A 144,179-nucleotide genomic window follows, 5' to 3' on the forward strand; every position below is an offset into this window, starting at 1 on the left:
TAAGAAACAACAACAACAAAAAAAAGAATGAATTCATGAATAAGAACATGAATTTGCAGATTATCACTTCACATTCATCCCGGCTGGTTTGTGTATGTGTGTTACGTCACAGTGGATTAGCCGCTCAGAGTGCTGGTGGGTGTTTTTCAGTAGGCGTGGTGTGAGTCCTGCTCTGGGATTGTGGACATTTGGTTTGGAGCAGATTATGGGTCTCTGCTTGTGCTGTTGGCCTTGTGAGGATAACCACACATCAGCACAGATCACCGCACAAACTGGCGTACAACTGGGTAATGTGAAGGGCCCCGGGTAATGCAGTGTGTGTGTGTGTTTGTGCATGTGTGTGTGATGGAAAAAGAGAGAGAGAGCATGTGTATATGGGGTAGCTTTATTCTTTTTAATCATATTAAGTTGGATCATTAGATGGACCCATTTACACAGTGCTTTCATGAGGCGTATGGGACCAAATCCTATTGGATATCAGCCTAATCTACTGCAAAAGCTCTGCAGCATCCAGTTGCAGCTTTGGTGGGGACTCTGTGTCCCTCGGAGCACGCCTGGGTATGAACATACGTGCGTCATTAATTTGGCCGAATTAGGATTGAGAACAAATTGCCACTCTACATTCCCAAATCCAGGCGTGATTGAGAAATAATGAGCAGCTCAGCCTACATAAATGGTTCACGAGATTATCCCCCTCTGAATTATACAGCTCACCCCTTTCCTGGCCAGGAAGTCAGATGATTTTAGAACGCACTGACTTATCATGGACATTAACAAGCCTAGATAAAGCCTCGTTTCTCATCTGATAGGAATGTCCTCATCAGTCGAAGGTCTTCAGAATTGATGTCAATCTAACTATAATTCTCCTGCTCTGTAATGAATCTTGTGATATTTGGGGAATGTTTTTGTGTCCGATGCATCAGATTCTGCTTCATTTCCAGTGTGATGCAAATATTGTGATCACCCCGACTTTGACCTTCCCTGGATGGTGAAAACGTCATTTGTAATACACTCCAATCTAAAACGGTCAAAGATTATCCCTCAGCAGCATTTCATGCTATGATAGCACTAATGGCAAAAATAGATTCATGATCCTCATCGTTTAAAAGAGGATCAGGATGAAGGTCCTGCTGATGCGACCTTTAGAGTGGGCTCCGGGGGATGAAGCCAATACAGTCGCCGTTCTGGAGTCTGCTCAAGAGACCACTGAAACTGGTCATAGTCTGTGGAATTAGAAGATTTTTGCCTCCTTTAGTCATAATGTGAGCGAACCACTCAGTTTGTGAAACGATGCATGAAATTCCTGGATCATGTGAACCACTTTTTCACTTTATTACACAAAGTTCCAGTTCTGTGGTTGTGATAGAGGTTGGTGTAAATCAGGTCATCTACAGACAGTAATATGGCAAAAGTATTAGTGTCACCCTTTTATAATGACATGTTTTGTTTGTTTTTGCAACAATTTTGCCAAACAGGCTGTAAAAACACCAATCGATATTAGTTCAGTGAGAAAAAAAAGAATATTAACACTTACACAGAAAATGCACCGATCATAACCCCTTCAGAACCTATTACAGAAAACCTCCAGAGATAAAATTTCTGAAATTTCTGTGAACAAAATCAATAAGATGCGTTCAAAGCTGATTGTATCATTAGAAAATCTAATCTGAACAGTATTCCCCCGTTTAAACAGTATTTCCCTTGTTCATTTGCTGATGAAATTCAGATCCATCCATTCCAATGGACAGGTATTTTTGAAGAAATTCCAAGTAAAATCTATAAATCTTTCATGAAGTTTTGGCTCCACTGCAGTCCACTTTAGATGATGTGGAACACTGTGATTGGCTTACAGACATCCACTTAAATAGGTTTGTCCGTTCATCTGCAACATTTGCTGTGTTGTGGTCTTAGAATGATGAAGACAGCTGGAGTTAGATATGTTGTTGCTCAGAGTTTTAGGCATTCAATAGTACATAAATTCCTGTAAATGGTGGAAAAAAATCTCTCTGGGGGAGCATGCCCCTGTTTGGTTTGTGCTCCAAGCGTCTGCAACATCTGGCTTTGCCCCTGTGCTTGACATCCTCCAGGATACGTTCTTCACATTTTTGCACAATTTATCTAATTTTGTGATCCTGATTGTCCTCATTGTAATTTTAATAAGTTGGTCTATTCTGTACACAGGGCATCTAATTCAGCTCTGTCTGCCATTGAGCAGGGATCCCCCCTCTCTTGCTTTTCCTTTGGTTTCTTCCATTTTTCCTCCCAATAAAGGTTTTTTTTTATATGTTTTGTCTTATCTACATTGAGGGTCTCAGGATAGAGAGTGTTGTACAGATTACAAAACCCATTGAGGTGTACCATTTCAATTAAAATTTCAAAGAAATTATAGAAGACACACTGTGTGCTTAATATCTTTTTGGGTGGGGTTATTTACTTGTATCACAGTTGGAATGGCTGACTCAGTCTGCCTAAAACACTTAACTTGTAGATGATAATTATACATTTTCAACTTTTCCGACCTCTTGGATAATTTTCATGCAGTGTTTACAAAAGCTCTAAATGTTCAACAGCCTCAAAACACATCAAACACTTGTTTGAGTGGCTGATCCTTATAGATACTACTCAAAGAGATTTTTGAAGCATGAATTATAGAATGCTGGTGGAGAAAGGTGGGTAAAAGGAGGAGAGTTTGAGAGTGACAGAAATAAATAGACAGAGATAGAGAGCGAATTGGAGTGAGATGTGATAGAAAGAGAGCGTGATAGCTTCGGAGCGTTTAGTATGCAGAACGGAAAGCAAACACTTTTAGCCCTTCTGTCGAAGTCTGGGACTCCTCTGCAGTGAGCGGTCTAAACTTTCTCATATAAGCCTTCGCCTCGAGCCATGAACTCAAATATTTCAGTCACATTCACTGAAGCTAAGGAAAAAAAAAATGCCTTATTACTTATGATCAAAGGTTGGTGTTTTCTGGAGGAGACATGGAGCGTCTGCTAGAATTTGCATTAGGAGTTGAAGGCGGGTCATTTTCAGTGAATAGAGAGACATCCAGAAACAGGCGGGGATTCGTTGTTTTTCCTGCTTTTAAGCTCACTTCCTTTGAAGGCTGTTTACATGGGTAAACAGAATTACATGAAATCTAAATATGAGTATTAGAAACGAACAGTTAGATCTCTTTCTCGCATGGAAGTCACATGATCCTGTAACCTGTAAAAGAAATCTAAAAAAATTTAAAAAGTCTGGCTGACCTTTTATTTCTTTTCTCTTTTCAGTAAATTACAGGAGACACAAGCTTCATTGTAACATCTTTGATTGCTGCACTCAGTGTTGCCTTTAGCAGGGCCTTGTGAGAATACATAACACGACATAAACTTGCTAAAAAAAATATAAAAATCATGAAATATTCATGTCCTTACCTGTTATATTATTAAATAAATGGTGGCCATATTTAGAAAATAATGAGATTTCATGACAAGTACAGAAGTCTGAAGAGGCCATTATTACACAAATAAATTAGGGTGTCATTAAGCAAAATGTGAATAAATACTGATAAATAATGAATTTAAAGAACAAATTAAGTGATTTCATAGACAACAGAAAAAATACAACTCAGATGCAGGACAATTGAGGGTTAAATACATTTGCATAACAAGGGTTATTGTTGCTGTTGTATGCGAATCAGGCTGGGGCGGTAATGAGGTATTCTGTTGATTTAGTGTTTATGTGTGTGTACGTGTTTGATTCAGTCTGCCAGTTAATGTGGATGTGCTGAGAGTGAAGAGAAGAGGGAAAGAAGAATGAATGTAAGTATGAGACAGAAAAAAAGACATCAAAATACAATCAAATATTGATAATAGTAGTAATGATGAAATAAGTGAGGCCAAGGAAGCAAGGAATTTGAGCATCACTGGAAGACACTCAGGCTGGACACTGTCCAAGACCAGGTTGGTCAATAATGTTGTTATTAATTTTTTTCTTAATCACCACTAAGCATGACCTCCTGTTCTACAATTATTTATAATCCTCCCGTAACAGTACTAAATTGTGCCTAAAATTGGTCCTGTTTTGGGACTCTCAAGACCCCAAGGAGCAGAGATTGTACTTCCCCAAAGCACACTTTTGAAGCTCATGTACTCCCCTGAAGTACACATATAAAGTATGTGTACTCCCCTGAAGTACATGTATTATTAATTTTAATATTGTTCTTGATAAGATTACTGTAAAAATGACAACAAAGGTGCAATAACCTTGACGAAGCAGTCCTTTTAATCCAGAGACTGTTGTCTGACAACTAAGGACTTATTTTGATCCAAACAAAGCCCTTTCCCTGATTCTAACGAAATCAAAATTTCACCAAATCATAACCATAGCAATGTTACATAATAAAAAAAAAAAATTTCAAGCATTGATTTGGTGAAGGTACTGACAAAAAATCCCAGTCACTAGTAGAAAATGTTGGCATTGTTGTGCAAACCACATATATATTACATTTATGCCTTTTTAAATATATATCATATCAACATTTCTGAAGCAAAGTAGTTCTGATTTCACATGTATAAGAGCTAAACATGTCTCAAGATCAACAAACAACAGAAGTGGTTGTTTTTGTGTGAGACATCAGCAATATATTCAGCTTTTCTCCTGCCTCCAAAACGAGGTATTTCAAACCAAAACATGATTGTTTCCAAACCATTACCACATAGATTTCAGGGGAGGGGATGTAGAGGACACGTCCCACTCAATATTTACAACATGTACATTTGTCTCTCAAAATAAAAATATTAAAGTAGCAGGGGACTTGTTATGGTTATGCAGTACTTTGTCTTTTCCCCTTGTTTCTCCAGTGCTCCCTTCTTGATAAATGTTTGTCCCCAGGTTGTTTCCCCTGCCTGTCTGTGTCTCAGGCTAGGCGTGGCTCAGCTGCATTCTGCTGTCCAGCTGAACTCCTTACACTCCTGCACATTATCTACTCTGATTGCAAGCCACCTGATTTAAGCCTGACTTTCCTTACCAGTCTTCGGCAGTTTGTTGTGAACCCTTCTGTGGTAACATCTCGGCCTTCATCTCAATCAGTTTTTTTTTTTTTTTTTTTGGTTTGTTTGTTTTGTTTTGTTTTGTGAAGATTCTAGGAGGCCTTGTTTTTGGAACCTGCCTGAAACTGTCTTCTTATCTGTGCTTCAAATATGCCAAACTCTGTCTGCATTGTAGATCCTAACAACAACTGCTAGATCATAACAGGACCTTTTTTGACAAAATTAAACACATTTCAACCATAAAAGTGATGCAGATTTTTGCATTAATGCATTGTTTTGTGCTCAATGTTTCTGTGCAGAAGGCCCCCAAATTATCTGTTCCATTTATCAACCCTAATGTTGAAATGAAACCTATGCCTTTAACCATAGTCGAGTGGTTTTTGTACCTAAATATAACCACAAGTTTACCACAGCGTTGTTGAAACAAAATTCAACATAATAACGTGCAACCGTGGTCTGCAGAAGATTACAATGTTAATATATGTTCTGCTGATTGGGTTTCACTAAAGATGTCATCCTCATGATACGGGTGTCAGAACGCTTATGTGACGTTCTGGAGGGGGTTACAAATGAAGTACTCTGGGTTTTAATGGTGAGCTGGCACATCAGGAGCATAGATCAGGACAAATTTAATTCCATGTCACTTATCATGAGTTTGTCATCACCAATCTCCATCTCCTCGTCCTTCAGCCAATACCTCCAGCCTTTCCACAACCATTGGCTCCCTTGTTTTAACTTGAGTTAACCAAAGAGAAACTCTTTCTTTATGCCCTTCTTGTTACACTGAAGATAATAAAGAAATAAAATCTGAGCTGAGTGTTAATAATTCACTGAATAATTTCACAAGGTATTGGTTAATTTTTAAAGATATTTCTGTATTAATATGATTATTTTATCATGTTTTATTTATGCATTTAATATTTGCTATTTTGGAGCTTCAGCGGCCAAGCTGTGCACTCTGGAAATATTACTACATGGTGTCTGAGCAAATTCCAATGAAAGGCTTACATTTGCTGCAGCTGGTTCACATCTCCTTGACTTTTCAGTTTAAAATCAGTCGGTGTTACTCAGTGTGCTTCACAAGTGGCAGTTAGTAACACCTGCCTCATTCCTGCTAAAAAGCTTAGGATTTTTAATAGTTTTTTAAAGCTTTTTTGAGTTTGATGGAGAGCTTTTGTGCGTCATGATGAGGTCCATCATTTCTAAAAACTATACTCTGCAGCAATTACAATAATGGGGAGAAAACTGGCAATTTTCTAGCAATAAAACAGTTTGTTGAAAAAGACTAAATGGTGAGTTATTCCATCCAAAAATATCCTCACCCAAACTCATGCCTGTTGAATTATAGATTTAACTATGATATTCAAAATACACCTGTCACTGATGTTGTTAAAATATGACAAGTGGCTTGTGGTGAATGTTAAAAGCATGATTCACATGGATGCCAGCTGCAGAGTGCAGAATAACAGCTTAATGCAACATTTTGCTATGCTGATTATTTTCCTTAACCAGAGTTTCTTCCATTGCCTGTAGTTATTTTGATTCCCTGCCAAGATGCTAATCCATGTTGCATCCGGACCCTCACTGCAGATGGAGTGCCCATAATTAGCTTCATTTCCCTTCATCAGTGCAAGAGGAGGGTAAAACTGTTACTGAGAGACCGAGAAATACACTCTGACTGAGGGGTGGGTTTCAGTTGTTCACCGTCTGATGAGAAAGTTCTTGACGTCCAGCAGGCGCCTGCAGGCTAAGGTCATAGTGTTTCCAGGCACTGTTAAATGGAGCTGTGGCCCCAGCGTGACACTGCTGTCAGACCTCACAGCCTCCGCACACAACTTTGGGGGCTTGTAAAGAGGCCAGGGCTGATGGGTTTTAAGTCTCCTTGGGCGGTCAGCTGGAAGAAAATTGGAATGATCCCGCAGTGTTGGTGTGTGTTAGTATGTGTGTGGCAGCAAGACAAACTTTGAAGGTCCAGAAATAAGTCTATAAGTGTTATATACCTACTTCTAGCTTGGTTGAGAATCCAACTGGTGGGAAGCAAGTGAGGAAGCGTGTCCATATCACTAAAAAAGTGACCCCAAAGGCTGGTCGGAGCACCTGAGGAGAGAGAGACATCTGGGGAAGAATTGTATTAACCTCCATGGGCATTACACTTTTTTTTGGACCGAAAACTGATACTTTAATTAAACAAAGTTGTGTAAGTGTGGGTGGAAAGTATAGTTTGAGTTCATAACCCTAACCTCCTCAACCCAAAAGTTTGCAGTTATTACAATGAGACAGTTGCAGAACTTTGGGAAAACCAACACAGTCATCTGCAAGATTTTGTGTTGTGGCAGACACTGTGCATGGTTCAACCTTTTACTGGATGACCCTGCATTATCTTGCCAGAGCTTTTGGCATTTCAGAGTTCTGCCATGGCAACACAGTGGTCTGTTTTTGGAAACTGCACACAGTCACACTCTCCCAAATATCAGGTGAAAAGAAATGGTTGCTGGCATGACTATCTATGTTAAAGAATAGGTTCCGTATTTTACTTTGGCCTTACTTTTCCATGTTTTTGTATCTAATTGACTATGGGACCACCAACATTTGAAACTGGTCCATTATTGAGCAAGACCACTGCAGCTGGCAATGGTAAACAGGGTGCAATGTAACTTCCTATGACATTTTTTCACTTTTTATTCGTGTCTATTAAACATGCTTTTTTGCAAGTGTCTGAAAACCTTATGATATATAAAAAAAACTAAACAAACCCAAAATGGCCATGGTCAGTTCCACCAAACTAAATTTAAATAAAAATGAACATGCAGACTGACCTGCATGCAGTTTCATAAGGGGACATGTTCACACATTTTTGCCCTACAGTGAGGTAAAAAAGTGGGATAAGAGTTCATTTATGACAGCACCTTGGAATAGTGACTAATAACCTTTCACAATCCCCTTATTCATAAAATGTAGCCCTCTGCCTGTTCGTGGCTAGTTCTGTACTGTTGGGACATCCTTTTATTTGTACCATCATTTGCTTGCTTGATTCAAATTCCCTACTAACAAAGTCACATTTCTGTTTTCAAAATATTGCCAAAATAGAAGACAATTTAAAGTCTCACTGGAAAATCAACAGAGAGCTGCATGAAAACCAGGAATCTGCAGAGAGAACGAAGAGATACAATTAGAGAGAAGTTCAGAGAGGCTGTGAAATCTAATTACAGTATGTATGTGTGAATGTAGAGGGGAAATATATCATCCATTGTGAATGAGATGTGATGTACTTGTGAGGGCGGATCCTTGTATCTTGCCAAATGTTCCAAATGTTAATGCCAGGAAGAACTCTAGCTTCCACTCAGCATGAGTCTCTTTTTCAAAGTCTCAGATCCACAGGCCTTGTGTTTGCCAGCATGGAAATGCTTCTGATGATCAAGCTAATTTAAAGGGTGCTCTTGAAGTCAAGACACTTCATAATATTTTCATCAGAGAAGTGCCTTTTAAGTAAAAAATCCAGGACAAGGACATCTATCACACAACCCAGTGGTGATTCCTTTCAGGGCACTCAATATGTTTTTTTTAAGATTGCAGCAGCATCAGCAGTGATTTCTAAACGGAAAAGCAGCAGCAGTTATTCAAAATAAACAGAGGGATATACAGAAGCATCAGCAGTGATAGCCACCAAAGCTGAATCACTGACAGCAGAAAAACATGGAAACAGCATCAGTGATTGTACTCTTTACTTTCCAGAGGGACATTTGCAGACCAGAATTAGGTTCAGCACTTGCTGTCTTCTTTTGGTGACAGAAAAACAAAATTTTGGGAAAAATGAATGCATTAGAAGTAGATAACAATTGTGATAAGTATACTGGTCAATCAACACACTGTTTCGTAACCCTTATTGGAATAACAGAAGGTGTAAAATAGGCAGTTCAAAAGTTATTATAATAGATGATGCTGAGTCACATGTGTAGACTTTTATCATTCAGGTGCAGAAATTCTTGACAAATTGGAAAAATATGGATCTGGGGCCCCACCAAAAAAATGCTTGTTGTTTCATGATGCCTCAACTTTCTACCAAATTTTAGTTATTTTATCCAAATCTGTTTTGCATACAATTGAGCAGCCCAGTCACCAGAAGAAAATGTTTGCATTTGACATTTCTGCAAACGGATGTTACATTTGTTTTCATATGTAGCTTATCAAAGGTTTTAAAGTAGCTGCTGCAGGCGAGATGGCTGCCAAGCTGCAGACCAATGCAGACTACCGTTGGAGACAAACAACAACACCAGTTGTTTTTTGACAAACCTTCACAATGTTTCCACCAGTGTTCGTGGCACTGAACCTTGGTGTTTTGTTGTTTTTCTGGAGTGTTTTTAGCAGCCCATCACACCGTTTTCTAGCAATGCTTGTGGCACCAAACCTGAATGGTTTTTTTTGGGTGAAACTGGGTGATTTTAGTGGCACATCGTGACAATTCCCAGTGATTGTTGTGGTGCTTTTCACCAACAACCCACTGCATTTTCTTGCAGTGTTTTAGCCACCCGGGTGTTTTTAACCATCAACTGATTTTCCAGCGGCTTTTGTACCACCAAACGTGGGTGTGTAAAGCCAAAACATGACCTTTTCAGACCATAACAATGTGTTTTTTGTTTTGTTTGTCTTAACCAAACCACAGCTTCACTACAGTGTTGCTGATTTGGTTCAGTGTATCTGCTCTAATATTCTGTACAAATAAACTATCTGTGTTTTGCAGAAATATGCAATGCAAACATTTTTTTATGGTGGTTAGGTTGCTATCAAGCTATCCTGCTAAATGACAAACTAAAAGGAAAACTTCATTAAAATGAAGAAGAAGTAATAACAGTCATGCATAAGCTATATGTATTTAAAATACATGTAAAATATGAAGGGATACCTAAAAAAAGAGGTAAAGACTTTTTCTGCAGCATACTGAAAATATTTTTTTGACTAGATATTGTGTAAATATGTACATGCATGGAAAATACAGTTAAAAATAAATAGATTAAAGGTTCAAATACTAGCCTTTTCTGAAACTTTTAACCACATCAGAAACATCTCTCATATTTGATGTGAGGGCAGGTTTTACATGAAAACATTATTTGTCCATTTATCATTTATCACAACACAAGACTCGTCAAACTCTTTTACACATCACCATAATGTATTTGTAGAATTGAGGAGCAACAGGCCCTGATACACAACAGTCATTTTAACAGTTTAACATATGAATGGGACTCAGATAGGGAGCGCTTTTTTTATGATTGCCTGAGCAGATATACAAGAGAGGTTTGACTGAGTCACACACAATTACTTGCATCCTCTCAGCCGGCAGCTGCTTGTGTATCAGCAGAGGGTAGTTGGAGGGGCCCTGTTGATTTTCCCTGATTCCCACTTGAGATCAATATCTTCTCAGGTCCCCTTCAGTCCTCTTACTTTCCAGGGTTAATCGACGACAATGGAAAGCTCCAGGGATTTGTGGAGACCCTGCCTTCTAATCTTTTCACTTTGTGTGAGATAAATTGAGGGCTGTTGACAAGATCTTGATATAATTTGGTATAGTTTATAAGTCTATATAATCCCTGCTTGTGGACATGACGGCATGGACCCACCACAGGCAACTCACATCTGAAGAACTGTAGGACAAGTGACATTTGAGATCCTCAATAATTCTGTATTCAAACGTTTCATACTGTTTTTTTCCATGTCAAAGAACACTACTTAATGTGATGCCTTGAGGGTCTCTTCTGCTCTCAACGTCAAGGTTTTGATGTGAGGAGTCACTTTTTGAATATTCCCACAGTATTTCCATACACTGTTTAATAACTCACTCCAAGTTGTATGAGATGTGGCAGTGTTTGTAATATACATAACTAGGTTTAATCATATGCTGAATTTTGTTAAGCTGCCTGAGGCATTTCATTCAACATCATCATACTGCATGTGCAGCAGTCACTTAAGACTTGTAAATATACTTCATGGTTGGATGTTGACCTTGTTTTAAATTGCATATCATGACATAATCATTGATTTTTTTGATCTTTCAGAGAGCCTTAGGAGATTGTACCATGAACAGAGGTTGCCACGAATAAAGATCAAACAGATGCCTGATCATTTCATTTCAATATGACTTATTCTTGGTTCCTTGACCGAATACCAAAGATAAAAAGGTGGTTATATCAGTTGAAAAGTACAGGTGAAAAGTTCAAAATGCATATCACTAAAAGTAATTTGTTTTCCCTCTATTTCCGCTCTTCATTACACCACAACTGCCCTCACACAGCTCTTATCTGGAGTGTCTTACGCACTGCAATGCCAATGTCCTGAAGAGGCTGTGGAGAAAACAAACAAAATCTGGACGCCTGAGGTTTGGGACAAGGCCAGATTCGACAAAGCAGTCGGCCATTGAGCTCCCAACAATCCTGAAAACAATGAACACGCCACAGTAGGCCCACCATCTGTTTGGGAGGAGGAATGCTGTTTGGCTCTCGATGTGGTTAGTGAGACATAATATGAGCTGCTGTTATTTGCTAAATTCAAAATGCATTTTGTAAATTCAAATGCATTTTGGTCCTCATTTAGAGCAGTTTTGCTGACACAATCTTAAAATACAGTCCCGTCTAAAGTAGCTTTTCTTCACCTCATTAAAACAGTACATCAGCAGTAGAGCACAAAAGATCTTCATGAGCTGCAAGTACAAGAGGTACAGTAATTAACCAATTTCTCTTGAGGTACTGGAGCGGTAACAAATGATTTTGTTTTTTTAGTTTGTTTTTTTATTATTGACTAATTTATTGATTCTTTTTGTGATTATTAAGTTAGTTAAATTGTGGGAAAATGCCCATTAAATATTGCAATATTCCAGTGTCTTGAATTACTTTTTTTTTTTTTAATCAACCCAACAGTTCAGAAACAATAATTTTGCACAACCTGATCTTATCGCTACTAGTCATATTTGCTGCTTGGGCAGAACCATGGCATTTGTAAAATGTTGCCAGGGGCAGCTTTTTGCTTTGTATTTTGACACAGAAGTAGTCTGCTGTAAGGGGTAGGGGGTTAGGTTTAGGTAACAAAACTACTTGGTGTGGTTAGGAAGGAAATACCCTGCTTTTAGTGGTTTAAACACCACTGGAAAGGCAGTGAATTATTGCTACAAAACAATTAGCTTTGAGTAACTCAAATGTGGCTGGAAAGGCAGTGATATATAGCTAAAAACAACCACAACCAACGTTTTTGTTTTTTTACTCTCGAACACCTGTCTACTTAGCCAAAGTCCTGTGTTCATTAGACTCAACTCCCCTCCTGGCCATCCTGAGTGGACTTTCACTCTGTACACCTATTGCTCTGAGTGTCTAATAATGATATAGATGGGTTTCCATTGGTGTTGGTGGAAAGTCTGATGTGTCTCACATAGATTTTAAACAGGGCATTGTCCAAGCAGCAAATTTTGAAGCTCTGACAGTGAGATCAGGCTGCTTTGCAATACTATAAAAGACTAATAATAATAATCAGCAAATCCTCACATGGGGAAGCATAAATCCACTTGCCCTGTTGTACTGAAAAGTATCACACAATATCAAAAGATCTACGAAATAAGAACTTTTATTCATAATATATTCATACTTGTACACAAGTAAAATAAAATGCATATCTATGGTTCCATTGCAATCTCCATAAACAAATCGACAGCATTCTTTCGATAAATGCTACCCTTAAACCCTTTCTTTCATGAAAATAGAACTAAAATCAGGGGAGGTAAAACATTTGTTTTTATAAACATAAAAAAACATAACATTACCCAACAAATGCATCACTTTGAATAAATAATGGTGGGGAGATCGTTTATCCTCATTAAATGGACCCAACATTCTTTGTGTGCGCTCTGTCTCTGATTTCCTGTTTGATTTTTTGTTTTGTTTTGTCTTCACTTTTCGTCTTCTGGTGGTCTGTCTAAGCAGTAAAAGCTTTTGAGAGGGAAAGAGGGAGGAAGTCTCCGAAGTGTAGCTTAGACACAGTACAGTTAAGTACATAGAGAACAAACAATTTTGGGCACCAATTCATTATATACATTAGATCTGTAGTGTTCTGTAAAGGCATCCATTTTGTTAAATGTACTCTAACGTCTTCATCATCATTGTGTCCTCGCCCGCATTGGATCAACGCGTCTCCTCACTTTTCAGTCACTGTCTGTTGTAGATGCCACTGCATCTTCTGTTATCATTGTCATGAGCATCAACAATCTTGAGTCCTGTTTTTTTCAGAATGAGATCATGAGTCCTAAGACATGGCTAGAGATATCCAGATCATGGGAATGAAGAGAAAGCGCAGCACTTGCAAATTTGAACCCCGGCCCTTGATGCAGTGGGCGTCTGATTTGGGCTTTTTGGAACACTTCTTTTTCTTTTTGTTTGACGCTGTAGATGATTCCAGATTGTCTATGAGGTCAGGGTTTAGATTTTCCAAAGACTTGTCCAGGTTGTTGGACAACGTTCCCAGTGGTCCATCATTCTGCTTGTTCTGGGTCTCATTTTTCGTTCGTTCCGGCTCCTTATATTTAGTCTTAGACATGTTCTCCTTTTCCTTGAGGGGGTTGTTAGTAATTTGGCGGCTCTTGCCTGACAGAATAGAGGACTTGTCATTATCTCCAAGACAACACCTGGGAATGGTGTCCCCGAGAGGATTTTCAGTGGAAGAGAATTTTCCAGACTGTCCCTTGGAGCTAAAAAGATTGGTCTGGATTTGAGGCGTTTCCACACACCCCTCCAAGTCTTCACTTTTCAGTCGTTTCAGGTCCTTCCCTGCCAGGAATTCAGGAACATTGCACTCCAACTCAGAGCTGGAACCTTTGAAACGTTTGAACCACTCCCACAAGGTCCTCGCCCGGCAGTCACAGATCCACTGGTTCCCGTTCAAACGCAAATACTGGAGAGACACCAGTGCGTCCATGGTCTCCCCTGTTAAGACGGTGAGATTGTTGAAGAACAAGAACAAGGATTTCAGCTTACCAAGATCACTAAAAGCCCTTGGCTGGACATAGATAACCCGGTTCTGGTGTAGCAGCAGCCGATCCAGATTGATTAAGCCTCGAAACATGTTGTCTGTCACTATCTTGATCTTGTTATTGTGCAGATACAGGTAAGTGAGGTTGGCAAGGTCCAGAAAGGTGTCATCATGCAGGGTTAGAATGTTATTGTCCTGCAGGTAAAGGTACTGTAGGGAGAACATTCCTCGGAAAACTCCAACGGGGAGCTCTGACAGGCCACACCTGTGCAGGTGGAGGGTGTGTAACTTAGTTAAGCCCCTGAAAGCTGTAGGGTTGATGGTACGGAGGTTGCTGTTATCTCCAATATCCAGTTCCTCCAGTCTTTCCAAGCCATAAAAGGCTCCAGCCTCAATGTAGCTGATGTTGTTGGAGTAGAGCCAGAGAACGGTGAGATTGTGGCAAGAGCTGAAGCTTGTGGATCTAACCACCGTTAGCTTGTTGCTCTGGAGAAATATCCGCTGGCTCCGCACGGGGATCTCAGTAGGGATGGAAAACAGTCCTTGTTGTTGGCAGGCCACGGTGGGCCTGGGCTCACTGTAGCACACACACTTGGCAGGGCAGCTGTCAGTTTGAGGCACAAGGTGCAGCCACATCACCAGAAACAGGAGTCGCCCCCCTACAGAGACAGAAAAAAAAGAGAGTGGGTTCGTAAATAATGTATGTAAACATTACAAGTCACAGTTCTAAAATAGTTGCAGAAATCTGTAGATGAATTCAGGTCAGGATGTAATATGCATAAACCCTTGAAAGAACACATTTTAATCAGACAACATAATTTGAGAATCAGCCGAAAATAAATGTGTAGTTCTTGACAGTTTTTAGGATGCGTGAGCAATATTCAATTTGCACAGTTAAGGCCAATGACTGCACTCTCCATAAAATCACACAAGTAACACAAGACAAAACATTTTATGTAACCTTCAGCACGTTACAGCAGAAAGGGGAATCCTCCACATAACGGTGATTCAGCACGTATTCTAACAGTGATGTTATTCGGATCTAGGGACACATCTCCCTGCTGCCTCTGCTGACGCAAGGACCTAAACAGCTGTAGAGAGCCCTGTGACGGCAAGCTCATTTAAAATTGGGTGGGTGGCTTTTATGTGGAATTAGCTTGCTCTATTAGGGCGGACATAACTAATGGTGTTTCAGCATTCCTGAGGTTGACATTTAGCCTGACGCTGGGAGATAAGCTTTCATGCCAGGCTAAGAGATTGATGCCTGGGGCCAAGGTGGAAAGAGCGCTACAGAGGCCCCGCTAGAGTTTCGACTGTGCAGCCATGACTGAAGCATTTTTTCTGAGTGCAGCATGAAGATGAGATATATGGGGGGTGTGGTACCACTCAGGGCGAAGCTTGTAAAGATCCTTGTATGTGTTTGCCCTGAAGGCATCCATGTTTAAAATGAGGCGTATTCCGCATTTGCTCGCATTAATTATTTCTGCATGTCCTCCACCGTGGATCATCTTGCTTCACAGTGCCCCGGTGAATGAAATAGACTGAATTACTACATATGAATGATCACTTCTGACATTGCACTGTTGTAGGTACAACTGTGGTTAAAAAATTTAAAAAAAAAATGAAGTGCATCCACAGGGGCTTGAACAATACTTCATGTAGAGATGATGGTGTCAAAGTGTCTCAGGCATGTCTAGCAGCAGCATATAATGGCAGGTATTCCTCCAAATCTCTGAATCCTCTTCAACTCCTGTCCTTACTGAGGGTTTCCAATCTCTGCTCCCATGCACATGTGAGGAATCCCAGGCTTGCGGGCATGACAGGTAGCTCTGGAAAATGCATGAGCCTTACTCAGCCCTCCCTCCGCCCGCCCCCCTCTCCCTCTTCTCATTCCCCTGCAATGTGTTGCGGTGCAGCTCATCTCTGGACCTTGTTAAACGGAGCTCTGGTGTGGCCTGACAGCAGCCCTCTGCTGCACTTTCCTTCCAATCTCCCTGCTCAGCCGTCAGACTGCCACCGGAAAGCTGTCAAGACTTTCCACTCTTTCTGCATCGCAGCACTTTTCCCTCAGCACCGCCTAACAATAGCCATATTTTATCGCACAGCACGCTTCATGTATCTCCTCTGCCATCTTCATTTTTTCCCCCCTCTGCTGTCTATTCATTAACAGGCTATTTCCACCCACGCGTTGCATGTCAAAGCCTGGTTTCCTCAGCTCTCGGCATAATATGTCTTGTCTTTGTTAGCATCTGTTGAATGACAGCGTAAGCCCCGCAATGTCATCAACTCCGTCCCAATTATTTTTTTGCTCACTATCTGCATCTTCTCATCTGCGCCGCACTGATTGCATTACCAGATGTTACAAACAAGTATCTGCTAGTCACGGCTTCCAGACATCTTTGTGCTATGTCTCTTACATTAGCACATTGCTGAATAACCTCTGCCTGACTTCACAGTTGTAGCTCCCACCTTAGACTCTAGAGATTTGTATCTATGTACAGCCGATGTTGTGTTCACACCATTGATTGGTCAACAATGTTGGTCTTTCCCCTTTCGTTTTCATCACTGCTGTGTTATCTTTGCTCCAAATCTAAATCGTAGAGGAAATTACACAAAAAGGAACTAGTGCTTAGCTGTTTGTCCTCACAGCTGTTGTTTACACAAACTTAAATATCTTAAAATACAGCAACAAGGTTGTGGGTGAAAAAAAAAATCCATTCCTTATCGTCTTCTGCCAGCTTTGGTTTCAACACTTAATCTTCCCCTATCTGCTGTGTCAAAACATGGCTCTGAGCACCGCCTTCCTGTTTCAGACCCTGCCAGTGGCCTCTCTTTTGAGAGCTATATTATTGTACAGTACCAATCATCACTCTGTTTAAGAGCAGACAAGCCTCTTTGTTTCCTCTCAACTGACACTGTAGCCACTTCAGCTTTGAGTAGAGTACATCACATTACCCCTTCCTCTCTTCTAGGACAACCACTTCTTTTTACAATAGGAGCCCGACATTATATGGCAGGTTAAAGAATTGTGGGCAACCAGTACTCTGTGGTGATACAGCTGCCACAGCTTCCCTGCTGGACTAATTGAATTGTCTGTCAAAACAAATTCCTCAAAATCATATGATGCCACTGAGGACAGTCTGGTTAGGACATCAAATTGGGCTGATTTCAGTCTTCTACCAAAAAAAAAGGATATTGGCCTCTCAGTGTCCCTTGCTTGGATTGTGAAGGTGAAGATTTTACTCTGCCAGCTTCAGGCAGGACAACCTAAAAGACCTGCAATAAAACCTGCCTTGTCCTTCTTTAACACCTCACCGTAAAGAAGTGTATTAGTATATATTTTTGTTGAGTTTTGTTCCATGGTCAGAAAGAGATTAAATACTAAGAGAAAAACATCAGGCTTAAAGTAAATAAATACAGATAGGTAACATCAGCTGACTGCAACTTAATCAAAAACTACTGGTATGAATTCTCTAGCAGCAGTGTAATGACCCTAAATCCAGTGTTGTAGTCAAGACCACCATAACCGAGGCTGAGTAATGATGGAGACCGGGAGGAGACCAAGACTTTTAGACCAAGTCAAGACCAGACCAGTGCAAATCCAACATTACATGCCGCACTTATGATAAAATGTGAGTCATGCAAACTAGGCATTCCTCAAACTGATCTGAAAGATCCATATTTCCTTAAAAACACCCATATAAATTAAAGATTCCTCCTCATTTACCTCTTATATTGCCATGTATGTATATGTGTGTATGTAAGTGTACCATGAGAAATGCCTAGATAAAATTATCAGAAGGCACTGCAGAGACGAACTTTATGGATTTTATATCCTTTGTTGTCTGTGAGCAAACAAATACAAACAAACAGTAAGGAGCTGAAATCAATTTAATCATCTTTCAGGGCACCACTGAGAGCAATTCTGGACATATATTCGGTGCCCTGGACAACCTCCCCCTGGCGCCCCCCTCCGACCAAATATTTTATTATTATCTTATATATTTATTACTAACAAGAACAGGAGGTAAACAGAAATGAACAGAAATAACTAAATTTATATAACATAGCTAACGATCAATAAAAATAAACATTGAACAATTAGAGTATATGGTATGTGCAAATTTGCAAATTTTTGTCTTTGATATGCATCCCAGCTGGCTTTTGCCCATTTCCTCTTATGTTAATGCTCTCTTGATGAGACATGAGCTCCCCTGAAAACATGATTTCTGAAATTTTGGGATGTCTCTGAAATATTGACAATGTGCTGCTTTTGCCATACATTTCTGTTTCTCCATATCTTCATTATAATTGAACGTGTAAAATCAGGCAAATATTGATGTATGACTCATGCATGCTAATTCATTTCAATGAAGATGTCATCATGCATGCTATTCCTACCATCACAACTGAAGTGTGGTGGCTCAGTAATATTAACTTCACTTGCTTTATCTCAAATATCACAAAAAAACCCTATTTTCTTCAAAACTTTTGTGCTGCAGTCTCTCCTGTTTAAAGGGCCATTACCATTCAAGAGTTTTATTTATTGGTGGCACTGTGATAGGTGTTGATGAAGATGGGATTCCTTGCCAGCCTGGCTTATCTTATTTTGTTCATGCATGCGTGTGTTGTTATAGGCTGGTTTGTTGATATGTGTCCCTTGCACCTGATGATGATTGTACAGAGAAATTGTTCTTTTTTAATTTGATGTTCATAGATTTGTGTGTTCATTGACTATTTTGCTATTTGATCTGTGTCTTATTTGTGCAGATAACTACAGAAATAGTGTACATGACTCTGCAAAATATACTGTGTCCTGCTTTAGTTGACTGCATTGCATCATGTTTGGTTTTCAAACCCATCTGGAGGTTTTATGTGGCCATTAGGGTTATTTATTGATTATTATATACCCAATTTACAGACACTAAGCAAGTAGGATTACTTGCTTACAGCTATGACTGTTTCCTTGCAGCAACAGTCAAAGTCAATACTATTTCAGGCACGCACAAGCACCCCATCCCCCTTTTAAAAAAAAAACAACAAAAAACGAGCTTTCCCGAAAGTCATGGTACAATTCACAAACTAAAACTCAGACTTTATTTAACATTTTTGTTTTTGTACAGGCACTGTAATGATATACCCGCTGGTGTGATCATGATGGGTCTCAAATTAAAATATAGAGTCCTCTTTGTCTGAGAATGAGATAAGACAAAGTAACAATACAGTCAAGACAGACACAAGACAGAGACATTTACAAAGTGGTCTAGAGACCAGAGCAATCTGGAGTACTACAGTACTGCCACATTCAGTAGCAAAAGCAAAAGATGCCCACAGGAGTCTTATGAGTGGGCACAGACAGCTTTGTTTACTTATTTTATGAGTGCATCACTTAGCCAGACTCCTCGCTCATTTGCATGTGTCCCTGGCATGTTTTGAAGCTCTAACGAAACTCTCAGCGCTCCTTTGTCTTTTTGTGAAACTACAACACAAATTTAAACCCTTCCTCATGCTCTAAAACCCTGCGACGAACACAGAGGGCATGTCGGGACAACACATTGAGAAGGCCTCCCGATTCATCACGGTGGCTTTATTTTGAAGGGCTGGGGATTGGGCAGGGACGGCAAACATGACAGTCTTATCCCCTCGGCCTGAAGTGGAAGTGATGTCTCTGTCAGAGATGAATCACAGTGGTTCTCCAGAGGGACCTCCTGGCCTCTTTCTGAAATCATACATTATTGTGTTGCTCAGAGGCGGGCCTGCATTTATTATAGTCATGATCCTCTCTCTGAGGTCATGTATCTTGTGTGAATTTATCCATGCATACATAAATTGTTTTTATATCCCGCTGAAAGGAATTACTTGGTGAGACTGTATATGATATGACAGTTGTATGAAGCCCAATTTTAGCACAGCCAATGCAGCTATAAATGACTTTGTGAACTGAGAGTAATAAAGGGCAATAACTCAGTGCCGACTCGCAGACTCACAAACACTAGCTTCTTATGAGCAGTGAACACACAAATGTGAAGATTGCACTCTTCTCAGAGAAAAAATATATATAATTTTTTTACGTATTTATTTCTTGTTTTAGAGAGACCACATCTTGACGCTATGCTTCATTATTTTCAGGGGTTAGAGTTTGAGTTTTCCAAATTTGACTTTTATACTTTAGGTAAACAGACAGGCAGACTGGGACTCTACCATTTCTTGTATCAATTATTATCACACTGTTTTTGTCTGCGTTGAATTTGTTGATTTCTGTTTTCTCTCTCGAGCCCGTCATCAATGGCTGACTGTTCTGCTTCCCTCTGCTCTCCCTTCTGGTACTCCAGAATGGCCAGTTTTTTCCTGAACAAACAAATATGACATGTGGTCAATCTGACTATCTCGCCATGATAAATCCTTTTTAAATTGTGCAAAAGCAGATAGTTATGTAAAAAAGGTTCCTTAATCACATTTACCCAGAATATCAGCAGTTTTATCAACCTTGATGATTATGGTTGGTTTTGACAAATAATCCTGAACATTTCTTGTGGGATTAGTCAGACACTTCTCCTGAGATTTAAAGGGACAGTTCACCCCCCAAATCAAAAACCCATTTTTTACCCTCAACTGTTGTGCTCTTTATAGTGTTGGAGATATCAACTGCAGAGATTTCTGCATTCTCTTGAATATATAAAACTAGATGGCACTCAGCTTTTGGAACTCGAATCTTCAAAAAGTACAATGCAAAAGGAAGTGTGAATCTACTGCTAGCTCACCTAGTACCACTGACTTCGCTAAAGTTTCAGCTCAGCCAAGCCGGACGCCATAAATATTTCAATCTTGCGCTATCATGACCATCTAATCCATGAGTGGATGCAGACTTCCCAGCAAGCACCTGAAGTCAATATGATGTCTGAGAGATGCTGGACGCTTAAGTCACACAGACATTAAATTTTGGTTTAAATAAAAATGGGGTTGCCAATATTTTTAAATCAATAACAACGAGACAACAATAATTCTGTGTGGAAATTAGCATTATGACGTTTTGCAGATGTTGGGTTTTGTTCTCTGTAACATACAACAAAATGTTTGTATTCTATGTCAAATTGATGTTGGCACGAGATGTTGAAGAGATGATGAGATGATGAAGATTTTGGTTTCTTAAGTGCACAACTTAAAACCAAAGAAATATCAATCTGTTTTCAGTGTTCTGCGTCAAATTAACTTTGGTATTAGATTCTAACATTCAATTCTGGTCATCTGACAGCACAACTTCAATCAAATATCACTGTCTAACAACACTGGTGGTCAGTTGGGTTCCTTCTGCACAGTAATACGGTTGGTTGGTGTACTTTGGTGGAAAGAAAATAGATCTGCAGATTATCTTGAGTAGCTGGGTTGTGATTTCTGGACAAAGACATTGCTGCTGAATTTTTCAACTGTATCTTTTTGGTGCTTTGAGCATCACAAGCCAAGTGCCATCTAATTCCATTATATTAAGGAGAAGGAATACATCTCTATGGCAATATCTCCAAATCTCACACAAAAACTATTGAGGTTTGTTAGCACTACAGGTAAGAGGGGAAAATATGCATTTTTGGTTTAGGGGTGAAATGTCCCTTTAATTAGTGGTAGTAATTGACACACTGAAAGTTCAGCACTCTTTTATGAGCCACAAAGTGGACCATTCACTTCAACAATATGAAACTATGAGGAAATTGGACAAAAATTAATATATTTAACTCCTGAGGGACTCACTTTTCGCCCTCATGGGCTTTAAGTGATGGCATCCTGGATGTAAAGCAACTATTATGCACTTTTATTGCCATAAATTAATCCTTTTTGGTCTACTTAAACTTTTTGGAGTACATACCAAAATCAGAGCTTCTACTTTCACTCAACTAGAGTACTACTTTTGAAGGGCGAGAATTACAGAGTCGCCTGAAGTTACACTGTCATGGCAGACCAGGAGAATATTCCATTTAAGTTTGCTTTGAACCTCTTTTCACCTCATAAGCCTGTGAAAAAAAGTTTTATTAAAGAGAAGAAATGGTCTTCACTTTCAAGAGCATCACTGAATTGCACTGGGATTGGTGGGTAGGGCATATTCATATGGAAAAGGTTGTGATCAGAAAGCAGCATTGGCCCTTTTATGGCCACCACATTCACCCTTTCACAGTGTTCAAAAGGGCTACTTTTCTTCTTTGACTCGATTTCCAACACAATTATTCTTACTTCAAGGTCAAAGATTTCTTCACTTGCACATTCCAGTAATTTTTCAACCTCTCTTTGTCCGATTTCACTTCCTTATGGTGTCTAAGCAACAACGATGTGATTCTGGTTATAATGAAAGTGCACAACCACAATGATTGCCATTGAAAAGTTTTCCTATATTTCTGCATCTCAATGGAAATTTGAGTCATCCGTAACTCGCTTTCTAATTAACGCACAAAACGAACATACAGACAAGCACACAATGACAGATTTGTGCTTGCCTTTACAACATTGATGAACCAGATGCTGTGATCTTAAATAAAGATGCACACATCAGATCAAACAGGTTATTTAGGACATGATGGACCAGAGAGTGGAGTCGGAGTCCCTCGACTAACCGTTGAGTGTTGCAGGGGCATCAGTGGCAGCTTCAGCATGCAGACGAGGACACAATTAGAAGACGAACAGGGGGGACAGATGAGGTCCTGTTTGACACACATCTGACACAGCACTTGCCCAAGCAGATGGCTCATGAATAACTGAGGAAACCGGAGGTCGGCAGGCAGGAGGAAAAACTAAGCCAGACAAGAGTGTTTGTTTGGAAAAAGAGCATCTATATGGATCCGCAAGCATGTATGTGCACATATATTCTTGTCAGATAAAGACAGGCAGGGGGCTGGTGATGTCACAGTGAGAAAATGAGCTTGCAATCAGACGGCTGTCGGATCGAATCCCTGCACAACTGGCAGACAATTGGAGTCGAAAGTGGAAGCGAAGAGTTCTCCCTTTCAACAACTGACATCAAATTACCATCGACCCTTGAGTGATGCACTGACCTCCCAGCTGCTCAAATCCTCACTCAGCGGGATATAAGTCAAGACTGTGTGGTCTCAACATTTACAAAGTGGTGGAAAAATACCTTACTACACCTAGATATGAATTTGTGTACTGTACATGTACTTCCATATACCATTCTATAGTTGTATTTCACAACATCTCATAGCCAAATATTGTTCTTTCATAGAATACCATAAATTGTTAAGGATGAAATTACCTAATGGTAAAGATTAAAGTTAAAAATTCAGACTTGCTCCCCATTAACTGGCTGCAACTTTAAAATTCTGCCTGCACTTAAACTCTCCAGTAATTATAATTTAACACTGACACTCTGTCTGAATGCAAAAACAGTACTTTCGACAAAAGTGCAGTTATAACCTTTGAAATAATATCTGGGTTGTTGATTCTCACTTGAATTGTAGTATTTTATTTTGGGTATTGCTTAAAGGTTCTGCATACCACATTTTGAGCATTAATATAGGAGCAAACCACTATTTGCTATTTTGGAGTAATGGCGTCCTAAAGAGAAAATGAAGTCACGTTTCCTCTCTGCTTGTTGTTCGTACTGCTGTGCTGTTTGTTGTGATGTGCATGCTAGCGCACGTGAGTTCCAATAAGTGTGACTATGCAAAAGCTCAAATATTAATTGATCCCACAACTGCATCTGTTAATAAATCACCAGGTGGAAAGGGTCTACTTAGGAAGAATAATGTCCATGACTTTCAAACCCTGTTATAGCTTCTATTGCAGGTTCTTCATTACAAATTTGTAGTCTACAAGCCACGGTTCAGCATCGTCACTTGAAAAAATTCTTAGACCCGACAAAGCTCCCCCAAAGCCACAGGAAACATTATTCAACTGTTTTCACAGGCTGTAGAACTCCCCATGACGATTACTACTCTATGACATGTACACTTGGTGTGAGTAAAGGATGGATACTTTTCACATGTCTGACTGTATATATGAGCAGCACTCCTACAACTATCAGTCCACTTAGGTGCTAAAATTACGATGCTTTATCTTCTTAGGTGCATTTAAAGATAGCTAAAATGGAGTTAGGTATGCTTAAATGCCACTACAGAGGATTAATTGCTGCGTGGTGGCAAAGTGCCACTGGATTAGGGGGCAAAAATGGCACATTCCTCACAACTCTATTGTATAGTTGGCTGCAAACCAAGTCGCCCTCAGTACTGCTACAGCTCACTATGAAATGTACCACAGAAAGCGTTGGGAGTCAAGTCTACCCGTGAGGTTTTGCAGAATGGCTCAAATCCAGCTTTGTGCCCGCCTCCACATGTCACAGACATGGGCAATTTCCACATATGAAACCATGTAAAATGCATAATTCAAGTATCGTAAGCTGAAAATAATGCAGGCATCCACCGAGCATGAGTGCATGGGGGTGTCCAGATGCACTTTTCAGGCCACAGAGGAGGGAAAATTCGGAATGGCCTACTTTGGGTTTTGTACCGTGCGGGCTGCCAGTAGTGCAGCCAAGCATTTTTGCTTAACAGAGTGTATAAGGCTTTATCTTATCTACACATGGCTGGAGAGAAAATAAATGAGGGTAGCTGCTACAGTACATGCCCCATGTGTCTTGGTGTTGCTTTGCTCTCAGGCAGACTTTAGCACAGGTGTTAACAACATTTAAGGAGGCATCCTTTTTTTGTTTAAAACAGAACGTGTCATCCTCCTCAAGTGCTTAAGAGGATTTGTGTGAGAATCTATCCAGCAAAGAAATACACACAAATGAGGAAACAGCAATATTTCAGTTGGGACTTAAACTCATACAGTATAATATTAAGCACTCCAACAGAGTACTTTAACTGAACTATGAGCTGTGTTTGCTTGGTCCTATATGTCATTCTATATGTTATGCAGTTCTGCCAGGGGGTATGTGATAGCTTATGCTTTGAAATGCCATTGTTTTGTATGTGAATGGTACTGTATGTGTTGTGCATGTTTACAGAAAGGTTTTTTTGCTTTCCCAACAGCACAGATAAAGGCAAATGTCAGTCCTCCCTTTATATGAGAATATAAGGACAGTTATTGCCTTAATTCTGTAAAAAAGATCACAAAAGCTAATAGTGTCAGAAGCTCTTTTTGTGGGATTTCTTTCTATTAATGTTCTTTTCTTTTGTTTCCATTTGAATGGGCTATGTTCTGAGTTTTATCATTACAGTTCCCAAAATGTGCAATTCAAAGAGGAAGTATGTTGCTCTGGAGTCAGTAAATGGCATAGGTCAGACAGACACCTCAGACTTTGAAATAGTTTAATTTTAAAATTAAACCCCCACTCTGAAAGGAGTACAGTAACAACATTCAGTATAAGAGGAGTATGGCAACTTTAAAACATTAAACTTTTTAATACATTTCAAGTTATAATAAGTTTGATTGTTTTTGGCCATGGACAACAGTGCTGGGCTATCCCACAGATGAATTATTCAATTAACATATCAGTCAGTCATTTTCTGTAACCGCCTGTCCTCGTAAGGGTCGCGGGGGGGCTGGAGCCAATCCCAGCTGTCATTGGGCGGAAGGGTTACACCCTGGACAGTTCGCCAGACCATATAGACAAACAACCATACACACTCACAGTCACACCTAAGGGCAATTTAGAGTCACCAATTAACCTGATTAACCCCATTAACCATGTCTTTGGACTGTGGGAGGAAGCCGGAGACCCCGGGGAGAACCCACGCAGACACGGGGAGAACATGCAAACTCTGCACAGAAGGGCCCCCGCCACCAGGGACCCTCTCGCTGTGAGGCAACAGTGCTAACCACAAAGCCACTGTGCCACCCCTCAATCAACATATCAAATTTTAATTTTGCTCATATTTGTGGATGTGGGGGGGTGGGAGGGGGGCAAACTGCTTTGAGGATGTAAGAATGACTGTGCTCTGATAATTTTAGCTGCAATCTTCCACAAATTTGAGATTCAGCATGATTAGGTGGGGTGGGATATGGGGATAATAATGTTGGTAAAATTTTATGAACTGATGCTTCATACGTTTTTTAATCAAATTCTGTCATTAATTTATTTGTTCAACCATGGTATCTTTTCTTAAACTTAGTACAATAAAAGTAGTCAGCTCAACTTATGCTAATGATGCATGAGCAAGCTTATGTGACTGACTTGTGGATATTTTTATGAGAATCATATAACATAACAGGATTAAATGTAACATGATTCAGTCTGAATTGCATCTAATAGACTTTCATGATTGATCAAATACTACTTCACAAAATCATTAAAGCCTGTCTTGTGTTATAGTTATTATTGTAACAGTCTGCCGTTTCCTAAATTTTTTTTAGATTTTTGAGAAGGCTGGTCTAAGTGTATAGAACTCATTTAAGTTGCCTTTATTTGTAAGTTTGTCTTTGTTGTCACTTGGTTGGTTTATTATTAAGAAGATTGCGTTTTCTTACTTTTGGGGATTCTGTTTACTGTGTTTTTCCTCTCCTGTGTTCCTAGGCTGCTTCTCCTATCATTCACTCACAGCCTTGTTAGCTCCCTGCCTGCTCATCTGCCTAATCACCTTATTCCCCTCACCTGAGCTTCTCCACCCTTTTTCTCCACCTGCATTCAATCCCCTCGTCAGACTAGTTTGTATTTAAGTCCTGGTTTTTAGTTCAGTCTCTGTTTGATCCTTGATGCGTTCGTGTGATGTTCAGTTACTGTGTCCTTGAAATAAAGAGTGATCCTTTTGAGTTGCTATAGCCTGCTGTTGCCTGCATTTTGGGTCAACCCGCTCTGCATTATGTAACATTTATTTAGAAAAAACAAAAATTACATAGGCCTACCATGCATTTAAAACATGATTCACCACTCATAAAAATGGTCTCTCATGCAATTCAGGGGCTCTTGTGTCAACAATTTTAAATTGCTGAGGATTGCGAGCCCTCACAGTTAATGCACTGCACTGGCATGAAAACAAATGAGCCCTAATGAATCACTGCTGTATTATCAAAAAAGGATAACAGCCCCAGTAAATATTGGATGATAGCTTCAGATAATGCTAGCACCTCCTCATGTGAAGTGTCAGCTGGATAGAGAGCGAGAGCAGTGACAGTGCCCACAGGCAGCCGTGTATATTTGGGCATGTGAAGATGAGAAAACACATTGAGGTGGTCTGAGCAGAGAACATGCTGTAATGAGTGGTTACGCAGTTTGATGTCATTGTAGCCTGTCTTTGCTGTAGGCATAGTTGAGCTCTCAAACAATGGTCTATTCTGTTTTTCCAGGCCTGGAAGTGAAGCGGGTGCGAACATTATCCACTCCACATCTTTCTGACAGCTTCATTACTACGAAATTCCTGTGTTTGGCAGCAGGCCCTCTTAGACTGGCACTTGTTGTGCTTGTCGAAGAGAAACTAGGTCCTGATGAAGTGTTGTGTTTGTGTGAGTTACAATTGGGGAAAAAATACATCAAACGAGCACTTAATCTTTGACCGGCCTAGACTAAACCAAAGTCATTCGGTGAATAATCCATTTAGTTGTTTGGAGAATCGCTGTGTAGCAAAGTGTAGCTCCAGGGGAAACCAAAAAGGATTTCTAAATTGCCAACACCTCTGCTGCTTTGTTCTTGACATAGACGCTCTACTTAACCTTGCAGAGCCCTTGCGCCCAGGATAGAAACATTTGCAAGCATGTACATTAGTCATTCCAAGGGTATATGTATAGGTGAATGTATTGTACAGCACAAAGAGGCATTCTGAGTGGGCTGATTTCTCATTAATGTGAAAAGGCAATGAATGATAAAAGTAGATCCACTGCCTGAGGCGAGAGGCAGCAAAAATGTGCCTGAGAATTCCTCACAAGACAAACCATTATTGACACCTCTTTTTGCTGCCATAATGTGTCATCTAACCTTCATCAGTCTTCTCCAGTTTCGCAATATTGCACTCTGCTGGGTTGACCAGCTGACTATGCAGACTGGCTGCGAATGTGTCATCTGCAATCACCTCAGACTGACTGAGACGGGGCAAGCCCAGAAAGACAAGCTTTTGCCGGCAAGTGCGGCTTCAAAGAACCGCAAACATCACTGAGCTCATCCTCACTGAGGGGGATACAATGCATTCTGTAACCATGTGTCATGGCAAGCACGAACACACATATACAGGTATACACGTGTACATGCATCCCCAATATCCACACATGCAATTCAACATGTGAGCTGTTTCTGAAAATTTGCAATTAATATGATTTAAAAAATAAATACAAATCAGAACTAATTGATAAAAGGACACCCATGTCAACACATGGGCCAAATCACTATGTAACTAACTGTAATGGGTTGTTTGTTGTGACAAACCCAAAGAGTGTATCACCTGATGCATCAGTTCTGAGCAGTTTTAAGAAAAAAAGCTCTAAAATCCACTGTGAGCTACTTGCACTGCACCAAACAGGAGATGGGCAAAGTTAGCATCTCACAGTTATAACCAAGAGTAAATACTGGACCTACATTAATAAGACACAAACAACAACATTCTTAAGAATGCGAATATGGAGATATCTGCTGGATTTAATAGCAAAAATGTGAAATAATTGCTTACAAGTTTGCCAAATCTACTCATAATTTATAAATATTCAAAAAATGAGTTTATAGCTTCAGTCATGGGCAGTATTGATAACAAAAAATCCAAATGTAATCTGTAATAAACCAAGGAAACCAAATGTAGTCTGCACTTTTTCCAGCTAATGTGTTTTGGCACATGATTTCAAACAACATGATCTTATCCCTTCTGTTCATATTTTGTTGCTTGGACAAAAGCCTCCAGCATCACTCTAACAACATCAGGGATAGCCTTTAACATTGACAGCTGACATAATAAACTCAACATTTTTTAATTTTACATGGGACACAAACACTGGTGTCCTGTATCAAAGTTCTGTGCTTATTGGGCCCATCCCCTCCCACTTGCCCAAAGTGGCCTTTTGTGCTCCATACATTATGTCCTCTAAATGTCTAATAATGATTCAGGTGTGAAAGTGTGCATTTTGCGCCCATATCTGATGCTGCGGGCCACTACCCAAAGTCACATTTTTGACGCCCTTGGAGTGAGATCAGTGCTACGTTCAGCCCCCCAAAAATACAGCATAATGTTCACTTAAACAGGAAAGGTGATGCATTTAATACCTTGTTACACAAGTGCACTGCCTTTTAATTAAGCAGGGTTGAATTCAATTTCAAGGTGGCTTTTTTTTGGCATGGGACACATACATCCACATTGCCAAAGCATGCTTGAAATAAAAATGAAAACTGCATGTACAATAAGTAAAGATCTACCAGAATTTGGTTTATATAGGCTACACATTGCAGCTCGAGGTGTAGGAAAACAGCACACACAGTTTTCAGATTGAATGCACCCTAGGCTGCATTAAGTCAATTGAAGGATTAATTATAAATTTCAAGAGCAGATAGTTTTTAAAAGTTATTTAATAAAGTTTTGTAGTCTACAAGAGTTTTGAAAAACATTTTAACATTTACATAATTCCTCCTCCCGCTCTGTCTATTACCACTCTGTGACTGTGTAGTAATTATATAACATTTTGTAATGGCCCTTTATTTGGGAATGTAAAATGTTAAAGGTGGAACATCCTTGAAGATGGCCATCTGTGTCTAGTTCTCACAGGAAAACTGATAAAAAGAAAAAGAAATAAGTATTCATTAGTTCACCCTGTATCAAAATGCGTGGGTTGAATGCAGTTTAGAAGTCAGATGTTGTTGCAGTTCTTTTTCACACTAAAAGTGCAGACACAATGAAATTAAAGATGAATAACAGAAAGCTTGGATGAGGTGGGCAGGTTTGTGGTGACTGACCGGCTTGTTGGTGTTGTGCGGGTGGTATTTACATGACCTATTTCATCACATCACAATGTCAGCATGTTTAATCTCTCAACTCATTTTTATAGCACATTCAATTTTTCAATCTCACACAACACATGCTCTCAAACACCATCTCATATGGTGGCCATTAGTTATCCATTATCTCGAACAATGACTGTTTAATTCCTTTCTGGTCCCTGTGCATGACTCATCAGACGTGCGGTGGAAGGAATACAGAGACACAATGTGCCCACAAGCATCTGTAAGAAATCGCCAGAGGAAGAAAGATGTCCTGAGACTAGCAGAAAATGAAAAGAATCAAATAAATAAATATATTAGGTAGATCATTGTGCAAGCATTAACTAATTCTGGCCAGCTTTCTTGTAGATCCATCTATTTTGGATGTGTAGGCAGCCCTGGAGGCATGTTGACCTGAAAAAGACTAACTTCTCCCTTCCTTTCATCTTTTGAGTCAGTTCCTGCAAGCAAATGTATTAGGGCCAATAACATGAGGCCTACTTCTGCTGTTCTGCCCTGTAACAAGAGCAGTGTTCTCAGCAGTATTTTGCTCCCGTCACATTGGATTTTTTTTTCACAGGTCTTGCTTTTTCAAAATAGTGTTGTCAAAGGGATGTGCTGGGATTTGTTGCGCAATGGAAACTCTTGAAAATCCGGTAAATATTTGTGGAGGCTACAATACTCTCTGTGAGTGTACGTGGGTGGATATTTTGACATTAGGGAGGTATAGGATCTCATGTCTTCCCCTGCCTCCGCATGCATCTGATTCATTCTCTATGCTAGACCTTCCACTTAAACCCAAAGCATGTGAAAACTGCAGCTTTGAAAGTGAATTCGGCCGGCTGCTGTTGGCTCATATATACAGTATTTACCATATATATCAAAGCACAGCGGAGAAAAGAGACCTTCAAGCACACTAGAAGGTCTCTATTCCCTGCTACGCTTTAAAGAGAAATGACAACCGTTGCGGCATCTTTACTGAAAATGAAACAGCACTGGAAAGGAGTTACAGAAATGGGTGAAAACAGGAGGTGAATAAAAAAACATTGTTATTTGTAGTGCAAATGGGAAAAAAATAGATCAAAAATGAAATAAGGTAAAAGAAAATCTATGATGATACTCACAGGAGGGAGGGAGGGCTAAAAAGGGACATGCCAGAGTAAGTCATCACTTTCAAGTCAAGGTTACAGCGCTGCTTGTCAAGAAAGGTGAGCACGCTTTGCAAACTTGAATTTTATCAGCCATTGCTTTGAATTCTGTCCAGAGGACGACAGCCATCTGCTCCTCTTTCTCACCACCAAAACTTACACCATCTGAGAATCCACCAGGACGTCGGCAATCTTATCTTCCGGCAAGGGATCAGGCACATACTGACTGCAGAATCTCTGCAGTGCACCACAGCAAAGGCACACTTGGTGATTTTGGGAGCTGCATTTCCCATTTGGATTCATTTTTTTTAGTTTCAATGGGGAAAAGTTGAGGGAATGGGATAATGGGCCCTTGCAGCAAAAATTTTCTTTAGGGAAATTCTCACTTCATCCTCACCTTGCCCCCCTCCAAAAAAGGAAAAGCAACGTCTGCGGCCTGGTTGGTTTAATAAGCCCACTTCAGAGAGGGTCTTAGTGAGTGCTCCCTCCTTTGGAAGAATGAAAGGAGAAAGACTTGTGCATTATTTACCACCCGCCTCAGTCCCACCGCACCCTGCACAGACAAAGCGGCCTACTGCAGGAAAATGGATTTTTCTGCAGAGGAGCTCAGATAAGGAGAATAGAGGGAGGAAAAGATAGAAAGTAGAAAAGAGAGGGATGAAGCTTGAAAGACATTAGGAATATTCCCACCTAGCCAAGCTATGAGCCGGTTAAATTTCTTCACACAAGCCTGTCTGCTATCTCCTCCTCTTCCTCCCTGTCGGCCTGATAAGGGCAGTTCTTTACATCAGAGGCCTCCACGGATCAGTCACCTTTTTCACTGGAAAGGTCGGACATTGGCCCAAAGCTCAGCTCAAGCTGGGAAGTCATCACTCCTGCCCTTTATCTCCCAGGTGAGGGATGATCCGGGGCTGAGTGCCATGCCACTCTGCCCCCAATATGCCCTCCAACCCCTTCAACATCTCCCCTCGCTACTCCTTGGGCTGCATCCAGGGAGATAGGAGGAGAGCTGGTGACGTGTGAGCACCGGTTTCACAACACCTCATGGCAGAGCGGCCATCAGATAAGAGCAGAGTAAAGATCCAATAGTGGCAAGTCGTCACACTGGCGCTGCAGTAAGTGAGCGATGGGTTGGTCAGGCTATCTCCCAACACCCCTCACATCTGAACAAGTGAGCCACGAGATGAGAAGAAGGGATAAACACGTCAGCATTTAGCAGCCGCCTGAGACTTTACCCTACCTCCCAGAAAATCTCCCCCAATCTGCACACATCACCTTCCTGGATTCCAACACAGGTGTTTGTGCATATATAAGAAGTTGAGTACAAGCGTATGTGTGTATTGTCACAGTCCCAAAACGACTGTAGCACTGTAAGTGATGCGCCGGCGCAATTTGCGCGTCACTGTACTGTGGGACGACCCAACTGACAAGACTCCCTGCTTTGCTGCCTGGGTAATGAGTCATTCCAGCCCTGGAGAAAAACAATCTGGTATTTTTAAACTGCATCCTTCAGCTGTTCCTTTCTCCCTGGAGCTCTGGCTTGTAAGCTCTTGGTGGCTTGTAAAATGAATACCATTTCTAGTGCTTGTGCTAATGGGCCTGATATGTCTAAATAATACAAATGCATTACAGTGTTTTAATGGTACTTTTGGTCCATCCAAGCCCTACTGATGCAACAAAACATCATATACATGAGTTCAAAGCCTAATTAGTAGACCGGTGCTATTAGTCTGTGTTCAGGTTAAAACACTTGATTGTTTCTGAATGCTGAAAAGAGGGGGGCGCTCTTTGTATAACTAAAGTGTGAGAGAGCATTTTCCCATCAATTCAAGTGTCTAAATCTCAGGAGAAAACAGTGAAGGACAAGCATGTGAATATTGATTCAAACAAATGTGGGCAGCAAGAGCAATAAAAAGCACATCATGACTACAACAAATCTTGGCCCTATTTAAAGATTCTGTATGCAGCATTCAGAGCATTAGCATAGCAGCAAACAATGATACAGTGCAGTAAAGGTGTCCTAAGCATAGAATGAAGTCATGCTTCTTCTATGTGTTCTGTAGTACGAGCTTCTCTGTGGTTTGTTGTAGTAAGCCACATGTGTGTATCCCAGCTCATTGCCACCACTGTGCTCCTACAGTGGTTACCGTGGATATCAGGATGGCGCCTCCACGCAAGTGTAGGGCCCATCTTCATGTTCTCTCCTGGTTAACACCGTTAGCTCCATCAGTTTACGGAGCTAGCACTGTTAGCTGCTAGTGTTCTGGTTTATGATATTTTCTTATTTATATAGAAAAATCATCCTCAAACCCTTGCCATACCTCACACCAGATGTCCTATGAGCCAATGCCACCATCTTCATTAAGTGCGATTACATGGACAGGAGTAACCTGATCATGAGCTTATCCTGGTTATGATCATGTTTGAGTTATAGTGTTACATAAGCACAGAGAAATTGGGTCATTCATATTCAGTATGTACATGCGGGTATCGTTCCGAGCACTCCTGCTAGCATGGTTTCTCATAAATGGAATTGGTGTTTACAAGGTGAAACATATAAACAGGCTTCTACAAAAACCTTATCATAAATGGGTTCTTCAAGTCCATGTAAACACACACTGTAGTTCTTTCACTAGTATTAGGATATCAGCCTAAGTTAAAGCAACCATTTATAATCAGCAAAATTACTGGATGTAAATGTGTAATATTTACTGGATTGTTATTACTGATTCCATCCAATGTAAACAGCATTTCGATGTTGTAGCTGGTTTAAGTGCAGCGATATTAACATATTGATTGAAATCCATTTATTTCCATGCGTCCATGATCAGCTTCCACCCTTTGAAAAGGTTTTATTTTGTTTACTCAGTAGTCCACATATGTTGTTCTATGCTAACACATCAAATATATTGCTCACTCTGCATGTACATATCCAAGGGTTGCATCAAGTCTTTCAAATTAGTCCACTTTTCTACTTAACATCCTTTGATTGATTGTTTGCGTTAACATATTTGTCAGAATGTGTACTCTCCTGTCCCTTGGATGCATTTGTATTACCTAGTGGTTTGTACATGTGCCTCTTCACATTATGCATATGTTTGCCAGCTGCATGTGACACGCTGCCCTGACAATAAACAAGAAAGAAACAGACAGCACAGGACCAAATCCCTCCTGATCCCCTCTCGAATGAAAAACCTCTAAAGTCTTCTCTCTGCGTCTGCATTCTGCTTAGAGAGGCGCCAGCGTTGTGCCGCATCACCTGAGCAGCCATCACCTGACAGCAGGGATTTCAATCATTCTGCTGAGCTCGTAACCCACGTCCTCACCACCGCCTCCCACTTACTCCCAATGCTGCCACCCGCCACTGTCATGCTAATTTACTAGTCCATACTGATGCGAGCACTCACGTTTTAGAGCTTTCTCATAGACCCCATCATGGGCTGGCAATTAAATTTATGCATGATTTCAAACAGGAGCACAAGAGACGATCATTTTTTTCTCTCTCTTGGGGAAAATCCGCTCAATCAAAGGTCATAAGACATGGTTATACACACACATATTCCAAAGAGGAAAAATAGCTCCTAGGCAGAACGCAGTGAGCGTTAGTTACAGTATATGTAGCTTCACAGGTACACCAGTGCATTTCTACAGGGCATCTAGAAATAGCTGTGCTGCAACTGAAGTGGTTAACAATAGATTATGTTTGCTCTTCCACTTTTGTTGGCTATATCTATGGTAAACCGCCTCCGGTAAAGAAGAGTAAACAAGAAAATAGAGGCTCTGTGTCTGCTCCCAGCAACAAATCATGCTCCCACAGATTATCATTAGTTTCACCAGCCAGGAGAAAGCAAGACAAGAGGTTTGTGCCGCAATGAATCGAGCACAAATGTGGTCATATAGAAGAGCAACAAATCACAGCATGTTTGTATTACCTTTCTGTATGAGTCCGAGTTAACCAACAGAACACCCTGAAAGGATAGTCTTCACACAATATCCACAAGGCTCTGCATGGGCTTTTGAAAACAAAGCACTCCGCACTTTCAGAGCTCATCAGCAGCTTATGGCGCTTCCGCACTTTTTCTCGAACATGACATGCCATTTATGATTAATGGCATTACCGGCTGGGCCAAGATAAGAGCTCAATTAGCTGTGTGGGCAAGGACCTTGACTCTATCTCCAATGACTAATCCCATGGCTTTTGTTATGATTAGCAAGAGCAGAGTTTTAATCTTGGCTTCTGAGTGCCTGGCATTGGCCCAAACCCAGCTGATTCATTAGCAGTTAAAAATGCACTTCTGCTGTGAGTGGCACAATTCAGCACGGCATGATGGTGGATGTTGAAATCACCCAAATCTACCAGTCGCTGCCATTTATGTGCTTTGGCAGTATCGGTGGCAACACTCATTGGCAGGAAATTAAATTCAGTCTTTTAAGCCAAATTAATTCATCCACCTTGTTAATATTTTAGCAAGAGGGGCCTCTTGAGGGTTCTCATCTGTATAAGCCCACTTGCTCTCCCAGGGAGATGGTCCTGCCTGCATGCTTGAACCGATTCTTACAAATGTATTTCTAGCAACAGCAGCATTGCCCAGGGAGTTCTGCACAAGCTGATAATCACTACAGAATTCGGGAACTGTCAAACAACTGTGGATCTCAGAGTACTGTAGCACAAAGAGGTCCCCTAACGAAGCTCTTAATAATTCACCAATTATCCATTGAAAACAGTCAAGGACAATACTTTCAATCTTGCCGCTTTAATTTGGTGAGAAACTTTTAGCGAGGCATTATGAGTATTAAATATTTAGCGAATAAAAAAGTAATATGAGGATAAACCTTTCAAGGAACAACAGGGAATGCTATTGCAAAGAGATGTTTTGCTCAGAGCATGATATAGTGGTATTTATCTGTGCTGTTAGGACGCACAAAGTATGAGAGATCTACTGTGGTACTCCTTTCTGCAGTAAAACCCATCTTGCATGATGCTGCACTTTGTAGCACTCACACTCTGCAGGGGGAAACGTAGCGCACCATCTGTTCGCCGATCCCCAGCAACAAACAACAGACAGACCGACGCAGCAGACAGACCAGCAGACACAGGCGGGCACCACTCCCCGCACCAGCAAAGAATTGTGGGAAACAGCGAGGGCAGATACACACGGATGCAAGGCAACTAAATGTGGGATGAAAGCAGTCATCAGCTGCAAGGATTTGATCAGGAGGCCCTGGCTGACACTGCACACCGAGGAATGATGCAAATTGAGGCAGACACCGCAAAGGAGCCGCCGTGCAATGAGAGAGACTCTCGAAAGCAAGGGAGCAGGGGAAAGGGAGACAATGGGCTGGGGTAAGAGAGGAAGGAGAAAGAGATAGAAAGCGAGTGTAGTAGAGCTTCAACACAGAGTATTAACAGCTTGAGAGCATAGAGAGAGAGAGAGGGAACAGCTAGTATATCTTATGAGACAGCTTGCAACATCAGACTTGACAGTGTGTGTAGGGGTTGCACAGAGAGAGAGAAAGACGGAGGGGAAGAAAGAGAGAATAAGATTTGGGGGATGCAATCCATTTTTAATCTGAGATGCCAGAAGTCCACACAATTTGACTCAATCGGAATAGCACACAGCTCAATGAATGTTATCTCTGGGTTAAGATTAATGTGGGTGGCTCACCACATGCAAGCCCACACCCAAACAAATATGAACAAACGTGCGACTTCACAGTCTGTCACATGCATATACCACGGTGAAACGACTGCACAATCTAAAGTGGAAAAGGATGGGAAAGGAAAGAGGAGATATAACTGCCTAAATATAATATGGATATGTGAGAAAGGCTTAAGCTTGCCCCCTAGTGTTCATTCCAGTCCCTTATGGCAGCAGAATAACACAGTGCAAAAGCAATCTCCATCTAAACAAGGCATTAGACCTGTTATTACATTCTGAAATCTCATTTTCTTGCAACATGTATCAGAGAACTATTTGGCATGTTTTCAGAACTTTTGTTTCAAGATTTTAAACTGTCCTTTTCTTGTTTTCAGGGCAGCTATTTCTGGCTTTTCCAGTCTGGAAAAGATGATGATTATTTTTAAGGCTAGGATTAGGGTTAGGGTTGTGATTCAAACAAGGAAAGCCACACTGGGAACAATGGGAGTTATCTTGGCCTCCCTAAGGTTTAAATATGTGCTTGCTTGCTGTTAATGGTTAACAATCATTTTGAGGTCATCAGTATTAGTATTAATGTTTGGTTTTGATAGGACAATTTGTACTTTTGGATCTGATCAAGCAGCGTTTGCCCTCTTGTAATAATTTGTGTAACTGGCAAAAAAAACCCACATTATGCCACATACAGGGCCTGATCTAGGAAAGTAGGTGCCCTTGTGAAGCCCCCACCACGCATTACCATACCCCACAAAAGTATTATTATCATCAAAATAGTATACAATAAAAGAATAAAGTATGTTAAAATTCTTGTTTTCTTTATTTTTTAAACTTCGTTTGCCTTTTCATTTTCTCTTACTCTGATGTTCTTCACATAGACTCAACTCCTTATATTTCATTTTTAAATGTTGAAAATATAAATAAATAAATAAAATTAATAATTGTGCCCTACATGGCTGCCTATAGGATGATCCCTGGCCATATATTTAAAAATAACAAAATAACACAGGATGCACTGCAGTTTGGCCAGTGTTTGACCACTTTCTCCACGTACGTACGTCGTAAATGGCCACTGTACATAGATGGACAGATGATAGAAAGAGAGAGGGATCGATGTGGAAATGCGATTCCAACATATGAATATTTTCTGTTTCTGGATTTACAAGTATGTAGATGAATAATAAAGTGGTCTGGCATCAAAGGCCATGAAAAAAGTATGTCCTACAGTGGGGGAGAAAAACAAAATACAGTGAGAAGTAGACAGCTTCATAACTAATGGTGTGTAAGCCTGTGAATCAACATCAAAGTCAGCAGTACATTAATAGAAAGATTCATTATTTGGAAGATAAAAAAGAACGCGATCCATTAACTAGACCTTCTTCCGCTCAGCTCTGGAAATTCTCCATTTTGTATTGCCAGCAGCAGATTTGATTTAATAATGTGCAATGATTCAACAGTGAAATGCCAGCACCAGGCTTTCCAAACGAGGAAAACACAAAAGACTGTTTACATTCAACATGCTTGCATAAAGAAAATGACATAAAGTTATTTAATGAAAATGAAATTGGATGGCGATACTGTAAGATTAATATGACCGCAATAATAATAAAGTTCAAGATGAACAGCGCAATACTAAATTCAGAGGTACAGAAGTTTAATTAAACCACAGTCATACTACATATAAGCATAAACTATGATCATTCCCGGTGCAGAGTTGCCCGAAGTCCTTTTTGTCTTGCTTACAGTTCATTTCCATATTTGTTAACCTTTTTCCAGCTGCCAAGCCAACATCCATCTGTGCATGCAAAAAGGCATATTCATGAGAGACGCTGTCCTCGTGTCCATGCTGTATACCAGAGGGAGTTTCTAAAATGTTTTTGTCTCTTACATCTCTTTGTTTAGAGCTAAGCTTTGCAGTTTGACAGCTCAAATCCCAGTAGCCAGTGTGGTATAAAAGGCAAATCACACCAAAGTGACTGTAGCAGCTTAGCTGTCATTGGCTTAACATGGTTATCAATGGCACTTTAAAAAAATATATCAACAAACTGTGTCAATAGCCCTAGTCAAGGTAAATGTCTATAATCAATGCATTGTCAAGAAAGGATTTATCCTCTGATTAGGTGATTAAATTAGCAGACAAGAGGACAAAAGACCAATCAATAATCAATTTGTAAACAAAACAGTTGTTAGAAACAGTAAGCAAAGCCTTGAATTGGCATGGATTTTATTCATTTTTTAAAGGTGATCCTCAAATGAAAGTACAGTTAAACCATTTTGGTTCAGTCCTTGAAACTAAAAGCATGGCAGAAAATGCATCAACAAAAAAACAAGAATTTGTTAGCTATGGACTGATGTAGGGTTGCAAGTATAACTTATCATTAATCAATCTGTCTATTAGCTGTGTTTTTCATTTGTTGATAAATAGCTTCACCTAAAATGCAAAAGAAATAGGAAACCATGCCCATTTCAAGCTCCCAGAGCTAACATCATTAGATTACTTGTTCAGCAGTCCTGAACCCAAGGATATCCCAGGCCCCCAGGAAGTGCACCAGGCTTTGAAGCCAATTTCCATGGTAGCCAAACAGTGGAATTACATCTGTTATGTGATGCCCTATGGCCCAAAAAATACTTTTTCTCATAGGCTTATGTAGCAAAAAAGACATCTGTGAATCAATTGAAATATTTTTTAAGCAAAGCACTAAAGCAGAAGTCTTGAGTGCTATGGTTCCCAACTGGTCCAGCCATGGGGTCCAGATTTCTCCATAGTCAGTAGTTCAAGGTCCAAACAGTTCGATATGTTCAGAGCAATACGTGAGTAGTTGAGCTAGTTTGCTGTCTCTGTAAAGTAGCCATCCATTAGGTATTGACTACACCCAGAATTGGGACTTCGAAATAAAAGCTCTGTGCTAGGAATTCACTGCTCTTCAAAATGCGGTGTTTTTTTTACAAACTTGACACGTTCGCAAGTCACTTTGGATGGCAACCCACCAGTTGGGAACCACTGCTTTAGTGTACCTACCATATGGGCCACACAATATGGAAACATTATCTAAGTAATTTTACACACAGCAGCTTTTTTTGCTTAATGCGCAGAACTTTTATAGGAATGAAAGTGGCCCCGCCACCAGGGTGTACCCAGTTCTTCTTTTATACATCCATCGAATATCTAATTATTAATGGTAAATAGTATGTAGTATGTAGCACTTTACAATTTAACCATTCACACGTACACATCAATGATTGTGGCCTAACTTGCAAGGCACTGGCTTAACAATCGGGAAATATTTGCAGAGCAGCATCTTGCCCGAGGACACACGTGTGTAAAGGAGGAACTAGGTATCGAACTGCTGAGATTAGTGGACTACTAATCCCAGGTCTTGAACCACACACGCGAAAACGGGTAAAAGAACCAATCCTCACATTTGAGATGGCGCAAGGTGGCATTTCTGCTTGATAAATGACCCGAGCAATTAGTTTTTGGCAATAAACTAATAAATTACTTGACTAATTGTTTGAGCACTAGAACAGTGCATACCACGAGTGTCAGCCGCTAATACAGAGCCTCATATTTTTATTATGTATGATTCTATATTAACACATAGTGCTGTAGTGTTATCAAAGTATTACTCTACTCTGTGGTGTTTTTAATCCCAGGCTCTGCAGTCTGGGAATCCTAACACTGGAAACCCTGACTGTCTACGATGCTGGCTCCCAGTCAAATTTCTCGCTTGTTGAGGGCCAATTCTTGGTTGGGGCAGGAAACGCCTACATGCAACAACAGTCTGTTTTGAAACAAGCTGCTTATTTTTGTTGTATGATTTCACAATTAAAATTCTACTATTCAGAGCTGTGTAAGACTATATATGGGAATGAAAGGCATTTTTTAAAAAAGTCTACTAAAGGTAGTGCCATAAAGACAGTAACAATGTGATAGACGGCAATAATAACAAAGCAACGGACAGCCTCGGTAGCATAATATGCTTGAAGGCCATGACTTAGTAAATCCTATTCAAAAGTTGCATTTCTACCTCACTCTTTTAACTTTTAGTCCCTTGCCTTGTCTCCTCATTATGATTTAACAGGGCATAGAAAAACAACGCTGACAACCCCCTGATACTTAGACCTATTATCTAAGCATTTCTGCTTCCCTTAGTGGAACAAATTGGTTGTCTTAACCAAGACTCCCTTACTGAGTGCAAGATACAAAGGGGTAAAGGGGCATGGGAAGAAAAGTACATGTTTCTTGCAAAAGAAAGCATCTCATTCAGTGGATTTTTCCACAGTATTTCCTCTGGTTTTTCACCTTAGAGCTTGTTCTTCCGCAAGAGATGTTCGCTCGACACAGAACTGGACGTGAAGGTTGTGATCTTATGTGTCCAAACAAGATCCGTCTGACCAAAGAATCCTATATGGACAAGATAAGCACCTGGCCTTTATAAGTGAAGCAGCTTATTACAAGGGGTCGTGCAATCTCCTCTGTGAAGGCTGCCCTCTGATACAGCCGGCGGAGCTTAGGAGGGAAAATGCAAAGCCATCACCTTATTGCAAGAGAGGGAAAAGAGACTTTATGAATTACGTTTTTTTAATATATTTTTTCCCTAAACTGAATATCACAGCACAAAGCAGAGATAAGCAACAACGGCAAGAAATCCGCTTGTACTTTTAAATGCACTATCAAGTCTGTTTGAAATACTTTCTTGTTTGGCATTTCCATATGTGTTCGCAAAGGGATTTGTTTCTCTAAGAAGCTTGCAGGATTGATGTTCACTGCAAGCTGACCAGCTAGACATTATTGGCAGCCGAATGGAGCCAATAGTTGGGCTGAAAAAAGACTCTGGATCAAAAGCCAACATCAATTGGTTGTTGTCACCTTAGCTAATGCCGTTATTCAAACTCCAGTATTTCCTGTTCTGTCAATAGGATCAGGCACCGAGCGCCAACAGTCTGCTGGATTCTGCCCTCTCCTCAAGACTAATATCCTACGAATAGAACTTATCTGATGGGACCTTACACTTAAATCGACATTTTGAAGATCAGGGCCTAGGTCACTATTTGGAGTCTGTTCCTTAAAAGAGCTTATAGCAGTGAGACTAGACACACTCCCCAAAACGGAGTCGATAAAGTATCTGTTCATCAGGAGAGCGTGACAGCCTGAGAGATGAGACGACATCAATCATGTGGACTCCAATAGTTGCTCTGTGGCTTAGATAAAATAGGGAGCGCAGACGGGCGGCTCCTTAAATAGGCACCAAAGGAGCCACGTGGAGACCTTCTTCATCTCTCTTATTTGAAGAGGGGTCAAGAGGTCATTATATCCTCAAGAACTTCTGGGTCTTTCACCGCTGTTGTGATTGAGAACCAAACACTTACTGAATACCAAAACCGAGCTCTCCTTCTTTTTGGCTTTATTGTTTCACTGGCACTAACGTCAGGTTGATTTTTCTGATGTTATTGCTTTATGCAAGATTCACCCATACCTTCAGGAAATATAAAGAAAGGTGTTAAAAGACCAGTTCACACCGCCCGCCCGTAACTTAACTTTTACTTCCCCTAAGCCTTTTCTCTGTCACGTCTCATTTCTGCCACAACAAACTTTGCAGAAATGCAAAACGGGATGCGTGATGAACCCAAACCAGCTCTGGCATCAGGCTCCCCAGGGCAACTTCAGAGCGGGCGAGTCACAGCAGCAGCAGCTGTTGTGCTCTGGCACCTGTTGACTACGGATGTCACCCGGAATCTGAACATGTGTCTGTGAGCTACTTAAAAGTGTGCTGCCTTTACACTGCAGGGGAATCCTGTAACTAGTTTCCAGGCATTCTGTTGGTGGTGTGAATGTATTTAGACAGAGGTTCCACGCCGACTTCTGACCTAGTTTTTCTTTCAGATCTGTATTTTGACATGGGCTGTCTTACATTGAACCCTGCAGTTAAACATTGCCATTTGGTATTTTACACAAGTCAAGTCAAATCTTTTCACTTTGCACATTTAGTTGCAAAATACCATCCAACTGTTGTGTGCCACATTCTTTGAGGCTTTAAAACACCCCCTAAATTATTTCAAGATGAACAAGAGTTACTAAATGTGGGGAATAATATCTAGTATTTATTTGGTCCCTTGCCATTGTTCCAACGAATGATTATTTTGAAACTCCAACATTCTGAAAAATGTCCCTGTGGACCAAAAGCCCATTTGTTTGAAAGCCCATTATCCCCAAAAACAAATGGCCATCACTCATAAAACACACACTTTTTCTGTAGTTGGAAATATGTATGGCCTGTATTCAGTTCTCCCTGCCATGAAATTGATTTTCCACCTTTAACTGTTTACCAAAAACCCCAACCCTAACCTTGACTCCTTAACCCTAACCCTTCTCATTCCTCATGCGTAAACATAACTAATACAACCAACCAATGCAACAATGAATAGCCAATCAGAGGCAGAATAAGGCAGGAAAGCCTTCGCCATAGTAGGACAAAAACTGGCACCCAGGTTCGATGATCTCTTTGGGAGAATGTGTTTCTTTCAGAGCACAGGGCTTTTTGAGCAATGGGCCTTTGTTGTTGGGATAACAGACTGTCAGACAAGTGGCCTTCGGTCCAATTTTTCTGAATGTTAGAGTTTTGAAATAATGGGCCATAACAACAATGGGCAGTCCCCATTTACACAAAGTGACCTCTTCTTCTTGTGAATCCAACAGCACTACAGAAAATGAATCGTAGAAAAGTAAGGCTTTGTAGACTCAAAGATGCACTAATGTTTTCTGTAGCTCTAAAGGAGTTTAGTTTCCTATGATTGTACATTTTTTAAAAAAAGTTATTATATTCAATTTCTGCCAATAGATCCCCCTAAATCCTGCACAATGAACCTTTAAACTGCAGAGCACTGGAAAATGGCAAAGCTTGAAAAAGGGACAGAAATGAATGGTCATCAGATCAGACAGGTTGTAAACAAGTCATCAGTTTATTTGAAAGTAAAAGTGGATGTGTTCACACCAGGAATGTTATTAATACATCATTGTTGCACAGGAAAATGTGTGCATGTAAAAGGTAACAGTTAGCATGGTGGGTGAAAACAGAACCAGGAAGCTGCAAACTGTGATGGATGCTTGCAAAACAATTTGGATAATAGTATTTATTGTGTTTCTTCCAAATAAATTCAGATAATCTGCAGGTTTGTTTCGTTCCCATGTAACTATCTCACCTTTTGAAGTATTTGACCCTTTGAAACCTGGTCAAATTGGTGAAATTATTTTTTTTAATAAAAAAAATGAAAGGGGAAATAAAAGGGTAAAATGTAGAGAGGAAAATGGGAAAAAAAGCTTGGGAAAATAAAAAGAACAAAATCGAGGAAAATGTCTAGGGAAAAACAGGATAAGGCTATTTTTCCTTGTTTCTTTTTTCTTTTTTTCTTGTTTGTTTGTTTGTTTTGTTGTTTTTTTTCTAAATGTCTTCATTTCTTCTTTCAAATCCATTCTTTAGATTTCAAAGGGTTAAATCTGCAGTGCAGATCCTTTGTCTCCCCACTCTGGTAGTGAGAATAATTACATAAACACTGTTTAGGTGTGCTTATGACATATGCCTGCAGGTGAGCTTGCTGCACCTCCTCCACCCCCAGGAGCTTTCTCTTCAAGTCTTCCCATGCAAACAAACTGGGACTTACTATATCATTCCAGTGAATGCAGAGTTTCTTTATTATCTGGAGTATTTTCCTCAGAAACATTTTGTGGACACTTTTTTAGATTTTCTGCCATAACTTTCACCATATGCTGCTCTATAGCTATTGTCTCTCCCCTCTTCCTGCCACCTTTAGCTCTTGCTGGTTGACACAGAACACATTACTTGATACAACTGCACAGGAAAGTCACCAGAGACACTACCTATTCCAGTGCACTAAAATACAGTAAAATATAGAGGGCGTTCAATGGTGGCAATAGGCTTAATCAGCATAATATAAACTCATATTGAGGGGCTGGAATATCATGGACGTTCATTATATGTCAAGTCCCACATGAGTGCAATGTTATGATTGATGACCAAAACTGCATGAAATCAAAACGTCCCCTTGCAGTGTATCCTAACATATGACCGGGGCTAAGTATGGCCATATGGCCCTTTGAAAATCACCTCTTATATCTCTGCTCTTGCTGAGAGGGCGCCGGCATCAGTCACTTTCATCTGTTTTCATCACCTCCTCTCAGACAGATAACCCACTTGAGCACCTCCTCGGGTATTCACGGTGGTACAGTATGCGGCTAATGACACAAATATACTACACACACCCCGTCATTTATCTTCTTACCACCATCATTTCTAAGTCAATTAGCCCAGTCAATATGCTGTGTCAGTTATTACCCGCAATATACCATAGGTAAATGACTTCTACGCAGTGCAGACACCTCTATCAGGTTGACACCAAGGTAAAGGCAGTTGGAGGGGAATCGGGATGACAGATTGACGGCACAGAATGAAAACAACCTCAGCTCGGTGATTCATGAACGCTTCAGTGGGGAAGTTATATGGAAACAGGAATATTTTGTAGGAGGCGTCATTACACAAAAATAGTGAATTTGAAAGTTGAAGCAAAGACCCCTATGCAAAATAGCATAAGAGAGACAAGAATCCAGAGGGCGGCATTAGTATGCATGCTTCCCCTCTCCTTCTCTGTCTTCCTCAGTTCCCAGAGTTCTCTACTGCAGTCTGATCTTCTGTGCCATCACCAGCCCTGCTACACCATCTTCCAAGATCCTTTACTCCCCGTTTTATCTTAAACATGCTATGTCGGTGACAGCGATGTCGCATGGGGAAAGAGCAGCTGAAATCTTCTTTTGAGAAGCTGGGGAAGCAGTTGTGACACTCGATCTCTAACATTGTGCTGCCGACTGACTCTGCAGAGAGGGAAGAGGGATGTATACTCCTGCCGAGGGGACACGGTAAAAATTTACTACAAGTTTAGAGATACAAACAAAAAACTTTCAAAGAAACTCAAGGCCAATGAAATATATACAGTATGCGTGTGGCTGTGGTGACAGAGAGAGGGAGGTTTTGTTTGCCTGTCACCACTAGATGTATTGCATGGTGGCAGTTGATCCGAAATTCACTCTCTCCATTTCCCTGCCGATTCCAGCAGCCTATAGGAAGCCTGTGCTGACTTATAAGGACTTTATTTAAACGCCCTATTTGTTATTCAGAACAAGTTGCACTTGGCTTAACTCTTTTTAATTTCCACACCACATTTGGGAGGCAGCATTGCCTCATCAGAAGCTCATTTTTTAACAAACTGAGAGGGGAACAGCTGCAAGTCTGGAGATTTTGTTGCCGACACGGAAAACAGTCATTAAAGCAGTTACTTGGAGTGTTTGTGGAGCCCGTTTTGCGTACCAATGAAATAGCACTGTCACCTGGGAATCGAAAGAATTCACAAACCCGCTTGCCCCGCTAAATATTGAAATTCAGTGTTATTGGTGTTATTAGGTTTGCTGCCTGATGCCATTGCCAAAAATTCAAGTAATTATTTCTTTAAACAAGTATAAAAATAACAATACGACTCTGTGTGTCCTGTTTAGCATTGCTCACATTCACTGCAGATCTAATCTGAATGTTAATGAAGCTGACAGTTCAGTGATTAAATTATTAAACCTGCAACTAACTTGTATGAATTCAAAATATCTTCTCCGTAATCAGAGTAATTTCAGGAGTCCATTTGCATTAACCCTTTGAAACCTGAGCAAATTCACAATGAGCAGTGAAAGAAGAAATGACCTAAAAATGAGCAAGTAAAAGTAAAAAAGAAAAATTTGTGAAGAAAAAAAAATACAATTTTTAGAAAAAATTAAATTGAATAAAAAACAAGCCAATCATATCTTATCTTGGAAAACTTGATTTAAACATCATAATAGCATAATTTTATGTAATTATTATAGTTAGAAATATATTTTTCCCTTATCTTTTCTTTATTTCCATAAAGATTTTTCCATAGCGTTTTAAATTTTAAAAAAAGTTGCAAGTTGTGAAAACTTTATTGCCAAGTTGCTCATTGCCTTTTCCCCCATGTTTTGAAAGGAACTCACACAAATCTGCTCAGGGTTCAAAGGATTAAATACTTGTGAGCGGCATACGAAAGCAGCATACGAAAGTAATGTCACTCCAGGTTTCAAAGGGTTAATATATAAAAAACTGGAGCATAAACCCACATAAATGTCAACAGTACCACAATGAATTAATGAGGAAATATGACCTGAGATGCTGCAGTTAATGAGTGAGATGTTTTCTGTCTTTCGGATCAATGTTTCCAACCTGTATATCTTCTTTTTTTTATTGTCCTTCCTCCTCTCCTTCCTTTGTGTGTCTGATATTTTAGGTTCATTTCAGTCGCACTGCATTTTAATTTGGGCTGGCATCCTTGAAATTAAAGGGAAGATAAAAGGGAAACTGGCGCTATGTTAATATCTCTTTGAAGATGGAGTCAATCTGGCAACAGAATGCCTAGCCCTTATTTTCCCTTCCCTTTCCCCTCTTCCTGTATTCAGCGCGGTGGATAAGAGATAACTGCAGACTCAGCTTAGCAACAGCTTACCTTAGGTGGAGGAACTCTTAAAGCCCTCTGCTTTCATCTTGCTCCTTGTGGCAGGAACCACGCTTTGTTTTGTCTTTTTAATCTACATCTGGACACTGAATATTTATCTATGTAATTTCTGCTTATTCCTACATCCTTCCCTGCAGAGAGACACAGACTGCGGCGGGCTGGCTGGTTTTCCGAGGGTACACACAGTGCTCAGAGAAGTGTTCAGATCTTTAGTAAAAGTATATAGTGATCACAGAAAAATATACTTTATGTATCAAAAGTAAAAGTGTAGATGCATTGCTGTTTATGCAGCAGTCTGTGCTGTTGCTGTTTAAAGATACCGTTTATCTAAAAAATAACTTTCTGTCATATTTGCTGAAACTGTCACTAGATCCTGACAGTACACGAGGCAGAAGATCATTTAAAAAATGTGTCTTTCTCTAGCTCCTGTTATTGCCCCAAGTGGCATTTGAAAGAATCGGCCGTACCTGGACAAAAACAACCAATCAGGGTTGGGGGGGTGGGGGTTCCCACCAAAACATCGGTCTGACCAATCACGAGCAGTCCCATTGTATGCGAGCGCGTGGATTAGCTGTCACAGCTGTCAATAATGGTGGAAAATCCCCTTTTTGTAGAATTGAATAACTCATTAAAACTGAACTTATCACAAAAGCGAACACTTCAACAAACATCAGGCAAAAATGTATTTAGTGTGTACTTTGAGTTTTTATTTTAGCCTATGTCCATTTACTAACATGGAGGGGAGGGCTTAATGACCTATACTGCAGTCATACACCAGGGGGCGATCAAGATTAAAAAGTTATACTGTGGGGAAACTGTCATGCTGTCCATCTTTATATACAGTCTATGATCTATACACATGTCAATCACTGCTAGTGCGTGCACTGCGCTGCCAATAACGATATTGTGACAGTTACAGAAAATGTGAGAAGCACAGAAATTATTTTTCATAACATTTACCTAAGCTCTTAAGTAATTTATGTATATAGGCCACTGCTAGCTAGTTAAATGTATAAGACATTTTATAAACCTGTCATATAGTTTGTATGTAAAACCTTCATCTTCAAAGTAAGTCGTAACTCTAGCTGTCATACAGAAGCTGAGAGAGAAGTATGATATCCTCTGGAGAGTTGTGGAGTGGACATATAAAGTAGCATTAAATAAAATACTTAAGTAAAGTGCAAGTACCTCAAAATTGGAAAATAGGACAGTGCATGAGTACTGTTACTTTCCACCACTGGGTATAGATTAACCTCCTTCATGGTTTGTATGATGGGAATGTGCATATATGAAGTGGCAAAAATGAAACACTTTTTGATCATACACTGCAGACTGTTGTCTGCTGCTGTTACTGCAATAACAGCCGCCTGCACAGTAACGACAATGTGTTGCACACTTGTGTAGCCATTATGCAAGTCCTTCATGCATTTAACCTGCATAATCCTCCATTAGAATTGCAGATAATGCAAGTGTCATAAAGTGGAAACAACTCGGTACATTGCGGTACAAAACTCAGTTAATCGGCAGACAATTTTATGTAAATTCTGATGATGTAACCTGTAATTTTTCTCAAGAGGTGCTCTTGAGAATTTCTCCAAAGTGAGGCAGAGTTTCAGAAAACACTGCAATAAAATCCAGTGTCTATAAATGCAGCATCTGTAGTTGGAAACTGCTTTTTCATCACATCCAAAACCACCTATTTTTTTTGTTTCTTTTCCCCTCTTTACCCACTTCGGGCTTTATATGTAGATCATACATCACTGTCCTGTTTTAAACAAAGTATGAATGCAGGTGTTTTGATGCTGATCCATGATTTAAATTAGAAAATCACAGCCCTACTCATCTAATGCTCATTAGCAAAACATTTGATGCACGTGATTTTATTTTTTTTTCCCAAGGATCCTCGAGGACAGCTTTTGAACTAAAAAAGTGTGAAGTGCAAGAAGCAATCTGCCAGAGTTTTGACAACCCGTATCAGGGCTCTGCACCCGAGCCTCCATCTTGTCTCATCTGAGAGCCGGCGTACGCGTCACGCTGCGACTTAAATACCCAGTTAATTACTCTCAACTTGACCTGCCGGTAAAATGAGCCCGGCTGCCACTGCCGCCCATGTTTCTGTTATCTGTGCAAAAATGCATTAGCGTGTGCCCCCTTTAATGGCTTTAATTAGTCGTAAACGGAGCTGATTCTTCAGTTAAGTGGACGAGGAGTCGATACTGTAATACAGTCCCAATATGCACAGCTCTGACTCTATCTCATTGAGAAGGTGGCGCACAGGAGGATAGTTTTCACGGCAATGGCAGAGGGCGGGCCGGATAAACCCATTCAGTAATAAAGAAGGTATCAAACACTCCAGAAGCATATCAGGCAGTGCTCACTCACTGCTCTGATATGAAAAGGACATAATTAGAGCGCTGCTGTATTGACAGAGGGATCCTTATAGAGGAGCAGTTTCAATGTCAGTTACATAATGTCGAATAAGTTTCCAGTAGAGGAGATGAAACATAAGCAGCGCCTATTGTCAGCACAGGGAAAGGGACTTTATTGTGACATCTTCCTGTCAAAATAAAGTAAACATATCCTTGGGATAAGTGAATATGGGTTCAGTAAAATTGTAAAAAATAACAAAAGCTGCAATAAGAGTTCTATTTTTTCCAGTCTATCAAGAGTGAAAGCTGTCTAAAAAAAATGCTGCCAACACAAACACATCATTATTTCAGCTTTAGTCAACATCGTTTGCCCAATAAATGCTTCCCCACATAAAAAACCCTGCAGATTCAGTAAATGAGGCTACTTTGAGGAAGAGAGACCCATAAAGTCCATGTCAGTAAACCATATCTCCTTTCATCCGCTCATCCGCAAGAAAGTTTCCAGTCTCCAGTCCCTCCATTTGCTGAGTAATGCCTTGCCCGGCCGGGGGTGAGGTGCACTGCTCTCACACTGGTGGAAGCTAATGGCTGGTTAGCTTTTGAAATAACAGGCCTCTATTACGACTTTGTGTGGAGATAGAGTCCATTGACGGGAAATACTGCGATACCGCAAGTGACCTCCTAGATTTTCTCAACGTACATATATGACTCTGCCTATATAGCTGAGCATTTTTAATGGACACAGTCCTCTTTATGGAGTTGGCAGATGGGAATACTCTGCTTAAAGCTGAAAGACATTCTCTTCTCCTTAGACCAGCTTCCTATGTAGCTGTCGACAACAAAGACAATCTTTAAAAAGCTGCAGATGTCAACTCTTATGTAAAGTAATATTCAGGCCAGGAGACTACTTAAATACACAGATTACCAGTGCTGTGGGGAAAAGCTAAAGTAGATCAAGATCTTGACATTTTCCATTACAAAGAAAAACACTGTAATATGCAAACCATCCTTTTGTGGACATTTTAACCATTTGAAACCTGAGCAGATTGCTGACCCCAAAATTAACAAGAAATTGGAAGAAACTTACCTGAAATTAGCACAAAAGAAAAGAAAAGTAAAATAACAAACAGTAACAATAGTAAATGATCCAAAAAAGTGATAAAATAGAAATGAATAATGATAATAATGATAATGTTTTTTTGTTTGTGTAGCATCATTTTAAATATATTATTATAATAATTATACTTTTGTTGATATTTCTCCTAGTTATTTGATCATTTTCTCTTTTTCTCTCTTTTAAAGCTAATTTTTGGGTCATTTTCTCGTCACTGTCACGATTTCTTTTAGCAATTTGAGGGACATTACATGCAAAGTTGATGATTACTTTTTTCCACTGTTTTTAAAAAAATAAAATCAAAGCACTGTCTTCACATTTCAAAGGTTTAAATGCTTGTGAGAGGCATCGAATGCAGCACATCTGTGCAGGTTTCAAGGGGTTAAGGCATTCAAACTGTGTTTTAGTTGTGAATAGTTTCTATCTTCAAACTCAATGAATAAAAATGTTCATAGCGAAGTCTTAGGATCATCCTGAACCTGAGTAACAAGGACCAGAATTCACATCAGCAAACGGACAGTTCACCCCAGAATCAAAACGACATTTTTCCTCTTACCTGCAGAACTATGTTTCAGTCTAGATTGTTGTGGTGTGAGTTGCAGAGTGTTGGAGATACCAGCTGTAAAATAGTTTGTCTTCTCTTGAATATAATAAAACTAGATGACACTTGGCTTGTGGTGCTCAAGGTGCCTAAAAAATACATGTGAAAATCTCAACAGCATTGTGTCTCTTTCCAGAGATCATGTTACATGAGATAATAAAGAAAGCGTGCTTCTACTCATATATGAGAGGCTCATGCCTGTGACTGTCCTTTTAAGACTTCTTCAAGTATGCAGTCCCAATGGAAATCAATTACTGCACTCAGATTTTCTATTCAATTAATTTGCACATTTACTTAAAGGACAACTAAAGCAAATGTTTTGTTTTTTTTTTGTTGTTTTTTCCTTTCTTCTGCTTTCTAGTCACTTAACTTTAAATACTGTACTTTGTGTCTTTGTGATCTTGATTGTGATGCATACTTGTATTCTCTTGTTACTTATTTAATCTATTTAAATGTATGCACCCATGTGTTTTTTTATACTATCCCATCTTTGTGTAAATCTTTTCATCTGCTGGCTCAGAGAATAATTAATGCCGATATATGGATGTTAGCTGCCTCTCTTCACCTCTACATTCGATTCACAAATGCTCATGTTGAATGCTCTGTGGCTCAAGTGATTCAAAAATCCCTTTTTAATTAAATAGCCCATAAACAGTACCCTATGTAAGTCTTGTGAAGTTTGGCTTTATGTTGAAAATGATGTTACTTTAATATTAATAATAATAAAAAAGTGATGGATCAAAAGGTTGCATTGAAGGAAAGAGGGATTTTGGGTCCTCTGTCAGAAATTTTGAGCATCAAACACTCAATTCCTGCATTCTGGTGAATATTTATACAATCATTTGTACCTTTTCTGCATCAATTTATTGTGTAAATGTCTTCAACATTTTGGTTGAGCACATATCGAGTCACTATATCTCTTGGTTTAGGAATGTTAAGCAAAAAAAAAGATGTCACTGGTATTTTATACATTAAAATAGAGTGCCTTTCCAGTTCACCTCCTATATGGGAAGTGAATTATTTTTAAAAAGTTACACCATGTGGACTCTGTGTAGTGGGACTTTTAAATGTAGGCATATTTTTTTTCCACGTTATAGTTTCAAAAAGCTTACTGAACTGATTTACTTTACGCACACAAAAAAAATAAATAAATAAATAAAACACTACCAAGGGTCAAATATTACGTTTTAAAAAAGCTCTAAAGCTAAAAGCTCAAATGGTTGATTTGGCCTTTTAAGAAGCTAAGCTAATGTAACTTTCTGATTATTCATTGTTGTTAAATAATACATTTAATGTTTTCCATTATATATACACTGATATTAGTTTGTACATATGTTTTTTTTTCTGTCTAAATCCATGAATAATTAAATTGTCAATTCAGTAATAATATTAAGACAATACATTTTGCATTTTTATGAAAAAAAATGTGGATGAATATTTACTGTTACTGTTAATACCATATATTTAGTGTTATCACATTACAGATGTGTCCTTTTTGTCCCTCCTAAAATCTGCACCTATGAATGGTACATTAGGTACTTGACAGTTAATTCAAACTCTAACTTCTGGAGTAAAAGTACTCTGCACTTTGATTTATGTTTTTACGGTTGTCGAGTAGATGATTTCCTAGGTGTGATTTTAAAGTGCTTGTGATTCTGTAGAGTTTCCAGCCCTAATTTCAGTGTCACGGTACAGTGGACAACAATAAACAAGGGGAAAACCATGGGGGGGCTCAGGTGTCTTAAACTTGGAAAGGAAGGTGTACCTATTTCATGGCTGTTTCTCCAGAGTTAACTGTGGGAGATGGGAATGTAACATGTACTCCTCACCCCACCTAAAATACAGTCCGCCTCCTAAACCTTATGTGAGTCAGCAAGCAGCAGGGGGTTCTCGCAGCAGGCATGTGTGTGGGTATGTGCACGAGCGCGTGCACGTCGTGCTCATCCCGCTGAAGTGTGTATGAGCTGAGAGGAAAAGTGGAGGAAGAGTGCGCTCTCTCTCCTGTCTCATATTTCTCTGCGGTGTAATGTGCCGCCTATTCATGCGATGCCTTTTAAAGGCATGGTGGGAATCGCTTCACAGTCGGGCACGAAACTCAATATGCTAATGCCTTCCAAGGGAGCGATGGAGGGGGAGAAAACATAACCTGTCAATTACCCACGGCAAAACCACTGAAAGATTTATTGAAAACCACCAGAAATTTCCACAAGACAAAAGAGCTCGAACATGCAATAGATCAAAACACAAGCCAACAGTCGTTTGACTAATTAGAAAATCATGTCAGTAAAATTAACCTCCTCTGACTTAATGGCATCTAGTTGAATTATATTACGTTTAAGGGTGCATATGGCAGTTGTATCTTCATCAATTACTTCTTGAAAGTGCCAGGTGGAGATTTCGGGCTTTGATTTATGCTAACAGAGAAAAAGCTGGATCTGTCAAAACTCATTATCCAAACAAGTGGAGCGGGGTCTGTGTTTTTGATGAGAGATGCAAAACAAGTAAATACAGCTTGGGAAGACAAAAAAAAATAACAAAGACTGCCTCATAGATACCGTACACATCTGGAACGCACTACTGTAACAGCCAGCTTCCTTCCAGTGGCGGCACAGCTTCACCCCCATGAGTGTCTGCTGGCTGAGGACCCAAGAAGGCACAGCGGGACCATCAGCGTCGGTTTCAGATTATTTCGTTCCTCACACAGACATCATCAAGACCCCTCAGCATAATTTGTTTACAGCTCAGAGATGGAGTGTTGGCAGTGCTCATCTCCCTCACTGGAATAATTGCTGTGATGATCGGCTTTGCTGGGAACACGGACAGGCATGTGAAAACAAGCACCATTTCTGATTAGAGGTTTTTGGAAACGGAACCATGCTGACACGCCCGCAACAGCGACATATCCCCAGAACAATCTTCTCGCTCATCAGATCAATCTTTCCTTTGTGCACCCCGATCCCAGATGTCAAAGGGATTTCACTGGAACGTTTTTTTTTTTTTTCCCATGCAGGTCTCCCGCCCGCTCTAATGCCTTGAGAGTCGTGTCAAAATGTTGCACTGCAGGATCTAAACGCTGACTGATAACATATGAAGAAAGAAAAAGCATCAATATTTGTTTTTCCTGACACCCACTGTAGACCTCTCTTGGGGAAAATCGATATGTTTTGCAATTTTACACACAAAAAACAGGTAGTTATCATAATCACTGATTGCTACCATATTGTGATCAGATGAAGATCATCATACCCCCCGAAACTAATACTTAACAAGGGAATTACAAGGATAATGAAAGCTTCAAGCAGCATTGTAGTAGCCCTCACACTTACCCACTCATCAGGGGTGCTGAAGGTACACCAGTTGACTGTTTTTGCAACTGTTAGATACTTGGTGCACAGCATGACTTAGATGTTGCATGGAATGCATGCTCCTGAAAATATTGGATTGCAAACGTGTACCACTCTCTGTGTGTCACTGTGAGGTATGAAAAAAACACAAACTAGTTATGCAATATGCTGCTGTATATCGCAGAGTAGATCACATTGTGTGAATTTCATGAATGACTTGATCTTTGTCATATAAGGCTGACTTCCTATTGTCAGTGGGTGGCCCTACAACAATTACTCAATTTGAATTTGTCAGTGTCTTCTGTCCTGGACTCCTATGTAGCATTTGAAATTTGGAGCAGACAGAGCTATGTAAAGTCAAGTTACAACAGTTGTAACACTGTTTGATGAAAATTAAATGCCTTCACAATAAATGTCATCAAGGTCTTAAAGCTTTTCAAAACCAATCTGAGATGAATCTGGTGAATGTGCTTTTATACTTTGTACACCAAAGTGTATAAGGGACCGTTTACAGTGAGGTTACAAACCCCTTCCTGTTTTGTGGATAAACATGGTAATATGACAGGTCGCTACAGCCACACAGTTCAACAAAAACTGAAGCATTTAGAAACTACAAAATCCTTAGATTACACAGACAAAATCTGTAGTCGATCGGGTGAAATCTGTAGGAGGAGTTGGTCTGCTGGAAGTAGATGTCCTCAAGGCAGGAAAATGTTAAGTTTGCAGCAGATTGGACCATGTACGGTCAAGATACAAATCACTTCACATTAAAATTGTTCACTCATAATGGCTGACTTCCTGTTGAGTTTAGGTTTTACCTACAAGTGCCTTTTTAAGTCTTGGAATGCTACATGTGGCTCACAATTTTCATACATCTAAGTGACACGTACCATGGGGACTACTTCTTTTAAGCTTTGTAGGAGGTGCTATAGAGCAATTTTGTCACAAAAACAAGTAAAATATAATTTTTTTTCAGTAGTACTGATGCATGTGCAAAGTATGAGTTTTCAAGCACCTTTTAGCCCCTCAAAATGGCATTTATTTCTCACAATAATGATTCCTTTGGTTTAAAAAGGTTCTTAGGTCTGCGCATTGGTCAGTGCTCAGGCTGTAAAGATGTCAAACCAACATTTCTGAAACTCAGCCAGCAAGCATTGCTTTGTATTTCAAGAGTTGTAATGGAAAAAGAAAAAAGGCTAGAACAAGAGAGAAAGAAAAAACAGCTTTCCACTAACACAACATACTGTATACAATGGTTCATGACCTCAGCTTTGGATGTCGCTTCAGCCTTTGATGGTGCTCTGGTTCATCGGACTTAAACCCATGGATGACATATGGTCCTGCAGTCCACACGAACCTCATCAGAGGAGGAAAATCCATGTCCACTATCCAATGCCAGCCACCAGATACATACTGAATCCCCCTCCATCATCATCCCTCTATCTTCCCACCCCTCCCCACTGCTTCCCCTGAGCCCAGCAGATTACAGATATCATTATAATGGACGTCCTGGCAGGCTAGCTGCGGTCACATTTAATTTGCTGTGGCCTGATATCTACACAAGATAATCAGCATTTACACCTGAGAGTGAAGACAGAAAGATGAGCGACAGTGTGTATGTGGGTGAGACAGTAATATAATTAAAGAGAGAAGAATGACCAACACAGTGTAGAGGGGGGTAGCAGAAAGTGAGAGTAAAGGAAGGATTGCAAAGAACTGGACGAAATATGTATTCGGCACAAAATCCACTGGGACAAAAGGAGAGTAACGATGAAGCGCACTTGTCAGATTTGCATTCTAATAAGAATGACCTACTTTGGGCCCCTGAGATGACTGAGAGCGAAACCTGATTCAAATGAACATCCCTGAACACAGACGTTACATCTTAGCTTGGAGGGAGTTACCGTCTTTTTACACTGTATTTTGCTTTGCGAGGGCTGCCCTGTCCAATTACATTCAGATAAACAATAGGGTTGTTCTTTCAAAGTTAAGGTTATAGGGCACTCATATCGTAGCAAATGAGTGGGATCTTCATTGATTCCACTTTTATGCTTGTGAGTATGTTTGGAAAGTCTTACTTTACTCCTGCAGCCATTGCAGGATTATGCATTTCCTGCTCAACAAATCCTTTTACTCCCACCTGCCATTGAGGGCATTGATTTGTGTATGAAAGAAAGTTACATCTGCCACCTATAATTTGTGGAATTCTTGTGTAAAGCCACCAGAACAGGTATATATTATATATGATTAGCACCTACGGAATGAGCTTTCACATCTATAACAGATCAATTTCCCCTGAGCAAGAGGAGTGACGACCTATTTCCTTTGAAGGGCTCCCCATACATATTTCAGCTGTGAACTACCTACCAGGCTCACAGGGAGACACATTGCTGTTGTGAATGTATTGCAGTGTGATTGTATGAAAGCACAATCTTACACTGAGTTTCTGAAAGGCTTTCTTCTATTTCAAATTTAAATAAAAGTATGGAACAATGCAAAGTTCAGTTCTCTATCTATCTATCTATCTATCTATCTATAAAACATCCATTGTAACAATTCATTTTGAATCAAATTATATCCGAAACAAGAAAAAAAAAATCAGACTTACTTCTAGGTCAGGCCTCTGCCCAAAGAACTTGTGTAACTCTACTTGCTCCAAAATACATTCAGTAATTATCTCTCTGCATAAAAGTTTATTAGTAGTGACAGGGCCCTCTATTACCATGCAAGGATGTGATTCCCTCATGCCTACCTGAGCATGACGAGGAAATCACCGAATTCCTTTGAAACGAGGCATGCATGTAATCCAGAGAAATTTTATCTTATTGGTGACAGCCTCGCAGTTTACTGTTCAATTTCTTTATAGCATGTTAGAGCTTTATTTATCTACAACTAATGCAAACAGAAAACCATTTACTGCAGCTTCACACTGAAGATGTTTATTGCGAAGCCACCATTCTTCGTTCTGTGACAAACAGAAAATCTGTTTGTTATAGAAGTTAGCACTGACTAACATTGTTTGCAAAAATGCATCTCAAAAACAAGCCAATGGCTATTTTTTGTGAATTTTGCTGCATGGGACTGGCTTTACATCTCCAAAGTCTCAGCAAGTTAATGAACTTTATTGTGCCTTACTTGCTGAAAAAGAGATCATGGTCGCAATTTAAACTTTCGGCTGCACTATAAACAAACCTTATAAACCTTCAAATCATGTTTGTATATTACTACACTGTTTTTAGAATTATGTTTTGGTAAGAGTGCAATGTTGCCGGGATTCAGAGATGTGTATTTGAGTTAATGAAACACTACATTTATGTACCACACTGGATTCGCAGGGATTCAGTGGACATACAAAGTGCAGTACTGTGAAACCAGCGTCCAGAGTTTGTGTCCAGACTCCTTTCTGTAGTTATGTTTAAGCAACAAAATCACTTTAGTTGAGGTTGGTAAAGGCTGTGATTTTGGTTGTGTTGGTTTGTTTGGTACATGCTACTGAAAAAGGTTATGAAAAAAAAATGCTGTAGTCATTACAGGTGGATACTGTATTGCAAAAGTCCCTATTTTAGCAGAACCACACTTTGCTGATACATTCATTATCAACAATTTTGCTACTTAATTAGGTACCTTAATTAACAACATTTTCTCATTATGTTAAAATAAATGCAATTTTCTGAACATTCCTTCAAAAATGTATTTGCAGTTTGAAATTAGTTGTGTACAAACATAATTTCTTAAAACATCTGTTGCTCTTCTATCATACTTATTGTTGTATTCTGTTCAATGTTTTCTGTAGTAGCCTGTTAGAACACATTTTCTGTTACCATCGGCTTAGGGAGTATTCATTTTATCATACTTTCCTACCTACCTGAAATTAAACACTGTCTGTATTTTGGAAAACCATAGTATAACATAATACCATTACACTGCCCAAGCCATGGTAACCATGAGTGTCACCTAACCAACCACGACTGAATGCCTTTTAAAACCTTTTAGATCACACCCCCAGACATATTGTGTACTTATTTAACAATATATGCCAAAAAATATATAAATTAGAAATTAATTTTTGGTATTCTGATATCAAAATCCAAAAATATTTTCTTCTGAAGAACAAAATATGATGTACACTTCCGAAAACTAATACCAACCGATTTAACCAAGATTACCATGTTGTCATGATCCTGGGTTTATGTTTATAGCGTTGTGTTTTTTCTTGTTTCATGTATTCATTTGTTTAGTTTATATCCTATTTTACTTTGAAAGTTAAGGTCTTCATGTATCATGTCTTGTGTTACTTCCTTCCTTTGTCTGTTTCCTGCCTTTTTTCTGTCACACCTGTCTTAAATTAGACTCGTTTGCCCCTCCCTGATCCCAGAGTCTTCCCTGCACACCTGTTCTTTTTTAGTCTTATTTGCTTCACCCTAGTGTTCCCTGCCACTCCCTTGTTGTTAGCGTTTGCCTCATTTTGCCGATCTCCACCTTCTTCAGCTGTGTCTTGTTCTTGTGATTAGTTTCCTGTCTATATATACCTGTGTCTTTGTGGTTTTGGCTTTTCTTTCCTTTTGTACATTTAGTTTTGCTCCTTACCTGTTTTTACGAGCCTTACAGCTCACTTTTTCTTCAAGCCTTTTGTCTGTCTATTGTTCTGCATTTGGGTTCTCATTCTCATCTGAAGCATAACACATGACATCCATTCATCAATCAATCTGTAACCTCTAGCCACATAGGGCTAAGACTAAGTTAGTCAGCTCACAACAGTAGGTTTTGTCAGTGAGTCTTTGTTACCCCAAATACTGTGGATATGGGCCCACTGTGTAGCATTTATTAACTATGAGAAAAGTGGTATCTGTGAAAGCTCAAGAGGATGCAAAAGGCATTTTAGACTGGACAGCTTGAGCAACTAACATTACATGTTGCATAACATGGACTTTGTCTTCTCTCTCCCTGGCTGATTCTAGTGTTATCCTATCTGTAACCTCACTGTTATGACAAGCACACCTTTCAACAATCAATTCAAATTTCTCCCAACATTATCTCCCACCTGCCTATCCTGTCTCACTTGAAAATAATACAGAAGCTAGATACTCTTGGAATAACATTTCAACTAGAATTCAAAGGAAATTAATAACAATGAGCATCACTTTCTTGAAACAAGGTTGGAAATCTCAAATGCTGCAAAACAATTAAAAAAAATACAGTTGCTTATAGAAAAAGCTTGACACAATATAATTTATGTTGGAAAAAAATGGGTCACATTGGAAGTCTTTAATGAACTTGTTTCATGAAAATTAGATTTTAGGATGTAAGAAGTTATGACTTTCTTTCAGTGTGTTGTTCTGATGCCACAGATAGATACACTATCTAATTTATGGTTTGTCTAGCCTGGCTGTCTGAATACGCCGCCCTCTCTGTCATTAAGTGTGCGCCGTGATCTCAAGGTGCTTTTTTCTTTCACCCCACGCTGTCTAACTACCCTTTGAAAGCTTGCTGAAATATGCAGTCTGTAAATTCAGCTTACAGTATTTGTCCTTCACATAAAAAAACAACCATATATGCAGCTATTTATGCAAGTCACAGTCTTTCTGAAGCAGTCTTTTAGAACTTTGCCTTGAATGAAGATAAATAATTAGAAGAATATGATCCAATAATGCATACAGTAGAAAAAAGGTGACCCCCCTTGGCTGAAGCGCCTCAACGATAGGATGCCAGGGATTGAGTAAGACGCAGCATCAAAACACCAACTCCCATCTGTCGAGTTTGCATGCTAATCACAACAACAGGCAGACTCACAAAGGATGATCACAAGCATTGGAAGGGAGTCCATTTCACGTCACGAACGCTAATGAGATCAATGCGGCTAAAAATACCAGAGAATATTTATATATCCATGGGGGTAAAAAAAAAAAAAAAGGTTCTTCTTTAGGATATTGTCCCTCTAAAATATTCAGCTGAACATTTGGCAGTCCGGCTGTTAAAAGCGCAGCAGCCGATACTGCATGAGTGCAGACTTCAGATCAGGTCATATGTCAGCAAAATGTGGGTAATTATATCAAAATGTCCTCCCTGTTTACTGCAGCCAAGTATTGATGGACCTGCCTCTTTGCTATCATCAGTTTTTGTAATACACACATTCTATCCATTGCCCAGACAATCTTGCTTTACGTTGTTAAAATATTTCGTTTTGTGCTTATCTGTCAGGGTTTGACAGATAAGGCAGGAGACACCATTTCTGATATTTCTGTATTCATTGTTGTTTGATTCTCTAGCTTTAAATATGACAACTTTTATGCCTTTTTTCTATAACAAGTTGTCACTTTTTTATATTCTGTGTCAGCAATGATACTCAACACTTCTATTCAAACCAAATGAAATCAGCAGTTTCAGGTGTGAATAAAAAAAGATATCCTTCTTCTCAACAGCTTCCTTTAGCGGCATCTATCTCTTAGGGAAGTCAACCATTAATTGGCTGAACCACAAAGAATATTTTTAACCGGTTACGCATGCCGGTCTTTTAATGCGTTCTCATTCCCATGTTGTCAAATACCGCTGCTTGGTCAGTGATTTCTATGAAGCAAAATAACTTTATTTGTCATCATATGAACCATACAATGAAACTGCAAACTCCTTGTGGTGCAAAATACACATTAGTAAATTATTTATTCAAAAATGTTTAAAAAGTTGCCAAGTAAAGACAAGGTACTAATGGTTAAATACACACAATAAGAATAAATAATGTAGTATGAAGTGTGCCATAAGACACCAGCGTCAAAAGCCACCTTTTACAGCCGTATGATACAGCACCCATCGGCCAAACGGCACCTCTCTGTTCTTATGATATGCCACTGGGCGGCATCAGTTGGTGGGACGGCAACTGTTGTGGTGGTACAATATGTCACCAGAGGGCATCAGATTGAAATGCTGCCAGTAACGATGTAATATAAGGAGCCGGAAAGTCTTTATTGGGTGGTTGGGAGGAGCAGTGAATGGGTCCAACAAACCCTGGACTTTCACCCAGGAGTGCTCTCTTCTGTATGAATGTTGAGCCATTTCATATTTTTTTTGTTCTAAACCTAACCATGTTCTTCTGTTTCACAAGGAAATAAATATAGATAAGGGGTGTTTTACCAATGTTTATTTTGAAAAAGACTGTATGCAACTAACGAGCAGAAACTGAAATGCCACGATAAAGCTCACTGAGTCAATGGATATTGTTTTTTGTTTTTCTTTTAATACCAGTTTATTAGGTGTTGAGCTATCAACAGCAAATTATTACACAATTAACTTACAATATCTGTCTATATATTGATGTATCTATCTATCTGTCTGGTATGTGTGTTGGTAGATCAATGTGTGATCAATGTGTGATCAATGACATTGTACTTGTGCTCACATCTTGGATCAGCCAGCCACTTTATCTATCTGAGTGGCACTGCAGCTTGCAGAAAGAAGAGCGGAGCAGGGTTGACGTATAAGGCTGACAACGGCTCCATTCATGCGTCTAATTTAAGAGCGGCTTCTGCTCTGTCTAATTAACAATTTACTAGGCCATCAGTCAGCCTCCCCATTGTGGTATAATCAGCGTCACCGGCGTTCAGGCAGCTCGGTGCACACTTTCGCATCTGCAGTGGGATTACAACGACCATGCAACTTTCATGGATACACGCAGAAAAGTGGGCACGGCGTGTTCCAAGGACAAATGCGAAACCCCAGATTGAAAGATGACACTGTGCAGTGGAGTGAGATGGGCAACGTGTTCGACAAATTAGCCAGCTCTGTTTGTGCATCTATGTGCTGCAGCTGTATAATGTTATTGCCGTGTTAAAGGAATCAGCAGATGCATATTTGCTTCCCTGTGGAGGGGCTTTCATGTTGCTTGCTGGTTGAGACGGGTCAGCACGTGTCACGACTTTGGTGTGAACGCAACTCTGATGCAACTACATCTGCACACATTTCACTTTCCTGTTATTTAAGGGTTAGGCTTAGGCACACGGGGGTTTTGATCTGCTTGGTCATGCATAGGCACCTTTAAAGGATTATGATACAGTGTCAGAGTGGATTTTTGTAAGAAATGACACAAATAAATCCTTCCATAAAGGTTCCATCCGCCTCACCACCCTAAAGTTGCATAACACTAATTCTTGTCGTCCTCCCTCTTCTCACAAACCCTCCTCAAGACAAAAGCCATCACATATTTCTTTTTTTTCATTTGTTTTCTTTGAGGAGAGTAATGCAAGGAGTAGAGGGCTAGCATCTACAGTTTTATGCTCATTGTCCCCCCCAAATATTCTGACAGAAGAATAATAACCCACAGAGAGGATTAAGGGCTGGTAATCTGGGGGAATAGTGTATTCCATTTCCACTGCTTTCTGTATTATTTCGCCCCTTAGCTTCCTCTGTATAAACAAATAGAATTTCACTCGTTTATCCACTTAGTTCCTCTGTCTTGCTGATTAGCAGTGAAGGGCTGGGAGGCTGGGATAACCTAGAGCGGATAGTTCCAAGGATATCTAAGGCCAGCATGCCTGTGTGTGTGTGTGTATGTGTATCAGTGGGAAATCTGCGTGTGTGTTTGTGTGTGTGTGCATGTATTGTATAAACAAATGCAGTGCTACTTGAAGGGCGCGGCCAATTAAAAGAAGCCCCTGAAGGAGTGTGCTCATCAGGATGCAGTGAACATAACAGATCCACTCTAAGATAGCCTGCTGCAGTCTGTCACTGTAACTGAGGCATTAATACCACCAAGACTATGTAGCTCAAAATATTGACATCTTCATCCTTTAGACACAGAGCAATCGATAAGAAATATGAATACAATGGCTCACGGGATCACAAACAGACACAAACCGACCATGAGATGCAAAGGACCTGCAACGAGACACAAAATAATGTCAAAAAGGGGCAAAAACACCACAAAGAGACACAATCGCCCAATAGAAGACACAAAATTATCTCAGACACAAAACAACCACAAAGAGACACAAATAGATGACAAGGGCAAATCAAGCACAAAGAGACACTAAACAACCAAAGAGTACACAAAATTATCTCAGAGAGAAGTTAAACACAAAAAATGACTATGAAGAGACACAAAATTACCAAATAGACACAAAAAGATGCATAACAACTACAGAGCAAGGCAGAACAACAAAAAGGAGACTTTGTGGTGGTTTTGCTTGTGTGTCTTGCTCATAAGTAGCAGAGGTGGTGGGTTTTGCATATCTGTGCCTAGGGCCCCATTGTCTCATAATCCGCCCATGCATGAGGAGAACAATTCAATTTTGGACATATTTAGATGGATTAAATCTCTTTTTGGTAAGTTTTAGATACTATTATCAAACAATTATGACTCTGTTGCTAGGAGACTTTAATTATGAATCTGGGTGTGCAGGTACATCAGTGGATGGGAATGGTATTGGCAAACAAAGAGATTCTGTTGTGATAAAGCTGGAAAAAAAGTGTTGTGCAGATAAGACAAAGACAGGTGGAACAAAGGCTGGATGTCTGCATTGGACTGCACTGGAGCCAATTATCCTCAAACTGCCCTCTGTATTTACACTCATTGTCTGCTGGATCTACTGCCAATACAGACAACAATGCTGATATGTTTTGTGAAAGAACACCAAGCCAAACCTTCTGTTTACCTCCCTCGGTGTGGTTCGGTCTTAGTTGCCACCAAACCACATGTTGCACTCATATTGACTCCCATTGACCCCCAAAATTTCCTCACAGAAGGACAATAGGCATTCTGTGACCTTTATCGACCTCTATTGGTGACCAGAAGGAATTGCAACAACATTAGCAGAACTTATTATCTCCACTTCTTGGAGCTGCTCAGGTTTCTGCATCAGGTAATGAGGCTTATTAGTCTTCATAGCTGAAAGGTATTAGCTCATAGCAGCGTCCTCAATTGTTAAAGAGTTGGGAAAAGTGAATAAATGAGACCGGGGAGACTGGGAGTGTCTTGAAAATTCAGGCCAAAAAAAAAAAAAAAGCCAGAAATGAAAGCCAGAAATCTCAGGACCTGGCAGAGTAATCAATGAGTCAGTTGTATTGATCAACAACCTTTCCAGCTACGGATATATCGTAGTCATTTCTGTACCGTGGGGACTTAAAAGTCCTGCATACGTAGTTCCCCTTGAATGCCTCAAGAGAAGAGTTGTGCTTTTTATTGGCGTCCTTGGCCAATTAGGAGAATAAGAGAAACTCCAAAACAAGTAACACATTCCAAACTGAAAAAAAATGCAGAGTTGCTAATTCTCTTTTTTCTCTTGCTTTTGCTAACATCCATAGAGATGGCACACTGACAGATGATGAAAAATAACTTGAAAATGCACGGTGGCACACATGATAAGTCGTACAACCTTCACACTTCTTAATTTCACATGCATCCTCTCTTCCTTTCTGCCTCTCCCTTCCTCACACCTCCCCATGCACTCATAGAACACTACACCCACACACACATTATTCTTCCCAGCCCTCCCTCTGTGCTCATACACACACCCATACAAACACAAAGATGGATCAATTTCACGTTCCCTTTCAGGATGCGGAAGATGCCATGTCTCTGTCACTTTATGACTGAATGTTTGATCTCACCTAATGCCTCTATGCAAATCAGCTATTGTTATTATTTTTTCTTTTTTTTTTGCCATCCTTTTCTTTACAGCTTGATACGTTGTATTATCGCGCCAACACAGATGCTTCATCTTGTGGCCTATTTTTTTAAAAATAGGCCAGAGTTTTTTGGCAAGCCATGTCCAAAACAATAACAAAGTTAACTAATTGGGGAAAAAAATGCCCTCATTGTGTAGTGGTTTAAAACTCCCGAAGAGAAAGCTTTCGGTTCCACCATAATGGTTTTATCCATTCATTTGGGCTTTATTGGCTTTGCTTGGCAGTAGACAGGGAGCAATGGCACCCCCGAGCAACAGTTTTCCCACAGAGTCATTTGATCATATGCTGACTGGGTGAAAAAGAGTGTAAATTAAAGTCCCTACTCACTCCGACGCTTTTAACACAAGACACGACAGGCCATATTTTCTCAGCCAAATCACAAGCCTTGACAGATGGATACTAATTATAATTGCAGACGTAAAAAAAAAAAAAAAATAAAAATCAGACATAGGTGTATGTCAGAACCCTGGTGCTAAATCACACCAGCAGTCAGATGATGAAAACCTGCCTGAAGGGTCTGTGGGACCCAGAGCCATTCTGTGCCAATGAAGGGGGTTGTACACTTGAATTTGCATCACCCTGTGACATATCAAAGAGAATGCACAAGTAGACGTGCCCCTTTGATTCTGCTAGTTGTGAAATGCAAAGTTACTCTGCAGGCCCACAATAATCTGCGGCTTTCTTACCGTAATCCTGCAGTTTTAGCCAAGTAATGAACAACGTGAGGAAGAGAGTGTACAGCGTGTTGCATAAGCGCCCCTGTGTGTGCGTGTGTGTGTGTGTGTGTGCAGGGGTGGGGCAGGGTGGAGATGAGGGTTTTCCAGCAGCTCTTGATGGAACAAATTGGATGTTGCATACATGCACTTATCTCATCGTGGTGCTGCTTTTCGAACATTGCACGCCACGCTGGTGTTATTCTCTGCGCACTGCATTAAACATATTTACACAACACAGGCACGGGTACATTCAGGCGTGCAGGGAACACACGCACTGACATGCCAGGTGCTTCCCCCTTCTCCCCCTCCTCCTCCTCCCTCCCTTCTTCTACCTATCTGCGCACAAATACACACACACAAACACACACACACACACACACGCACACACACACAGCCTACAGCATGCTTCTGCCAAGAACTGAAATTCTTAGCCATTTCCGGCGGGAATGAGGGAGCATTTTCTGTCCTCATTAGAATAGCTCCACGTCCAGTCGGTAAAAGCTACAAGGCCCCAATTTCCTGTCTTTTTGGCGGCACCCTGAGTGGGACGATGCCTCAAAAACACCAATTATAAGCCAAGGAGCTGGAGAGAAAAGCGGTATTATTGGGCCGCCAAGCGGACCATCTGCAGATTTCATCAAAAGCTCAGCCCACAGCGGCCAGACGGGCTGATCGGATGCCCGGGTTAAGTTGCGATATCATGCGGAGCATATTGACCACCACAAACACTACACTGCCTCTCACTCACTCGCGCGCACGCTCTCTTGCGCACTCACACACGCACGCATGCAAAAGAGCGGAAAAAAGCACAAAATCTGTTTTGAATTATGACTCAATTAAGAGCCACTGAGTCAAGGTCGTTTACAGCCGCAATATCCATAACTGATACTGTAGCTTGCTTCTTTTACGCACCAACAGACAAGAGCATAATGTGTTACTGTGCAGATTAGATGTGATTTTGCGCACATTATCAGTCATGTACCAGTTTAACCTAACCCCGGAGGAGACAGCAGAGTAAACTCCAATTAGGACTTCTGATTTATCTGTGCTTGTCTCCACAGACAAGCGACCGATGTGGATTTTATCACTGCGCAGTAACCGAGCAGGATCCTCCTGTCTGCTTTATGTGAAAACTTTAAGAAGACGTCCTATCGTCTAATGCGTACTCACCATCGATAATAACGGTCTTCATGATTTAGATGGGGTTGAAATCCAGAAGCTGTATAAATCCCAGTCGAATGAATCCCAGCCTGCGCGGAGACAGATAGGATATCCGCTGTTTATTGCAATTTATGGGGTAATTGCAAATCCAGTGCAAGGTGGGGGAGACGGACAGCCTAACGCACCCCTGCACCCTTCAAACTTTAGCCGTAGGTCTTCCCGAGTGGGGAGCCACGTCTCCGGCTGCACCCGAGCTCAGTCATTTGGACGAGGGATTAAGGAAAAAATAGTCAGCAATAAACATCCAAATTGGGATCAGCAGACTCGACAAACCAGTCGACACCTCCCCAAAATATAGGGCGCGCAAACAGCTTCGGAGAAGAGCTCTCAAAGTGTTAAAGTGGAGAATCAGCGACACAGGCGAAAAATCAGTATTGAATCCATGTTTTTATTAATAGAAATCGCAGCACATATCCAGTCCGATCACTTGCTCCCCGCTGTATATTTCCCAAGTACACGGAGAAAAGTGTGGTGGATGCGCACGGATGTCGGCCGCACTGGTGAGCGTCAGTGTGCGTTTACCGCGGGGAGGTGGGAAGCGAGGGCGGGGCAGCGAGGTGCGTTTGGCAGAAAGAGGGAGTGAGAGAATTCAGAGATGAATGTTTTATGGGGATGTATCACGCTGCAAAAAATATTCATCTTAAATTAAAAAAAGTGGATTTTTCTTATCAGTCAAGGCTTTACGCATTTATTCCATTTGGTGTTTCCTGCCTGGTTTCACAACAGTTATTCATAGATCCACTCCACAAATAAAATGTATCAGAAAAATAAGTTATTTTACTTAACTGGCGGACTTTAAAGATTTCAAGAGTGAATCTGAGACTTAATGACTTATTCAGACGGACATTTCTTGCAGCGCAGGGCTGCGCTCTAATGAATGTTTTATGTGCAGAGGGGGGTGGTGTGGTGGTGGTGGGTAGGAAGGTGACGTGAGGCGAATCTATTTGGATCGGCCACGGCCAGGCACGCACATGCATACGAAAACACCACCCCCACCACCCCAAAAAAAGACAGACGAAGAGCCTGGCTTGCCGGTGGGACAAGCGCTTCCTCTTGGGGACTGGACAATTTGGCTGCTCTGAAGTCGTAGGCGGAGTTGTTAAAACCGGCAGGGAAAAAAAAAAAAAGATTTCAGTTTTGCTTGGTTAACTGGACAGACAGAAAAATATTCTAAATCATCAAACTTACCTGGGACCACAGACTGTTGAGGAAATATTTTTCTAATTTATTTGAATTTTTCCCATTCTTATTTATTGCTCATATTGTGAAATTGTTTACAAAATAACTTAGCATTTTGTATATTTATTATTATTATTATTATTATTATAATGATTATTATTATTATTATTATTGTTATTATTATTTTCAACTCAGGCTGACATTTTCCCTGTTCAAATGGAAAATGAAAGTGCCTGCAAGCATAGCATGGCCTTGCAGAGAATCTATCATTATACATCCCTTTTCCACGCATGTGATATGATAATGGCTGCTTTTACAAAGTGATTAGACCATTGAGCAGCACAGACACACTCTGACAGTGCTGATTGGACCGAAGACCAGTTCCACTCTGCAGTAATGCCTGGTTTGCTGAAACCCAGGGGAATTAGATTCACAGTAGCGGTGCTATTATCTTTAGGTAGCACACGCCCCCTACCGACCAACATGAAAACAGATCTTCAGCATCATGGACAGAGACAGAGAAGTCTCATCTGTGGAAGATGATTCCCGGCTCGCCCATAGAGACAGCAAGGGATCATAGTGAGTGTGTGTGTGTGTGCTCAGGGAGGGAAATTTATTGGATAAGCAGTGGAGACAATGTTGTTTATATTTATTACACTTTCCATTAGGGAATGTGGATTATTTCTATCTGTGCGTGCCATGTCAAAGTGAAATATGGGAAACTTTTCAAATTGCACATTCAGTCTTTCACTTATTTTTGAATTGTTGTTGAAAAAAAGGTTGTGTGTATTATGAGGCCCACTGGCACAGGATCAAATGCTTGTGTTAATTATACTTTAGTATGTCGCCCGAGACAGAAAAAAGCCAACAGATTACCACAGGGAGCAGGTGAATGGAAACCACAGCCAGGTGGGTGGTGTAGTCAACTGAAATGTGGCTATGTGCAGCAGGCTAATCCCCAAGCTTACAACTACCACCAATATTGAATCACACCATCAGAATATGTCAGTGAGCCACTCGCCTGGTATTTGCTCACAGTGGAGACCGGCAGGGCCAGATGGCCAGTAGAGACAGAGTCCAAAGCCGCCACAGCGACCCGCTGGGAACGAGGTCACCCCGCGAGAATAGGAAATGCTGTCACCTTTCACGGTCGTCTCTGTCTCTCCTGCTTTATCTGGATGCACCCGTGTGGGCAAACACATGTGTGTGTGCATAATCCTGTCATGCATTTGTTCCCTGCCTGTTTGTATGCCCGGCGGTGTACTGTAACAGGAAGAGTGCCATTTCTTGTGTTGGATTTTATAAGGCTTTTCTCAAGAGAAAAAAATAATAATAACATTGCAGTTATCACCACTACTAACAAGGCCGGCGGGCAGCAGATGGAATACACATGCAAATGCTGCATTTTCTGAACCAACATTCATATATTTGCTATAATCTATATGCAGAAGTGTAGCTAACAGAAAATATATTCTGGAGTAACCCAGTTCTGTAGTTTACATACTTGCTGTGGGAAAAAAACAACTTTTTGTATATGGTAACTCTTGCATTTTTAAAAAAGGATCTTTTTTAAGCCACAGTGCACATTACAGTTGTGCCCCTAACGCACACATAACACGTCATCAAAACACACCCGTTCTGCCAATGGTCCCATCTAACCAGCTGTCCTTTTTATACTGTTATAGTGCCATTACGAACTCCTGTGGTGGCTTAAAGGTGAGACAACTCTGCTCTCCTAAAATAGGAATGTTGTAGCATTTAAGATGTAAACTGTACCAATATTAGTCTATGCACACCAGATAATTAGTCAAAATAACTGTAAAATAAGAATACAATATCAGCATGTGATTCATTTATTTTTCTGTATTGACATTGCATTCAGCTAGTCTTTATACTTTAAAAGCATGACCAAATTCTGGAAATTCAGTCACTGGTTTTGGTTTTGGTGTGCCACCCTAAGATCTTCAGTGGCTCCCTTTTGGAAAACAGTATGAAAAATTGACTGGAACAGTGTTGACATGATTGCAAAAGAATCGACCAAAGTGAAATATATCCAAAGTATAAGCTTTCCTAAATATATCCCCAGCTACATAAACACTCATTTGGCTCACTGGTTAAGATGTTTTCTTGCGCCAGGAAGTGAAAGGTGTACTGTAACTGATTACTATACCTCCCCCAGCTCATTATACAACATGCCCACTCACTGCCAAGTCCTCCGCTCATTCCATTATAGTATATCACAATGATATGCGCCAGCAAGTGAAAAGGACACAGGTAAATTGTCATGGGAGCTTTGAGGCTGGAGGCCTTTGCACAACGAGCGACTGTAAATTAACTAAGGGTGGATCATTGCCATGCGAATGGAAAAAAGGAGATTGGGGATCTTTAATTCATGACAGTAATGAAATGAGTCAAGCTGTAGAGTCTCAAAGGCTGCAGATCCTAGACTGAGGCTCCTCTATTCTTTTCATCACCAGTCTGATGGATCAAAAAGAGAACGGGGGCATAAATGACTTCCTTTGGTAATGGGAAAGTTAGTTGTGTCCTACTGCCAAGGGAGCTACAGTAAGACCAGTGTTAATTACAGTGTATGAATGAAGCTAAAACTAAAGGTTTTGACTCACTTTACATTATAGAATGAAAAGAGTGGTGGTTCATGTTATGTGCATGTAAGAGATCATACATTCCTCATACACTGACACTAAGCGCGACTCTGGCGTATTCATTTATCTTCTTGACTGAGCATTTGTCTCTTTATGGATGGATTACTGGATGGGCCTCCTGGGCTCGGGCTCCGGGGCCTAAAGTGCCACCCCCTCTAAAAATAAATAAATAAATACATAAGAAATACAAACACGAACAAAGACAAAATTACTACAAAGAGACACAAAATTACCCAAAAGAGACACAAACTTACCACAAAAACACACAGACACAAAATAACTATTTAGAGACACAAAATTACCACAAAGAAACACAAAACAACCAGAGACACAAAATGTCAACAAAGAGACAAAAAACAACCAAGAAAGCCAAAAATTTACCATAAGAGAAAATTACCACAAAGAGACACAAAAAAATCACAAGGAGACATAAAATGTCCTCAAAGAGACACAAAAAGGCTACAGAGACACAAAATTACCACAAAAGACACATAACAACTGAAAAGTTACACAATTACCAAAACAGGGCACAAAACAACCACAAAGAGACACACAATAACACAAAAAGACAACAGAACTACAAAGATTTGCAAAACAATAACAAAAAGAGGCAAAGTCACCACAAAGTCTGTGTCTCCTCCTGTGGAGGGGTGGTGGGGCCTTATGCATGTCAGTGCCCAGCGGCCCATTATCTCAAAATCCACCCGTGCATCTCTACCTTAATCCCTCAAAATATGTTAATATTTAAAAATAGTACAAGAGATGCACGTGTTTTCTTCCATATCACATCCTCTGCTTTATTCGACTATTGCTGGGCCATAACTGCGCCGGAATAGTACATTTGTCACTCAGGCAATATCACTCTTTTACAATTTTTCCCCCCAAACCCACAGCATGGGGTGACTAGAATGAAAAATAAAAAAAATAAAAAAAAGCTTGAATTTAATAAAAGGAACAGAAAAAATGAAAAATCTGTGTAAGGAAAAGGCGAGGAAATGGAAATCCTCCTCGGGCAGGGAAACCCTGCTGGCTGACTTTCACAGTATGTGTTTGTGAAATATGATAGGTAAAAACCAGTTCAGAGCATTGCTGTTATTTTTTACACTAATCACCGGGATACAAGTTATTTTTATTGGTCTCATAACTCGTAACTTGTAACTCTGCACATAATAAAGAAATTGGTGGATTGTTCCTGTAGGCAACATTTAAAAAACATGCACACAAAAAAGTGGTATATAAAATGCATCACAAGATACAAAAGATGCAAAACACATTTAAAGAATATGTTTGTACAGAGAGCACTGATGGGAAATTATGTAAAATCAAAACAAACAAAATATGGATAAACAGAGGAACAGGTATAAATGAATTGTGTGTGTCATTGTTAATTAGCCTGTGTCTTCAGTTTGTTTTCTCATAATTTGGGGTCTCACGCTATCACTACACTATTGCAAAATCAACATTAGTTTCTTTTTCTATGTTTGTTTTCTTTTCTTCTGGCCTTATTAATACCCATGCACTTTGTCACGAAAACTGCAATGTTAAGATTAATACGTACAGTACTCCATGCTTTGTTCATCATATGGACTATGCATGAACACATATTTATATTATTTTTTGGCCAAGACATGATTCACTGGCAAAATCATGTGCAGCATGTTGTTTTACATAATGATGCTAATTATCTCTGGAGGTCAATTAGGCTACAGGGGGCTCTAATTTCTGTCTAGGTCTCTTTATGAAACTCCAATAACAAACATTCGAATAGACTTTTCTGGAAATTGGGAGAAGTATGCTGCATAAATCTCAGGACCCATCTGCTATTGGTCTATGCAGATATCTGTTTACAGAGATTACATTAACACTACTATCAACACCAGTGACAGACGAGGTCCGTATGGAATCCATTGTATTTAATCATGTTCTGAAACATGTCATCACTTGAAATCGTGTTTATGAGAAATAATCACAAAATTATGAAACATTGTGAGTACTGAGCTAATAAAACAATGTTAAGAATGTTTTAGAGTTTATAAGATATCTGCAGGACCCCATACATAACGTTAGGTTTAGGACACATAGAAGAAAAGCACTCCCCTGCTTAAACTAGAAACATTTTAAATGAAATATATTTCTCCCCAAATAGTGGAAAACAAACAAAAAATGTATGAATAAGCGGTTGAGACAAATATATATTTCTATAAATCACAATACAGGGAGAAAAAGAAAAAAAATACTACAGGTCAATATCTATGCAGATTACAATCCACACATGCTGAATCACTTTAAACAGAAAACAGCTGTCTACGTTGTGACAATGTGAAGCCAGTGTGTAATATATATATGTGCATATATTTTCTTTTGCAATAATGAGTCCCCAGGCATGCAAATATGGAATAAATCACTTGAAGTAGTACATGGACAGGGCTCTATAAGAAGACATTTAGAAATAATATGGTCTGGTGTATTTCATATACCTGTAACACATATTTACTGAAAACTGTATATTTTGACATGAAGGAATGGTTTTAAATTCATCTCCACACTGTTAGGAATGAAATTCTGGTGGGAAACCCTGAATATTTATTTTAGTTGGTCTAAAAAGTAATAACATTTGAATACATCAGCTCAGTCATTGGAAGAAAATGTTGGCATTGTATTTTTCTGGGGGTTTTCTGCACCTAAACATAGTCACACATTAAAAATAGCATTATTAAAATGTAAAGAAATGTTTCAATAGCTAAATTTATAACATACAAATGTTACAAATCTGTGGTTTACCAAAACATAAAATGCCAACATTTATTTTGGAAATTTAGTTGAATATACTGAGTCTAGAAATGCTGGAATCATCATGTAAAATACAATTACTTTTGAAAGTTTTGAAATGTACAATGTAAACTCCCTGCATGTTGCAAATAATCCCCAAATTCCAATGTAAAAGGAACAAACAAGGACATGAATTAAGTATCCTCAGTGGTAGATAAAGCCCTGTGCACTAGGTTCCATTTTATGAGTATGTATATAACTGCACTGTAAATTTTGGGTTTGCTATAGACACTTGACTATGGGATAGTAGGTGCAACTCTGCAATTAGCTGTAATCAACTTGACTACTACTAACTGATTATATCTTTGTATATTTCAGTATATAGCAACACACTTTGAGAACACTGTTAATTTTCTGATTGTCACGCTGATAAGACTTTGAATTGAAATAGCCCTTGAGGAGCAGAATCCAATCAGAGCGATGTATTCCCTCCTAAGTGCCATCACTCTCTGTGCCATCCATTTCTTATTTTTATTTTCTTGCATTTCCTCTGCTTTCTTCACCAAACTCGCAGGACAAAGAGTTCACACTTGGCTCTCCCAGCTCCTGCTCATTAGGCCTGGGAGTCAGATATTAATTCTGGCCTGGGTGAAAACCCTGTCGCCATTAAGATCGTGTGACAGCTCATTTTCCTTGGTGGCCTGCAGAAGACAATAGCAGTGATGGAATTGTTTTTTCCAGTCTGTAACCTCATTAACTCATTGGAATAAAGACAATGTGGAGTTGTTTGCATTAAGCTGTAATTATGCTGATTTACTCACTTTCTTTCTCTCTCGCTCACTCTCTCTCTTCTCTTTCCATTTGCCATTTTAATTAGATTCTCCTCTACTCAAACATTGGCAATGTGGACTTGTGGCTTTTGACTCATGAATCAAGCACCCACCGACCCACCCATCACTTTCTATATGAATTTGAGTGTTGTGTGTGTGAGGAGAGAGAGGAGATAGGGGGAGGGAAGGTAGACTGTAACAAAGGGTCTCATGCAAACATGCCATATGTCTTCACTAGTCATATATTACCTGGCTTGACAAGGCTACATTCCTTGAGACTGTCAATGGGTCGGAAAGGACAAGTATGTGGAAATTTATTCTCCTGCAACGTCACGTGATTGGTGGCCTGACCTTGATTTTCTCTTGCTTTTCAAGTGAGAGTTGGGGGGGGAGATGACAGAGAGAGAGTGATGCTTGGATGAACACAGGCTTTGTGCATCTGTCTTATGTGGATTTGATTTGGTCTTGTCTGCTGGGTGATAGGGGCACAGATAGCAGATGTCAGCCACAACTTCTTCCTTCTTCTATTCACAGCAGTATATACTTACAATTTAGCGAAAAATCTTTTGGCTATTTGAGAAACATGGCTTTGTATTGGACAACAAGAAGATCTGGGGTCGTATCCTTAAAGTTTCCTAGTGTAAAGAGTTGCTCCTAGTGACAAATTCTAAGAAAATTCTGAGAATTACGACACTTTCTAAGAATTTCCCCTTAAAGTTAAGATCCTGGTAATGTTTAAAGTTATTCGCAAAGCATCTTAGCACTTAAGAGAACTCCTAAGGTAAAAAAAAACTGTTAGGAGTAGGGAGGAGGACTTTTAAGAGGCTTTAGATTTACTTGAGCCATCCAGAGGTACCTGTTTTTGTTTAAACATTTAATTCTGAATTTAATGTGGATTGCACAATGCAATGGCTATAGAACAATGAAAAAATTGTTTTGCTTTTATCTTAGCTTTCACTATGCAATTCTGCCTGCCTCCGGGTACATTCTCCTGAGAAAAATGAAGGATTGATTTACGGCACAAAAGGAAGTGCTTCAACCATAGCGCAACAAAAGCAGTGAGAGAACTGTGCTGTTTGTTTTCCCAGGTCCAGTGCTAAATGTCCACAGCAAAGGAGTAATTTTGTGGTGAACAATGGATTTTACAGTTGTCATTATTGTCTACAGTAGTAGTGGAAATGGCAGAGGGTAGAAAATGTAAAGTAACTGTGGAAATTCTGCACAGAAAAAGATAAAGAACCCTGTTAACAGAGGCCATAATTATTATTATGCATGCCGTGAATGTTGGCAAAGTTAGGTGAAAAGCTGCCACATAGCTGCAAACAACCACCTAGCGTAAAACCTCTACCCTGCAATTCAAATCTATATTTTGGCTGGTTCATTTCACAAAGCAGTTGAATGTAGATGATTCGCAAAGAATGGAGTCCATGGCAATGGTCAAAATCGATAGGTTCCAGAAGCTATCTGTGTCTTTCACTTAAAAACAAATAAAATATAATTAAAATAATTAGAAAATTGCTCACCTCTCAGAGTTCCTCTAAGAACTTTTATAAAAATATTTTTACTATTTTTTTATATTTATAAATCACTCCTCAGCTTGAACCTCTTACTGGAAATGTTTAGGCTAAGTTAGGGACTCTCTAGAGAAGAGTATTCTCAAAGGCATTGTGAATACGGCCCCAGGATTTCAAATTTGCTCCTGTCTGTCTTAAATCTAAAAAAGAAAAACTTGAAAACTGGTGCACCAATCAAGCCTTTGGGCCCTGGAAAATATAATCAGATCTCTTATTTCCACTGATTTATAACAAACCCTTGGCTCAAACCTTTAAATCCATCAACTTCAACAGGAAACAGCAAATTTAAATACATTAAATGTGAAGATCAAATCTCCAGCCGCACGATTGAATATAATCCACTGTTGGCAGACTTTTGAAGTCTCTGGCTGGCTTGCAGTGGGTAAGTCATTACTTAATGAGGCATATTTGAGTTCCTGAAATGAATTTCAAACAAGTTCAAAAAGTTTTTAGGAACTTGTGAAAACCTGTTGGCAACCAAGCACACTTTTTCATTTTTTATTCAACCGAAAGAGGGTTAAGGTCTAGCAGCTCCCAGAGGCTACAGTATTCTTTACACCTCCTGCAAAAGTGTTAGAAAGGTTAGAACAACATACTGACAATTTTGCTATTCTTACCTTGCCCTAGGGCTGGAATTATGACGATTTGTCACGAGAGTTAAAGACTATGGGAGGCCATTAAAAGCACCAGTGTGTTACCTGGAGAGCATTAATGTTCTTAGCAAATTGCATAGCACTGGCATACAAGATGCTGTATGTTATACTTGATTGAACAAGACAAATGGCGTGTTATGAATCCATATTACATACTCATTCTTAGCTGATTTTGAGTATGCAAAGTGTTCATGCTGGAGAACTGGTAGTATGAAATATACTCAAACTTTGCAGTTTGAACACTAATTAAGGTTGATTTTTGAGTGTGCTGTCAATGGAGACCAGTCTCCACATTGCACAATAGAAATTGAGGCACTGCTCTCAGTTGAGAAGAAAATGTGGGTGGTGGTGAGACAGCTCAAGAAATATGCCCCTATGAAAAAAAAATCCTAATTAAGAAATTTTGTTTTCTCCTTCTAAATTTTTATTGTCAACAGCATTCCTAAGTTGCAGTTTGATTGATGCCTGTTGTAGAAATGGTGGAAGTGGAACGAATTTGGGACATGCCCTTAGAGTCTACGGCCATGCAAGCAGCTCTGTGAGGCCAGCCCAAAGCGAATACTTCGGTTGACTTTGCAAGGACCTTATTTGGCTCCCTCTACTGGCTAAAGTAATAATTACAGGAGCAGAGAGGGAGGTGATGTGACATAACATGCAAAGCAAAGTCTGTGTAATATTGTACAAATATCAAAGAAGTCTCTGTGTGGATGGGTCAAACAAACCTAAGACTTTCACCTAGGATACTGTTTGCATCCAAAAGTCAACATCAAATGTTTTAATAATAACATAGCTATATGTACTAGTATGTGTATCGTGTTAAGCTAGTGCCATTTGTGACATGCTGTATATGACGTGCTGTGATGAGACAAACCTTGTTTTGAGAAAAAAAGTATTAAGTTGATGCCAAATTATGATATTTTTCCTAAACCTAACCTGACAGTTTACTGCTTTTACCCTAACCAGGTATTTTTTTTGACACTGTGTCATGACATAAAGCTGCTATGCTATGCTGATATTTACGAGCTAGCACTACACACAACCCACCTCGCAGGTTAACTGGAATATTGTTCACAAACAAAACTATAAGAGATGTAACATTTTGACCTGATGGTGGCACTAGATGAAGATCATTGGGATTTATTGTCTCTAAAGCATGAATGTATTTTCATTTTTTTTTTTTTTAATGGTGCAAATTAAAAGTTTAGATGTTGTGATATTTCACTGCATAAGTGAGGACCTTGACATGCTTGTTGCACTATAAGTGAAAATTCAAAAGATACAAATTTACATGGCAATCCATCCACTCATTTTTGAGATATTTCTGTCTCTAACAAAGTGGTGGACTGATTGTGTCACAGCCAAAGCCGTGTCCCTATCTTTCTCTTGTCTTTCACTGTGTCCCTACTTCTCATGTGTTTTCCGTGTCTCAGTGTCCCCAGTTTGCCCTCTGTGTCTGTGTGTGTGTGTGTGTGTGCATGTTTGTGTGCGTATTTGTGTGTGTGTTTGTGTGTGTGTCGTTTCAGTCATGCTGCTCGCCTGGACACTGCCTACCAACACACCTGCATGCATTCTGCTCATCACCTAACGCAGCTCCAGTTCACCACACACCTGGCTACAATCAGCTGTCGTGTATACCATTCCTGGCTCTTTTACCACTCGTCGGCAGAATGTTATCTCAACTTCTGTGGTAGCTGTGCTCAGGCAAAGCTCAGTATCTTAGTGCATAGTTTCCCTTGTGCACTTGTAACCTCTATTAATGCTTGTCTTTTTCCTGTGCATCAGGATTGGTGTTGGCCTGCCTGTCTGCCTGCCAGTTTGAGCTCTGAGCTCATCATTTAGACACTGTCACTTTACATTATGTAGTCACTTTACATTTTATGCAGACTTCTAAGCTGTTCTACCTCTGTACATATGTATTTCTACTCCTCATTATGCATACACATTTTACATTTCTATTTACATTTTGTTTATACATTTAAAACAACTGTCTTTTTTGTACATTATTAGCATTTTTAGAGACTAAAACCCATGGTTTTCAGTGGCAGCAACTGGATGAATAAATAACATGAACTCGCCTGCCTGCCAACCTACTCCTGCTTGTTTCTTCTGCCTTCATCTGCTCTACAAGTCTTTATTCCTCCCCTCTGCTCCATTGTCACTGGCCATCCCCTCTCTTCAACCAATGTCTGTCTACTGTGACATTACAGTAACCTTTCAGTTAATCTTTTAACCTTCAGTTTCATCCTGGTCTTCGTTCTTTCTTTGGTTCCCACTATCTACACCACAAAAGACCATCTTGCCATCTCGGAGCACGCAGCAAGTGTGGCTAAAAATTCAAATGTTTACCTCACTGTGGCAAAAAGATTCCTTTCTGTTCAAAATGCTGCTGGCAGTCATCAAGACAACTCCGTCTGGAGTGACTGACAGAAATAAGGGATACATCCTGATGGCTCATTTATGCTTAACCTTATACATCCATGGATGGAGCCATCAGTTTGTACTTTGTGTTCATTTGATCTGTATTTGTTCACATTTTCTGAGAGCTTATGGATATGGAAAAAAACAGAGCAGTATCACTAGAAATTGTGGAGGCAGTGTAGCAAAGTTCAAGAAAAATACTATACAACCATATGATATGGCAAAGACGTTTTGAAAATGGTGCAGTAGAATGAATTGCAAATATAGTGAAAAGAGATTTCCATTCACATAACAGACCACTGCCGTCTAAAACACCTTGAAAGACACATTAATACTACCTCTTCCATTGTCGCCATGTTTGTTGATATCAAGAACTTGACTCTCTAGTGGCATCTACAGGTATTGCATGTATCTATTGCTGTATTCAAATAAGTTCGAGTTAATCATTTTTATGAGAAGAGTCCATATGAACACCAACCCTATTGTGGTATTTACGAACTCACAAGAGGAAATTTTCAGAGAGCTCCGAGTTCAAGACTTTGTGTACATGGCTTTCTACACCGCAAACATGAGCTTACAAGTTCCCTTTGACTGTAGCATGTGCCAGCATAAGGGAAAAATGGAAGTATGTGGGCAGTTATGGTCGAAATGTTTGATATAAACATTTTTATTTTCACATGCAACAGAGTATTAATGAGCCTTTAGGGCCCCCTGCAGGGCAACAATTGAATACCATTTTGTAATGGCCTAATCCACAGCTTCTTGATCTTCTAATTTACACATATTATTGTCTGCTATTCTCTGAGCACTTTATCATTTGAAAGACTTTCTTTAAGCCAACATTATTTATTCATAAAGGACAAGGATTTATGGTTCTTATTTAGGAGCATGGGTCACTGCATTTTAAAAACAAGTTACTCAACGACTCTTAAGATCAAACACTTTGCTTTAACTACCTATCGTCTGCTTTCTGCAACGGCCGTATGCTGGAACAATCTGTCCATACTTGGCCAGAACAACGAAATGAAGCCATATTGGGCTTTGTTGGATTCCAAAATCGATGCAGGTCAGATTAAAAGTCTACAAAGTGAGGCGACAAGCATCAGCTGAGGCACTACTCTCTCGTTTTTTTTAATCCTTCTCTTTGCAGATTATTTAGGGGTCTAATACGATCACCACGGTAGATAAAGCCGATTACACATCGTCACTAAATGGAATTAGGTAATTTGCCTCACTTCATTCACTGTAATCTCCACTGCCAACCTCATTTCAACTGCTCCCTCTCTTGATTTGGTCTTTTCCCTTACTATCAAACTCAGAACCTGAAAAACTGTTGGCAAAAGTATATCGAGACACAGCAGCACATTCTCTTTTATATTTAGAAGTCACACTCACCACAGCTCAGCCAAAGGAAATGGTTAAAACACAGACAAACCGTTGCCTCAGTTCCACCTATCAATTTATTAAGAGAGTCTAGGATTTGCCACCAAATTCCAGGCTATTTTTGGGGCTTCCGCTGTTCACAAGCCGAGTGAAGGCAGATCTCATTGTAGCTCTGAATCAGATTGGATTATGAGCTTAGTCTATTTTTTTCTGTTCTCTCATTGTATTCGTTTCGGGGGGGGGAGGCATCACAAGGAGTGCAATGATGCAGTGCTTTTCCCAAGCACAATCAGATTTGTTGGATTCCTCAAGACAGTTACCGTCTAAAGCCATTCCCTCTCGGTAAATGTAACATGATTCGGCACAAAGTTATTTCAGAAAGCTTTATCAATTGATGATCTTTCAATCCACTGGAGTCCAATATTAAAATTCAAATTCAATCCCTGGCAACAGTTAACTGAGTTTATAATGTGAAATCATATAATGAGATCTTCGTACTCCCTAGATGTAAAGATGGTATCATGCCACTACATCAATAGTTTGTGGCATACATGTATCTCACAGCGTTGGACCCAGATTGATAGTCCCATGGCATGTACATGTTTGAAATTAAAGGTTGTCTGTTGTTAAATCTTTCACAGTAATATGGTTTTCTGTGAGATATGAGATTCTGTGAAAATCTACAATCAATCTTGCGCAGAATGTAAATCTTTTTTTACTCTAAGCCTACAAAAGGCGATAAGACACAAGCATCAAGATTGCATGCCCCCGGTCACTAAAAGAATGACCCCTGTGCATGATTAACCACAATAACATGCTATATTTCTTCCGATTTGTCAGTAATCTGCCAGTCTGGCTTCACAACTATTCATTTTCTTTGGAAATCGCCTCTGTCTGCCAAAAACAACCCTTAAAGCCTCTTAGCAAAACATATAAATATACATAGTTTCCTAGAAATACTGTGTAAATCTTCCTTATTCATGTCACAGGTACTCTGCCCAAATGAATTACAGATGAGGCAATCCATGTTATTGAAGGTACTCACCCAATGTGCAAGGGGCTTCAAAGTAGCCCCAAGCAGGAAGTGAAAGAGGAAGGCAGGTAACCCTGAGCCTGGTAGGATGCATCTGCTTACTTTGTCAGCTTTGCCTGTGAAATTGATGAAAAATCACAAGGGGTTTAGCCTGATGATTCTCTTCTGAGATAGCCAAGAAACAGGACAATGTGAAATCCAAGGTCTTTTTTCAAATTCAAATTTTGTTTAAAGTGGAAGCTTACTAATGCTAGTGACTCTAGTTTGCATTTCACAACAGGCCATGTCTTTCCGAATTGGCTTCAGCATATATCCAGCAACATATAGCTGACATTTCCATTAAAACCAATATATGATCCCCTCTAAATGAAATAATGACTCCTCATCATGCTGACATGATGTCTCAAGGAGAAAATGGTGCTCTTTCATGTGTACACGAGGTACTTATGAGCTTAGTGCCTAGCACAGAAATTAATGAACAATGGATTGAAATCCATTACATACTTCATAACAAGCACCTTGGGAGCATGTATAGACAGACTCGTGGATTGCGCCACTTCACTACAGAAAACAATTAGACGAATGGCTGAGATATTCAAGGGTCCGCTAGAAGTCTATTGCCACTCCTCCATGTCCAAAATATTTGTGAAAAAATCTCAAGTGACTGATGGCTCACATCAGCCTGTGACACCTTTCACATGCCCTGCAGTCACAGATTTGACTCTTGGACCTGACATCTGTAGAGTCAGGCACCACACTGGGATGGACCATTTGTTAGCATTTTGTGGATTTAATATCTCTTTCTAGACAAATTTAAGTATTTAACTATGTTAAAGGTGCTCATAATACTAATGTTTCTTTCAACCTGGTTTTCCCACATAATAGTAATAAAAGCTCTAAAGCTCTTTTGCAGTAAATTTTGCTTTCCTTTTTCTTCAAAAGCGTTCATGATTAGTTGTCCAGTGACAGAGCGGTGTGCATCAAGATGCCTACAGGAGTTTCGAAAGAGAGATTCAGAGCAATTCAGCCAAACACATTTGAGCCTAAAATAGGTGATGTTTTCACGGTATTAGGCTGTGATTGGCTTTCTTATCAGTGATGTACCTCATCAAGTTGCCTGGCGTATGTTTAGATCTCAGATTTTAGGGAAGTGCACAGACATCATCCCATTCAGTAGAAGAATGTGAAAACACCTTTCTAGTGACACATTTTGCACATATCTGTATAGTTAAGTCAAGGTCAAACATTCAGGGGACATAAACATAAAAAAGCACATTTTTGAGTGGTGGGAGTCTGTAAGTTTTGACAAAGAAGATCAGTATATGTGCAGAATTAATGCGTAATCAAGGCCGGCTAGCGTCGAATTCTGTCCACTTCTTGCATTCAAACCACATTTCTGCTTAAACGGATGGTACTGATCATTACTTCATTCATCATCAAAAAAACATGAAGATTGATTATGGTGGGACTGCACATTAATTGGCTGGATGTGGAAGCCTAATGGTTAGTAAAGCTTGTGGCTGGGGGTTTGACTAGTTTAAAAGGGGAAACAGCGAATGAGAGCAGTTTATGATAATAACACCCTTCCTTTATTTAGCAGGTGCTTCACTTAAACCCATACTTTGATGCTCCTCAGTGGTCAAAAGGCTCATTGAAGCCCGCCTTAATGTGTAGAATCACATATACGTATGTGAAATAATGGTTGTTTGATGTTTTCTCACTTGAAACGACTTGAAAAATAAAAACTCAAATACGGCAACCAATCAGGTTCAGAGTGATTACAGGTATCACGGGATGATCGCAGGTTAGGTGCTATTAGACCTGGCATGTTGATCTCAAAGGCTGCACTTTATCCCAGCTAAAGTGGAAGATCTGGGCAGCTGCCTCCACACAGTCCCATGGCTAACAGCTCTCACTTTGTCTCTCTGCAGGCGTCTGGCCCCGGGCTACTGGCTATCTCCACAAAAAGGTCAGCAGGAACCCTCTGGGCTCATAAAGACAGGCCAATTAACACACCCGCACTTGGAAACCTGCATTATTTATTCAGGAACCCTCCTTAGGACGAGAATGGGAATGAGGGAGGAGGCAGGGAGGATGTAGGAAGAGATGAAGGAGATCAATGGAAATGTGGAGTTTAATTACCGTCAGCTCGGCAGGCCATCTTCACAGGACTAAATCCTTGGCAGGGGCTGGTGGAAACAGACCAGCAGCACCCGTAGCCAGTATCTGTGTTTCTGACACGTTTCACTATTCACAGTGGTGTTGTGTTTAACAGCACTTAGATCAGGGTGAGAGCAGTCCTACTTGACAAGGCCGACACGCTTTATGATGAATAATGAAAGAAGTGTTTTCGTCAAAAGCTCTTAATTGGCTTAAAGGAGAAAAGCATTTGCGTAGAGTCTGAAAAACCTCCCTTCTTGTCAGGATGTAATTGAATGTCCTCTGTAGATAACTTTCCAGTCATGATGCACTTACAGCATCGCTAAACACAAACGTGTTAGCCCAGCTCAAGGATAAACACTTAGTTTCACACCAAGTGAAGGAAATGTGATTAAGTCCCTACATCTACACATCAAGCGATAAACATCATTAGATGGAAACCGCCCCGTCTAATTTGTTGTGATGTGCCTGTGATGTCATGATTGGATGTGCTCCTCTAAATGAGAGAGAGGCAATTCCAGCCGGTTCGGAAAAACACTTTGATTAATCATGCTATGTTGCTAACTGCAATTATGCTGTGATAATGAAACAGGTTATTCCAGGCCTGATTCACACTAGCTGAACAGAGAAATGTACAGCTTAAATGTGTCGATTGATTAATGACATAACTTGTTTTACTGGCAGTCTTTTGCATAAAAACAGCACCCATATATATAGCATGGTGACTGTCATGGTCGCTCTTTGTATGCGAGACATGGTTTAGTACACTAAAGATGTCAACTGTAGATCTCATAATTGCATACATTTTTATGTAAAATAATGTGTTTACTTTATATTCATATAAGCAGTATTTTCTTCTCTGTGATACTATGCAAAATGGCATTTCACATCCCCTTTGAACACACAGCGGCGGCACACTTCCATCTCGTTTTTGCGGCCAGTAATAAGGAGGCTTTCTGATCTATTTCTGTGACATCAAAGAAGAAAATATGCTAAAACATGCCCAGATTGTTCCCAGGTATAGCTGCAACATCTTGAATGTTTGTACCTAGCATGCATGTCAAAGGAAATTAAATTCATTGTAGATAAAATACCCTTGATTGTATGTAATTTGTATCGCATAATGCAACAACTTGTGTGGGTAGAATTTGTGTTTTTTAACTGGAGCATTTTATATTTTAAATGACCAATTTATGCAAATTTTTGAGTACAGAAAACTTTTCTCAGGATGTTATTATTCTTTCCTCCTTGATATTTATATAAAAAATACAGCAACAAACAGCTTTGGAAATGATTAAATGACATTCAGGATGAAATCTAAAAGCACAAACTGCTGACTATAAACTGGGTAAACAAGTTTGTAACAATGATCCAGCTATCATTAAAAGATAATTTTCTCAGAATAATGGCTTTTTTCCCCCATTCTTTGCCATTAAGGTTAGTTTGTATTAGTTTATGATGATTTAGTGACAAACTTCTCCCGGTTAGAATTTCTTCAGTGTTCATTGTTCAGGAAGTTTTTATTGGGAGCAGATCCATCCATTATCCATTTTTCTCCAAAACAATCAAACAAGTTATTTAGACCTTTAAAAAAAGGAATAGAGCAGTTTCACATTAAAAATCTGTGTTTCTACAATGCTGTTTGTCATTTCTGAGATGGGCAGCTCACTCACCACATGTTAACATGGGCTAACATTTTTTTTTTCTCACATAACTTAAGATCCTGACATTCAAGAGGTGTTTAACATTAGCCAAGTTATTGGCAGAGGTTTCTTCCTCTCCACAAAAAAAAAAAAAAAAACAGACCTCCTGGTTCAAACTAGTAAAAACACTGAATAAAGCAGTTTCACGTTACAAATCAGTGTTTCTCTGGTGCTTTTTGCCCGGTCCACCATCTGTTAATGTGTGCTCACATTTTTCTCTGATAACATAAGATCCAGATGTTCAGGAGGTTTTCACAGACAGCCAAATTATCCGCAGAGGTCTCTTCCTCTCCAAAACAAACTGAACTGGTGGTTTTAACTGGTAAAGACACTGACTAAAGCAGTTTCACCTTAGGTTCCCGTATTTTGTAACAGATAGGCTTCTAACCATGATATCTGATGTAGAGACAGTATTAGAGCCAGTGTTCGGTTTGTCCGTTCTGGACTACCATAGAAACATGGTGTCAAACATGGCCATCTCCATAAATGAGGACCCGCTCCTAATGTAGACATAAAAGGCTTGTTCTCAGGCTACGAAAGCACAACAGTTCTTAATTCCAGATGATTTTACATGAAAGAAAACCACACACACTGGGTCCTCTGGAATGGGTTAATGCTTAACCAAATTGAACTTATTGTGTAGTCAAGTCAGATAGCTGCCAAATTCAACCTGCAACCCCTAACTGGACCTGTCTCTGAACATTTGCCTATGGATGCACACAGCCATGACCTGAGGGCAGAGGATGAAGGCAGGGGGGCAGGTTCTCTCGCCTTTGACTGTTACCCCAGGTGTATCGACCGCCCATAACACAGCCAGTGGTCAATACACTCAGACCCAATTAAAGGCTCCTTCCTGGACACAGTCACTGTAATTGCATTGCCTCAGAAGCATTTCATACAACTGACATACAGTATAGGCTGTATGTGCAATAAGTGCATATGTGCGGATGAGTTTGTTCATACATTTACTTCACAACATTTTAAATCTTCTTTACCATATTTACCATCATCACACTTAGTTACACATGTTCATATCTTGAAGCTTCCCTATACAAACACAGTCTAATCCGCTGGCCAATGCACTGCTCAACTGGAGCAGCCAGCGGTTATTGGCCTGGCTCAAGTGCACCTGGGTAATAACATAACCATGTTTGTAGCAAAAAAAGCATGTATTTTTTAATGGGAGTTCTGGACATTTCCAGATACATTTGTAGTGACAAAAGCTGGTATTTTTCATTAAGAGTGTGGGACAAAGTGGGATTTTTTTAATAGCAGGTGGGGTTATTTTTAGCCATGTATATTGTCAAAAAAAGCAGGTATTTTTTAACAACAGGTCAGGACATTTCCAGCCATGCCTGTAGCAATAAAAGCGGGTATCTTTTAACAAGAGTTTAGGACATATCATCCATGTAGCAACAAAAGAAGGTCATTTAAACAGGTTGGGACATTTCAAGCCGTGTTTGTGGCAACAAAAGTGTTTATTTTTTAACAGTGTTTAGGACATTTCAAGTCATGTTTGTAGTAACCAGATGAAGTGGTGTTTGAGCCTAAACTCAACCACACACTAACAGCTGCCACAACATAAAATTCAAAATTTAAACATAAACAAACACAAAGTTTCAACAAATCTGCTACATGAAATTTAGAAATGCAAAATATTCTAGGTTTGCAGAAATATACAATGCCAGCATTTTTTCTGGTGATTGAGTTGCTCAGAGGTAGTCTGCCAGTCTGGGGATCAAACAAGACAGATCACTTCTCAGACCACTTATAGGGAACCCTTTCTCACAGTATTTACATTACCATGATGTGGAACAGTGCATGAAAAAATAACTACTTATGTTAAAGTTCTAAAAAAGTAATCTGCAATTCTCCAACATTTTCAGAAATATACATAAGTGTTGTTTTATGCACTAAAGTACCTCTAGCTTAGATTGTAGAGTGGGTTGGATTCTATTATTCAGTAGTAGTAATGGTAAAATTTTAAAAAATAATGGCGAAAAGATGAGTGGCTAGTAGATGTGAGGTAACTGCTGGCTACAGTGCCTTTTTGACCAAAAACATAATTTCCCACGCTGGTTATGACACTGTTAATGTTTTGCTTTTTCAATTGATTTATATATTATATAACCTTAGACATTCCAGCCTAAGTACACTCTCAGATATTTTCCAGTGCCCATGGCTGTCATATATTTTCAGCAACAACATAGCAATGTGCATTAGTGCACCATATCCATTGAACTGAAGTGGCCACTGTGTAATTTAGACCAAGCAAGTGGGTGTTAGTCATTAGTCACTGCTGGGGTTGCTGTTGATTTTCTCTCTGTGTGGGAAGGGGATGTATATTATGAGATTACCGCGCTGATCCTCACATCCTCACTGTTATAATTAATGCAGGACTGCAGGTTGGCTAAAAGCTTGCTGGTTTTCAGTCCAGGCAAACTCTCTAATGTAACCTTGAACAAGGTACTCTATTATGCTTGTTCTTTGTCTGAGGAGCCTCCTGAAGTTTTGTGATTTGATGTTCTAAAATCAAAGAGGACTTCTGTAGACTGTCAGTGTTAAGGTTATTACAGAAGCTAGACATCTTAACATTTAAATTCAAAACTGAGCAATATACATCAGGGAAATGAAATACTAGATACACTTGTTTCCATTATAGGCATGGGAAGTGTTATTTATTTTTTTACATTATTACAATTTGGGTCTTATTTTAATAGTTTTGACCATCATTGTTTTTTTATAACATTGTACTCAAAGTAGGAGTAATGGTTAAACATGTAAAAAGACAAACCAAGGTGATATGAAACTGGAGTTTCCTTTTTCAGTCGATTGTCATTCTAAACTCATCATTTGGTAAGTGATTTCAGAGTCAGACAATGTTGCCAAAAGCCACCTTTCACGGCAGTATAATATGCTAGGATCAGTTTATAACGCTGCTGGATGGCACATTTTGTGGCAGTATGACAGGCCACTGATTGGCCAGATGGCATCTTTTGTTGCAGTTAAATAAGCCACAGGGCAGCATCAGTTTATAATCCTGCTGGATGACACCTTTTGCGGCAGTATAATACGCCACTGGTTGGCCAGATGGCACCTGTTACGGCAGTATGACACACCAGTGGGCAGTGGCAGTTTATAAAACTGCAGGGTGGCACCTTTCCTGGCATTGTGATGCACCACTGGTTGGCCAGACTACACCTGTCGTGGCAGTATGACACACCAGTAGGTGGTGTCAGTTTATAATGTGGCTGGACAGAACATGTCATGGCAGTTTGACCCTATAGTCTTAATAGGGTGGGTGGGAGTGGTGCTAAATGGGTCCAACAGCTTCCCGTATGAATTTTTTGCCAAATCTTCTTTTTTTCTCCACCCAACCTGCTTCTTTTTCACAAGCAATAAACATATATACTTATGTTTACCAGTGCTTATTTTGAAAAAGACTATGTATCTAGAATTTGGACATTTTCTGTGAAAGCGGAGGTGTGTTTTGAAAGGACACACTGCATTTAACAGGCGTAAATTGAGATGCCTTCTTAAAATGTCAACAGATGTAGGAGGACACTTAGCGCATCATATGTAGACGTGAACAACACTGACCAAGCGGTGATATTTGACAAGTTGGGATGAAAATGTGTCGCCTCTTTTCTTTGGCAAGCACTGGATCCTGTATACAAAACTGACCGAGATGAAGAAATGTCCAAGTTATATCAGGCTTCTTTGACACAGCCACAGTGGCTTTGAGACCAGACGCCAGAGCCAGCACACTCACAGTGTGGTTATAACTTTCACAATGGCTCCTTGCCTCTTACCTTTTATTACTTTTCTCAGCTTCAGCCCTGCCAGGTAAGTATGGTCTCAAAGCAAACAATACACATAAATTTCACAGGAGAGCTCCTGCATAAGAAAACTGAAAGAAACTTGCAACAGACTCGTTTCCTGTTCGAGGTGACCTTGTCCATCAAAATGACACACAATCAGAAAATTGCCTCATGGTCCAACAGACAGTTAGGGCCTTGGATTTCAGTTATAAGGCTGCATTGCATTCCCTTTTGTTATTTTTCCATCTTGAATCATGTAGGACGTGCAATCAGACTTGGTTGTATCTCATCATTATGCTTTTTTTTTAAAGTTGTGTTTCTTTGTTTATTTTGAGGTGAGGAGTTTTTATAACCCCCTTGGGTTCTTTTGTATCTCCTCTGCATAATCTGTACTTTTTTTCTTTCTGTTTTATCTTTTTCAGCATGCACACATAAATAAAAGCTCAATTCTCAACATAGTGGAGAGCTGGGTAAATAGCCAGAGTTGGAACTAAAGTTGACCAGGACTGTGACAAAACAATCATGATTTCTTGGGGAGCACCAGACAGTCATCTCAGTCGGCGTACTCCTGAAAAAAAGGAGCAACTCTGGAACTTGAAAAGTAAATTACCTTCCTCAGAAGAGCTTAACTCCTGTATTTTCACTTAAAAATATATACAGTTTTCTTAATGCTGATAAATTCAGTAAGACCTGGGCTGACAACTTAAACTTCATCTGCGTCATGCTGAGTGACAGGCCGTCAGTACTGCTGGATACATTTTTAAGTGAGTTTTCACAAAACCTTGTTCTCAGCACTGGAAAAATAGTGCACAACAAAAAAATGCAAGCACACGCACATTCTGCTGCTATTTTAAATTGCACTATTCAAAGTTGCGAAGCAGTATGAGCGCCCTCAGTGGCTTTTTGATTGACATATGATATGCGCTAGGTTGCAAACAACAACAACAAAAAAAATACCTTATTTGATTTTTGTTGAGCGACACTGTACAAAGATTTCTTTGACTCAATCAAATGCTTTTGAGTGAAAGACGACCACCAAAGGCAATTTGCCTGTGAGCTAATATTTATTCAGAGGTTCATCTTTCTATATGGACCCAAACGCAGCACAGGCATATCTGATGAAATTAAAACTCAGGGTATTATAAATAGAAAAATAGCATTTACATCATCAAAATAAAAACAAAATAGAATCATTCTACCTGTCCATGGATACATATGAGTCATTCAACATGCTTACAGTGATTGTATATGTGTCCACAGCCGTCTGTATTCTCCTCGATCCCTTCTCACTGCTGTATTCTAATATCTCATTTGTCCACTGCGCCTGTCTCTTCCGCTCCAGTCTTGTCAGCGAAAGGTCACTCTGGCCCTCCAAGCAGAGTGCACACTTTCTCCAGGGAAATTAATGGTTTGAGCCTTCAATCGCTGCCTCTCTCTTTCTTCGTAATTTGCTGGCATTGACTTGGAGGATGCCTTGGAGAAGGTAAATGTACATTCGGTCATGTACCGACACTGGAAACAGACAGACACTCCTCTTGTGTTGATAAATACAGAAATTGGAGGGTGCTTCTTTGTATTTTTGTACAATACTGGATAGTGAGGGAAGCAGATGGACCTTTCCTGGACTCATGGTTGTGTAAATGCTATAATAATACATTTGTGTGAGTGTTTGTGCACCAGCATCGGGAGCAAAGTGATTCCTTTTGATTCGATTTAATTTCCCTGTATCCCGTGGAGGTGTCAGTGGGAGGTTTGTGTACCCGTTGCGACAGCCACCCACCCGCTTTCTAACATTGCGTTATTGATGATGTTCTCATCCTCCCAGACAATCACCAGGGATACATGGACAGACGAGGGAAATATGTCTTCATTCTCCTGTCATGAAGGTTTACGGGCAGTTGATGTTCAAACGCCCAGTGCTGCCTCCAGAATGGATGATCAGAAGAGTGGTGCAGAGTTGTGGGAGTTTGTGATGAGGGCAGGCCAACCTTCACAGAGGCATAAATTTGGTGCATTGAGTTAATTAGTGCGTGATAAATTGGGAGACAAAATGTCAAGGTGACAAACCTAAAAGCATTGTTCACATGATAATTATACTTTTATATAACAATATCAGTTATTGGCACAGAGTACACAGCTTAACATGATAGAGGCATTTTTTTTTGATTGTCTTCTCATTTTATATTTTAATCTGTGGTTTTTCAGCAGATTCCTCTCTGCTGTTCAGTGCAGTTATCCATTATATTGGGCTAAATACAGCCTTGACTGTCCAGTTGTTACATTACACCTCGGCGGATGTCTCCTCGGGCCCAATAAATCACACATGCAGATACTAATGGAGGTCTTCAGACCATTTATAAGGCATCCTCTGTCAGTAGGAAAAGGAAAGGATGGTATCTTTTCAGGAAGACTTGTTTTCAGACCCCCAAAAAAGAGATTTTAATACAATTGAGAGCAAAGTGGTCAATTAGGCATTGCTCAGAGAGAGCTGGGTTTCTGCCAACAGCTAAATTTTGTAAAAGGAATGATTCAATCCTAAAAAAAAAGGCTCTTTCTGTCCATGCAGTGCTGAAAGGGAACATGTCACTGTAGTGTGGTATCATGTGGAGAAAACTGAGCTTTCACAATGGCTTGATTTTGAACATTTAAGTGCATGTTCCTCATCCAAAGCAATAAAATAACTCATCCCTGAGTTACCACAATGTCCAATGTGTATTTTCATAATTGTTACTTCAATTTAAATGGATTTCATTCATTTCATTAGTCACTTTGATGATTTTAAGCTTAATCCTGAGCAAAGAAAATATGGATATGTTGATGCCTTTTAGTTGTAGTCCATTTCAGCTCTGTACTGACAGATTACAAACACACCAACCGCAAAACAGGCTGACTCATCAACTCAACAATGTTTAAATAGAGTTGTGAAGTGGGAAGAACTTTTTTTGGTGCCCATGGAAAAAGTATCATTTATTCTCCCAACAGATAATGTCTTGTTATTTTATATAAAAGGAAAACGGCCTTTGTATATATAAAAATCAATCAATCAATCAATCAATCAATCAGAATAACTTTGGGAAAGAAGTGAACTATGACTCCTAATATGCATTTTAGCAAGAAACATCTGACAAGAAACTAAGAATTGTGCAGTGAAGAAAACAGAAAATGTAATAGGCTATGCATCTTAAATCAATTAATTTTTAAAATATGTGATACTTTTTAATGAATTCAGCAGCAATGACAAAGCTTGTTGACTGTGTTACTGCTCCGAGGGCCTTAATGCTAACTCTACTCTCTGCATTTGAGGTTTCAGGTTTCTTTGCTGGTGTTGTGTCAAAGTATGCTCTCCCATCAAAATGTATTTTCCCATATTAGACAGCGATTAGCTTTCTTATTAGAGATGTACCTAATCTTTCTTGCCTGGGGTACATTTAAATCTCAGATTTTAGGCAAGTGCACAGACATGGCCCCTTCAGTCGAGAAATGTGAAAACACCTCTCTTCACAAAGTTTGCACAGATTTAAGTCAGTATAGTCAAGGTCAGATACTTAAGAGGACATAATCATAAGAGAAACACATTTTTGATAAAAGAGGTCAGTTGTCCACAGATTAAAACATAAATTCTGGAATATAAATTGATTTAAGGTACTTCAAAAGCATGTCTCAGAAGCTAGTATCTGGTTCAAGCTCCAGTATTGATAAATGTTGCATCAGATTTGCCATGTGGCTAAACCACATATTTTTTTGAAGTAGTGTCATATTATCGTTTTTCCACACATAAACTCAATCTGACTGCAATCTGAGAAGCACTGGGCTTCAACGGCCTGTTGATGGGGTCAATACTTGTGATGTGTGCAGCAAATCTAACATCGCTCTGGATGGAGGGAGTCTGTCTCTTTCGTGGCTGCAGGCGAGATATGATAGATTGGAGACCAAAACCGCAGGCCCTCTCAGGTCTCTGCTGGGCGCCTGGGGCATCCACAGTTCAAAGTCCACAGCGCAAAGACATTTGAAGAAGACACAACGCTGGATGACTGAGAGGCTATCTAATGTGTGTGAAAGAATCCACGGGGATATGGGGTTGGAAAGGTGAGTAGGAATGGAAGGATTGAGATAAGGATAGAGAAAGTTCATGTGTCTGTGAGAGAGCAGACTGTCTGATCAGCACCAGAGCCAGAAAAAGAAAAAAAGAAAAAAATCGAGTGGATGCACCATCTTTTTATCTGGGTTTATGCATTTTAAAGTGTGACAAACATCGTTTTTACACATCACGTACAGTGAGAGATCATGTAGCCTGTGGGATTACAGTTTGCTGTACTGTGATTATATGGTGTAGAATTCTGCCTAAGTGTCCCACTTCTGGGGTTAGGGATTAGGGATTTGTGAATAGGAAAATGTGAGTGAAGCCTGTTGGTCAGATGCAAAACACTGGGCTCTGTGTTGAGGGCCGTGTACCTTAGTGCTTTGCCCTGGTGTTGATCTGCTCCTAAAGGGATTTAATCCATGAACTTTACCATCCCATCCTGTCACTTTGCACACACCAACGCACATGCACACTCACAGCTGAGGCAGAGGTCGTATATAATGCATCACTAGGTTTTAACCCCTTTCCTGATAAACAGTCTTTTCCCCTGACGGTAATCTCAGTTTCTCTAATCTGGCTCTTTGCAGGTTTTGGAATCTGCGACCGGCTATTACCAATATGCTCAGCGCCCACAATCTCTTTTTCTTTCTGCAATTAGAAAGCTGTAATGTAATTAATACTGCTTTAATGTGCTTCCCTGTCACAGTGACATTTTGCTTCTCTGTATTTTGTGCAGCTCTCTCCCACTCACGCCAGCCTCAAACGGTCCGTTTGTATCACGTCAGTATTTGTATCATGCACCGACTGCAAACCACTAAGCTCATAATCTAACTCGCAGCAGCAAATCCTATTGTAGTCATGCCATTGTAAGGGACACAAGTGAATATGCAGTGACAAGTGACCTCTGTGTACTGTGTTTTGATAGTCATGGGGCATCAGTGATCAATAGCGGGCTAATCGGGAGTGCGGTGCCTGTCTTTGTTATCGACTGTGTAATGGAAAAAAGTCTAGACAAAAAAAAACTGCTCTTGACCTCATTTTGGTGCACTGCAGTACATTTTGATAGCTGTAGTTGAAATTGAAAGTTTATATTTAGATACAGAACGTTGTGCAAAATCTTTTCTACGGGAGAGGGCATGTATCTCACCTCTGAAACATTTACAAGTTGATGCTTGTATCAGCGTGTTCCATTCTGTACAGTGCATTGTTTAGGACAAGGGAACAGCATACAGCATTTGTCACTGAGGTGTCATTGGTGTATAACAAGCCGTGCTATAGCTGAAATTCCCCCCGTTTCAAAAGTCTTCGTTGGCTTAAACTTGTTCCACACTTGTCACCTTCGAAACAACAACTCTAATCTCTTTGAATAGAATTGCTTGACATGTCTCACAAACGTTACACACACGCACACACACAAAAAAGTCTTTCTCTGAGTCTTTTGCTGAGGCGGGCAAAAGTGTGGCCCACTCAGAGTGTGCAGACATTTGTTATTCTTTTTTTGTAATATAATTTAGTTGAAAAGAGAAGGTGCACCGGCGATCAATAGCAGGTCAGCCAATGATGGATGGTGGCGCGATTACTAATTTCACTGCGAGACAAATAACTCTGAGCTCAGAGCTGAGGAATAGAGAGAGAAAATGGCAGACCAAGCTACACGGGGAGCCGTGGCTCCCCAATCCACTTCCCTATTCACACGACCATTCATCTCCATTGCTTCTGCACTCCCAGCTTTCACTCTCACTCTCTGAAGGATCATAATGACTGCTGGGGTAATCACATGTGGGAACCTGTGTGTCTGCCATCGCTGCGCTGACTTTACCACGACTTACGCAGCTCTAACTTTAGCAGCTGTGGGAAATCAGGTCAGCCCAATAGCATTCGATCTTCACCGTGGTATGTGTTATTGATGCACAATAATAGGAATGGTTAACAATGAAGCACCTGCATTGTGCTGTGACGCTGAGATAGCCATCGACCCAAAATTGGAAACCAATAATTTGTTTCAAGGTATTGCACTGCTTATACATTTCCAATGTTGTTATTGCACCATTCAATAAAAAAGATCCCAGAAGAGGAAAGAGTGACATCACAAATACAAACACAAGATAATCTTCATTTGCCTTCAAATCAGATCGATAGATGCAGGACAGGATGAGAAGGAGGGCAAGGGAGGTCAAAGAGACAGAGATGATGGGACGTGTCCAACTTTCTGGGTCTCTCAACGCTCAGATGAACTCATTAGAAGTTAATTAATCACAGGTATCGATCCATTGTCACTCTTCCCTGTGCAAGGCTCCACTGGATTCCAGGGCTCGGGTTCTGCTCAGTCGGTTGAAACGCTGAGTCCTCTCGTCTCCCTGCCTGTGGTATTCGTCCTGGCGCCATGCTGTGTGTCAGCATGTAGCATGAGATGGCAGATCCATGTTCAGGATGTGGAACGACCAATAGGACTGAGGTCTGGTTAGGATGAGACCTTAATTGAGTGTTAATGCAGTATAGATTTCAATACTATATCACATTATTTCACACCAAATAATCCATATTAGCCAGTCATCCATTGGGAAGTAACAGCATTTTGCAGAAACAAACCATACCCTCTGGCAACCACAATCTATGTCCTGTGGTCTCTACAAATATCAGTAAACATAATTATTTCTGTGTTTTTGATCAAACCGATTATTTGCTCTGACAAATTTAGCTGCTGGCTTCTCAGCTTTAGCCATGTGTGCCTTATTAAACTCCTCCTCTGTTTCTAATTAGATTAAAATTGACGTCTATTGACACTGACAATTGTTATCCATCAAACAGTGTCTGCTCTATCATGAACCCATGGTTGGGCCCATTCATTGGAGCTACAGCATTGATTCTAAACATAGCCTCAGTTCCAAATTGCTTTTTCTTTCTGCTTTCAGTCAGTTCCACAGCTGCCCTTTCACGTACGTATTGTTGCATGAAGTATGCATACAACTGGGACATACTATTTCGTCATAACATTGCACTTTGATCTTAGACTCTCTTGCTCATCTATGCATTACAGTGCGTTGTGAGAAACATGAAGTAAAAAGAAAATGTAAGTGATTTGGAGAGCAGCAGATTTTCATGTTATCACTCAATGTTACCTTGGAGCCAAGCTCGTCAAAGATGGAGGTCAATCCCCAACAGCTCTGCTGTTGTTACTTAGCAATGTATGCAGTGTTGGAGATGCTTTTTTTGTACTGTTGCTCTGCTACGCACTAAGTCAATGAACGGCACAATAAAATTATACTCATATAGAACATGGTCAGGTCCAGTTATTTTAGATTTCTTGCAGAACTGACATCAGTGACAACTAAACTGGGCATGTAGGCCAGATGGTAAGAGGTTCAGTACGCACATACGCACATATTCCAAACATCTACTTCCCCAGCTGAAAGCTTACTTCAGTGTGATGCCATTGATGACATTGGACTGATGATCCATTTTGGTTGGAACTGAAAACTGGATTGACCTCAAAACCCAATGCTGACTTGATATCACCATCCAGTGTTGTTTAGACTTTGCATTATGCTTGGGATTTTATATCAAATATCTGTCAAAACCCAACAGTCAGTTGACATCGGCCTTCCAATATTGGACAGATGTTGATTTTTGGTTGGAGATGGAAATGAAAATTAGGTGAAAACAAAATCCAACTGTGGCTTGACATTAACTTTCAACTTTGGATAGACATTGAATCTTAGTTGGAAATCAAAATCAGATGTAAAAGCCATTAGTCATAATATGTCTTCTGCAGTTTGCTCCCCGACATGTACATCACTTGGGACACCCCTCCCATCTCAGTCTCTCTGCTAATAGATTACACATGTTGTTATTGCACCCATAACTTATTAACTGACTCCAATCTTTCTGAACAGAGCATTTTGTTTATTCAAAAACCTAACATTGTCTTTCCAGCTAAATTTCCCAGAGCTTCTGGGCTGCCAGCCATGCACATGCTTGCACAATCTTTCTGGGAACCACATTAATACTTTCCAACATTTCCCCCGATGACTTCCTTCCATATTACCCAAGATTTTATTGCCCTTTCCACAGAACCCTCCAGTGCCTGTGGTAATTATTACAGGAAGTCACATGATGTTGCATGAAAAGCAACAAAGTCCGTGTAATGTTATACAAATATTGAAGAAGCCTTAAATGGTGAATGGGAGAGGCAATGGATGGATAAAACAAACCAAGAGGACAGAAGTTCATGTCCCGAAGTTAACATTGACTTATGTTAATAACGAGATAGCCTAGTATGCTAGTATGTGTAGCATTCTGAGCTAGTAACCTATGTGATGGCTCATATGCAATGTATGTGATATAGGCATGTTACATTAGTGATTAAAGTACCTATTTAATACCAGACCACGTGTTTTTCCTAAATCTAACCATACTGCTTTGCAGCAGAATTGTGACTGTTTCTTGATGTTCAGGAAGTGTTTAAACCTGCAGCTGTTACAATGGTAATAGGCTATATGTTGTTTTGGGGCCAGTCATATAAGTTGTTTTGGAAATCTGTGGAAATCGGCCATTTATTTTTTCTAGGTATGAAAAAACCTTGGTCAATTAGCTATCATCTGTGTGCAGCTCAGTTCTATGTTTCTCTGTGCAGAAGGTTGTGGCTCATGATAGCGAGAAAAGCATCCTGGCTTGCAAGCTGCAAAAGACGACTGGATGCAGAAGAACATCCTAGAATTTTAGGCATACTGCATTTGACATACTATGTAGTATTGGGAGATCTTTTTTCCAGCATACCTAAAAGTATGATAAGATGGGTATTGGATCACACTGAGTCCAGTAAAGCCAGTCCTTTGACTCCATCAAGCTTGGGAAATGAGATTGTGTACATCTACACTCATAATTCACAACATAAGTTAGATAAATGGATCATTAGCTAAATTCTCATGTGAGCAATAATACTTGACCAACCTGACGGATTCAGTTGCTACTTAGACTACAAAAGGGTAGGCAGTGCATGCATAATACAGGGCTTACTTTTGTTATAGCTTATTGTAGGTGATGACTTATTGTTATTTCTACATTTTATTCAGGCTACTCCATAACTGAGAAAAAGATAAATGTTGCCAGTGTGTGTGGTGCAATTTCACCAGAACAGAATCTTCCCCTTAACTGGAAAGCAAAATAAATATACAATAACTTTGCTTAAAAATAAAATAAAAAAAAACGGGTCATTGCTTTTTTAAGAGCAGCTGTTTAAAGGTTTATGTGTTTATGTCTAAAAGTGTAAGTGACTCAATAAAAACATCCTGTTACATAATTTGTAAATGCTTGGCTCGCCAAACATTTGCTAATGCATTCTGGTTTAAATTATGAACTTGGCCCATATTTCTAAGTCCTTGTATCTCTTAAGGAAGAGGTAACAAATTTGTGTTCTCTATGGAAAATCCAATACTGTAGTTTCAATGGTGATTCAGTTTTATTTCCCATTTGTTAGTTTACATACCAACTTATAGCCAAGTTTGAAATTAAATATTGTAAAGGTAATGGTACTGATCATCCATTAACTTTGCATGTTAACCCTGTGAGGGGCTCATTTGTGTCGCTGCCTCCCACTTCAGGGACTTGTGAAGGACTCAGCCAACAAAGCTGGGTGCTTCTGTGGATCCCTGAACTAGGACACAGTCCAGAAACCTGATCGCCAGCTGAGCCTGTGCCTCCTCTTGAAATTAGACAGAGCCTACTACCAATGGTGTGTTCTGTTGACTTATTTTAATGTGTTAAGTCAAAACCTTCCAAGTTTATCAGCAGGAGTTTGCCCTCAATTTCTAAACATGATGGAAAACTTGCAAATAATGCATCAGTTATTGTGGAATATATCCACATAAACTTTTATTTATCGGACTGAGGCAGACAACTAACAGGTGCAAACATGAGCTCTCATTATTCACACCCTCTGTGTTTTCATAGGTTATTATTTGAAGAGTTATTTATCAAGATGCAATGATTAATTGCTCTAATGTGGCATGAAAAGCCTTAGATACGCAGAATTTACCAGCAACTGATTACTACCCAAACACAGGTACCTGCCAGTAATGACTTGATCACATGATATGCCCATTACCCAATTAACTAATGTGCAATGGATTATGCGGCCCATTCTCATTTCAAGGACAGCACATACTACAGTTAGGTCAGTGATTTTGGCATCAAAGACCAATGCCAGAAGCCACCTTTCACAGCAGTATGATATCCTGGCGGATGGCACGATACATTGGCACCTTTTGTGGCAGAATGATATGCTGCCGGTTAGTTGTGTGGTACCTGCCGTGGTGGTATAATACACTGGCAGACGGCAGCAGTTCATACCACAGCCGGACAGAATCTGTCGCTGCAGTATGATACAACACTGGACAACGTCAGTTTAAAAATGCTGTTGTTAATGACGTAATATGAGCAGCTGGAAAGGTTCTACAGGGAAGACTGGAAGAAAAAAAACAGGAACTGTATTTTATAAAGACACAATTTAACAGGCGTATATTGACATGCAGTCCCAGTAAGTCAATAACAAACATAGAAGGATACCTAGTGCAAATGTAGCTAGAGAGACTGGACGGTACCAGCCGCGTCGGCATGAAACAAGGCAGGGTGGCCCCAGGTTGAAACCTGCTGGTATTGATATAATATAAGAAGTGTGAGGGCGCCAGTAGGGCGGAGGGAGGGGTGGTGAATTGGACAAACAAACCCCACACTTTAAAGTGGGAGTCCGGTGTTCGCTTTCCATCTGAATATGACATTTTTTTTCTACACTTCACCATGTGCCTCCTTCCCCTAATCCTAACCAACAGAGCCAGAAAGTGACTTTGTTGACTTTCCGGTGTTGGTTGCCATGTGCTCTAAACGTAACCACATGCTGCATCATCCCACCATGTGCATTTGCTGACATCATTGTAGTGCATTTCCAGATTGTAACGCAGACGCAGAGGGATACCTAAAATGTACTAAATAGATGCGGAAGTTCACTGCAATGGAGCAACATGTCACAAATTGGGATGAGAACATATAAGTAATACTCCTCAGGACACATGGATTGTGTCCTCCCACTTCCTGGAAAAAGAAGGCTGCAATTCTTCATGCAGACACCTTTTAAAGTAACAGGCCTTGTTAGCCTGTATGACAGATTTGCACTTCCAGCACTAACAAGTTTTGTTCTTTCAGTGTGCCTGTGTCAATTCAAACCAACCTGATAACATGTATTTCCACCGCAGCCTCACAGCAGGAGATAACCGCACCACTGCAGGTCCGAGCACGGCTAATCCGTGACGATCTCCTTCTCCTCAGCTGCGTCCTCTGCGGCTAAACTAATGTTTGTCTAGATGAGAGAGAAAGCTCTGTTTTTAAAAGTCTCAGTGTTCAGTTCTTAGTATTTATGTAGCTTCCTCCTTAGTCTCTGTGGTTCAGTTCCACTCCTGTGTCTGTGTACTCTTATTTATCAGCTTAATTTTACTATTTCAGCCGTACTATTTCTTCAGTATAAACAATCAACCAGAAATGGACATATGCTGCTCTATTTGGTCGGCTGATAAGTTTGAAATACTTCAGGGAGGAGTAGTACAAACAGAGACGACCACAGTGACCTGAAAAAGCCTGCAGGCAACAGGCTCTCACGTTTGTTACTGGCACACCTCCAGCACATCATCAAGGTAAACAACTTTGCAGTGGGGTGAAAAAACACTGCTGCTATGACAGCACAGCTCCACTTTTTGAGACCCTGAAAAACATAAACCTGACCTTTGTCCCTCCACTGGCTCTCTTTCTCCTGTCTTATCTCCTGTTGGAGCTGCTGTTGATCAATTAACCCACAGGGAGGTTTCACTTAACACTAACGGGCAGCCAGGTGCAGCCGAGTGGCTCATCAATGGTGAGAGGTAGAAAAGAGGCTCAGACCATTGCAGTGGTTTGACTGTTGGGGCAAAGTCTGGTTGCACTGAAGTGTTTGGAGGGTTTTCTTTTGTTTCAAATACAATAAAAAGTCTGTCCACTGTGTTGTGAATGTTTAGCTCGTCAAGATATTAAACGTCTTATGTGCTGCATACACGAGAGTCTCAATGCAACCTACTATGGTCTATACTTTAGAGATCAAGGATTACTTGCCTTCTCTCTTTCAGTAAAATGCAGATGGCTGCAGAAGTTTTGGGGGTAATGACATTACTGCCTGCTGTTGTTGCAGTAAGAACTGAGATTCAACTGCAAAGCTGTTGTAGTGCTGACAAGACTGGGACATGACACATACCTCATTCTGAGACTTTCTATGCAAAAGAAGCCCCTCAAAAGAAGGAAATATAATGGGGATCCATGCACATTTGAGAATCTCACATGCAACAATCATCCATAGATATTTAAACAATTGATTAACTTCTACAAACTTCAACTCTGAGTTTAAAGGGCTTATTTTCTTGAAAAATCACCACAACCACATCATTTATCATGGCAGGAAACTGTAAAAACAGAAATTATCTTCTGATATTCAGGTATCCAACAGTCCTTGAATACATTACGCTTGAAGAACAGTATATTAACAGTAAATTATTTAGGAAATATTACCAAATCTAAGCTTAAAAATAGTGATAGTGAAATGATAGTGAAAAGTCTGCTTATTTTATATCACATTTAAAATTTCACCAAAAATAAACAATATCTGGTAAAAAAAAATCAATAAATAAGTAACATATAACATATACATATAATAAATAACATTCTGTACTCCTATTCTGAAAGATTTTTTTTTTTTTAGATTTAATAACATCCACCATGCCCATGTACTAATATATTTCTGGCCGGCTGTTACAGCGCACAGTTTATTTAGGAAAAATGGTCATTAGGCACATGTTGCTAATGCTGGCTGTGCATGCCTGCAGGAGTGTGTTTGACGTGTAGGCTTATTAAATTTTGTTGGTTTAGTGTGGTAGTTGCCATGCACACATATTCTGCAGAAGTACACACACACTTTGTGATGATGATGTGATTAGGAAGGAGGATTTGCATTTTGCTAAAGAAATTAGTTGTTTGTTGTGGTAATATTTCTAAAGCAGTTGCTGATGCTTGTTGCATTTGCTGCAAGACCTACATGTGGTGTGAAATGGTAAAAAAAAAATTACGGTTATTCATAGTGAAGTGAGGGTCATGCATTTTCTCTCAGTCACCCGGAGAGGCTCAAGGACAAATATTTGTAGCCTCGGGGACAGTCATGAAAAACAAAGAAAAACAAAAAACACAAAACACAACGTCACACTCCAGTTATTGTGTTGAATTCACATTCACTGAGATTAATATTTTAATTTAATCTTAATCCATGTTAAGTGCAAACATGTCAGAATTTTGAACAAAAGCTGTCTTGTGGCTTCAGAAACCAGACAACCATTACACCACTGAACTAACTGTTAATCCCTTAATGCTGGTTTTGGGTTACAGATTATTGAAAATTTAATTCAATCTTCCAGTTTTCTTGCATTTCAATTAAAACACAGACAAATCTGGTAACACCACAGGGCAAAACAAACACACTAAATGGGTGGATTCCTGTTGTTTAAAACAAAGTGTGTGTATGTGTGGAGTGTGTTCCTGAAGGGGAAATTGCTTTCGGCGCCGGCCTGACCTCTCCTTGGTCCAATTCGCCTCAAAGATTTGTCATCTCTGTTCAGACTGCAAATAGTATGGGGTCTTGTGTAAAACCCCATTGTACTGAACCCAATAGTATATGACACATGCACACACACTCCGTAGCATAAATCTATTCATCAGTCCGATTAATCATTCAGTAGTGTGTAATATCTTGTCTTCAGAGGCTGCAGTGGGCAGGTGAGGGTCATTGTTCCCAACTGTAAACAAACGCAATATGTCTGACTGTTTTAGCCACTTCATTTGCTTCACATTCTCACAAAGAGGGATGTATTTTTTTTTTTTTTTGGTTGACATTCTGTTGCGCCAGGATAAAACTTAGTCTGCATCTCAGGAGAGTGCAGAGTGTATGGGGCTGGAAATAGAACCGTCTGTGTGCTCGGTGCCCTCAGTGCAAGAGCCCATAGTGCTGACTGCTGACAATTTCTTTCTTTCCATGCCACTGGAAAAAAAAAACACACCTCTGATATTTGGGGTTATGGGAATGAATAATTAATCTATTATTTGCTCTGGTTTATTTTGTTATGCAACATAAAAAGGGACTCAGGCATCCAACAGATGGTTTGAATCAAGAGCAGGATTTGAATAAAAGTTATTAAACACCCCCTTTTAAATAACATTAAATGTGTTCAAAAGAAAAAATGAAACATTAAGGTAAAAATCAAATGCATTGCCTAACTTTTTGCCTCTTTTACCTAGCATCGGTGAATGACAGGACTGGGATCTGTTATCTATTGGGCCTGTGATACTAGATGCTTAGTCATGTGTGCCACAGCAGCTGTACATAATTCATAATTTACACTAACAGTCACTGAGTGTCCTATTTAAGCTGACCTAGCTCAAACTCAGCTGCTTGGTGTTATACAGTAGTGGCCTATAGATTGGCAAAGCATGCTGATAAATGCACATATGGCTGCTCATAACTCAGACTGCTTTTTAACCGTTTCAGGGCCCGTAAAAAATGGTTTTGTTTAAATCCAGCCAAGCCAGCACCGTTCTGCTGTACCTTGTGATCTATTTTAAAGTGTTCTCGTGTCCACAGCTTCGTTCGTACTGAGTGACTCCCAGAGGTGAGTGTGAGGGAGGAAAAGCGCTGAAAAAAGATCATGTGTGATACATCCACCTTCCATGAATAAAGAACACGGAATAAATGTTTCTTCAGCAGCCTTAAGTCTTAACTTGTACTTCTTTCATTATGTAAAGATCATCTCTACTGTGTATACTGGCTTATGTCAGCTTATGTTATCCGAAGTCTTGTAGTACTAATATTGACAGTGGCCCAGCAGTAAAAATTTTTTTTCTTTCTTCTTCTTCTTTTTTTATCCAGCTCCTTGCAAATTCTTTTTTTTTTGTTAGTTTGGATTCCTTAATGTAACCAGCTTCACAGCCTCAGAGGAGCTCTATAGGACATTCAGAGAATATCTATGATTAGAGTCTGAGCCAGGATTGTCTGCACACGGCTCTCAATATGGAAGTGGCTGAGCAAGCAGCTAGCAGTTTTAATGGTTAATGGCGTACTTTATGCTTTTATGATGAAGCCAGGACCATTATCAACGGTAGCTTATGTGCCGTATGATAACCACAGGCTTCAACTATGATCCTTTTTGGTCAAATTTTAGAAAATCTAACGCATGTTTCGAAAAGAACTAATATTTTCAGGAAAATTAAACACAGCCATGTTATTTTACTTACTGCCATCACAATATATGAAATGGAAGTTATTGTTGTTGAAATGATATTTTGTCTCATGTAGAGATAAAACATCTCTGTTAGCATGATAATGTCTGTTTGAGCATTAAATATGCACAAAATACACAATACAAATACAAATATATGTATGTATCTTCTTATGATTTGTACATTCAAAGGAAATATTAGCTCACTGGCAAAAATAGCATATAAACATACCCCTGATTTAATAAATTTATCTCGGATTTCCTCTTATTTCAGACCCCTTTATGAAGATAACTATCCTTTATCCATGTGATCCCCTGTTACATGACTTTGGCTATGGTTACCAATTATATCAACTAAAAAAGAATGTATATATATATAATATATATATATATATATATATATATATATATACACACTGTATATAACCTTTAACAATCTTTTGTGTTGTTTTAATTTGCATAAGAGCTTTTTTGTACTAGTTATGTAATTTTTGACCACAAATATAGTTCAATAATTTAAATGACTTTGCATATTAACAGGGTCATAAAATTGTGAACCCAATAAACCCAAACAAATGTAATGGATGAGAATAATGTGAGCACACATCTGAAGGATTCTTCAAGAGCACAGGCTGAATACAGTTTCACTCAGGTCAGAGATGAACACATAGTTTCAATCAAACAACTTCAAGGTTACAATCAGGATAATGGTGGGTTTATATCTTGGTACATATTTACTTAGGATCCAAACAAAGGGTCTAATTTTCCTTGGAGAACGGTTCAGTGCAAACTGCAAACACAGTAAAATGAGACTCTTAATGTATGCAGGAAAGTTTCAGAACCAGTCCCTCTCGCTCGTCTTTTAATCTGCAAATTTACATCTAATTTTTAGCCTCAATATCTCTGAACTCAATCATATCTGCCACGGATTTGGGATTATGAGATAAAGATGGTTCAGTGTCGTCATACAAGCGCTCCAAAGTGGCCCCTCCGTATTCTTAAAGTGAAGCGCATCTTTCAGAAGGAAAAGAGAGGAAAAACCACAACAGCATAACAGACATTAAACAGTCTTTGAATGGAGCACAATAAACAGAAAACTACTAAGTTTTACTTTAAGAACTGCGCTTTGCTCATTTGAACACAGCTGATTGCTGAATCTGCCTGCCCGTGCTTCACTGCTTGCCGGATAGGGACCCATAATCCTCGCCACAGAGCAGGAAGTGATTATATCACAAGCAGCATGCTGTCACAACTGATGTTTTATTTTACTCTAAGAAATCTCATATTGTCCATCAAATGTTGTTTCAAGGTTTTGCCAAAATGTGGTACTACTTCTTCTGTTTCTAGGCATAGGAGCTATTGTATAGCTAAATTTGGTTTAATGTAAGAATTATTATGTACTTTAGTATTGTATATATGGCAGTCACTGGGTTAGAGCAGAGAAAATCACATCTTTGCATTAATTGGGAGATAAAACCTGGTTGCTGGAAATGTATCCAACCTCTTAACCTCCAACCACTTCACTCCCCCTCTGCTTTATTTCATTGTCAGGCTAGTTTGTAGTTCATTTTCCGCCAATCCTCTCATGGTTAGGAAATGCATTTCTCTCAAATTACATGCATGGAGCGTGTTATTTCCTTTATACACAACACAGTGATTTCACTGAATTTCACATGACCAGGCTCCATTAACCCTTTATACTATCTTATATGGGTCATTAGGTTGGCGCTCTAACCTTGAAATATACGTTGTACAGAGGCTTTAAACCCATTACCTCGTTGTCTGCCTACACTTGACTGATTAATCCTCTTCTGTCTCCTGCTCATGAAACTCGGGTTGCTTATTCCCAGGTATCCAGGGGTGACTGGCCTTGAGGCAGTGCCATTTCCCAGGGTCTAAATAGCCAATTAGCTGAGACCTTGGGAACCACAGTACGGCAACCATTAGTAATTAGCCATTGACATTTTGCCTGCTGTACCAATGGAGTAGTAGCCTTATATTCAGGCTGAATGGCCATTTCATTGAATCGCTGGGGAAAATTTGAGAGACGTGGGTGGCGATTCAGAGCTCTGGAAACAGGCTGAAAGAATAGTTAAGGTGTGGCCACTGAGATGGATCAATGCTTTTCAATCAATAATTTTAAATCTTTATCTTTCAATGACACCTTTTTTTGAAAGGACTTCATCTTGCAAGATTATTCAAGCAATTGAGTCTGTCCATACTCAGGAGATTGAAATGGTATATTCCCTCATGCTGTGACAGTTTGACAACCAGGGTCATAATCTTTTTCTTTCAAATCACTGTAATCCAGACTCATGCAGAAAGGATGACAATGAGCGTTTTAAACATTAAATATAGTTCAATGTCCTCCATTGCTCTTGAGATGGATTATTGTACACTGAAGCACGACAGGCAATACAGTTGATGATTATGATATATATATATATATATATATATATCTTAAGTACTCTTTATCTCGTACGGCTTATCATTGTAATTCATATTAAAACACAGTATAAAAATTCAGTTTATTTCAATATCCATGGTATTTCTGAAATTCTCCACTGATTAGTCACTTATTCCAATAGGACAAACCTAATTTAAAGCTTCATTCTGCATGGGATCTAGTAAGCCAGTCACAATCATGGCTGGTTTTTCAGCATAAAAAGAATGAAAAGAGAATGAATATATAAAATCATATATCAAAACTATACATATCTATGCACCAACGGGCACCCATACATCCATATTCAAGTGCATTACATCATACATTTACTTACAACCATGCATGCATTTAAAATGTCATTACAACAGCTATACTATACAACACCATAACATACAACCTAAGAACCCCAAAAACTTCAGCTTGACGTCCAGTAAATGAAGGTACCACCATGGACAGAATTTAGCTTTCACCAGCAGGCAGTAGTGTTTTTTTTCATTCTTTTGTTGCACTCCTTTACACATATTTGTACTTGTATCTGTTAAGCCATCTAAATTATCTGTATTTCTGTTCGTACTCAAAATAGGCAGAGTTTAAATGGGGGATGGTGTGATTTCAAGCAGAAATTGATAAGGGTTCATCATTCATTCAGTTGTTATATTTATTATTTATTAGAAAACTATTTACAGAAAATATCAGGATTGAGCATTTGATCATTTTTTTTAACACAAAAGTAAGAGACTGACCACAGCTACCCAGATGAGGATTTTCCTGACACATTTTTCCTCAGATGATAAGAAACACATTGTCTGTACTTGATACTCATTTCTCTCAAGTATTTGCTGCAGCCTTATGGTGGCCCTTCGGTGGGCAAGAAAGTGATTGAGAATGTAAATAAGAAACCATTATTTTTGTAATTTGATTTTAAATAAATACTTCAGCCTAAAAAGATAATTTGTTAATAAATTTAAACACGCTATATACGTTTAATTTGTGAAGAAATGCCTACAGAGAAACCATATCCCAAAAATTAAAAAAAATTCTTGATCAGTGAAGTCATGGGAGGTTGCATCTAACACCAAAACTATGTGCAGGGTGATTAGTCGATACACGAATGGTCTTTATAGGGTTGGTATTCTTTGTTGAAGGTTTATTCAAGTCAAGTGGTCAAAGCATATCAGTCCCATTTGATGTACATAGATGGACAGTGAACATAAGTGAAAAATGTGGTTTGAATATATCAAGAATATACAAAGTGTCAGTTAAAGGTCTGTGAGCAGGACCAGGAAGGTGCTGTAAGTGTATTGTTGTCAATAGAGTACAAGTGTTTTAGTAGTACTCTGCATATTCCACAGGAGAGATTGTAGTGGGTATGAAATTAAGATGAGCAACAGGAATCATGTCCCATTAGCTTTAATGCAATAATAATGTCTGCAGCCGGAGCTAAGAGCCAACCTGTGTTTGTGCTTACGGAGCAAATAAAAGGCAGAAGAAAGAAAAGGAATTAAATTTCAGGCTTTATCTCTGAGGATAGGTGTGAACTCGACATCCAGTCAGTGAGTCAGGAGCTGTGACAGGCTGGGCGGTGGTGTAAATCTACCTTTCAGCAGAACATCAACATCCTGCCTCTGACCTACATTCTCAGAGATGGACAATAACAGAGGAGAGTATTGTGGAATTAAGAGCAAGCAGGGCAATTTTATCAGGACGCCCCGGCTGTGGGTATGCTCACAGTTCCTCCAGATCTCCCGGGACAATCACTCATATTACTGGAGGCAGAGGATGATTTTTGTCAGGCATTTCCTGTCTCAATAATACATCTATTGTTATTGTTGCTATTCTATGAGCAGAGAGGTTTGGAGGCAGAGTAAAAATATTTCAAGGCTTTCAAAATCTATTTTTCATGAGCTTCATGGCCTTCAGAGAAAATTGGTATGGAGGGTACCGTTCATTTTTGTAGGACACAATGTTCAAAATATTTTGGAAGCCGCAGGGTAAAACCTAAATTGCACATGAACAAAAAAAAATGTGAATGATAGCTGATAAAGTCAGCACAGTGTTGTCACCATGGTCTAAATCTGAGTGGGCTAGGGTTTTTTTTTTTACCTGGAAAACAAAGAAAGTCTTACATCCAACCTGTAGTTGCAGTAAAAAGCATCCGAGAGAACGTGGGCATTTGCAGAGCCTGGGTTTGAAAATTCCAGATGTTCTCCAAATCCCCTCCAGTTATATTATGTTCTTGTAGTGCAATTGCTACAAAAAAAAATAATGAACTACCAACAGGACCAAGCAAATATTTCAATGAGAAAAGTGCATTTAGTAAAGCGCACATCTCCACCAAACAGCCACTCAAACTGACTGGAGCCACTCTAGAAATTTTGTGTAATTTCAGTAGTTCAGCAGTTTTCCTGCATGAGCACAATTATATTAACATATATATTTTGTTCTTTTGTTACACTGCTATGGGGAAGGATAACAACACTTCGTCTTTTTTATGTACGCAGATACATATGAAAAATGACAAACTGAATCTTGAATCTTGAGTGAGCACTGTATCTGATATATATATATATATATATATATATATATATATATATATATATATATATATATATATATATATATATATATAACACAATAAAATTATGAATCTGTAATGTATTTTTAACAACTAAAACACAGCCAGAATTATTTGATCCATGTTGTTCATCAGTGGACTGAATGGCATAAAATGTGTCTGTCAGCTAGGGCGCAACACAGTAGGAAATGACCAGTAAAAACAACTAAAAAAGGCAAAACAAACAATTTAAATCCGTACTTACTTATAGTAGAAGCACAATGTCACAGAAATTACCAATTCAAAAATCCGAAAATCAGGCAGGCAATATGATCTGCTTCCGAAATGTAGTCACCATGCAGTCCACCAAACAAAAGCATGTCGCAGGAGATCCTCAGAGAGCTTTCCCTTCAAGCTCTGTTACAATCAAGATGGCAGAGAAGCTAACAAAACCTGACACTAATTATTGTCTTAACATGCCTGATTTTAGTGGATCTTAACATATGGCGTACAGATCTCATCTGCAGATACTCCAGCTCAAAATGACACTAAACTTTTCTATGTTTGTCAATTTTTGAGCCAAGACAAAGGCCAAAATGTCACCTACAACAGAGGGTAAAGCATGTTGTTTTTATTCAAGCTAATTGATGGAAAAGTTGTGGCCTTTACTGGCTGGTTAAGAGGAGCGAGGAGTCAGCAGTCAATGACAGTTTAAAACAGTCAATAACCCTGGTTTTTCACCAATTTATTAATCTTCGCAATCATAAGGGATCCTTGAGCATATGGTCATACATGTTCACATAAAATATGAGGCTAATTGGTCCAGTAGTTTGCCAGATTAACCTCAGATAAATGGAACCGCACACACACAAATGCATGATCCCCTCCAGGCTTATGCCTGATGGAGATAATAATGGTCTGACCAACAATGATCAATGGTCACCGCAAAGAAAATAAAATTATGCTCATAAAGTCACAATGGAGTTTTCCCCACATGATTTTCTCTAAACAGTATGGGAGCAGCATGGACTTGATAGGTTGTCTTGGGAATTCCACTGTGATTTTGTTTAACAGTGTGGGCAGTGGGAAATACTACAAAGTATTTAACCACATAGACTCAGCCTTAACCTGACAGTACTTTTCTGTGCTGGTTGGTAATCAAGATTTGTATAATGGACACAACAATACCATACTTCAGGGTCTGGCTTTCCACTTCATCTTCTTTACTACAGACTCTGATTTTCAACATGAATATTACTAATTGGTATTTCTGGAAGTATACCAGATTTATATAATGTCAAATGTTGGGCTCTTCCCGGCGGAGCCTGTGTAAGAGGAGACACAGTGTAGAGAATAAGTAAGCGAGGAGGCGAAGGATAAAGTGTAGGAGGTGCATTCAAAATGCCAACAGCTACAGTCTCATCTGTAAAACACCCAGATGGCATTTACCTGACAGCAGGGCAGTGGATGAGTATAGAGCCTTTGCCTCCTTTTGAATCTCCATCCCGAGTGTTTCCCTCCTCCTTCTTCATGTCCTCTTTGTCTTTCCTTTTTCTGTCTGCACCAATTTCGCCCCCACCTTCATCCTCTCGAGCCTCCCCCTAAACTCCTCTCCACCCCTCTGCCACTACTCCTGATCAGCCGCACCGCAGGCGAGGGCGCTGTCTTCTGCAAGACATGTGCCTGATAAATGAAGATCCAGACATCTGCTACAGAGGGGGCCCTGGAGCTCACGGGGGGCTAAATCACCACCATTGATTGTGCAGCTTCAACGCACTGACAAAAGGCCATGATCACTCATCTTGTTAAAAGCGGATTATCGGCCTGTTTGTATCTTGTTACACCCATAAAGATTTTTCTTCCTCCCTTTTCTCTCCCATTTTAACACATTAGCTGTTTTTCTTTGGCCTAATTTGCTGAACGGATAATCCTCCACGTTGGGTTTTTGTCTCCAATGGAACTATGGATTTTAATGCTGTTTAGTATTGTCTTCTCCTGAAATGGCTGACTGTGTGGAGATGTGCTGATTCATTAAGTGGCTGCTTTGATTTTCTGGCTGGCAAATAAGACGTGTACGCTGGATGTGTTGTTCAGCCCTTGGCCTTGTCGGCTTTTCGTTGCAGCAGAGAGATTATCTGTTCTGACCCCGGTGGTTGTCATACAAGAGCGCTTTGTTGGATTGAGGAGATGAATTAATCACACTGTCCTCGCCCCATTGTTTTAGTGTTGCAAGTTTGCAGAGTTCGTGTAGATCATTTTTTGAACATCTAAATGGCATCAGGTTGATCTACTGCAATTAAGATTTACAGATAAAGTTATTACACTTAACATTGTGCTGTGCTCATGGTGCAGGATTGCATCATCTGTGTTAATGATTTATAAGAGAATTAGACATGATGGTGTTACTGTTCTGTCTCTGTTGTGAAGGACTATGTCATCTGCATAATAATTTACAATCTGTCCAAGATGGTATGAAAGCACATGTGTGGATGTGTGTGCATGTTTAGAAGCAGGGGTCTAATGACATATCACTGCCAAATCCTAAACTCCCTCTTAGAGAACCCATTTACCTCCTTGAGCTCTTTGTCCAAGCTGAGTCATCAGCGCAGACAAATGACAAATGAGTCACAGAGAAAATGGAACAAAAGCAGGTTAAAGCTGTTTGTATATAAACCCATTTTGCAGGAGTGGAAGTGCTCCATATAATTACAGCAAGTGGAGGTTAAAGTTTTGCTTCCACTTAACTACTGAAAAAGCTAAATAAAAACACTATAGCATATCTTGCACATTGCACACCATTAACAAAAGTGGGCTGTTATTGGATGGATATCAAAGCAGTGATGTGAAGTCGCCACACTAAAGTCAAGCTCACAGAAAACTTGACAACAGGCATCACTCAAACATGTCATTAGTCGTTAAGTAAATGCTATGAATAGTGTGATAAATCATAAGTTGGTCTTTCTGCACCAGAGTTCTGAGGTATGTTAATATAATGCAGCTTATATCATGTGCACGCAGAGCATATACACACAATGAAATGCAAAGGCTGAATGGGCATTAAATCGATAACGGCTTCAAAAAAGTATGGAAAAAATAAAAAAGGGAAAGAGACATTTACAATAAAGGTTGCATACTGATAAGAATATGGACTGATTATTTCATTTCCCTTGCTACATGGCAGTCACATCTTATCTAACGTTTATCAACATAATATCCTGTATTTGTGTTGTCCGTTTGATCTGAGTCCAATGATAAGATATTTTACTGAAAACATATCAACCATTGGGTATGGTTTTCATTCTGAGGCAGACGCTGATGCCAAAGGCCATATACAGCACATGTTGAGCAGATAGGAAGGTTTAATTGCTTGAAAGTGTATGAATATGTGCATGGATTTATTCCAAGAGTCATAGATGGTTTGAGGACTAAAAGGAAAGCAGACAGTGCATGAAAAGTTAAACATGGAAACTGAGTAGTGTTACACCCACTGGTCAACTTGCTGCAGGCTATCCAGCTAGCCAGGTTACAGATGTCTGAATCACCACCCACATTTCAAATGTTGTTGATTTAATAGGTCTGTTGTTGAAAAGATATTTTCTCTTTTAAGGAAAAATAGCAGCATGTAGCTCCAAATCCTGAAAAAAGCATGGGGTGCATGGTTGCGGCAAACAATAATGGCTTTGAGCTGAAGCATCTTCTTTTTTGTCCACATTGTTAGGAAGACTGGCCTATTCATCTGTAAATGCTGCAATTCCATTTGATTTTCTCTCATAAAGGAATACTTTCAATACAACAAATGATCAATTACATCAGTCACCCCATTTTTTCCCTTAAACTTGTGAAGAAAACTTGTTTTTCTCACATGCCTCCACAGTGAGCGAAGAATCCAGAAATGTAGAAAGATATTGGTGAAAAGGGGGAAAGTGTAAAACAACAACAAAACTATAACTAAAATATCTGTTTAAAATTTCTTAAACAACTTGTGCCATATATAAAGTTTCATTTATCCAGTCACAGCTTTCCAAACACAAGCTGTTTTGCTAAAACCTTACTATTTAGCACATTTTGTTTATTTCTTACAAAAACTGAGTCGAAAAACATCAAATGGTGGTTCTGTGGAAAGTTATGTGCACAAACCATTTCTCAGCCAGGTACAGTGACTTCCTGGAATCTCTTTCTGCTTCAAATAATATTTATCTACAACTAAGTTGCAACAATAGTCTTGAAAGAAACTACCCATTATTTCCTGTTTTGCATGTCCTTGAATTTAATCTAGTTGTTTTGCCCATATTATTTTCACTTGATATTATACTCATAGGGATATTTTAAAATATATTTGTGTCAGATTCAAAAAACACACCACAACCACAGAGTGCCCCCAAAATGAGTGCTAAAACCCAGAAATTAGCTAGCATTTCAGCCCCCTCGGTTTCCTCGTCTCAAAGTCAATGGATTTCTTAAACAGGTTTTTGATTAGATTGCTGAAATACGGTCTGTGGTTAACACAAGCTTAAGAGACTTTCACATTTGTTCTATGATATTAAAATACATTGTAAATATCCTACGTGTGAATTTTGAAGCTTTTATGTGTCTTAAAAAAGAAGGTTGCTAACAAGTGGCTAAATGAGACTACAGAACATCATCAAACGAAATTGTGTCGAACGCGGCTTTATAGTTTTGTTGTGGTGACAACATCAAAACAAGTCTGAATAAATGGTCTCACGCATGGATAAATAGTGCATCTTGGCAAGATAAATGAGACTTGGATTATACTGCATTCGGTGTGAGAGTTTGTAAACTGATTTTTTAATATAGCTTTGGTGTTATTAAACCCAGTCCACTTTTACTCCAGTTCATAAAGAATTTTATGTTTTTGGATTCTTCATTCATTGTGAAGCCATGTGAAAAAAAGAAAAAAGTGTTTAACAGGGTGAGTATTTGACTTAAAAATGATCATTTTTTGGATGAAATATTCCTTTCAAGCTCTGTGAAATAACTTGAATTGGAGGCTTTGTTGACTGGCAGTTATTATAGCACCATAAGTACTAGAGCCAGTGACTAGTCAATTAAATCAAAGGGAACAATGAGAAAGAGCATGTGGAGATCACCACTTCTATGCCTGATTATATTCTGCTGTTATCGGCAATTGAGTGTAATTAAAAAGTGATTCACAAAAACTCCAGCATGTGAAGTGCTGTTAAATGATGCAGTGTTGTGTCATTTGTGTCATGATATATGGCTGCCTCTCGCAAGAAGGTTTGGTAGCACACGTGTTTTGTGTTTCGGGGAGTTGGGGTCTAATGACAGATCAGTGCCAGATCCTAAACTCCGTGGCACAGAGCCCATTTACCTCCTTGAGCTCTTTGTCCAAGGCGTGCACTCAACACCGACAAATGACAAATGAATCACAGGGAAATTGGAGCACCAGCTTGATGGAGCTACTGGTACACAAATCCATTGCAGTGGAGTGGAAGCGACTGCTTCATCTAATTACAACCAATGGAGGTTAATCCCTGCTTTCGAGAAAAAAAAAAAATCTCGGCTGCGCTCTCGCTCAGTGTACCTACCACATCTATCATGTCTGGAAATATAGAGAGGATATGCAGCCCACCTTTTAACCGCAAACCCTCATTCTGATGCTTAATCCTAAAAACATCCAGTTAGAGGCCTCAGCCGCTGTGTCAAAGCAACCTATCACTCAACGCTGATTGCAATGAGAGCAAAACCATTTAATATAACCTTCTATCAATTGGAAGGGTTGTCAGATATTTGTGAAAAATCCTAAATTTATCATCATGACCCAGATTGTGATTGACCTGCAATTTGCCCAGCTGGTTCTCGCTTACTTATTGCCTTTAACAAGCCCTAACTGGGCTATTAAATGTTATGTTATGCTACTCTTAACTATTCATTTTATATTAATATTTTAATGATTCCCTGATTTGTGTTAAGAGTGTTTTTGAGATAATTATCATGGCATTTAGACGTCTGGATAAATGCCATCTCCAAGTTTGCAAATTGCTGAGGATGCCAGTTGAGTCCCAGCTATAATCATCTCACAGGGGAGCTTTTGAATCTCCGTGCCCATGAACAATGAGGCAAGTCAAACTGGAAGAGCTCAACAGGATTGCGTGATTGATGATGTGTTTTCCCTGCAGTGTCTTGGGAAATGAAGACCTCTTTGGAGGAAATATTTGAATTAATGTTAGTGGCTCGTGGCGTATGGAGTCAGCCATGCCAAGAATTACGTGAGCCATAACGACACCTCTTAAATGAAGTTTCACAGAAGCCGATGCTGCACTGTTGTTACATGTGATCTTGTGACAAGGTTGGTTTTTTCCACTTTCACAGTATTTGCAACTGATTGCATAAATGTAACGGTGTCAATTCTGTGACACATCTGACTGAGAATGTATTGCGAATGGTTATACAGTTATAACGCCCTGGAGCTTTTTCAGAATTCGAGCTGCTACATGTAATCTAGTGGGAGAACTAATTTTCCCTGACACATAATGGTGCAGAATGAGAGATTGCTATGAACATGCATGACATTAGATGTTTGCATGACAACAACACCAAAGCCTCAATCACGCAAGGAGGTTCGGATGGTTGAGGAAATTGCTGCAGCAAGCAGTATTGGCCTTATCAGTAGAGTAATAGTAGGAACTGACAGTATTAAAGAGAGTTGAAGTCCTGGTGTCATGTCTGGGTTGGCTGTGAGTCAATCATCTGTCATTAAAGGAAGTCTTCATCCCCAAACTCTTTTTTTTTTTTGTATTTCAGTTACTTGTCCCACCATCTTACTTTGGATTTATGAAGAAAACTTTTTTCCAGTATGCCTTCCACAGTGAACAAATAAACCAAAATTGCAGAAAATGATTGATGAATTGAAGTATATGGGGGTCATGTTTAACATTGGCTAAACTTTATCAAAACATTTACAAGCTCTCACACAACTTGTGTGGTGTAATTAAAGTCTTATTTACCCAGTCTTATTCATCTGGCATCCTTGGGCTTCACTTTTTGTACAGTCGAGGTACACAGAGACATGTCATCCACCTCTCTGTACAGTGTAGCGTTTTGACAGCTGTGACTGATAATACACAACTCTGTTTGTGCATTCCATTGAAATCTCGCCTCCTAGCTCATTAGTTGGCCAGGAAATCTGCTTTCACTCACCCACGCTGTTGCTTCGTGCTATTAAAGATTTAACGAACTGACCCCTCAAGTCACCCATGGAACAGCCTCTTTGTTGAGCCATGATGGCTTAACTCACAAGTTATGGGAAATGATATTTGTTACAGGCCACTAAACGGAGATATTGAAAGATTTTGATGACAATGATTATTATTACTGTTCCTGTCTAGACATATGGAGTTAACCCCTATGACATATTGTTAGTAAGGTTATGTTCCAAGGCTGCATTTTTAGTTCTTTGCATTGGGTTTTTTGAAGGTATGGAATTTCAGTCTACCCTACTGTCCTCATAAAGTACTCCTTAAACTGAAGGTGATTGGGTGTTACTAGTAAGCCAGTAGCTGAGTATGATGACACATGCACACACACAAATTAATGCATGCGAGAGATACACTGATTGATTAAGATAAAGTGAGAATTTCTTTATACATACTGTTTCTGTGTATGCTAGAACATTTGGTGACAGAAACTGTCTTAATGTGAGAGTGTCAGACGGAAATGACAGGAGTGTAAAAACAGTGGAGAGAGCTGACTGTGGCTTATTGCAGCTATAGTTACAGCTGAGGGAAAGACGTGTTGATAATTCCAGTGGGGCAGTACTTTGCAGAGCAGAGCCGAGCTTGTCTGATTTATCCAGAAGGCCATATGTGAGGAAGATTAAAGTACCAAACCACCAGATTAAAAGACTGCTGTCCCAGCTACAGCCGAGGTCTAATTAAGAAAATGTGACGGCTCCTTTTTTTAAAGGGAGAGTAATATGTTTCAAACCCCCTGACTCGCCATCAGATATGCACGATACAAAGATTAATGGTTTCAGGAAAGATTTCTAGTGAGAAAAGGGACCAAGAACTGTAGCAATAGGGGGCTTATAAATGGTTAAATTAATTTTTGACCCGCCTCCCCACCAAGGTCTATGAAACAAGGATTAACTAAAAGAGGGCTGTAGTTTGTCCTCTGCTTTTGCCCAGCTGAAAGTGTTCGTAGTGGTTGTCAGCGTTGAACACTCACAGGGGTTTTGCAAATCACTTCCTGTTGTGCTTAAACACGGTGAGACATATTGAATATGGCTCACAAACTTGAGTGAATTAAGCTGCTGTGTCATTTAGAGGGTTGCTCAAAGCTGCAACGCAGCCCTCTGTGCCTGTGGATGTGCGCTGAACCTGAGCCAAGTGGTGAAAATCACAATTTAAAAAACAGAGCAGCAAGACCAATGCCACTTGAATGTAATGCATCGCTGAAATAAAGTGAGAAACTGCATCCTGAATGTTAATTGGCAGTTTTCCTGCATTAGGGAAATAGCAGAAGAAAGATGGTGAAAATCAAAAGGTCTCACAAGCCATGTGCGCTGTCCATGTGTAATTAAAGAAACGGATGTGTTACAATTTAATTGCTGGGGATCTGTATGCATGCATCCGTAACAAGATCATTCACGGTTCGCATTACATACATCACTTTGATGTCAATATCACTGTACTGATTCGTATCAAAGCATGCCATCTTTCACAAAACAATATCTCCCATCTATCTAAAGTGCTTTGAAGTTGCACCACCTGCCCTGTCTCCACACTGATACCATCACACAGAGCTGCTGCTGTTTTTTTTTTTTTTGTTTTTTTTTTTTTAACCAGCTGTCATGTTCCCGTCTACGCTTTTTTTTCTGTGACACCTGAACCATCACTTAGACCATGACCGAGAGTAAATGTAGCATAGAACAGGTCACTGGAAGCTGGAAGTACAACATGGAATACACATCATGCTATGGCTCCAGCCTGCCAGATGGCACATGTATCAGAGAGCCACACAACTGTTTACTTACCAATAGTAGAATATGCTGCCTCGTCTATTTTCTCTATCATTATACATATGTCAATGCTCTGTCAATTAAAGTTGGTTATTTGAACTATTTGCACTCTTTTGATGCTTCTGTAAGGCATTTTAGGTGGATTAAATTACATGTTCCTGGTTTAACTGATGTGGACCGAGTTACAGCCAAAATGCCAAACCAAGGCTTCAAAACGGTAGTCCATAAAGCAGTGGGTGATGTCAAGGTGAACTTTGTCCATTATTTCATGAGTCTATGCTTATGATGTATATATACAGGTGAGCTCGCAGCATCTCCTCCACCGCCCGAAGCATTCCATTTTAAGTTCGTTTGTTTGTTTGTTTGTTTGTTTGTTTGTTTGTTTGTTTTCACCTTAATCCTTCCTCTGAACACCAAATTTCTTTTTTTTATCTGGAGTATCCAATCCAGAAACTTTTTTGGAAACATCCTAGGGTTTTATGTCACATATCTTATAGCTTCCATCATATATTTAGCTCCTGCTCTGTTGGTCTTCACCCACTACCTGCCCCCTGTAGCTCTAGTTTATTGACATAAAAAGCATCAGTTCTAGTGTACCTGTGCTGGAAGACACCATAAGCAAAAAAGAAAGAGCTTTCTGTGGCAAGGATAAACTGTGTGAACGTTTTTGGCAATGGCTTGAGCATAGTGGACATTCATTTACAGTATATGTAAGAGTCCTACATTCCAGTTGTAAAATTATTAGATACATCTGTTCTTTCCCTGCTATGACATGTCAAAATGTCTGCAGTGCAAAAAGGTCTTTTGAGCTGGACTGAGAGGAAATTGAATCTCAAAGTGCTTACAGCAGTGTTAAGGATCAAAGTCAGTTAATTCACTGGGCAGTTAGAGAAACATTACGAGTAGCTTGCACTCTTGTCTACAAGCTGACCTGTAACCTATACAGCCAGAAATAGCAACCCTGTCTTAGATGTGGAGAACAAGACCACACAGTGCTGTGAGTAGCGAGATGGGTTTGGGTGAATTTTATCTAACATGCCAGATCTTGCAAAGGCTGTAATTGTGTACAGCTCATTGAAAGCAATATGTGCTCAGCTGTGGAACTAGCTAAGGTAAGAATAAAGAGCTGACATCCAAACAGACTCATGAAACTGAATTCTTCAATCTGCGTGAATGGCTGACTTGTTGTTAACAGTTAAGTCAATAGCTTGGTTGTAAGACTTCTTGGCGAACAATTGGTTTAATTAGCAATTCCATTTCGTTTAATGTTCTTCCTAAAACCACATGAATGATAACTTCTTTTGACCCAATCAGTTTTGTTGACTGCAAGCACATTCACGTTCTTATCGACTTTGGATGCAATTTTCGGGAAACATAGTAAAGCAACCAAATCTTACCCCCAGACTCATAATCCATCCAACACAATATACAAACAAAACAGTCAATTCTGATGTGTTACCACTATCTTCTCTGCCTGCCACTATCAGTTAATAACTCACTATCTTCCCTATAACCCAAAGAGAACATATATGAACTAAATGCATTTTAGCTAAAGGCGCAAAACAGTGGTTTGATGATATCACAGTAACTGCTTCAGTGACGTGTGTTGCATTCTGGGCTTTAGAGGACTAAAGAACTTATGATTACTTTTCTGGTGGATTTCTTCCTGTGTGACACTCAAACATCAGTGCAAAACTATGACACAAGAAAGAAGGCTTAGCTCTTTGATATTGAGGGATTGACATCAAAGCCTGACATTTACTACTGATGTTACAGACAAGCATTTTTTTTTCCATTAAGCTCTATATTATTGGTATACTCACAAGTTTTTGACATGCCATTACTTCATGATCAGTTATCCCTCGTAATAGAAAGAACATGCCACCCGATAACAAAATAGACCTAGACATTAAAGCTACATTGCCAACAGCTGTATTTTACCAGCGCTAAAATGTTTCACACCAGATTGTTCCTTTTAAACAACCCGAGGGAAGGGCATGTGAGGTGTGTGTTTTTGTTTGTGTAGCATTTCTTGGCTGGCAGCAGAAGTTGCATAACACCAGTACAAGCGGGTGGTGGTGCCAAGCTGCAAGCACATAAGGATTAGGAGAAACTCACCCTACAGAGATCTGGGTTAATTAAAACTGTTTTGGTGAGCTTGGTGACCTAAGCAGCGAGATGCAAAGAGATGCCGGCTCCATCTGTTTAAGCAATGATAAAGCTGCAGTCCACAGTCAATGACTTGGCTCAATGCATCGACGTACAGCAAATAAGAGCAGAACTGGATTGTTTTGGCAACAGCTTTACATCATGCAGCTATAGGCATTGCCCCTGTATAGTGTAATCAGCATGGGATTATGTGGGTTTTTGGGCAGAGAGATTTTCCTTATCCAAACGGAGGGTCTTTACAGATTGTAAAGCCCTGATTTGTGCATATAAATATAAAACTGACTTGACATTAAGTACACACTGTTTGTAGAATACAGGCATGCATGTAATATGTAGCTTACATGTGGGTGACATGTAGATTTATGTCATATAAAGACCTACCTAGTGGGTGACGTGGATTTATGTCATATTAAAACCTACCTAGTGGGAGCGTAAGCATGTATTTATATGCAGTAATTAAGAAATAATTAGATTTGTTTACTTAAAGGACCAGTGTGTAGGATTTAGTGCCATCTTGTGGTAAGGACCGCATATCATAATCAGGTGAAACTTCTCGCGTGTACCAGGAGTGAACTCCCTGATAGGATTCCCTGAATGAAAACGTTTCATGTTACAAATCTTCTCCTATGATGTTTAGCTCGTCAGTAATGGGCCTCTAACCCTGCACCTAATATGTGTGCTCACCTTTTTCTCTCTTCTCTTATAACTTAAAAGTAAGATGTTCAAGAGGTTTTACCATGAGCTGAATTATCCATAGAGGTCCCCTTCTCTCCAAAAAAAACCCAGACCTGGTAATTCAAACCAGTAAAAACACTGAATAATGCAGCTTCACATTAAAAAAACAGTGTTTCCCTGACCCTAGTCATTGAGGAGGGGCTGCTTATAATGGCCAATGGGACCTCTGGACCTTTAAGTAAAGGAAAAATACACAGAAATTCTGAATGAAATGACCTAAATTGAAATGACCTAAATGACCTAACGTACATACCGAATGGCACTTATTATACATTATACTTATACACTAGATTATAACTGCTGATGCATTACATGAAAGCGGCAATTACCTTTTGACTAACCACTGTCCTGCTTATGGATCCAGGCCCTCAGTAGAACTTCTACTTCATATACATCTACTCTCATCTTTTCAGGTCCCTTTTCAAAGAGAATGCCATTCAGAAAAGAATCTTGTTACATAAACATCAGAGTTTATGAGTAAAACCTTAAAATAAGGCATTTCCCTACTTTCAAAGCCAGCTGGCAGCCCAAACAATGGAATGAATCCATGCAAACTTTACTTTACGTCCAAATTCATCACAAGGATTTAATGATCAAAAGTCCGTTTGTTTTATTATTTAGGTGATTCAAACTTAAAAATAAGAAGTTTTAGCTGTTTTGAGGTTGTGATATTTTTTAACCACTTGTGCAGTTGAATCTACAGCATTGCATCATATGTATTATATGTAAAAACATCTGCTAAATGGCTGGTAAAAATGGCAAAATACAGTATTTCCTTGTTTAAAGCGAATTGTAATTCAGTAAATAGTGGCAAGAAATAGAAATATTCAAATAATTCAAGTACCTGATTAATGCACTTAGATCATTTCCACCAAAACTGATAAAACCTGGGTGCAATATGAGAAAATTGATTCATTTGTCAGAAGAGAGTTCAAATATGCATTGTAAGGTCATGATTATGGACTGTGCATGAAATGTGGTTGGACTCATATGATGAAAAGTAAGGCTTATTTATCTAAATCTGTCTGTTTGCAACTGTTATAGATATAAATATGATAGATCTTGTATTCTGCTCTGGATGAATTTAAATTTCAGAAGCAGGCATAGGCATATATCTGCTATATCTCTCAGACATACACGTTTCCACCTTGCATCATTTTCCCCTCTGTCCTTCAGGTTTGCTCGCTTCTCTCTCTGTTAACTCTCCTTTCTCACATACATCCTCCTCCCTGTCTGTCTCCCTCCCCTCCCCTCCCTCTCCCTTCGCAGCACTCCGTGTTCTCTCACACACATTCTCTCTGTCTGTCTCTTTCTGATTCTCTCTCTGATCTCTATCCTCCTGAGCATGTCTTGGAGGCGGATCGGCTGCAGCCAGCCAGGCAGCTGTGTGTTGTTGGTCTTGTGCCACCACAGAGGCGCTTTGGCTAACCCGCTATCTATTTGTTTAGAGGAATTAAAGGATGCACTCTCTCCAGGGACCTCTGGCCTCCGAGTCGCCAGAAGGGGCCCATATCAGAAATTGCACTCAGTAAACACACATGCACTCAGACGTAGATAGACAGAGCTGGACTCACATAGAGGACAAAACTGATAATCCATCGCTCATCTTTTGAATGATCATCACATCTGATTACACCACTGACCACTGCAGTACAGGGGTGGGGGTTACAGATGTGAGCCTTTTGAGGTAGTTCTCACGGGTGCCATTATACTTACTACTTGACTGCCTTCATTTTTTTCCTCTCTGTGCTCGTGGGGGACCACAGGAATGATTCAATATCCATTCTGCCACGCAGTGTGCACTGCACGTTAATGCAATCCATTTTCTATTTTCTCCAAACGCTTTTAGTTACGGTGCAGTGGGGAAATTGGTTTCCCTTCCAGCTTACCCATAGACTGTATATGCATATGTATAACATGGTGCGACATAAATATGATTTGTGCAAACTTAAGTGGGCGAAAAAAAGTAGTTCTGTACCGTATCTGTAGCTAAATGAGAAAAATGAAAGTGGCAATCAGATGCCTAATATACTTTGACGAGGCTGTTGGCTTGGAAATTGCCTCACTGCCTTTTCCAAGCTCAGTGTAGATGGGTCTTCTGGAGCTGCTCAATGTTTGTTTGTTATTTTGAATGTATGGAGAGAAGCTTCCAAAATGGAAGGTGCGTAACTCACTCAATGGGTGGGAAAGACCTAATTTTCTTCTGTCTGCACCTTCACAATCACAGTGAATGGGCTCAGTGTACAGGCATGTTATTTGCTGCTCCCACGCTGCGAGCCATGTATGTAGAGCCTGCTCAGCTGCTGGTGGGCAATGAGCGGAGAGCACATGGGGTTGATATCTGCTCGCCTGCCAGAAACTCCACAGGGAATTGCTCTGAGGCTAGCGAAGGTGAGATTTAATTCTGACAAAAGACGAGCAGAAACAATAGTCATATTCTTGGGAGTTCTGTAAAATTTGGCCAACTGGCGTGACTAAAACATGCTGGGAAATAAAGCTATGTTTTTACATGTGGTGCAGAGGGTAATAGAAAACACAGCTACAACTAATTAACTGCTATCTTGTTCATTCCAGAAACTACACACACTCTGGGATCCCGCTCCTTGCATAAACTTGTACCAGGAGGCTCCAGTGAAGTAGGCTCAGGGGTGTTTCTAGGATTTGAGGACGCTGGGGGCTTAGCCCAGACCTCTGTAGGGGTGTCCAGGGGGGAAATCCTTCTTTTTGATGAACAAGCTCTATTTTGAAGCTTTTTTATACACTCTGACAACTTATTTAGCCTGAAAAACTTTTTTTTTTTAAACTTAAATTATGAGAATGTTAGTAGTTGCTAGGTGTTAGTACTGAGTGGAAACAGAACAAATGCTCCCTTTTTAAAATGTATTTACTAGAACTGAAAGAATAGAATGTAGTTTTGTTAAAAGTGGCAGGATCTAACGAAGTACATTTTGTCAAGTGTGGATGTAATGACAAATAATGAGATCTTGGGATTTTACTTATTATTAGGGTATGTTTGGTAAATCACAGAGAGGCTCAAGGATAAAATACTTGCAGTTTTGGGAAAGGTCAAAATCAAAAATCAAAAACAAACAAAACAAACAAACAAACTAAAAACAGCTACATATATTCAGGGCTGAAGCCTCGGACGCCCAGGCCTAATGACGCCTCGGAGTAGGCTAATGCTAAACTTTCTTTCCAGTACTTCAGTGGAAGTAATTATGTTGTATAATGGTGAAAGAGAAACAACCATCTATATCCATACAGCTGGAGAGAAGGGGTGAGACAGAGTGCTCGGCACGCACTAATCATTATTGATGGAGATTCACTTTCACTTAGCCACCGGATGGCTGGCTGACTGCTGATGCTTGGAAAAGGAGGACCGCACGTGAAGCGCCATTGGCTGGTTTTCACGGCCTATTGAGTCAATCAAGGTGACTGTGTGAATGCCCGCTGTCGGGTGCCACCGAAACCTTTGTGGAGTCTCGGGTTGAAATTTGGTCCAGTTCCACTGCACTCCTATTCCCTCCACTTCAAAGCGATGGGTTTGAGCAAAGTGGCAAGATTAAACTCTCTGTCATATCAGCATTAAACCACTCCGGGGTGAAGTGACTGCCTGTCACGGCACCAGGCATGGCTCATTTTTAGATTAATTCGAAGGCATTCTTATTGTATAGAAAAACTTTTACCTTCTGATTTTTTTTCATTTATTTTCATCTTCAAGTTCTATAAGTTTGTCTCTCCTCTTATTGCCGCGAGGAAAGAGCCAATCTCCAGCGGGGAGGCATGTGCATAAATCATGTGGATGTATTTACAGTGATGTTTTTTTCCTGCTTGTGTTGTTATGTTCATGCTTCACAGCATTCCAGCATGCTGCATACTCATGAATATTCATGACTCATTCTATATTTGATCTTTATTAACCTTGTTAGCTGCATACAGTGCTCTACGATCCACCCGCCTCTCCTTATCTTGCTCACACACAACTGTGCACACTCATATTGTATAAAGGTAATTACTGTCATGAGCAATTGTTCTTTTTGTCTCTTTACATTTGTGTAGTCCTATGGATCTGCATCACGCAATTACTTAAGGACTTTCTTTTCACCTGTTGGATGCAGATTACAATGACCAGTTTGCGTGCTTTGTCGCCATCATGTTGTTGTTGCATTTGTGTGTGCAGGCCGTTACGTTGTTCACAATGCACTGGAGCATGAAAGCATGTACCAGCTTAAGTCATGCTTCATTCACAGTAACATCCCTGCTGTGAGTTGACCATACAGGTGAAAGGCCCATCTGTGGCAAGTGTAAGCTGAAAATACTGTACAGGCTCTCTGCACGCAAAGAATAAAACTGAACCTTGCATATTGCACGCAATTTCAGTTCTTCCACACAATAAAACATTCAACCCAGAGTCAGCAAGTATAATGTGTAAGAGAAACACAGGGCTCACGTTTTGGTGTTTTCTTCATTTAAATTTGACGGGTGGTTGTAATGGCCAAAGTTCCAAAGAATTCATATTGTTAATGGCCAGGAAAAAGGTGGGTATACCACACATAACTGCTTATGTCCTCCATTACACCACTGGCCAAAAGTCATCAACAGAATCATGTAGGAAAAGCATAAAACAAACGTGTTTCTGGAAATCGTCTCAGCTTAAGACAAGAAGCATTACCGTGAGTTGCAGATGACATTTTGGCCTATGTCTTGGCTCAAAATCAGACAACCATGGAAGAGTTTTATCTCATTTTGAATCAGAGCATCTGCAGATCAATTTCTATAACTGATATGTTATGAACCACTAAGATTAGGCACAACCAAAATGAAAGAAAAATGTATTATTGGTTTTGTTGCCACCATTTTGGCTGCAAGAAAGCTGGGAATTCCACCACGCTGGACCACATTAGTTTTCTTGATCAGCTTTGGCGGCCATAGCCTGAATGCGACCTCCAGGCGAAAAAATCCACTCCCTACTGATGCACCTTTCTAGTTATTTCTTTCATCATTTTTTTTGTTTGTCTTTTGTTTTGTTTGTTATGTTTTGTTTTTGTCATCATTGCTGTTTGATCTTGTTCTCTCATTGACATTTCTTTTCTTATCGTTTTAGTTGAGGAGCCATCTCTGCATTAAAGTTGCTGTAATGTAGATATTATTACGTGATAGTGTAAAGTATACTGATATTGAAAGTTTCTTATTGTGCTTATTAATTGTGTCCTTAACCCACAACAATACCTATTTGACTTTGACATTACATAAACAATTAAAGTATTTCACAAAATACAGGAAGAGCTTGTGAAACCACATGCAACTGCATTCCTCTCCTAACCAGGTAGCAACCATCACTGTCACATATGACTGTGGGAAGAAAGAGCCTCCCTTGAGACATGGGAAATGCATTAACACAGAGCACTGTGGCTGTTTAAAGTGGTCCTCCCACCCAAATCTATTTTTATTAAAGACAGATCTGCACTAGCAGCCTTGAAAGAATGTTAAAAGTTTTTTTATATGCACCTTCACAAAGAGCAGTGGTTGTGGCCACCTTGATTTATGGTGTTTACTGTATAGTAGAATCCAATTGTGACAAGTTCTTACATCAGGGAAAAGTATCCAAACAGAAACTCCTGCTGCATAATCCACTTCTTTCATGCCCATCCATATTCTCAGCATATTTTACAATTTTTCCATATTTTGGCGAACTTCCGGAAGTACTTCAGCACACAAGAGGGGAGCAACAATGATTATGATTTATGGTCAATTTAGTTTCCAACTAAAACACCCATCCTTATGTGCAGCTTTTTTGTTTCCTTGCTGCAAGGGAACCCCCACATTTCACACCTTCAAGCATCTTTTATTAGCGATATCCGGTCAACAGGCATTTCCCAGAATGCTGCAGAATTTCACCCCTCCCCATCACCTCCATCACGACCCGCTACCATCGCTTCTGAGTCACAGGTACTGACAATTTCAATTTACCTCTGCGCTCCTGGCGGGCTAGCTGTTTTGAGTGCGTTGCCAAATTAAGGACCTGGGAATTACTCTCGGAGCGGAATAATGATGAGGCGGCCCCTATCAGGACATGGAAGTGTGTTTATAATGAGATCGTAAACATATGCTCGTGCCAGCGCAGCACCTACCCATCAGCTTAATTGGCTCGATGTGGAATCTCGGCTCTCGTTGGTCCTCTCCAGAGGAGGAGGGGTATGTGGAGGAGGAAAGTGCAGAGGTGTGTTGTGACATTAGTGCCGGGCTGCAAAGCGGTGTTTATGATTGGAAACACACAAATACAAGTGTTAAGACATCCACAAAAAGATAAACCTGTATGATCCATACATGCGAATATGAGGTTTTGCCAACACAAAAACACAATGCACTAACCAGAGAAAATGTAACCAGATACAGTAATTGGCACCTACATGGATAATACTGTAGGTAAACAGATGCATTGTGCATTGTACTTGCCTTTGTGCATCAATGTAATTAATGCTTAGCCATGTGGGATGCAAAATATAATGAATTGGCCCAACAATTGACAAAGTATGATTTATGTATGTTTCTTAGCATAATCAGTCTTGCTGAGTCTGGATTTAGTCCAGAGGGGAAGAGAATGAACAGAGGTTAAACTGTACTAACCTCTGTCTGCTTAGGAGCTGGTGGGAACAATTTGGCAGCCTGGAACAATATAAATGCCATTAATCATCACTCTGCTCATCACACACGTAGCGACATGTGAACAACGGAACACAGTCGTGCAAACACTGTCTGTCCATGTATCTGCCTAACAACATGCTTAAATATCCATAAATGTGACTAAAGTGCAAAGAGGAAAAGCTATAAATTGTATTGAAATAATGAATGTAGCAGCCCTGACAACACCCATTGGTTTGTGGACTGGTTGTTTTAACAGACCTGGATACAGCATTCTCAGTGGTGCACAAAGCCAAAAGAGATCATTTCCACTGTGTAAAATTACCCAGATGATCAGTGCTGCTTCTGCATCATTGGGTCCATAGAAAAGGGGCATTAGAGACTTACAGCCCCTGAGCATGGGCACGCATGGCAGAAGTTGGTCAAGCACCTGACTTCCAGTTTAGTGTACCACCAACTTGAATAAGGATAAAATAATTTTATCTTGCGGCTCCTTTAGTCTTTCCAAATTTTATGGGACCAAATGGATTAAACACTGACAGGGAAACAAGTCATTTTGGGGGGGTTATGGCACTCAAAAAATATTTATCCACTTTTAGAGACATCTTCTTTGCTGTGTCAGCCAATTAGGAAAAGTCTTTTTGGGCCTCATGGCTTCAGGTGACGGACCCTGGAAATTGCAGTACCACTGTTGGCCACTATGGAAATTTACATGGAAGCCTGATGCACTTTTGGGGGGCCTGCATAAGAAGCCTCAGTATTGGCATTTTTACAGTCACCATCTTTGAGTTTTGGAGCTTAAATTTACTATATTTGGAGAAAAGTGTGGAGCTACCCTAAAACTAGCTGCTAGCTTGGTTGGCATGGTGCATTTACAGCCTTTGGTTAAAGTTCAAGTGTTTAGGGTATCTTTTGAATCTAATAGTGTATAATATGTATCAATATGTTTTCACTAGTTCATCACCTGAAAATGAGAACATCATGTTGGATGGGTCCATTTGCGTTTTCACATCAGCCACTGTTGTTCTCCCACATGCTTGGGAGAAGTTTCATCTGCAACCTCACTGCTAGATGCCATTAAATCCTACACACCTGACCTTAAAACTTAACATCATTAAAACAAAATAAGTCCAGAAAAACTGAACGTCCAACTCCGTTGAGTGTCTTTAATCAAGACTAATGGCTGAACAAGACTTTTTCAGGTGACTATATTCTTACGATTAACTTTCATGAACTGAAAACATGCTGTCATCGTGGTAGCAACTTTTCAACAGACAGCACCCACCTGTCACTAATGTCCTTAATGATAACTCATGAACATGAATATTAGCTATAGAGACCAAATCTTTTTTTTTTCTTTTTTTTTTTTGTAGCAGGCTGTAAACATATTTAATTCTTCTTTAAAGTTGGACATTTTAACATGTGAGTCCATGGGGATTGACTGGCTTTTTGAACCAACCTCAAGTGGCCATTCAAGGAATTGCAGTTTTTGGCACCTCTGCACCGACTTCATCATGCAGCCCTAGAGGTTGCCCCTTGGGGAAAAAATGCATTTCCATCCTGACTGACTCACTTAAGCTGCTCAGCCATCCGAGCATCCAATGCTGACATGTTATGCTTGGAATATATGATATGAATATTAATGTTACAACAAGAAAATAAAAAAAGAAACAATAATTTTGTATTTGACACTTTTTCTCACACATATGTGTTTCTGGCGAGCTGCTGTCCATGTAATTAATGAGAATTATGGTGCCAAAAGCTGAGAAGAGAATTACATTTTACTTTCAGCCTGACAAATTAAAAATTCCAACTTATGCTCTCAGCAGATGGACCCTTTGATTCTTCATTGCTCATCTCTGGCAAGCTGTCCACTCTCTCACCGTGCTCCGTGCACAGGCATTTCCGGTCCTCCACTGCTCCCGTACAGCCGGGGTAATCACACATGTCATACTGCTATATGTATGGCACAGTTATAGGCAGATTATGCATGCAAGCGTGTCATAGCTCCCCTGAGGTGGCACTTATAAGACGCTAGCTCGGCTGCACACAACTGATACATATAGCTTCCAGCCATCCATATGGAATGAAAGTTCATTACAGGGCCGAGAAGCCACCACCTGCAAGTATTGACAGAGACGTGATGAGCCTGTGAGCGTACTCTCAAGTGTTAACTGCCTGCAAATGTGCCATGACATTCTATTGCACATAAGCATGGATTTGGTTAATTTCATATTGCGTTCATTTAATAAACTGGGCTGGTAATGTAATCAATGTGGGCAGATGTGTTTATCAATTACAATTAGTGGCTCATTATTCACCCAAAGATTGCACCAAAGAGATTTGTGTGTCGAGTGTGTGTGAAAGGATTTGCCTTTCTAAATGGAAAAGAAAAGCATCAGAAACAACAACAAAAAAGTGAGTCTGTGAAATTAGTGTATCATTGATTTTCTCCACCATTCAATATGTAAACATTAAATTGCTAAATGAACTCCTGCAGTAGTTGATAGGTTTAGTCATGAGAGCAGTAAATTCAATATAGGGGCAATTTGGTGTGTTGTGGGTGTAACCAACCATGACAAGTTGCTCCCCTTCTGTTCCGACACAGACATTATGTGTGACTATTTTCATATGTCTATATCATTGTACTGTATATGCTTATGCAAGCATGTCATTTTACCCTTTGAAACCTGGACCAGCATTACTTTTCTTGTGTTGGCTCAGACAGCTTTCATCAATATTTTAACCTTTTGAACCCTATGCAAATTGGTTTGATTTATTTGGAAAACATGGCAGTGAGAAAAAAAGTACTTGACGTAAGTTGAATTACAGAAAAATGATTTTGAAAAAATGTCCACATTTTTTATCATAATTACCACTCTCAGACAGAAGAAGGATATCTAAACAAATACTATTGCAAAAGAGAGGTGAATATCTAAAGAATATATATATATATATATAGATAGGTTAACATTATTACACAACATTATTATTATTATTATTATTTGTGTGTGGTGGAACTCTTCATTTTCCAAGGTTAAAACCACAGCATAATTTTGCCCAGATCCACCCCTCCATTCTCCTTTGCCTTCCAGCTCACCAATTGGTTTACTCTTTGCAATAATCCTACCTTGTATAGATATGAAATAAAAAATAGCAACATTCTCTCAAAATGACATTTTATTGTGACGTTAAGGGGAATGCCAAACACATAAGACCTTTTAGCCATAAGACACACTGTCGGTGTAGAGTTTACGACAGACAATAAAAAAGGTGATTGAATGTCTGTGTAATGAATAGGTAAATGAGTAAGGTTGCCAGAGGGTGCACTTGATGAATGTGAGTGCTGAACAGAAGAAATTATCACAGAATGTTTTTTCTCTTTGAAGCTCTATCATCATGTGCCGTCGGATACACGTAACCCTTTTTACAGCACGCTTGCTAAACTTATTGCTTTTGCTCCACCCCAAAGAGACAATCTGCTTGTTGCTATAATGCATTTAGCTCGTATCTAATCACCCTGCTGTCGATGCCAACCAGGGAACAGCTTCTGCAACTAGCTGAAAACTAATCAGATGCGGCCACAACAGCATGTTGATACAAGCTAGCTAACAAGCTGAAGAAGCAGAAATTGATTTGATGCATCAATAGCGAAATGATCAGCTCACAGTCAAAAAAAAAACACAGTGCTCTTTTTCCACTGAGAGAGGGCCAAGTCGTATTTTTAGTAACACAACCAGCTGTTCACAGCTGTTCTTGCCCGAGAGCTTTGAGCCTATCGTATGGCTGAAAGAAAGTGTGTCATATTACCTGATTGCGTGACTTTTACAAAAGCCCTCACACTCAAAAACATGGAGCACACTCAGATGCTTTTAACGAACTGAATCCACATTTTGCTTAGTGACACTGAAAATACTGTCTCTGATTAGTGTGCAGCTGGTACAGAACACAGGATTAAACTTCCAAACGTCTACATAGGAAGAAGGACCTCTTTCTCTTTGACTGCTAAAGAAATATAAAGAAACATTCACATCAGAGGATCATTGTTGTGTTGATTTATTTACCCAATTTTATACTAATGATAAAACCTTTACTGTTGGATTAGGCCAACTCTTATTGAAAAATATGATTTTTATAGTTATTTTGAGCAAATTTAAAACACTTGCTTAAGTTTAAGCAGTGGTTTCGGTAAAAAAGTCGACATTGACTTGGAAGCACAAGGGTATGCATTGATTTTCAATATTAAGCCACCCTGACTGACCTACTTCTAGTGACCTGCCATACAGTAGAAGAATTAAAATTAAAATTATTCCTGTATTTTAGAAAATATTGCCAGTGAATGTGATCAACGCACTAATTAATTTTCTTTTCTCCCAAATATATGTGGTAAAGCAATAAAATATAGCAAGGTTTTTTTGTTTATTTTGAGGCAATAATAACGAAGTACAAATGTTTAATATATATGTGTCCAAATAAGTGGAAAAGGTCAAAGTACATTTTATTGAAATGTCACACATGCTGGAAAAACATCAGTGTCTCTGGCCTGTCGGTTCGACTGACATCAATAAAGTCCTTGAGTGTGTGCAGTTTTTTGGTCATTTTTCGATCAACATTTCATTCGTCAGTCAGATACTTTATTGGCTGGCCACTTGTGGTGGCTGGGAGGCGGGGCACTGTGTCTTAATCAATCGGAAATGAACTGCTCTCAGGCTCCAGTCACTGTGCCCTGGACCCACAGGAGCTCTCCTGCATGGCTCTTATTAGACTCAGAGAGAGGGATTGTGGGAGTTTGTTTGAGAAGGGAGCCGAGGGAGCAGAGGATGGAGGAGAGTGGAGTTTTATGCGAACAGTTACGGGGGGAGGAAGGGAAGATCCAGAAAAAAGAGAAATTAAAGCTACAGAAAAAGAAATGGAGGAAGGAGGATGATAATTATAATGAGACCGAGATGATGAAAGGAAGGAAAGCGAGGAATGACCACAGGGTGAAGTTTTGATAGAGCTGGAGAATATTGCAGCAGAGGCCACACGTAATCCACATTGATGCATATCAGATGGTGCTAAAGTGCAATTTAGTGAGTTAATCAGTTTGGTTATTATGTTGTAATGTGGCTGTAATATAGATAGATTTTGATCACATTTTACTGGGTCAATTAAAAAGACAGTAAGATTTTGCCTGCCCCAAAGCCAAAGAAATGAATAATTTATCTGCACTATTGCTGATCAGTACCAATGACTAAATTACTTTATGAAATTACAATTATATTTAACATTGATAGCTTTCACTTTGCCGGCTCTATTGTGGTTTGGGAGAGAAGCTTCACCTTGCAAACTCAGCTCCGATGCCTTTCTCTCAAGCCAGAAAATACAAAAAAGAAACTAAGCAATTACCTCCTTTTGACACGTTTTTGTTGGATCTTTGTCCTAATTAGGAAGCTGACTCATCTCGAGTTAAAATGGGACTTTATTACTTGGATGTTAGAGCAAGTTTTCAGCGCATGTCCATTATAGAATTTTGTAATTCACTTTTTTGTGAAGCCTGTGCTGTGTAGGTAAAAACTCTGTAGCCTGAAGAGTGACACCAGAATAATCATAGACTTATTCAGTGTTTAATTATAGTCAATTAATAAATAGCTAAATTAAAAAGCTAATTAAATAACAAATAATATTTTTTTAATTATTTTTTATGTAACTGTGAAATAAGCTCTAACAAATTGATTGCATTTTCTACCTCATAAAACATTTGTGAAGCATTTTTTGCTATAATTTGAAACCTGTATGTTTATGTTCATGTTTACATCGGTCTTCTTTTTCTTCCTCTTTAATGACGTACTTACTCCCACTAACAGAACAGTCAGCCAGGTGCACATACAGTACAAATGTGTCTTTGTTACATTCACTGACTTCATTTGGCCTCTTATTTTGGAAGTGAGCTATCTTTCTCTTACACACACACACACACACACACACACACACACACACACACACACACACACACACACACACACACACACACACTGCCCCGCCCCTCTCTGAGTTCCTTTATCACCCACACCTGCCTGTTCAGTGCACACCTGACCTGCATCCAGTCGTCAGTGGAGCAGCATATAAACCCCCCAAATCAGTGTTCATTACAAGTGATACTTGCTGGTAACCTGTAGAAGCCTTGTTGGGTTTCTCTGTCTTTTATTTTGGCTCCATTTTGACAAACAAAACAGTGCAGTCTGATCTCACTTTCAGGGCGCTTCAGCAGTGTTGAATCAATGCACAGTGTTCCCTTTAGCATCTGTATGAGACGCATTGGGCTTCCAAACAGCTCCAATTTAAAACATCTCAAGATTCAAGAATACTTTATGTGTCCTTGAGGGTATTTTGTCTCAAGCCCTATATTTTAATCCTGTGCAAATCACCCATGTCCATAATTTTTAAAGTGAAAATTCCAGGGCTAATGATCTATCATATTTTGGCAAATACAGAGGTCAAAGGATCACATAGGTCCCATGTGAACTGGCATCTCTGTGATTTACTGGTGAATTGGGGTTGTTTTAGGAGGGTTTTTTTCTGTGAAGGGGAATTATGTCTGTAAATTCAAATAAAATGCAGACAGGACTTATCCTGTGCGAATGAGCCGCATGAAATACAGACCTAATTTTTAAATTACATGGGGTCTACAGGTAATACTAGTTGCATGCAAATAGGAGTCTTGACATAAAGACAAACATGGTGCAAGAACAGACAATTGCAATGTAAAGTGCATTCAAATACAGGCAAAACTGCCTCATTTTACATCCCCCTTATTTCCTGAGTTAAGGAGATTTACATATAGAAGGATGAAGAGTTTTAATACCTATTCAAGTATATCCTCTTATATTTATTAGGGACCCTACAAAGCCTACCTGATGGGAAAATGTGACAAAAGTTTATTCCAGTGGTGTAATACTCCAAGCTGTTCTGAAAGTTCTGCTGGTCAATAAATGTTAAATGTGACATATTAAAATCTGCCACCTGATATAATCTAATGGAAGAACACCATTATTTGCTGCCAACCTGATACACCTAAATCTGAACTCAAGCCAGGTGAGCCATGACTCACTCCTGTGCAGAGACTGAATTTTTTGCCTGCATAGCTTCATAATGTTAAAGCTGATTACAGGCGCATACTTGACAAATGGAAAATGCCACCAATGTGTCAAGAACAGGCCACAGTAGAATACTTTAAGAATGTGGATGTAATGATGAAAATTGGCCCCAGGCTACCCTGTAGGCAGGAACATCAGACGCTGTAGTTCTCCCATCTCGATTATCTATTGAGATGGGAGAAGGGCAGAATGGTGTCAAGAGGAACGAGTTCCAGGCCTCTGTTGGATCAACACTGATTGACTGACTCATATGTGGCTGATTGCTTGGATGGTTAATTCATTGGAAAATTGAATAATTGATTTGTGGAGTAATTGTTTCATACATTTATTAATGATGTGATTTTTTTTTTTTTTTTGCCAAACCTTAGTGAAGATGTTCACCAAACATACTTGAGATTTGTTTGTTCACTCAGATATGGAGGAATAGTGTAGAGATAGCATATAAATCTTGCTTTCATATCATTACATAAAACACAATCGCACATACAGTAGAGCTGTCAGCAGCATCACACCTCGACACTCAACACCTCTTTTAGAAATAGATGCAATCTGACAAACCTTTTTTTCTCATCCTACACCTAACCCCTCTCCTCCACTGTGTGATGAGCAATACAAGATGATGATGCATCACTTTGACACATCACAGAATCAAAAGCTTGTACTTTCACCAAGCTAAACTTTGCCACAATATGTGGTCTGGCAGAGAGCCAGTTCTGCTATATATGTACAAATGTTCTCAGTTTAGCCCGAGGCTGGTAATGAGCTAGTAAGCAGTGGAATTCTCAATGGAGAGTGAGACGGAGATGAATCCCTGGACTTCCACACGGCTGCTGGATAAACCTGGCCTTGCTGAGACTGAGAACACCCACTCACATCTGCACCATCTGCTTTGTGGCTCAGTGGAAATCCCTACCACCCCCACCAGCCCACACACGCACACACACATACACACACAAAAACACCTCCTTCCTCTGCCCGACCCCCTCCTCCTACTCCTCACCCACGCTTGCACGCCCGTACACTCCTGACACTCACTCACACACACCACTGATGGTGTCAAACGCTTAAATGCCAGACCACCTTCCACCTACCGGCAGCATCCCACATGCACAGAGGAAGTGAGTGGAATACAGATATGCCATCCCTAAACACACAAACATGCACACGTACTCAGACAGACACGTGCAGTATCCTGCTGTCCTGGAGGAGAGGGTTAATCCCTTCCTTTCTCTGCATCCGACTATTCCTCAGCTCAACTGCTTTTACTCCACTGAAGTCGAGGCAATAGATTACCTTTTAATCCATGTGACTTTTTGTCAGGTCACTCCTGCAAGCCCAGACTCAGTTATCCGTTTTTTATCCCATTGTTAACATTTCACCAATGCTGTGAGAGGTAATTTTTTTTCCACAGACTATATATATGACAATAATTATTACAGTTACTGTGACATCACCCATTGGTTTGTGGATTCCCCTTTTGAAGCTTTGAGTTCAGCATTTTGGCTGTTGCCAGCTTGGTTTTTGGAAACAGAAGTGATGATATTTGGACAAGAGGATGGAGCCATTCCTAACACTCTCTGCCAGCTTGGTTAGCACTGTACATTTACAGTCTATATAACTATCATCATGCTGATGCTAAGATAGCAAAAAACAGGTTTAAAACCATTTAAAGAAAATGTACTCACCAAGAAACAACTTGCATTAAACTCCTAACAGGGTGTTTTAGTATGACCAAATGTTGAACAAGACTTTTGTAGATCAGCTACGGCTTCGCCTTTTCACTGTTTTGGGGTTACAGCCTGGTTGTTTTCAAACGCATGTAGTTGTCATGGATGGCACCAACCTTTTAGGCTATTTAAAGTAGCCATTCCTCTAATTATACATAATTGTTAACATAAATGGATGCGTCACAGTTACCATGTGTGGAAAAATTAGCTATAGAGGGTTTTTTTTGTTAGTTTTTGTGTTTGTTTGTTTTCTATGAAGTCGGGCATTTAAACATAGGGGTCTTTGGGGACTGACATTTTGGAGCAAGACTCAAATTGGCCATGCAAGGAACTGCAGCTTTTGGTACTACTGTGTTGGTGTTCATTCTTCAAGCACCAGAGATTGTCATTTTGTAGGCTATTTCAAAAAAAGAAATTGAGGGTCTCTTTTTAATTGGCGAGTTCCTTATTTGGTTATTCAAAACTCCTTTCTCACCAAAATTAGCTCCTAAGTGCAGGGTTTTTACACATGGAAAACATGCAAAACTAGGAATATCCTTAAAAATAGGGTTAGTAAACAGTAGAAAGCAGCATGGAGGCCTGTGAAAATATGACACTGATTATTCTTTTTTATATCTGTAACTTATTCAGTCTCTCTTTCAAACTCAGTGCCAACTGATTTTAGACGATGTACGTGCACTACTTTCGGAGATGAACAGAATTTTTGGCTGAAATTAAAAAGAGTCGCAGCATCATCGTTTAAATGGAAAATGAGGTGCCAATCTACTTTTTACTCTAAGTGGTCACTGCCTTTATTCTTTTTTGGAATGGCATGCATTTAAATATATTTCTCATCCTTACTGAACAGAGCCCATTGAATATTCGGGTGACTGAGAGCATGGCAGATAGCTGAAAAAGAGAGAAAGTTGATTATTTCCAAACACTCAGTGCAAATAATTGTTCACCAAACAGAGCGTTTGAACAATAATATTTATGTTTAAAAGATGTTGAGTGTGCACCGTTTAACACAAAACACAGACAAAGTATGGATTATTTAGAATGAGAAAAATAACAGAAGCATAAGCATATGGAAATTTATCAAAAATATGTATTACAGTATAAAGAGAAAACATAGAAGAATAATTATATTTTTTATAAAATGTACTATACAAGACTGGGAACGATATGTGTGAATTTAAAGCTGTGTAGGATGTCCAGAGGCGCTCCTTGTAAACATTAAATTGCACCTATGTATTTGGCAAGAAAAAAGGCAATTTAGTTGAAAAAAAATCTCTATGCTCACAGGTTCCAACAAATGCTGTCCTTGTTACTACCTTTAAATATGGTGACCTCTTTGAATTGTGGAAGCAACATATTTTATAGCTTTAATGTGCAATATTCTACTTATTTATTTGTTTCCATTAAATTGCTTCTGGAACAAAATTGTGTGTCCAAACGCTTTGACACCTTTTTGCTTTCTGCCCACAAAGTTCACATTTCTGCTCATTTCTCTGTCTTTTCATGTCTATTGCTTCTGGATACAGCAAATGTACTTTCAGTGCTTTCACTTTTTGAATGAACCATAGACGTATCAAAACAGTACTCCACTGATTTTGTATATATGCACTCATGTAACATGGTTCGACTCACTTTACTTTTTCAGGACATTTGTTTTTTTGTTTGTGATTTTTTTTTGTTCTGTGGATAAATATGGATGTATATGTTTCTTCCTTCTTAAAACATGGACATTATCCACTGTTTTTGACCACTGACAGATAAGTCAGAGAGATTTATGTGTGTTATGCTAGAAGCAGTTACGTAGCTTTGAGCAGCTAACCTCATGCAGAGATGAGGAGTCGGCTACAGAACTCTGGTGAACTCACTTTGTACCACCTCCATGCACAGCTCCCAGATTTTTCTCTGAAGCAATAAAATGCTTTATAAAACTCTACTCCACATATGCAGTAGTACTGTACTCCCTAAGACCTGTAAACAGACTTTGATCTCTCAAAACGGTGCAGTTCCCCTAAAAGACAAATGGATACAGTGCAGCAAATCAGCCATACTACCAGTTTATGGAAGTGACCAAACACAGCTATGCAACACAAATTTCTCTGCTGCTAAAAGAGCATTTACCTTATAGAGCGCAACAATAAAAGAGCTAATAAGAAAAATTACAATTACTCTTTGACTTTGTAAGCAATGAATGTTTAAAGAGGCTCTCCGAAATTCGGGAAGGCCTTTGAGTTGTGTGGACAAGGTTTTCAACTTAGAGGTGACTGAGCTAGCAGTGCAAAATCTATAAACAGTGCTGAAAAATAAAAACAGTGCTGACAAAGCTAACAGTATTAACCGGGGGGTCTATAGAGTGTCTGCTATGCTTTCATGTCCAAATATTAGCTGTAACTGCTATATGAGTGCAATGCAAGCAGCAACAATAAGCTAGCCCGAGTGATAAGACTCATACACTAACACGCACTTGGGCAGATACCACAACAAACCACAAAGAAGCTCAAATTACAACACACACAACAATTCATGAGTTCATCCTCTGCTCAAGATGCCATAGAGTGCTCCAGGAGTGAGTCCAAAAATTCAGAAATGAGTTAGCATTTTAGCACTCCTGGTTCCCTCATCTTAAAAACCATGGGTGTTTATGTGGTTTTTAGTTTGAAGCCTGTGGTTTACATGTCTTTAAAAAGGCAGTTGCTAACAAGTAGCTAAATGAGACTTCAGAACATCATCATGCCGAATATCTCTTTACAACCTTGTTGTGGAAGGGATATTTAGTCATGCAACCTTGTAGCTTAATTATGGCCCAATGCTAGTTTTTCACTTTTGGAGATTGCATTAAGCTTCAAAGATCATAAAAGTGGTGTTCGTTTGTATAACAAAATAATATTTTGCTGAACAGAGTGTAATCCAAAATCCAATGAAAAAATCCTATAGGCTTTTTGACGAGGAAACCAGGGCAATGCTAACTTTCACATCAGCTTCTAGAAAAGCATCATCCCAAGAGCACTCTTTTACTACAGTATATCTTTACATAGCAAATAGTGGTTTGCATTAATGCTCTGAATGTCGCATGCAGAGCCTTTAATATTTATAGAATTTTCCTTAAAGCCTATGCTTTTGAGTGACAAAAACATAATGCAGGACTGTCTAGTGGGATCAGACACAGAGATATTAATTTGCATGTGTTGTGGACCACACAAAATAGAAACTCTTTTTTGTCATATGGGACCGGGCTTGCGGGTTTCATTGAAATGAATGAGATGCATCTTGGAGTCCAGTGCCCAATTCTCAAGATAAATCCAGACTTGTCAGATACCAGGGCCTGTACGTATCTGAATAGATTCCTGGCTGAAGCTAAAACAACAGCTTATGTTGCGGTCTAAGTGGCCAAAGTTAATTCCTGCATCTCGAAACAGAACCCAGGTGTACAGAGCAGAAAAGCTTTCCTGAACAAACTGTAGGTTGAATCAATAACAAGAAGTAAAATAAATGTTCATTTATAATAAAAAAAACGAGTATTTAATTCTTGTACATGTGGCAGAGTGGTAATGGCAGAGAGGGACTCATTTCCGCTAGGTGTTACAATTGATGAGATTAGTCTGGTGTGTGTGTGCATGAGTGTGTGTGACAGAGGGAGGGAGAGACGGCACAAGAGGTGGACAGATTAGGGAAAACACTACTTTTATGTGAGGCTGAGTTAAGAGAGGGGAAATTGAAAAAGAAGTAGATGAGAGGAAGTGCGTGTACATGCTTTTGTAAAAGAGAGACAGAGACAGATGCTGAGCCAGACAGCTTTCTATATCTCCCTCTAAAAGCACCTCAAGGTCAGCTGAGGTCGTGACTGCTGCGACTGGAACCTGCGTCGGCTGCTGCTTGGCCAATATCTGCTCTCTCAATATCTGTGTTATTTTTTCCATCAGCACTGTGTCCCACAATCCTCTGCAGTGATTAAACAACTGAAAGGGAGCGTGAATTGGGATGATGGGATAGAAAACGAGATGAATTTATGTGTGAGCGTGCGTGTCTGTGAATATTTGGGGTGTGTGTATATGTGCGTATGTGTGTCTGTGTGTGTGTGGGGGGGGCTGCATGTGGGGAAAAAAAAGACACAGGCAGATCTGCAGACAAAGACAGATGCGACTCAGTGGTCGTGTACGCCTCTGTTTACATTTAGAAAATAGTCTCGCTCAACTCAGCCACACCTCATCGCTCCTTTCCCCCTGCTGGAGCCGTACCGGCGTCAGGTGAAATTTCCAGCGCAGGCTCTTTGTCAAGGAGAACTACAAAAGGGAGGAAAACAACCAGAAAAGCGCTTAAACACATTCCATCTAGGATTGTCTCTATATGTCATTGTCAAATGAGCTGAGATAATAACCATTGTCGCTTCCTTCGTTTTGCCCTTTGGGTTCTTTTCTATTCTTATGTGCCGCATAACACTGCAAAATAGCATTTAAAGAAGGTTTTTTTTACTTGTTTTTCTTTCTTTTCCTGCATTTAAAAGGAGAGCAGGATCAGCTCCAAGAAAGTATCCCCTGAAGCATGTGTTTCTATGCTGCTGTTATTGTATGAGTGATTGAAGTTCATCCATCAGATTCAATACTTACAGCATAAGGACGTCTCATTGGGATGTTTCATTGGCTATGTGCCAGGCTGTAAAAACTGTGTGTTTAACTGCTCAAGTTCTTATTAAACTATGTTGAAGGCACATGAAACGTATTAGTAGTATTTCTCTGTCTTGCTTATGTGGGCTGGTGCGTCTTATTATTCTCCGGGCGTGTGGCGCGATAATCACAACTTCGGCTGTTTGAGATGACATTATTCACAACCCACCACTTTTCCTCAGTCAACATTTAAATGTAGGTGAAATGCGATTTGATGTCACTCATGAATAATAATACGGTTGTACTTTTAAGGACTATATTTCAGCTCGCAGTAAGATCTAGATGACAGCTTTCAGCGTTTCAAGATTACTTTTTGACAAATAGTGAAAAAAGGGGAAAAAAGGTTCACTTTGTTGCTGTGACAAAAGCCTGGCTTTGCTACTGTGTGGCATATATTTCCCAATTTCATAGTATTTTTCCTTCCCCTTCTGTGCTTCTGATGTGTAACTTGCCAATCTTAAACGAAATAGTAGGGGTTTTTTTTGCAGGAAAAACTGAGCTGTAGTGGTCCAAATAAAAAAACAGGAACCAGATCACGACAATCACATTAGTCACAGTGAAAACTGGATGATGACATGTGCACTGTAGCCTCATGAAGTCACGCTTTAATGCATTTGTGCTGCTGCAAAGTCTACATGCTAATATCCCTGTCTGACATTTTGCCTTTAAACCTTCTGAATCACTCTTGGAATGTTTTCATCTTCACCTTGCCAGAAATGGGATTAAAACGACAATATCGCTGAATTACCATTATTAATATATAAAGGGTTCATACACAATTTTACCAATAAATTTCTATGACTTTTCCATGACTTTGAGGCAAATTTTAAATACCATACATTCTCTGAAATGACTGTCGATACTCCTTATCGGTTCTTTTTCATCACTATATAATAGCTTCTTTTAAACATAATGAATTCAGAATAGAATCAGAACTGAATATTATATAAATATAATTTAGGGACTGTTCATTACTACATGTCAATTTTTTTAAGCACTGGTGGGGGAATTATGTCATTATGGAATTATGAGGGGACATATGTCTTTAAATGGCTGCATTTGGTATTTATTTTAAAGTCAAAAGGTTTTGGCTCTTTGTTTTTCTTTGAAAAGATTTTGGTGAGTTTCAAAGAGAAAAGGTTTTTTTTCCTTTCAAATCTTCTGCTTCATCTTCTTCTTTGTCTTCTTCGTCTTTCTTTTAATCGGTTTTGGTGATTTTTAAAGGAAAACCATCAGCAATGCTTTTTCACTTAAATCAACACCTTTTATCACAGCTAGAAACTGTAAAAACAGAAATTATCATTGGATTTTAAGAATCCTGACTGTTCTTGAACAAATCCTATTTTGTGGAATAAATTTCCATAACTTCTCCAAAACTTTCAGGGTATGTTAAGTTTTCCAAATTTTTTTCAGACCTGGAAATTGCTGTTAAGCATTCTATTGATACAATTCTATTGTTTTTTTAGGTTTTTCATGACTGTGTAAACCCTGTATATACATCTATGCAGCATTTACATCACAGAGCCATAGATCTACCGTGCAGCTTCTGTCAGGGAACAATGCATTCGATGCAGAAAGTGAGATCAAGGGGCGAGCTGGCTGCAATGCCCACACGGGACACAGAAAACCGAAAACAATGGGCGAGAGGGAGGTCCGTGAAAGTGAAATTGTTTTCCAGAGACAGATTTGTAAACCGCTGGAGCAGCTTGTAAGCAGCTTTCACTCAGACAAAACAATACCAGCAGCGGCAGAAACGTCTGCCCGCTTCCGAGACGCATGCTCTCCATGGATGAACAGCTAATACTTTTGTTATCTTGCTTTTTTCTCTTTCCTGATGGAAGCAAAGCTGCGAGCAAGCCTCGTTTTATGTACAGTATGTGCCCTTTCATGCTCACTGCAGCCTGCAGTGTGTCTCAGAGCAGTGTGGGTATTAGCAGTGAGTTACTGTTGGGAGGTAGTGGGGAGCCACACGGGGCAGGCAAGGCTATAATGATGATCTTCACCATGAGTGATAATGAGTGCTAAGGTAATCCTCGCCTGGGACAAACAAACACACACCAAAATGCCACCAAGATTCTTCACAAACACACATCCAAAACCGTGCACTTTGCCTGTGTCTTATCAGTCTGGCTGCAGAGCATGCAGGGAAATCAGAGTCGCACAATCTAGCCCCCAG

The 144,179-nt window shown here is 39.7% G+C and overlaps 1 protein-coding gene across 1 annotated transcript; it reads right to left on the reverse strand.

The window, feature by feature from the left end:
* Positions 1 to 12,619: 12,619 nt before the first annotated feature.
* rtn4r (reticulon 4 receptor) lies at positions 12,620 to 67,842 on the reverse strand. Its single transcript, XM_042488215.1, has 2 exons — positions 67,291 to 67,842; positions 12,620 to 14,692 (listed from the first exon to the last, which is right to left on the reverse strand). The coding sequence occupies exons 1-2, from the start codon at positions 67,310 to 67,312 to the stop codon at positions 13,311 to 13,313; spliced, it is 1,404 nt and encodes a 467-aa protein (XP_042344149.1). The 5' UTR covers positions 67,313 to 67,842; the 3' UTR covers positions 12,620 to 13,310.
* Positions 67,843 to 144,179: the final 76,337 nt, after the last annotated feature.

Source organism: Plectropomus leopardus, chromosome 6 (assembly GCF_008729295.1).
Source record: "Plectropomus leopardus isolate mb chromosome 6, YSFRI_Pleo_2.0, whole genome shotgun sequence".
NCBI lineage: Eukaryota > Metazoa > Chordata > Actinopteri > Perciformes > Serranidae > Plectropomus > Plectropomus leopardus.

Bases quoted from the DNA above. Each gene is read 5' to 3' on its own strand.
- rtn4r (XM_042488215.1), bottom strand. From the start codon at position 67,312: ATGAAGACCGTTATTATCGATG. The intron at 14,693-67,290 runs GTGAGTACGCAT...CTGTCTCTGTAG, and splicing joins GAAGACCGTTATTATCGATG to GGGGGCGACTCCTGTTTCTG.